The 144,179-nt window shown below is 40.6% G+C and overlaps 2 protein-coding genes across 11 annotated transcripts; one reads left to right on the forward strand and one right to left on the reverse strand.

Annotated features, from left to right (window-relative positions):
* Window positions 1-20,683: 20,683 nt before the first annotated feature.
* Window positions 20,684-86,518, reverse strand: LOC134531546 (centriolar and ciliogenesis-associated protein hyls-1-like). Of its 8 annotated transcripts, none has more exons than XM_063367231.1 (6): window positions 86,357-86,518; window positions 85,504-85,610; window positions 62,285-62,431; window positions 43,158-43,253; window positions 41,664-41,830; window positions 20,684-20,844 (listed from the first exon to the last, which is right to left on the reverse strand). In XM_063367231.1, exons 2-6 carry the CDS (start codon window positions 85,598-85,600, stop codon window positions 20,788-20,790), a joined length of 564 nt encoding a protein of 187 aa, XP_063223301.1. In that variant the 5' UTR covers window positions 85,601-85,610; window positions 86,357-86,518; the 3' UTR covers window positions 20,684-20,787. The 8 variants fall into 8 exon arrangements, with proteins under 8 accessions (XP_063223301.1, XP_063223304.1, XP_063223300.1 ...); XM_063367234.1 differs by having other exon boundaries at window positions 85,504-85,576; window positions 86,357-86,459; XM_063367230.1 differs by having other exon boundaries at window positions 86,353-86,459.
* LOC134531545 (uncharacterized) lies at window positions 64,533-70,620 on the forward strand. Of its 3 annotated transcripts, XR_010075028.1 has the most exons (5): window positions 64,533-64,877; window positions 65,409-65,551; window positions 66,918-67,522; window positions 68,696-69,127; window positions 70,274-70,620. XR_010075028.1 is itself a non-coding variant. In XM_063367228.1 (4 exons), exons 1-4 carry the CDS (start codon window positions 64,654-64,656, stop codon window positions 70,385-70,387), a joined length of 1,086 nt encoding a protein of 361 aa, XP_063223298.1. In that variant the 5' UTR covers window positions 64,533-64,653; the 3' UTR covers window positions 70,388-70,620. The 3 variants fall into 3 exon arrangements, 2 of the variants coding, with proteins under 2 accessions (XP_063223298.1, XP_063223296.1); XM_063367228.1 differs by lacking the exon at window positions 68,696-69,127; XM_063367226.1 differs by lacking the exon at window positions 70,274-70,620 and having other exon boundaries at window positions 68,696-69,241.
* Window positions 86,519-144,179: the final 57,661 nt, after the last annotated feature.

Here is a 144,179-nt window from a genome sequence, read left to right on the forward strand (position 1 = left end):
TTATTATCAAGTTTCCACTAATAAAATTTATTTTAATTACTAAGCCTGGCATGTTTTATAAAAAAATTTGAATACAAATAATCCTCTATGTATAAAGAGAATATATATTTATATTTTTAGAAAAAAGGTGCAGTAACACCTGTCAAATTGATGGAAGAGGCTAACACACACACAACTACTGCTTCCAAAGCTCAGCAATTACCTTCAGACACACAACATTCATCCACTGAAATTCAACCTTCATTTGCAACCACATCCCACAACATGTTTGAAGATCTCCAACTGCTATCTTCAGTTTGTGATCCTCAGTTTTGCATTCAAGAAATCCACAAACTTAATGTTCAGATAGATGCTTTGAAGAAAGAAAATTTAGCTATGTCTGCAATGACTTCAAGTCAAGAAAAAATCACTCTTGAATTAAATGAAACCATCAGCAAGCTACAAAATAACAGTGAAATTAACAAAACAGAAAGTAATGAAATTGCAATTGAGAGACCTTCAAATATCAGCATTTTGAATGGAAAATATAAAGGAGAAAAGAAAATTGTTAAAATTTTATACAGATTTTGAAAATTTAGAATCTTTAAATATATTCTGTGAATTTGTTTTACCTCATAGTTCAAAAAACCCAACCACAAAATTGCTAAACAGCTGCAATGGCTGAAGATAGCTTCGAATAGAAGATGAATTACTGCTAGTGCTAAGCAAACTTAGACAAGGTTTTTACAATGCAGATTTAGCATTTCCGAAGAGACAGTGGGCAAAATATTCAAAAGGTGGGTAAATTACATGTATACCAAATTGGCATCAATTAAAATTTGGCCACACAGAGAGGTAATACTACAGAATGCACCTAAGAAATTTTTGGAATGTTTTCCCAGAACTATACTTATACTTGACTGCACAGAAATAAAATTGGAAGTACCTTCAGATCTTGTACGTCAGTCTCAGTTATTTTCTAATTACAAATCATGCAACACTTTGAAAGGCCTGATTGGTGTAGAGCCTCCAGGAGGAGTCATTTTTGTGTCACATTTGTTTACAAAGAGTATTTCAGACAAAGAACTTGCAAAACGCAGTGGAATTTACGACATTTTGAAATGCAAACTGGAAAACGGTGAAATTTTGCCTGGCGATGGCATAATGGTTGACAAAGGGTTCAACATTAAACACGAAATGTCGGAACTAGGGTTGCAAGTAAATGTACCTCCACAAGCTAGTCAGCAACAGTTCTCAAAAGCTGATGTACAACTGACCCGGAAAATTGCTAACTGTCGAATTAATGTGGAAAGGTCAATCAGAAAATTGAAAACATTTAAAATCTTAAGTAGAACTATACCAATTACCATGACACCAGTCATTCATCAGATATGGACAATATGCTGTTTACTAACAAATTTCAGATGCCATACAAAGAGTGCACACTGAATATTAACATTTTTTTTACTTAGTTACTTACAACCTTGTTTCACCCACGTTATTGGGTTATTGCATTTTCATGTCATTTTTTTTGTTATATTGCAAATCCTAAGGATGTTTCATGATAAAAACATTACATATTCCTTTTTTTTTTGTTATTTATTGTGCCTGATAAATTTTACATATTTGTAAAAGCCAGTCACACAATCGTACAAGTAACTAAATGCATCATGATCACTCACTATAGAGCATCCCACTCTTAGATTGCAGTGTGGAAGTAAATGGGCGCATTCTCTCTCTCTCTAACACACGCCGATTGCCGTTAGCGCTGTCCTTGTTTCTTCGTGCGTTGTTGCCAAATATCAAACGAAATTTAAAATTTTAATTTTTGGACCAAGCTTTTTTTCATATTGTATAGAATCAAAATACGCATCAGGCAATGCTAATTTTGAATACTTAACAATATTTTAAGTGTCCGAAAAAATTAAAAAACATAACTTATTCGCTGCGAACTGTTTTGAAGTATTCCGATATGTTTCACATCAAAAAAAAAAACCTACATGTGTATTTCATTCAGATTTTTTTTATTAGTAAATTAATGCCTTAGGATGCCACCGAACAAATGTTAAGACAAAAACTGTACAGGTTTCACTTAAATAATTTTTTTAATATATTGAAATGCATTTTCTCACAAACTGACACATCAAAAAGTTGACCCGCGGAAAATTTTTTTTCTATTAAAGATAGATGGGGGACGAAAGCGAGAAAAATGTTAACAATGAATTGAATTAGTTTTTAAAAGCAGCGCCATCTCAATTGCTTCTACAGTTTCCGTGGAAATAGCTGTTAAAGATGTGTCTTATCAGTACAAGAGCGCGCGCTGCCGTCGTAAGAGGAAACAGGGCCATGTGTTTAGATAAGTGGGGTTCTGTCCTACAAGCAATTTCAAATACATGGCTTCCTTAGTCAACAAAAAATATTATAATCGATTCTTGAACATAATATTTAAAATGTACGAAATAAATACGAAGGAATTTAATAGCGATCATGGTACAAAATTTTGAATTATTTTTCTATCCTTTTCACCAAGCATCTTATCAAACATTGTTTTAGACAAAGTTTTGGAAAATAATTATGATATTATTACAAACAATTTAAACAGATTTGATAATGTGTCTACTAAGACAGTTACGTTTTTTTGTCCGGTGAAATTTTTTTTCGAACCCATGCAGTTATGGCTGGTCGTATCAAAAATGTATTTAGAAAACATTTTTCGGCATTAGGTAATCCGAGTTATCATACGTTAAAACGGATTCGATATTATTCATATTATGGGAGTTGTTGCGATTTTTCTGTTTTTCAAAAAATCTTCCCCATTTCGAACCAATTGTTCGGATTTTTCCCATAACTTACTCGACCGAGAATTTCCATTACCGTATTTTATTTATCATTTTGGACATGACTTGTCCAAAAATACGGCATTTATCGGGCCCATGAAAATGTGATATATATATATATATATATATATATATATATATATATATATATATATATATACATACACACACACACACATATATATATATATATATATATATATATATATATATATATATATATAAAATTATATAGGTATATATATGGGATTTTTAGAACAGAAAAGAAAACTATAAGAAACTTTCGTCTACAATAGGTAGTTTTTATTTGAAATTTACATAAAAGTGGCATTATTACACATTTATATGTGTAATAGTATAAAATATTATAAATTACGATATGATTTCTTAAAATGCTTCTTGTTCTATCCAAATTACAAAGACACGCATCTCCTGAAATTCGTAATGTGTTAGAGATTTGGCAACAGCGCGCGCCATAAGCCGTGTACTGCAATCTAAGAGTGGGACGAGCTATAGAAAATTCATCTCCTGTGTTTCTGCAGCACTTCTGGGTAATGCATACAGCAATTGGCAGCAAAAGTTGTTGTTGACTTAATTGTTTAATTGTATCTTTCTCTACTTTTATTTAAAATAATAATTCTCTAATTCATTTGAATGAGTAATATTCTGTGCATTATTTGTGGTTTTGAAAAGCTTTTTTCTTGTGTTCAACATGTTGAGTTTCACTTGATGATCAGATCCTGGTTATTGTATAACATTTAGCAGCATTAATGTCTCACTTTTGTTTTTCATAAGAATAAACACTAACAATGGTATCTCTAACAATAACCTACTGTTTAATACTGTAACAATTTGAAATTTATATAGGCCTACTATAGTAGTTGTACATTTGCTTGGATACAAAGGTGCATTATCTAAACTTACAAACTACATTATTATTGTCAAGTGTAGCTGTATAGTACCCATATAATTATGTAGAATACTAAAATACAGAATTCTCAGGTAGAGTTGCCAGCATCTGGCTGGGTAAATACTTAGTTGGTAGTTTTAATAAACAAAATTCTGCTGGACATATTGCTCGGGCAGTTCTTTATTACATTATTTCATCTACTATAAAATGACATTCCTATCATTTCTGAGCGCCACCTCATTGCATTATGTATATATTCTGCAACTTCATTTAATGGAATATGTGGGAAAGTATAAGATCTGCACAGTGCTTACAATGTTTTCGGAGTTTTGGTTGTTATTTTGAACTTTCATGGCAAATTATTTTGTACATAGACCTCTACTTGTCCTTATGAAGAATAGATATTGATGTTTATGTATTTTCAGTGTTATTTTACATTTTTAACTGCACTGTCATTACATTTTTTGCATTCATTCACCTTTTGAGTCTTGTGCATGGTTACATGGAAATTTGCAGTATTATATTATATAAATGGACATGAGGTCTTACAATTAAGTGAAAATAAGTTTTAGAATTATTTTTAAAGTGCCATACAATAGGTATAAAATAATGAAAAATACTTTCATTTAAATATGCCTAAACTTTGAGATAGATCTGTTTCATGATTATGTACGTATTTGTAACAGAACATATTAAAAAAAATTATAAACCTAAAAGTTAAAGTAGTTTACATTTTACAGTTGATGAATATAAGATAAAGTACACATTTTTCTTACATCATTTGCCTAAAGCCTCATTGATCATTAACCTGGGACAATGTTTTTTTTGTACAAGATCAATGAAAGCAAATGCAAGAAACACTCAACATGCTTGGCACTAAATCTGCTTGCAGTTTTTATGTGGTAGCACAAATTTTATGTCATAATGTCAGTAGCAAAGATGAATGCAGTCAGTCAATCATCATGTACATGCAGATGCTGGTCTGGAAGTGAATGAGATACCGGTATAAGTATTGCCAGTTACAGACTTACTTAAAGTAGACCCAGATCTGAATCCAATGAAAACCTGTAGCCTACTTACAAGATTACCTGTTAAATTCCTAGTTACAAAACACAACTATCCGCAGGGATTAAAATTGAATGTATTAATTTAATCCTCAAAATAATTGAACTAGATGAGATTTTCATTAACGAGTCATAACAATAGCAATCAACAGATATTATTCCATGCAAATATTTTATATCAATAAGCATGGAAAAACTTCCAAGTAGCATCAAAAAGAGGCATTTTAGCTAGAAAAAATATTGAATTCTAAAAACCTCACATCTGGCATATACAACAGTCATTAAACAGCTGTCACTTTCAATAATACGAGAAAGAAATAAATCAACATCAAAATAACTTTAATGATAAAGTAAAGCTTAAAAATTAATCAAAATATTATGATTGAAGTTTGGTATGCGATTCATATGACTAGCATGTTAAAAATTATTCAAGCTTTACCTTCATATTTCATACATGTAAGTTTTTGCATGTACATCAATCAGGGTAGCCACAGAAATGTAGAAATGAAATTCCCTGACTTTTCCAGGTTTTCCCTGACTGTGCAAAAAAAATTCCCTGACAATTTCTTTTAATTTACACAACCATGATTGCGATTTTATAAATATATTTTAAAACTGCTGTTAGCAGTTTTGTTACGATTCTTTGGCATAAAAATTTCAATAGTAATAAAAACAATAAAAAAATTAATAAGACCATGCAGTATCTAAAAGAATTAAACATTTGAAAAGTAAAAATTGTTACAACCAAGCAATGCAAATATTTAGGCCTGATATAGTGATATCACTCACTCATTGTCTTCTTAAAGACTGTATTTCCTCATCAAGAAGAGCAGTTTCTGTTCTTGCACTCTGCATAAGTGAGCTTTTTTTCCTCTCCAATTCTCATATTTGTAATGCCAATATTTTCTTCTCACTTTTTGCTCTATCTTCTGCATCTTCTCTTGTTTTTTTTCTTTCTGCAGCTTCTTGGTACCGAGTTCTGGAGCTACAGACAGAGTGTTTCAATGCCTTCGTAATTGTTACCTTCTCAACTCCACCAATGTTTACAAGAGCATCATACACCTGCCTCTGTGCTACCAGAGATTCTCCAGTTTGATTTTCGACAATACATTCCTTATTGATAGAAAATCCTCTTTCTAGTGGTGCATTTCCATGCGAGAGAATAAGAACTTTCTTCACAAATGCTTCGAGTTCCTCAGTTTTTTCTTTACAAGCTGATAACACTTTCATAGGTCATCTAAACGGTCATGTTCTCTGGAAAATTTCTTCATAGTTTCTTTAAACGAGTACCTTTCCAAAATTTTCAGGCACATTTTCTGAAGACATGTTCTACACTGTTGACGAAACAACAATTTCAACTTCTTTAACTTTGTCTTTGATTTTTTGCAGAGCTTCCAGTGTTTCAAAGCCTAGATTGACATCTTTGGCAGTAAGTAAATTTTTGTCATCTGAAACCATCATTCTAGGTACAGACTTTGTTCCATTTACAATTCCATCTTTAACAAACCTTGACAGTACATTTTTCAAAATTTTGCTCAACGATTCATATAGAAAGGGTGCCAAAGGATTGTTTGTCTGGAATTCTGTAAGAAATTGTTCTACTTCAGATGCCACAGATACAAAGAAAGCCAGCTTACAAGTCAGAAGATTGTCTTTCAATGCTGAAGATACAGTGTTAAAGCTCTTGCACTTTGGTGTCAATGTGGAATCTCTGGAAACAGCATCAACATATTTTTGAACTATCGGAAGAATCTGAATAGTTCTTTTTGCCACTCTACAGTTTTCTATCCAGCGAATACTACAAAACTTGAGAGGAAATATCTTTGAACCTGAGAAATGAGTGAAATCCCCTCGCCGAGCTGGTACATCCCTGAAAAGTGTATAGAGTGACCGCAAAAAATCGACTATGTCCCAATCAGTGGCTTTAATCCCTGTTTTGAAAGCCCCATGAATACTGTGAAGGCCACAGGTACCAATGTCGAGCAACTGACGAGCCTCTGGATCTGACGACAAAGAAGCACAAAGATCACGGTGAAACACTGGGACCATCCATAGAGATTTGCAGAATTTTGCACAAATCTATTTCTGACAGTGTCTCAGTGAATGCTTTCAGCAGATCTTCAGCTGTGGCATGATTCAAAAATGCTGAGTTGAAGTACCTAGTTGAAACCTGGCAGCTCTATTCTCTCCAAAATCTCACCACTATATCCATTTGTCCAAGTTCGGAAGTCTTATTTAGTGATTCATCAAACCCCAAAACTATTTCAGTACACTGGAATATGTCTTTCACTAATTCATTATGGAAATAAGGGGCTATGCCATGTAATATAATGTACCCAATTTTTGTTCTTTGCAGTTGCATTTTTTTTGGCAACTGATGAGTCTGAGAACATTATTTGCATCACAGTCACATCACTTGCTGCACAACGCAAAGACTTATGTGATAAAACTGTTTGCATGCACCACAAAACTTCAGCCTTAGTCACCTCCTCATTTAAAACAAACGTGTTTATCCCAGACAGTGGCATTTTGCAAAGAGCTGTAGATTCCACAACTGACTGTTCACAATTTTTCTCAGGTTGCATTTTACTGACAACCCCCGACTGGTCACCAACAACAGTACCATCAGAAACAATAGTAGTAGTATACAACATGGAGGATGACTGTGAATCAGAATTACCACTGGCACTAGTAGAGGGCTTTGGCTTACAAGAAAAGTACATGCCCAAGTTACAACTGCTACGTTTGGAATATTCTTCTGCTTGCCCGTGTTTTTCACCATTCATGTGACTTGTGAGTGCACGTTTTCCCATGTTGCTGAGGGAGAATGTTTTCTGACAGCGAACAACGAGCATGATTACTTCCGGTTTTAGGTCGTTCCAACCACAAACAAAATCTCTCATCTTGAAGCCAATCATCTTTGAAATTTGAAGTCTTTCCTGGAAATACCATGTTTCAGGGTCTCAAATTATTCGCAACTTACCATGAAACTGTTAACGAACTTTCCTTAAATTGTCATTTCTAAACTATGAAATTTTCGTCACACTTTAAATATTGAAATTCGAAATTTTACGCAATCTGATCACGTGTAAACAAACAAATCGAACGTCTGTCACGTCTTTATAAAAATAGGTTAGCTAACTCTCTGAACAGCTAGCCAGCCATGTTAGACGTTTCATAATCCCCATTTACGATTCCTTAAGTAGTAGCTCACTGCAGTAATAATCACTTCAAACACTACGTCTAACGAACACTACCCCTACAACTCCGTCGTAATAATTTCCGCAACACCAGCAATAGGTACTTTACAAGTGTACACAAAGGCAAATAAGCCAATATGGCGATCCCAGCCGAAACCGAAAGAAATAACGTCAAATTTACCCCACCACTGGCTTTTCATTTGCTTTTGATTTTCATTGCAATGTTTTAACACGTCAATTATTAAACATTTTATTTTAGAAACATGATATAAGTGAAAATAAGAACTGAAAATATGCTGCCAAACAAAGTAGCCATTTGATTTTGTAGATTTCTTAGAACGTGCTCAAAAACAAGTACATTTGTTGGCAAAACCGAGAGCATAAAAATCATACACACCAAATTATTATGGTACTGGTGTGCGACATTTAGCATGTAAAAAGATATCTACGATAGTTATTCATGTTGCACGCAAGCCATTGTTTTCGTACTGTCGAACGAGAACAGCACGTAAGAACTGGTTTACGGTACACATTCTAACATAACATGGCATATTCAAAGTTAATAATGCACGGTAGAAGAGAAAATTTTCCCTGACCTCTCAGGCAATTCCCTGACTTTTCCCGATTTTCCCTGACCATTTCTTAAATCCCTGACTTTTCCCAGTTTCCCCGGTTTTCCCGGTCTGTGGCCACCCTGACTTGGTGCTTTCACAAGCTTCGTCAGGGTAGCCATCGAAAATGACAATGGTATTTGAGTTGTAGTTTGACTTGACATATGATACATAACTGCTGCAAATTTCTGCATATGTCTGGCCGTGGTGCCATTTGACCCGGTGTAACAAAAACCATCCATCGATGACATATTTTGTATTATTAAAATCTGCTTGTTCAATCGGTGCAAAAGCCCAATACAAGCTCGATTTTGTTCCTTTTCTCATCCCATGCTCATCGAAAAGAGAGAGAGGGTGGGGGCTAAGTTCGTAACGCAAAAATTCTCGCAGATCTTCATCTGAATGTATCACGATGGTCATTTGTTGAAAAAGTGTGATTGGATTGATAACTACAGCTGAATGGAGCTGTTCATGATCGCAAGAGACTGCACTCTTTCACTTCGTTTAAATTTTACAGATTGAAAATCACCACCAACCATATGCTGTATACCATTCATGCCCATCTCCTTGGATAAGTGGCAGTTGATTCTCTCATCTGCGACAACACCTGTACTTAGTGACATTAGGTCAGTGGTCTCTGGGAAAGGAGGATGCTCGTGGAACCAATTCAGCAACTTGTGTGCATCAATATTGTCTGGCTTTTGCGTAGTATCTCTGCTGTCAACATGTTGTTCTGACGTGAGTTCCACTCCCGTCAAGTGCTCCATCTGTTGGCACACATTATGCAGTGCTGTCATCCCTCGTGTCCACCCGGTCACAACACCGTCAGTCACTCCACGGCCATGAGTGAGACCACTCCAGGTGCCACACCACAATTTCTCACTCCTACGAATGGTGGTGAAACACTCGTATTCTGCAGATGGCTTTGCAGTTTTCAAGGCATGCATGTCCTGGAGGTAAAGATGGCTGCATTTGGCATACAGATTATGGCCACTAGCATGGAAGAAAGGGAGCATTTCATATATGGTTTGGAGGTGCAGATCCCAGTTGCTGCTTCTTTCTGCTTCTATGAAGTGTTTTATCAAAGTCACCATTTCAAAATATATAACCCAGAGTTTGGCTGTGGGACCACATTCTGCCAATATTTGAAGCTTATTATTGAATGTTTTTTGCCAATCTGTCACATTCTCCCTCGCATCATTAGAAAGAATTACGGTTCTGTCCATGTTGAACAAAATCTCCTCCACTTGATCCACCATCGTTGACGACAGGGCCATTGATTTAATCACTATTTTGGCCAAAGTTCTGTGAGCCAACATATGAGCTCGTACTGCCCTTGTGTAGGCATGGCCAGACATTTTTTCAGTTGAGTTAACTGCATATATGGTATTAATAATAATTTACAGTTTTGGAGTGGAAAAAGTGGGATTTTCTCGGAGACAGCCATATACATCAATGTTCAACTAGAGCTTGAGCCCAAACGGTTAGTCGGAGAAAAAAACATAAAAAAGAAAAATTGTAGGAATTTTTTTTAGATACTTTCATTTTGAATAGAAATGTTATATACAAAAAGTTGATAGTTTTCAAGGCATAAGCAAAAAACTGCCAACAATTGAGATTTTTTTACCTTTTTTAAAAAAATTTTTAATGTTGCATCACGAAATATTGTTAGCAAATTTCAAATTCTGATTCAGCACCCCAAAAAACATAAGCATGGAAGAAATCGAAACTACCCCAAAACTTTCCTGCTAGGGGCCCTTTTGAGAACAAATTGACTGGATTAAATAATGATAAGCAATAAGTTGCTTGAATTCAAAATAGCTTCTTTTATGGTAATAACAAAATGTTTAAAATTCCAACATTCACTAATTATAAATTAACGAAGCGACCACTTCACTACATTGACTAAGGGTAGTCAATAATCATCACACGCTTGATATTTCATTTTAAGAGAGTAATAAACCTGCACTAGTTTTTTTGATTTCTCAAATGAAAGGCGATTCCTGTTGGCATTATGGACAAACGACCAGTTGGAAAAAACTCTCTCCAATTGCGCAGATGATGCAGGAATGTTTAGTAATTTGTTAGCCAAATCTGCTAGTTGCTTATGGTGCTTCTTTGCAAAAAACCAAAATGTTTTTGGAGATTTAATGCCTTTGTTGATAAGGTCACCAAATATTCCAGCCTTTTCCCGATACTGTTGAAAACTTGAGAGACCTTCTGCATCCAAAGTTTTCAATATGAAGCCTTCCACTTGGTTGTGTTCTTCATTAAGATTCTGACCTTGATATTGTGGGTGAAGTACATATGCTGAGATGCTGTATATATTTAGAGATTGTTTTCTCCGCTTCTCAAGATGATGATGTTTGTCATTATGACCATCAGGTAACTGTTGTGACATCCACATTCATTAATGAGCTGGCTTACAGGATCTAAGAGCGCAATTGTATCATTTACTTGTAAAAGAAAATATTCATCAAATAAAAGACATCCCACCAAAAACATTCTGTAAAAAAATTAGCCAAGTCTCGATGGAGCTGCTTGTTTATCTCTAAAAAGTAATGAAATCTAGACAAAGTCGTGCCAAGTCTAAGGTTCCTTACTGCGATTTCTTTATTATTATAGTTAATGTTGTGTGACTTGGCCGTTGAATATTCTTTATATGTTAGTGGGTACAAGTCAATTTTTTTACACGTAATGTTATATCTGTTTGTTAAGTGAGATAATAGCCCATACTGTTATAGGTAATTGGACGCTAGTGTATCATTTTAGGCTGTTGTTGATTGTGCAACACATGCATTAAGCATCGACAATGCTGACTTCTGCTCTCTTCTTTTTGGAGCGTCAAATCGACCACCTATCTAACATAAAATAGACGTACAGACGGACTTCTATCAATGATTATAAGTCTGTATGTACTGGAAATAATTTTTTATACTGTTTGTTTCAGGCTCGCCTACACGTAAGTATTATTGAAATACGCAGCTTTATCAAGCTGGTTATTGAATCATCGTTTTCCAAGTGGCAATTTTCCATCGTCAATGGGTAGCGGTTCTGGCGACAGATTGGTGCAATTGTCATGGAGCACCTGGTTTTGTACCCTTGTGTACCCTTCAATGGCCAAGTCACACAACATTAACTATAATAATAAAGAAATCACAGTAGACTTGGCACGACTTTGTCTAGATATCATTACTTTTTAGAGATAAACAAGCAGCTCCATCGAGACTTGGCTAATTTTTTTACAGAATGTTTTTGGTGGGATTTCACTTCTTTTTGTAGAAACGTGGCCATATTGATTTATTTTATTAGATTTTCTTATTTGACAATTTTTTTTTCTTTTTAAGAGAATTTTTTATCATTACAAATCTTTCTTTTCTTTTTTTCCGGTTAAGATTCTTGTACAGTAACAACAGTTTTTCGTATTGCCCATTCGCATTCATTATTTATTCTTTTAGACGGTTTAGACGGTTTAATTTCTGAAAGATCGGCGCAGTATTTACGCCTAGTGGCCGCTTAAGCAACTACCGGTAAAACTTAAACACTTTTTTTGGCCAGCATCGCCAAAGGAACCTCTTAGTATACCGTTCTCAAACACTTCAAAAGTGAAGGGAAAGATTTTTCCAGCAGCCATAAGCTCAGAAGCTGAGCCGTAGGTAGTGGGTTTCATCATATCGCTAGTGTAGGATTGCGTGCTCATGTATACGTCACCATTAGCATCACACGTGTAAACGTGCATTTCGTCCCAATGTTCAGCAACGTATGCAACTATAGCAGATATGATACTGCAAGCTGAGTCAGTTCTACCATACACCAAGAAATATATTGAATGGAAGAGACAAGACCCGTCTTTGGGCATACCAACTACTTGGTAGCCAATAAGTTCATCGTCATCTTTTAATATTATCGACATTTTTTACGATATTATCTTGCGAAATCAAACACAAATAAACTCAACGACCTTTAGTATATGGACAACAAATCAGAAATACCGATAATATTTAGACTAAAACAATAATAACCTATACCCTTTAAGACTTATTTTGTCTTAATAAAAAAAAAACTCAAAGATAATATTATACTCAGCCTACTCAATCTATACAAACTATAAACAAAATGTTAACTCTTAATTATTAGACAAGTGTCGATATAATTAATTATCAATGAACTTTGTACCAAAGGTATTACCTACCTAGTACTGAAATACAGCTATTTTAATAATATTTTTAAACAAAACGAAGTAATATATACCTAAATAAACTAAACCTAGAATACTAGAAAAGTACTTACTTATAAACACGAACGCGATTCGAAGTACTGCCTAACTGTAAATTAAACCTAGAAAACTAAGAGTACTAAATAACAGTTAATTAAAAGTACTTTTAAATCTAATAATTAAGTAATAATCAGTAATCAGTCACTAATTATAAATTTCGTAACCTATTCAAATCTTCGAATTGTTATAATAACAACCTGCTAATTAACCTTGGCAAACCTCACGAAATAATAAGCGAAATCAACGAAATGCAAATAATCCCTCTTAATCCATAGCAAACGTTTTCAAGCGCAGTAGAACAATGTCGTAAACGACTGTAACGCGGCCGGTTGCCACTTCGCCATATAAGGTTATCGGAAAAACAAATGTAAGCGCGTTTTAAAATACAGTCAGCGCCATCTAGCGACGTGTGCGGGTATCACCGCCACTCTTAGTCCAATGAATTATATTTTGAACAAATTTTGAGCGAAATTAATTAATATTTTAGTGTAATTTGTTTATTTAATTTGTGTAATGTTTGAGTAGAATAAAGTTAATCGTTCGACTATTTCTTCTTGTAAACTTGTAAGTATAAGTATAAAAGCCAGTCTAGTCTTATCCAGAGTTTACCTTTAATTTTATTTATATGCGTATTAAAAGCAGAAGGGGAGGCATTCGCCCAGCAGTGGGAAGCAATAGGCTAGATTAAATTAGATGTGTCCCACTACGCTGGATTTTTGCAATGACAGTCTATTTTTTTATGTACCAATAGTAGAAGGGGGCATTACCATATCTCTAATACAGCTGAGACAAGCTGAAGGTTCTTCATCAGATACTTCAGACCTTCGACTTTTGACTTCAAATGAAGAGGCAAACAAAGTTGAATATTTTTTGTAATGGCGGTATGTCGATCTTTAATAGTTTGGTTGGGCTTTGTGTTTTCAAATAAGGGTCACCAGGTACTCCAGATCTTCGATTATCCTAGTTTTATCGTTTTCCCTTTATGTGGCCATTAAACCCTAACTCTGTACCAAATTTCAGCTCTCTGAGTTTATGGGAAGTACTAGTTCTATTCTGATGATCATGAGTGAGTGAGTGAGTGAGTGAGTGAGTGAGTGAGTGAGTGTCATAAATGCGAAACTTTGCTTTCGCTTAACTTCGGAACTAAATGACCTACAGACTTGAAATTTTATTTTAAGTATGTGATTTTATAGCTTACTGGATGGCGAAAATTTCTGCGTTCTGGTCTTATCCAGAGGTTCTCAAATAGGGGCCTGAAAATGCGGCGAAATGGTTCCAGTAAAGGATGGTACGGCAGTGTTTGCTTCGCACTCGACTTGGTGGGGGCACTGCCGTGCCCCACGATTTCACTTGTGGTGAAATTTTGGCTAATTCATCGCTAGCTGCCACTTGACGCATTGCTGTAATGTTGCTTTTCAGAGAAGCACAGGCATCTTGTTGCGAGCACCAGCGAGTGTCCACTGCAAGACAAACTCTAGAACCACTAAAAGACAAAAGTTGGCGCTGCTGATCTGGATGTTTGAATGTTTTCAGAACTTCATTTACCTTTGAAGACACGTTTTTTGGTAGAAGGTCCTTAGCCAACAGATTTGCAGTGTGAGAGTTACAGGCAGAATACCATAATTGATGGTATTTGCTCATTTTAACCATGTTGCTGGCATTATCAGACACAGTACAATATATATGTGTGTGTTATACTTAGCTTTTTCAGATGCCTCTTCTACAATTTCACATAGTTTGTTTCCCGTCTCTGACTCACCTGAAAGATCAAAAGCCTCCAAAAACAAACTTTTTGGTTTTCCAGTACTTGCATTGACATTGTGTAGAATTGTAACAACATTTTTAGTATTATTGGATTCATTTTTCCACCCATCAATGAGTAAAACAGAGTCAGGCTCAACATGTGTATGTTTAGATTCTTCCTTGTACACGTCATCAAGTAGTCTGTTAGAAATTACTTTTCACCCAGGGGATTGGTAGGCAGGGCACAATTTCTGCAGCATGTCCTTAAAATGCATACTATCCACAACACTAAATGGAATGTTGCAACCATAAACAAATTTAGCAACAGCTAAGTCAATTTCTTTTTTTTATAAGCATTCATAGTGTCAATATAACTTGTTATTGTATCTCCAGATGTAGAGCTGGCTAGCAGAACCAGTAGACTCCTTATCCAAGTCAGTATGTGATGTTGAACTGCCACAACAGCTGGTTTGTAGGTCCTCCTGCTGCAAAGGATTGTCCACCATCTCTTCATCTTTGACTGACATCTCGAGTGTAGAGTGGGGCCGGGAACATACTGCGAGTGTTGGCTCTTGTGGATTTTTTCTACAACAGATTCTTCTATGAGCTTTGAGACGCTCCTTTGCAGTGTTTTTTACTATCACTTCACAGAAGCAGCACTTAGCACAATTTTTATTTTCAACTTTTATATGAACAAAACTAAGTTCTCCATATATGTTATGAAGTGGTCTGCCACCACGATTCATTATTAGAAGTTATAATAAATCTCATATTCTCACCACAGAAGGACTTGTCTTGCTAACATAACAACATCTGCTACATCACTGAATCTGTTTCTTGTTAGCCAAATTTGGTCTATAAGAGGAAGTGTGTCTCACTGTCACTGTAATATGATATGGTTGGGAACTCTGGTGATATGTGAGTGTGACATCCATACTCGCCTCTTGCCTTTCCATGTAGTGATAAGAAAAAAATGTTCCTAGAATACACATGATACATTACTTGCCTTCCACAATCACATCAATTGCATGCTGACATCAAGCTTTGGCCACCACTTGTGTGGAAAGACTTATATTCTACATTAACAGGCTCCAGGCCACATTTAATAATATTATTAAAAATATAAAATGGCAACAAAGGTTTTTTTACATATTTTACCTTTTTTACATTAATTACGTGTTTTTTACGTGTATTTTACATGTCGTGTAGAAAACCATTTTTTACACGTCAAGTCCCAACCCTGGATACACATAATAACTTTAGTTTCTGACATAAATAATTATGTACTCCCATTGATAAAAATTGGCTAGGGATGGGATTTTCGAATCTTGGATTCGTCGAATATACCGAATCCTATGGATTCGAGGATTCGTAGGATCCGAGGAGGGATTCGAGTTAGGATTCGAGGTGGGTTTTTAAGAGTTTTAGGTAGTAATTGAAATTATAGTGCTGGGCAAAGTTCGAAAATTTAGAACCGAACTGAACCCTTACGTTCGGTTCGGTTCGAAACCTCTTAAAATATATTCGAAAAACCGTACGTTCGTTTAAAAAAAATTACGTTTTTCTAATTTTCTAACCCCCATTTGAGACCATTCACAAAACAGCACAACAAAATTCCATTACTTGTAATATTCCGACTTTTATCGCATAATCGTCGCCTCAACAGTTTCAAGCGCAGACAAAGTAAAAAAAAAAATTATTAATCGTCGCATAACTCGCATAGCATTTTTTTCATATAGGCGCGCTTTGTTTTTTGTTTACTTTACTTAGAGATTTTTGTATGCATTTCTCGTACTACGTAATATAAACTATCGTACAAATGCCAAAGGTATTGTCTATTATAGCTTTAACTATAGTGCGTGTACGAGAAGTATTGTGAAATCACCAAAGATTGCGTACCCCATACGTTAAACTAAAGCGCATGTACGAGAACTCTCGTATTTCGGCAAAACTAACGTGATCAAGTTAACACAAGACAAATGCGGTAGGAAATGATTACGTAAATTACTGGGATCTATTTATTTTCTTTGGCCTTTTTGGTTATAACAGTCAGGTACTGAAAATAATAATTTAATCTTGTGTATTAAAAGTACTGGCCAGTAAATTTTACAGTACGGTACTAAGTTGACTAGCGTAGTCGCGGCAGCCATCATTATTTCTCGTGTTTTCTTTTTTCCGACGCAAATTTCTATAACCACACTTCTTACGTTACGTTTACAATATTATTGTTCTTGAGGTCATTTGCGATGAGCAGGTTTACGTCGTTTAAGTTTTCCAAATGGAGAAAATATAATGTCGACCCATATGACCCAGAACCACCCCAAAAAATGTTTAAAGTTTCTTCTGACGAGCAGCATTCTTCCAAGAAAACAGCAACTGCAGTCAGCGAGTTTTGTAATGTAGATAGGTAACTTAATTCACATTCGACTTTTTTTTTAATGTCCTATTATAAAGTTTTACTTATTAAAAATGTTAGGTTATGTCTACCACAAAAATATGTTATGTGGCCTTATGCTGAATGTTCGTCATCTTTATAATAATATATTTTTTTTAAATGAAGGTTAGTGTACACTGAAAAAGGAAGATAGTCTTTTTGAAATTTAGATGGAACTTATTCATGAATTAAGAGAGAGAGAGAGAGAGAGAGAGAGAGAGAGTGTGTGTGTGTCTATATATATAAAGAAATTAAATGCAAAATGATTTTCTATAAACTGTTTTATTTCCTTCATTATTTATTGCATAAACTTTACTTATAAAATGTTTTAATAAAGCTAACCTATATAATGTTTTAAATTTACACATGGCTGGAGAACCTTTCGTTCTCACCATTCAGTGAAAGACCAAAATGCTGGTGGCCGGTTCATTTTAATTGAAAACAATTAATTTCTGTATGAGGTTCAGTTCGGCTCGAAATTTTTTTCCTGTGGTTTGATTCAGTTCGAAACCAGAGAACTGAGGTTCGTCCAGCTCTAGAAAATTGTATACCTAAACTATATTATGAAGGTATCGGAAATAGCACAAACATAAGATAAACTATGCTGCATTTTGTTAATTAGCATAACTACTCAATCATTTCCAACATTCAATAATATAACATTGCAAAAAAAACGTAACTTTTATAAAATGGTGTCTGTTATACAAACGTATTTTATTGAAAACATAGGAAGGATTAATTTAACAGAGAATTAGACAGATGCAAACTTACGTGTGTAGTTTTTGAGGTTATTTGTCTCTATTTTATATCAGGTGTATACACTATGCACTTATTTTATAATTTTATAAATACACATGTGATTTTTTTTAATACATAGGCCTATGTAATTTTTTAAAATAAATGTGTGATTTTTTTTAATAACATGTGAAGTTTAGTGTGGGACTGGGATTCGAGATTCGATGACAAACACTGAGGATTCGAACAAGGATTCGGATTCGACCAAAATGTGGATTCGTCCCATCCCTAAAATTGGTATCTGAAATTTTACTAGATAGACAAAGATATGTAGATACAAGGTGAACACCAATACTATCGATTGTTGCTGTAGAAGAAAAAAGTAAATTTGATATAGTAAAAATTTTTCCTTTTAAATAGTTTGTCTGCTGTGTTACAAAGCTGACGTACAGCAGGCCATTCCAAAATGGTGCCTTGAACAGTGTTTTGAAACTTAAATAGTGAAGAAACATTTTACGCTTTTTGGGTAGTGTAATGATGTAAAATTAACCATACTTAAAAAAAACTCCACAAATATAAATATGAGATTACTTTGGGAAGTGTTTGCAAAATAATGGTACGTGATTTTATGTTCACTGCACACGTCAAATATGTAAGGCGTTCTATAAAAGATTGAGTCTCATCCTGTCAAGTACAAATAACTCGACTTTTGAGTAGTCTTGAGCTTTAGATACCGCTCACCTCAGCCCGAGTTTTCCAGTCTCAGCCCATCCTTATTAATTTTACACAAATCAGAAGTCATCAACAATTGTCCACCAAATCAACAAAAATTGCACATAAATTGGTATAAAAATAATTAAATTAAATTAAATTAAAAAGTAGTCAACAAACAGTACACATTCAAAGTCAACAATAATCCAAAATTGAGCAAATTCATATTGAAATAGAAGCAAGCGACATAAAAATGTTTGGCCGACCAACGGGTAGATGTGCCTGGCGCTACGGAGAGTGACAAGGATCAGCTAGGAGGGAGTGATCATTTGCAGTACAGCACTCTTTACGAGAAATGCAACGCAAAGTACTTGCAGTAGATTTCCTTCAATTTATTCACTTTGTTTTTAACATAAATTTTTTAAGTTTCTTGAAACGGAGTTGTAATAGAGGGGTGGTCATAAAAACGGAGTCGTAAAAACATGGTTTTTCTTTATTTGTTTTATGTTAAAATGTTATACTAAATTTTGAATGTGCTTGTAAATGTTTTTACGACACCATTAATACTTTTGAGTTTGAACAAATGAAAATGTTTAGTGCATAAATTGACCTACGTTAAAGTGCAGTGTTCTCTTTGAAAATAATTTTAAAAAATTGGCACAAAGAAATATTTTGTCATGTAATAAAACCAGGGCACTGGAAAGAGCAACATCCCACCTGACATTTGGGGAAGAAAAGTTCCTGATTTTCCCAAAAAAAATTAGGATCCTGATCAGCTCTAATCACAAAACATGTGTTAAAACCAGATGAATGTTGAATAGGTAAAAGATTGAATTGTGATACATCATTAACATTTTTTAAATGTCATAGTTGTTTTTAAAATATTGTCATGGTTCAAAATTGTACAGGGTTACTGAAATCTTTACTGATGGGACTCCAGACGTGGCGTGACCAAGTAACTGGGGCGCGCTGTCGCACGTCCTGCTCAGTTGTTTGTAAATTTAGTTTCAATAATGGATTGTGCTGGCAGGCGCGGTGGTGCACGGAGATTTAAGCGAGAGTTACCTCGGGCCGGTGGTAACGAGTAGCCTAGATCGAAATGTAGTCGTGTTTAAGCTCACTCTGGCGGAGACTATGCCCCTCGCCAGTGGTAGTTTGTGATGCAGTCAGTTCAGGCCCACTGGTCGTGATGCTGTCCGACTTGATAGTGACTCGGCAGTCATAATTTGAATATGTGCGTACACAACTATCGTTTCATAGCTGTAATAATAAATTCTGGTGTTAGATACTCTTAAGTTAATGCTTTAGAAAGGATTAGGGAAGAGTTTAGTGAAGTTCTATCTCTTGAATGGTCATTTAGTAGTTATTACGTGAGTCATAACTGAGAGACGGTTGTGAATTTTAATTGTAATTTTATTCATTACTTGTAACGACTACCTGTTGCTGGATACTGGTTTTGAAACTAACAAGTTTGATGATAAATGAAAGTTGGCATTGAATTTAGTGTTAATTTATTTTTTAAGTATCGCCATTTATTTATCTCTCTCTAGACATACCGTACAGGATGATGAACCTATTCCTTTCAATCCTAGATTGAAAACTATTTTATCATGATAAGTGGTATTGTAAGAATAAACCTCTTGTTAGCCTAAGCGAGTATGTCCTCTGAGTTACAGTTTTCGCCCCAATGAAGTTAAAGAAAAGTCATTATAGTTTTCGATTGATTTATTTTATTTATTGATTTTTTTATTTAAATTTTAACCACTGCGTGACAATATTAACACAGCCTAATTTCTGGAGATCCAAGAAAATGAGACCTAACTTTGCCACAGATGTGTGTGTCATACTAATTTTGAAACTTGACAGAAGCATATTCAGCATAATATTTCTCCCTACTTATGATATTTTTGGTTTATACTGTGAACAAAAAGGCACTACACACACACGTATATATATAAACTTAAAATTTTTAATTAATATTAGTTTACTAAAAATTTGTATACAAATTTTAGTCTTGTTTATTTTTATTATTTATAAAATGTGAAAAAATAACAGGAAACCTTGCACAGTGACTATCAACAGGTTTGTAACAGTTTCTGCACTGTTGGAACTTGGACACAACCATTACCCATGTGCTTTATTCTCTTCGAATTGTCATATGTTCTCGGAATGATGTTCCACACTTGTAGTTCTACACCTTTTTTTTCAGCAAAATCAAGGCTTAAGCATCATTCACACATCACTATGTCCAACAGCAAACGGCGGGCATCAACCAGATGAACGACAGCTACAGCCGTGGCCTGCGTCTCTGCAACGACTCGATTGATGTGGCTTGCGACACTCCCTGAGAGCAAAAGTTTTCTTCAGAAACCAAACACTTTCATGGAAGTTGTCATGATGTCTCCACATTCTGTATTAGGTAATCTGGGAGCAGCAGGCTTACTGATCAAAACTAAATAACAGTATTTAATTGTGTAACATGTACCACCAAGTAATGTACGCACATCTAGCCTAATGAAATCTGCACCTTGCTTTAATGCAATGCCTGGCACTTCTGACATCCCTGCACAGTGGCCGTCAACTTCAGCTCTGACCTTGAGAGGCACCTGCTATTGGCGGCAGGGCAGGCAGAAAACAGAGATGGGAGAATTACATGGACAATACTCGGAAAAAAGACTGGCACAATGGTGTACGCTGACATTCCTCCTAACTAGGTTTACGAAACTGTCTGTCACCAGGTTCCAGGAACTGACATTTTTCCTCTTCTTCCTGCTGTTTTACCCTCAATGTGAGTCATCGCTAGAGGCACTGGAAAATCGTAAAAACGATATAGGCGCGAATAAAAGCGGCAAAATGGTTTACCGACGAATAAACGCTACAATCCTGTTTTTAGAAGTATTTATTAAATTTTCAAGGAATACTAAAATTTCCAGTAAATTTTAGGTTTACCTAATATTTTTAAATAAACCATTTCTTATTATTAACGGCCTAATCTCATACAATAAAGAACATTCTTTATGCATCTTCTTACCGTGTTTGAAGATTACCTAATAAACGGTGACGATGGCAAGCCATTTAACAATCAACACGATCTATGAATCTTGTAAATAACACTAAACACAATTTAAATATGCATAGGCTCGCGCGGAAACTTGGTTAACGGCAAATGTAACGTACGACCCAAACAAATGTAAACGATTAAAGAGAGACGTTCATTTATGTGCATGAATATTTTCACGGGAAAGAAAGTGAAAACATTGAAGCGGCCATGTTTGCCAACGTGAGCGTGCGTGCGTGTGTGATATTAACACAAGCAGTCAAATTATTTACTGTTAAATGACAATTAAAATATAAAAATGCATTAATTTAAGTTTACAACACACGCAGCTTATATTTGGCAACTACAAAAAAAAAATTACGAAAATCTACTTCAGTTAAATTCGTTAGCACTTTAACAGTAAAAAAAGAGAGCAGCAATGTAGCTCTACGCTTTTGTCGCTCATTTGTTTAACGTACCTAGTGTTTTCCTAATTTCCTAACCCCAAAAACAAACTGTAATCTGTGAAACTAAAATATTGCGCTGCTATTCACAATAAAATTAAGGTTATTAAAGTCGGTTTTCTATATCGCGTTTGCGTGCAATGCAGTTAGAACTATAAAATATATACAGTAGAACCCCTGTCATACACTTTTGAACGGAGGGCACAAAAATGGTGTATGATGCGGGAAAGTGTATGAAAAGGGAATGGCAATAATGAAATTTTTTTCCAATCTAGCATACCAGCACAATACCAGATTAAACATAAATACATATGTGTAAATAATTGCATTACATTAATGAAAGATATGAATTCATCATTATATTAAACATATAATAAAACCACCAGAAATGTAAAATACAGTCCATAATCAAGTAAAGCTGACATGAGAAACAGTGGCCTTAAAAAATGTTATGAAGTCCTTTCTTGAAGGGGGGAAAAGTCACCAAGCCTAAATTAGAAATAAAAAAATTAGGTTATTGTAAAAAAAAATCAGAAATTTTTGCTTGTTTGTTACATTTTACAAACAACTTTATGCAACAGAACAATTTTCAATAAAATTTTAACTTGAGAAACGTAAAATACAAAACAATCCAATCGTAAAAAAAAATAACAAACGGGTATATTCAGTTCAAAGATAAATGACTGCACAAAATATGAGATCCGTGCCTTGGTAAAGCACGTTCACCATTTTCATGATCATTTCTTGTTTGCGCCACTAGTCTCACTTGGTGCTGGCCATAGATGCTACTAGCGAAGTGCACAGTCTTCCTGATACTATCCATATCTATGGTGTGATAAAGTTATTTTCTAACGTTTGCAAATGTAAACAATGATCGTTTTTTCAAAATAAAAGCATTAAAACGGAGTTTATAAGGAGGAATATAAAAAAAAAATTTGTGAATTTTAGGACTTTTCCGCTTCGTAAAAACGTATGAAACGGGAAATTAATGGTTTTATAAGTGTATGTTCCGGGAAAGTAAACCATTGTAAATATAGTACTTTCGGTGGGACCGATATTAATCGGCGTATGACACGGGAAAATGTATAAAACGGGAACGTATCATCGAGGTTCTACTGTATATATATATATTTTTACCATTATGGGACGGACAAAATCTGTTACTGTGCATTCACGTGCAGAGCAATACAAGTCGCACCATTTCTATGTGAGCGACACTATCATCATACTTATGTGCAAAGTTTGCAACATCCGCGTAAACTGGGAGAAGAATTAAAATTAAAGCTATATAAATACTATATGGCAAAATATAAATGCTACTAACAGACATTATAAACGCTAATTTCAAGTGCCTCTAGTCATCGCCATCAAATCAGACACAAACCACATGCAAAGCTATTCTTTGAATAATCTGTCAAGCCTGTCTCTGATTGGCTCACACAAGTCGGCAGCAGGAAAGCTCTAACACACACTTTGCCAGACGACTGCATCACAGTTTTGCAGGCGGCCAACATTTCCGCAGTTAACGCCAGCTACCACAGTTTAAAAATATAACTGGCTAATGTATTTTTTGTATTCATATTTTTATTATTAAAAACAAATACTCCTATCTATTCCCACCCCCATTTCTCCTAGTTGTAATACATAGTATGTCATTCTGGTTTGTGGCAGAACAAATAACTAAGCATTTACTAAAATCTGAATGCTCATCTAGAGCAACTGAAAGGCTTGGTTACAAATTGGAATATTTATGTGAGTATGAGCTATCTTGCTTCATTTCAATTTATTTATCAATAAAGTACTGATCTCAAGTTAGTGTGACGGGCCATGATGGGCTTGGTTGGCTGTCACTGGGGTAGGGCTTACGTGAGCAAGGAGAGTACCGTGTTTTCTCGTATTATCGTCGCACATTTTATTCTAAAATCAAGTTTTAAAAGTAGGGCTGCAACGAATATGCGGACAAAAAATTTTTTTGTTAGGTAAAGTTATTCATAAAAACAAAACCCGTTAATGGAAAGTACGTTTATTTAAAAAAAGGTGGAGTATACAAGAGCACGCCAAACAATCTATATTAATAATTCCTTAAACAAAAACTTTTCTTTAACTTTAAATAGAAAAACCAAAGCTCTAACACGAACGCAACCCACTTGTATCTGACGTGAACTAACGTGTCGTAGTACACACTTGCCACGAAAGAATGCGAGCTATCAAATGTAGTTAACTCGGCACCTGAAAGAGAGCGCGCGTTGCATACAATCGGCGAAATATCGATATTCGACTACGTGCGCGCGCTCTATACGGGAAGCAACATAACTAAACATGAATGATGCGCTGGCTACATTTTTATAAGCGATACGCCGCGCTAACGCAGACAATCAGATAAAGGAAATACAGTTTAAAAAGTCTTTAAAAGAAAATTTATACGTCAAACAACTTTGTATTTTTCCGTTAATTTATTAAGTAAGTGGTAATGATGGAAATTAAATTTTAGATTATACCTACACCGCGGCGACGCAGACGATCAGATAAAAGAAATAACGTTTAAAAAGTCTTTATAAGAAAATTTAGAGTACACGTCGTTTAGCCTAAAGTCATTTAGCCTAAAATGTTCTTTAGGCAAAATGACTTTAGGCAAAACGACTTTAGGCGAAATGACTTTAGGCAAAATGACTTTTAGGCAGAACGACTTTAGGCAAAATGACTTTAGGCAAACTAACTTTAGGCCAAACGACTTTAGGCAAAACGACTTTAGGCAAAATGACTTTTAGGCGAAATGACTTTAGGCAAAATGACTGTAGGGCAAGCTAAACAGATGCCTAGAATTTTAGGCAAAACGACTTTAGGCACAACGACTTTAGGCAAAACGACTTTAGGCAAAACGACTTTTAGGCGAAATGACTTTAGGCAAAATGACTGTAGGGCAAGCTAAACAGATGCCTAGAATTTTAGGCAAAACGACTTTAGGCAGAAAGAATTTAGGCAAAATGACTGTAAGGTTTGATCACTGCCCGAGAATGTGGAGTGGTGCTATGCGAGTTTAGGCAAAACGACTTTAGGCAAAACGACATTCGGATACATAAATTTAATATCTAAAATATTCAGAATAATACTTCGTTCACATTTGGCGCATAAATGGCGTGACTAGTAGTATATCTCGTAACAACATATTTAGCACAAGTAAAGGATCATTTAGTTCAGTTTAACCATAACAGGTGTCACTACAAGTCATATTTAAAACAATGAGTACGCTGGTTTAATTTCCGGTCACAAGGCTGCGTATAAGTATAAAGGAAAGTAATTTTATGAATATGCGTAAAATGTAAATTGATTATATTATAATATTTATAAGTAATAATTCTTTATAATACTAGTTCAGTGTAATATATTATATTCGCAGAACTAATTTTATTTTATGACATGTGAGCTTTGTTTGAAGGTATACATTTTATTTTAACTTTCATATATTATATATATATATATATATATATATATATATATATATATATATATATATATATATATATATATATATATATATATATATATCCATTATGTTGCTGTAGCACATGATGCATATTTATTTAATAGAATGTGCTAGTAAAAACTGTTATCGCAACAGATTCGGCAATCCATGGAAATTGCAGACAGCATCGTACAAAATAGCACGACACTATAACCAAACAAACACCATTTTTATTAATAATAAAATTTTATAGTATAATGTTTCCCTGGACATGAATACTTAAGTGAGTAGAAATTAACGGAAGTTAATTTTAAACCCTGTTATAAACATAAATTCATTAATTTTCATAATTGAGTACTTCTTGCACTAAAACGTTTATGTGAAAATCTGTATACACGCACTGAAACCTCGGACTACATTGTTCTCGTTTTAGAAAATTTCACCGTTATTAACCCGAATGGCAAGAAATTTGTGGCTAATGTGTTTTCCTAACTTAGTTAAATAAATTTTGCACTTGAAGAATAAAAAAAGAATATTATATATATATATATATATATACACACATATATAGCAGGCCGGCTGGACTCATTATTTTACTTTGCGATACCACATGGGATTTATCGTAATTTAAAATAACCGCGAAGTATCTTATAATCTAAAAGCTGATCGTTTTACTAATTGCATTTATTCTGTTAGGATAAATAAATCTAATGTGAAATGAAATATAATAGGCTTGTTACTACGAACATACTGCATGCCATAATTTAAATATGTTACGAGACTGAGATAAGTGAATTATATGTGTGCTCTGTTAAGGTATATAGTATGTTTGTGGTGTATTCAACTTATTTATGTATCTCGTGATATTTTTCTGAAACAGTTTGAGCTTACTTTATATTTCAATTCTATACGCACATACCAGCAGTGTCTCTCTAGCCAATGGTTGCTGTCGCTCACGAAAATTTAATTTTTTCTCTAGCCCAATCAGAAATCGGTAACTTTTGCACCGAACTTTCGTGATTCGCTTCTAGACTTTTTACACGGTCAAAATCGTAATCCCATCAATCATGAATAAGAAATGTATTTTTTTCGCGAGATATAGCAGCCTTTGTTAATTTCATTTTACTATAGTGCTTACGAATACATATTCTTAAAATAATAATTTTTAAAATGATATTGTACACTGGATTTTCTATGGTATGTGCTTTGTTTTTTGGTAAATTTTTATATTCGTAATTATACATGCCTAGTTGAAAATTTCATTATTTTCTATTCGTAGGTAGCCTACTAGAAACTTTTTCGTAAAAATCTGGTAGGCTGAATACGCATTGAAAAATAAATATTTTTAAGTTCATTAAACGATAGGATTCTTCATGGTTCTATCTTGACTTATATAAAATACTACCGATGATTAAAATTGCTTGTATATTGAATGTTTATTACATATTTTACAATTGATATACCTGAGGTCAGTAATATAGCTCATTTCTGTGAATATGAGTAATTAACTAATAATAACAGCCTATAACTAGGTACGCGAAATATCATATACTAGCTGCAATACCTGGCGTTGCCCGGGCTGAACACAGGGTGAAGGGGGCCTTTTTCAAAATCAGATGTAGTTAGTAATTGTCTTCTTAATTTGAATGTCAAGTGTGAAAATTAATTTATATCACTTTCAGATCCCGACAGACGTTGTTCTGCCAGTTTATAGTTATTTACCTGGTCTGTATGTAATTTAGACTTTATAAAGCAATATAGAAAAAAGCTGAAAAATAAGAGATTACTAATACTGAAAAGATTCCATTATCTAGCTAATGCTCGACCTGCATTGCAATGCCTCATTCAGTTTTGTTTTGTAATATGTTTGAAGTAGTTCCACATTTACAAATAATCTAGTCATTTCTTTATTTATATTTATCTCTATCTACATATATATACATCTATGTATCTCTCTATCTCTATTTATCTCTTTATATCTACATATATACTTCCCACTATCTCTATATATTCTATATATAAGTCTCTATATAGCTCTATACATCTATAGGTATATCTCTTTATCTAACCCATTTCATTTTCTATACCTCGCTCCATCTCAATTTATCTCTCCGTCTCTATGTCACTCTATAAATATATATCACACTATCTCTGTCTCTATTTTATATTTAAATAAATGTGTCATGCGTGCGCACTTATACAACAAAAACAGACGAAGTGCCGCTATATAAAATGAAATAAACACATTTTTTGACACGATTGGTGCTCCAACTATTGAAAAATAGTTATACCGTCTCAGTAACCTTCATGGGCATGCGCATAACAGATCACCAAATTTAATCGCAATCGGTCGAATGGTATAGGAACGTATACGGCACAAACAAACGAAAATTAAAGACATGACAAACGCATCAAACGATGGTGCGTTTAAAATCCAAGGCAACTCTATCTATTTACGAAGTTAAGAACAAAACTGTTATTAGCGCCTTTATTTTGCTAGCTGCTGCGAGCTCCACTAAGCGGACTGGTCTCACGAAGGAGAAAAATATTAATTTGCCAGACCTTACTATGTGTATGATCGTGTGTCAGACATAGAGAAATGACACTCACTCACTATTTGCATGTCTATGACCTATGATTGTTTCTGTTATATTTCTGTTATAAAATGAAATTATCACTTTTTCACTTCCTTAGGGATGGAATTTCATATTAATATGGGGTCTATGTGTTAATCCAGGCTAGAAGCTAGCTGTGGGCCAAATTTCATTCAATCAGTAGTTTTTACGTGAAAGAGTAACAAAAATCCATTCATCCATACTTACAAACTTTCGCGTTTATAATATTAGTAGGATTAATTTTAGGGCAATCTTTACTCTCAACGCATGTACAACCATGTTGAGTTTGCAAATGTAGTGGCGTATCTCAGTTCTTTCGCACGCTGTGTAGACATATGAACAAATGCCAAATACTGCAACAGACAATTAGATAAAATCACATTTTGAGTGATTGTGTAAAAACGGAAATGCAGTTGAGCAACAACATCTTAAAACTTGCAGAGCATTTATTGAACATAGTCAGGTAAAGTCTAGCTGACCTGTAATTAAACTTGCAAAATTTTCCAGTCTCTACCCATTACATAACTGGTGTATCTGTAAGCACAAATTTTCTATGTCTATATATTGTTAAAGTGAATAGCATGAATGTCATCACCATAGTACAGAGAGGAATGGACGAGGTATGAAATGGGATTACGGTTCTTGGTAATTGAGATTGCCGAAGAGCAACTGTGGTTATAGTGGAGGCAGACGAGCAAAATTCCACACACGTTATCAAGAACAAAATTTGGTGCTAGATTTAAGCTCATTTAATTTATTTACACTTTTTATGATTTTCCTGATTTTTTTTATCTACCCAGGCGCTTAGGACAGCCGCTGGCCTAAAAGGAGTGTCGAAAAAGCGGTGGAAAAAAAGGAGGGGGCAGAAGTACACGGGCATATGTTATGCTACCTCTACACTTGGCAGGCTAACTCGAATTCCAACACGAATGCGAACAAAGACGAATTTTTTCAGATGCCAATGAACCATGCATCCACACTTAGCCTGCAAACGCGATTCCCAAAGCCGAAGCGAACTAGATGAATCAGATACGAACGAACTGAAAGTGTCTGCTATAAAGAGTATTGATGTAGTTATGGTACACTGCAGGCAGCTAAAGTTTACTCTGTGTTGTTTACCAAGAAAATATAAACACCAAGATAACTTCGATGCATGTTCTTGTGTTACTGCTTGCAGGCCAAGTGTAGATGCACACATTACGGGCGTTGGCCCAACTTCCTTTTACTTGTTCAAAAAAAAATGACACCGAGGCGAGCGCCCACGAACTAACACGAACACAAGCCATAACATGCCAACCACCCCTCCACACTTGGCACTCGCGAACGTTCGCGAACGTTCGGGCTAAGTGTAGAGGGGGCATTATTCTTATGAGAAAACGGAAACAACTTGAACCCTTGAATCCTATAAAAATTAAACGATAGAAATTAATTTTGCGCAAATGGTCTGGGCGAAAAAATTTATTATTTTAAACCAAAAGAATATCGCGGAAAATAGCCGATGCTCTGAAATTTCAGTCAGATAAATGCAGTATTGGAATTTTCACCAATTTTTAATGAGGCCCTGCTACAATTGCCATGTCTCTTGGTCGCTTTGTCTCATCCTCTCACGAAAATATGCTGCCACAACAATTGTCCAATTGTAATCATTTCAAATACCAACACAAGAGTGCAGTAGTTTAGAGCGACATTTTAATATTTCTTTCTTCATTTGTTTGATGTGTTGTGGCCATTTGCAAAAGTTGGAGGCCACAAATCCCTTTAAAAAAATTATAATACTAGTAGATATTTAGAGGCCACAAAATCGCTTTAAAAATATTGATGATGTGAATATTGCCAAGCTTATTCTGTTTGAAAGGTAGCGCGGTAAACTGACATTTCAATGGCAAAGTAATTACGTGATATATTTCCAATTTCGGTACATAATGGTCAAATCACAAAATTCACTTTGTTTTTATTGTTTGTATACTACTATTTTTCCCGCGCGGTTTGTGATCCTCTGTAGACATTTTACGTTTTTTTTTTATTTTAAATAATTTATGTTTGTTTACATTTTTTGCATGTTTTCAAACTTATTTTTCTTGCGTGGGAAAACTCAATAAGGGACAAAATTATAAAAGATCGCCAATTGCTTGATCACGAAGGGACAAGGGACGAAGAGACAAGAAATATGACGTCACAGGGTTTCGTGGACCAATAGGTGAGTTGTGTCCAACGGACATGGCATGGACAAGTCAATTGTAGCAGGGCCTTTACGGTACCCAGATACATTAACCCGCACTGTGACATCGAGTCATTCTGAAAACCACGAGTCTGTTTAAATAAATATATTTTGTTTTTAAAACACGAACCACTAGGACAAATCACGAGGACGAAATTCAGGTGACGATTCCACTTTAAAAAGTAGGTAAACATAAAATTCACAACTATTAGCCCATGTAAATGCCAAATGTTTTAAAACAAATCTTGAAAATGGAATTGAAGCACAAGTTTATTGCTAGTAACGTCGACATTGGAAGATATATCTCAAAGTTTCCGGATAATGCACCATGGAACGAGGAAATGCAAAACACGAAAACTTCGGGGGCGTTATAAATCAACTTTAATAAAACCGAGGGGATTAGTAATCTACCGCTTACGGTTAACGAAAAGCTCGCCTTTTTTTATACATGGCACAATCTGCAATAACCTAATACAATATGTGATCAAAGCGAACAATTTCTCGAAAACTGTGGCGTGTTAGTTAACATCCAGATAAGTGTCCTATTTGGCTATTTTAATTTGGCACCAAGTCACGAAACTCTAAATTAGTGACCTTTACAAATCGGATAGCTGTCCTTTCCTGGCGTCTGCATTTTATTGTACTGATGTAAATATCCGTATAGGGAACTTATTCTGGTTAGGCATATTTCAGAATTTTTAAAGGCGTTAGTTTCCCCATTACTGAAATCCGGATAGGTAGCTATCTCGAATGACTAACCTGTGTTGTCCAATGGGAAAAATCCGGATACCTGTCCAAAGTAAGTGTTTGGCTCCAAAATATGTTTATTAGAAACATTTTCAGTAATACGTATTTGTTTATTCAGTGTTTCGGTTGCTGCATATATAATATCGCAGGAACCATTACACAAATTTTAACCTACTTAATTTCTTGGGAGCTATACGCCATACTCGCAGCAAATTTAGTTTTCAAATAAATATAATACAGAAAAGATAACTTTATGAGAAACAAGAAGATAATGAATGCACTCTCTTTTTTTTTTTTTTTTCAAAATTGAACTATTTTAAATTATGTGGCTAATATCAAATCTCCTGAAATGTTTGACACATTTTAACAACCAGTCCACTGTGCTATAACAAAATTGTTATTTACGTTAATTTATTAATTCACTAGCTTCTAAGATACTTAAACATATAATATAAAACTTTTACTTCATAACATGAGAACTCCACAGCCTACTTGTGACAAATTTGGTAGTCAAGTAATGCAACAAAATACAACACTATAAGATTTCATAATATGAGGCAATTATATTAAACTTTTCGGCCAACTATAATGTTTCGTTTATTTATCTACGTTAAACCACCTTTAATTGTGAAACCAATGTATTATTTTCGTCTTATTTTGTAATCATTCGTCTCAAAAATTAAGACTATGCCATAATCTATAAATAGAGACCCGGAAATTTCGTAGATTCATATGGACTCAGGGTATATAAGTCATAGGTGTGCGCAACCCGCGTTTGCTTTCCAATTGGTTGATTTCTTAGCGAGGACAATTTTGTCCTTGTCAATTGGCCCTGCCTGATTCGCTTACTTCACTCCTGGCTGGGCATAGTTGGATCACGGTCGTAGAGGGGCGTGTCCAAATAACTGCGGTCCAATCGTGAACAAAGTGTGAGAGTGTGAAGGTTTAAATGATAACTTGCGACTAAACGAATGCACGAAATTTCCGTATCTCTATCTATAAATACAAGCGAAATACCAATGACCCATCACGAGATCTCCAAAACTATACGTCCGATTGATTTGAAATTTGGCATGCATATTCCTTTCCGGATCAGGATCGTAACTTCCGTTTATGTATGCATATGTGCTCTGCTACCCGTGCGAAGCCGGGGTGGGTTTCTAGTTTTTAACATTACGTAATCGATTCGCGTCAAATCAGTCATGCAATTAGTTACATGGTATTCGACATTTACGTTTTGATTTAAGAAAGACACTTTTATTTTCAAAATAACAAACCTTCAAGCATATTTCTACCAAACTGATGGGTACTCAGCCATTGTATATTTAAGTATTATTATTTTCGTTTTAGTATAGCTCTGTGGTGCCCATGGTTTGCTAGCAGGGTTTACTGTTTAACTCCTAGTGCCAGTACAAGGGGACCATGGAATAATTAATAATAATTACTGTTTAGTTGTAAAACTATTTTATGGTAGTTAATGATTAAAAAACATAAAATGTTTTATAAGGTTTCGAAAAATGTTATCATAAAACGTAGTTTTACCGTAATCAACAACAACGCCGAATGCCTCATTTGCCACAACGTCAAATCACGAAGTGATATCAACGTCGAATCACGAAATGACCTCAACACCGAATCATAAAGTGACCTCAAAATCGAATAATGAAGTGACCCCAATGCCGAATCATGAATTTATTGCCCTCAACGGCCAATCCTTAACTGACCACAACGCTGAAGTCTATAATAACTACAACGCCGAATATTGAGTGGGCCACAACGTCAAATTTTAATCGAGCTACTTACCTCCCAAGCTTTTAAACTCTGTTCTGAAACCAAAGTAGGCCTATGCATTTCATTGTGAACAAGTAATTCTGAAGATGTTACAACTTCAATATTTTCTACAAGATAAAATAGCTTTCAGCCTAGCAAATAAACAGGTGTCTGAATTTTTAGATCAATTTTTTCTCTTATCTAATTTATTTAACAATAATTTGTAACATGTTATAATTTGAAAGCGGCATATGCTTTCTTTAAACAAATAAATTATAATATGAATTAAAATGTAAGCTGTATTTCAATATGCGTGTTTACACCAGAACACGGTTCGTTCCTAGAAATATTAAATTTTCACTTGTTAGTATTTAAACTAAGTAGAGCATGTAATAAAATAGTGATGCAGACAACGATGATGGTATTACTTTGGACATGTTGTAGATAATATTGAAAATACCAAAACAATATTCTTACGTTAATATTAGTGTCTTCAATTTTTGTAAGAAGGGTGCTTGGTGGAAATACATATGTGCAACATGAAGTACTTAAGGATTTGGTAAGTCTACTTGTAAATAACTTAAGAATAATTGCTTCGTAATTTAATGTTAATTTTAAGCGTTGCCATGCAGAATTAAAAATAAGTGCTTGGTAATATCTAAAAGTGTGCATCTCCTTTATGACAGTTCCGCATTTTTCAAAGGTCCATATATAGTAAAAAGATAATGTTATGTATTTTGGTGAGGTCCTTATAAGAGGTGATGGATTGAAAATATCATAACTTGTTTGACACTTTTGTGACTAGAGTTCTAATATATTTTCTTGCTAAATAAAACCAAAATATAAAGATATGTAACAGCGATAATATATAAACAGGAAAATAATAATCACAACATATTTTTTCACTGTTCAAGTTATGATATGTAGTGTTTTATACAATATAAGTAAATATATTAGAACTCAGAGTCACAAATGTGACGGAGATTAAATAAACTAAAACCACGTAGTTTACATTGTAACTTAGCCTTAAAATTTCAAAAGAAATTTAGAGTGAAATCTGAATGGCGTCGCAGTAACATACGGTCGCTGGCGTATAGCTCTGTTGAAAAAAGTTCAGTGGTTCTTTATCATATTTAAATAACTATATATGTACTTGTATTAACAGACGGTAATATTTTTGTCTTTCGCTTAGTTTTACCTACTCACTAAACACATTGACTTCTCAAAATGGGAACTAGTGCCACAGTACTCGAAACACCTCCACCTTTATATTATTATATTACTAGATGACCGACCCGACTTCGCACGGCTATACTAAAGGGAAAAGACCAAATCTCCCATTTACAGTAATAATAAATGTAATATAATGGCAATTTATTTATTACAATGTTTTTTAATGTATCGGAGAGAAAACGAATAGCACAGGTTTACAGGTATTATAGCAATTAACAGAATTAAAAATCTCTGTGACGTAATTATAGAAGTAATATAAACATCTAAGGTTTTTAAATCAAAATAAAGTCGACTATAATATTGCTAGGTTAAAGCAATTAATTCTTCTCATTACTATCAGAGCTTTTGTGACATGGTAGGATCGTCAATATCATAGCAAAACAAATACAACCTCCTCTCATTAATTTGAAAATATTCTCAATTATGAATCCAATATAAACCGAAATTAAAATCTCTTAAAAAAATCACCGTAGATTCTCTTCAGGCAGGCTGGCTTAAGCAAAGCTAACCACAATAATTAAAAGTGGTTAACCACATCTATTCTCTTAATATAAATTTATAGATTACCATTTCAAAACTACTTTCTTTTACTACACAATGTAGCTCACATTTCTGAAAACTGTTCTGGGACGATACGCATTCCTAGTAGGTACTCAATTTACTTAAATTTCACAATAAAATGCTTCAGGCGTCGCGCTACGCTGCCTACTTATTTCGCTCCATATTACAACCAAGGTGGCGTACTACGCTATCATTGTAAAGGTGTGAAAACAGGGATTGCATGGAACAAATTATTTAATAAAAAAATACTGTAAAAGTACAACATCATCGTTACTTTAAATTGCTTAGTACCTGGAACCCAGACATACTTAAATCACATAGAGTAACCGAATTACAGACGTAAAAAAATTTCCGACTAAATTAAAAATAAAATATTATGTTAAATTACGTCTTAAATCATTAAAAACTACATATCATGAAATCATACGTTTCATTGCCGAATGAAGTAAACCAAATACAATACAGAGCAATACCGGAAATTCGGCAAGAGTAGCGGAAACTAATTTGAACAGCGATCCTAGCGGGATGTGGATGAAGTTAGGTGTTTTGCCGTATTCGTTTACATTGAAAAGTCGAGAGTTGAATTCAGAAAATGTGTACTAAAATTACTGTGAATTTACGTATAACACAAAAGAAAGATTATTAATTACCATTATTCTAGCCTTATTTGGACTTTAAATTATCAAAAGTACCTGAAAAACGCAATTAAAAATCTCTAAAGTGCTATAACAAAGCATTATTTCGAATTATATTGCATCCAGCAATCAAGAGGTAGTGCTAGTAGCGGTGGTTCCACTCACTTTCCTAACGTATAAAACATAGTGCCTGGTATTGATCTGCATAGAATTTGGTTAAACGTAGGCGTATTTTCTAGCGATTATCATTATTTTACAAATATTTTTAATATAAATATACATACAGATATCCGGCGTGACTAAAGACGATATATTAGTTTATACTACTTTTCTTAGAGTAAAGTAGGCTAATAAGGGCTACTCCGTTTCTGAAACATATATCAGGTTTTGTCAGTGGCTTAGGTGAAGTCAAGTTGCTAACGCAATAAAAATTTATTGATTATAGCAAAAATACATAGCAGAAGTAAACTTTATTGTATACGTTTGTGTTATTTATAAACTCGTTTTTATTTTCATAAAAATTATTAAACCAAAATGTTATAGGCTTGCAGTATCTTTAGAAGGGGAAGTTCAACGTAAAGGCGTCACAGCGATACAAAGGCAACAACATTACCACAAACAACTCCTCTACTCCTTGTGGATATAAAATAATAATAATTCCATGAAATTTTAAGTTGCCGAACAACATGTTTTATTTAACAAGTTTCCGTTTCGTTCACTAACCATATCGCTTTCTTTCCTTTGATTTCAAAGTATTTATTACATATTACTCAGCTATAGAAATGATATATAAATAAGTCATACAGGAAATTCTATTTAAATTTTTGCTCTGGAAACATTAAACCACGAAATATACTTCTAGGACTCCAAAAATATTACCAGTTTTAGTGTAATAAAACTGTCGTAGTATCTACCCTAAGTTATAAATAATAGCGCAGGAGTGTATAATATTCCTTCAAAAACAGTAATACTTTATACGTAAGGGCCTTCCCTAGTTAAGCGTATATGCGTGTCTCCGTAAATAAATGTTTTGGTAATACGATTTTTTTTTCCACGAAAGGTGAAAATTATCATGTTTTACATTTTCCGTATAATATATTTACATAGAAAAAAATTGTGAAAATGGCGAAAAAGCGCATATTTAGAGCCTGGTTACTCAGTTTACTTAATTCGCAGTCAAAATGTACAACATAAAATTAGTAGATTTATTATTTGTCTTTTATCGCGTGATAATACTCCACTGTTACAGATCTTGTTTGCGAGTTATTAGTATAGGCGTGGTGCGTTCCACAGCATTGAATGCATTGCGTAGATGGGACAACTGCGCTCAAATATTGAAGAAGGAAGCAACCTCAAAAGACGATAAATAGTAATGGTGAGCGACACACTATCTGTTTGTCTCGGAAACGAACTACCCATCTTCCTTGAAAGATGCAGGCGATACTTGATGAGCGACACACTACCTGTTGTCTCAAAAACGAACTACCCTTCCTCCTTGAAAGATGCAGGCGATACTGAACACCCTCCACTCTTGTGGCAGAATGTCGAACCTCTCACAATGTTTCGGTAGTAGTTCCAGAATCCACGAATAGAGTTACAAGTGGCTGGAATGTATTTACACACACTTTATGGAGCAAGAATATACTAAAATACTTTTAGGCAAAATGACTTTAGGCAAGACGATTTTAGGCAAAACGACTGCTCGGCAAGTTAACTGTCTGTTAAAGAAAGCGAAGTGCTGAAACTTTAGGCAAAACAACTTTAGGCGAAATGACATTAGGCAAAACGACTTTAGGCAAAACGAATTTTAGGCAGTACGATTTTAGGCAAAACGACTTTAGGGGAACTTAAGCATGCGATTATAATTTTAGGCAAAACGACTTTAGACACAACGATTTTAGGCAAAACGACTTTAGGCAAAATGACTTTTAGGCAAACCGATTTTAGGCAAAACGATTTTAGGCAAAATGGTTTTAGGCAATACGACTTTAGGCCAACTAACTTTAGGCAAAACGACTTTAGGCAAAACGACTTTAGGCAAAATGACTTTAGGCAAAATGACTTTAGGCAAAACAAATTTTAGGCAAAACGAAGGTGGGGAAACACGATTAGGCAAAACGATTTTAGGCAAAACGACGCGCCCCCGAAAATTTACACGTCAAACAACTTCGTATTTTTCCGTTAATTTATGGTAATGACCGAATAAATATTAGATTTCTAGTTTAAAATACATCATTTTATACGGAAAAGATACCTACACAAAGCGCTCGGCATCTACTAGCGGGACCAAAAAAATATTGCGACGTTTACGCGAGAAGTTTTTTATCCCAATTTTGACAGCCTAAAATATGGTTGCAATGATTAAGCGCGTGCGACCCTTATGCGATAAAACACAGTATTTAGAAATTACATTTTCTTACCCTTTAATGTTAAAGTTTTTGTTTATTTAAAACTACAAACAAGGTCCCACCCTAGCCAATTACACCTATTTTCCCTTGTCCCTTTTAACATTCCCGATCTCAACAGTCTCTCTTGGAAGGTAACTTATGTACTACAATACAAATTATTATTTAAAAAAACATTTCAACAAAAATACATTAGAACCCCGATTTTACATTACCACATTTTACGTTTTCCCGTTATTTGCACCAGTTTATTTCAGGCCCGTTTTAACCTCATTTAATGCAATGCAATAAATTCCCATTGATTACAACATGCCTATAATCTGCTTTCCACAATTACACTGTTTGTTTATGCTATACCTAAATAAATTCATTATTCCCATATTTGTCATGGACATCTTACCTATGAAGATATCACTATGATGCGAAATACCAAATCAAAAATGCTGTTGGGAACACTAGCGCTGTAGCTCGTGAATTTTTCTAAGTGCTTTTTCATTAAAAACGATACTGACAGGCTGCCAACACTAGCTTATTGAAGGCAGACTTTGAGAAAATGTTAGCACGCGACGCTGGCACTACAGTTTATAGGAATTCCTACTGTTCATCACTAACTTATACATTCAGGATTACGTACTCGATACATTTCCGGTATTAAATCTTTTCAACGTCTGTTAAGAATAACGTGGTCAGCAACAAATAATATTGTGAATAAGGGAAATTTTTTTTTTCTATGTTTTTATCTGTACGTATTTTAACAAGATGACAGTGAGTAAAAAAATGGAAAACATTTTTGATTCATTAAATACTCAGTTTTTTAAAGTGCGTGGATGAGCACAAAGGTATTCATGTTTCACTCGCTGAGAGGTTAGGCGTGCCGATTTCAACTCTGAACACAATTATGAAAAATTGCGAAATGATTGAAGAAAATGCATCTCAGTGTGGTGGTTTTTCTAAGAAGAGAAAATACATTCGTGCATCAAAATTAGGATCTTGAAGTACTTTTGAAGGAATGGTTTGTGGGTGTAAGGGCCTTGAATGTACCTATTCATTTTTTGAGAAACCTTGCTGTATTTTTTTTTCTTTGAAAAATATAACTTTTGCTTTAGTACACTTTCCTTATGTTTTGTGATATTTTTGGTAATATTCTTAACCTGTAAATGTCATGTTATGAATTGATATTTTAAGTATTAAAGTATGTACAGAGAAACCTTGTTACTACGAGAGCTGACAATGACGGGAAAAATCCTCGTTACTACGAATACTCGTAATAACCAAACACAGAAAATTGAAGTCAAAGTTAAGATTACTGAACATTATAAAAAATGTCAATTTCACACTGTAATTTGAAAACGGCACACTTTAGTGAAAAACGCATTGAATAAAAGATGTAGCAAATCAAATTACAAATTGAAAAGGTCTCTATGATCTTTTTGTATCTACAATATTTTTGTTTTAATGGGGAATGAATTTGTCTGACGCATGACGCATGAGGTAGCAATAAAACACAGCTAAGATAGCAGGTGGGGCCATGGTCGCATCGTAAAGGGGGGGGAAGTAAGTGAAGCGGAGAAAAGAAAATAAAAGAAGTGCAAGAAGATGGGTGCGGGGAGGGAGGGGCGAAGGCTTCCTTCCTGTGTAGGCTGGTTTATTTTCAGATTTCCCCCATAGTCGAAAGCCAGCGCAGCAGCTAGTTACTAGAGGAGAACCTTGGCTGACGTAACAACACACAGACACACTCTACGGTGCTTTATGCGCAGCGGTGAACACAATCAGTTTATACTTTCTGGTTAGGTTATATTTGTGGCCAATCTCACTATAAGCGTGGCAACTCTCTGCCCCCCCCCCCCCCTCCTTTGTGAACCTTCGGGTGCTGCTGATAATATTCCTTCACCCCCTGCCGGATGTGCCTTTTCAAGCACCTTTGTTCAATGTCAACCTTGAACCTAGGGTAGAGAGAGAGAGAGAGAGGACAATGCGGGGGAATAACGGAATTAAGAAAAGAAAAGGAGGGGAAGAGTATGAAAGGAGGAAAGTAGCCTTCGCCTCATGCGAGAGAGCGCAAGCATGTTGTTAGTCACCACACTCCAACCCACAGCCTCTCCTCTTCCCCTTTCAACTCTACTGCGGGAAGTCGTGGCACGTTGCTTGTCACCAGTCACTCCACTTCCTTCCTCGTCACTCTTGTAGCGGTCTTTGTGGTAACTGCTTCAACTTTTTTTCAAGATGCCATTTAAATCACTCGTACTTACGGAAGGGCCAACAAGGAAACACTCGTAATTACTAGTGGTGCACCGATGCGGATACCGCTGAATTGTAATCGGCGATTATGGGTACTTACCGATTAATCGTAATCGGCGATTATCTTAACGATTACTTTGCCGATTATTTACGTCCCGGCGTAATTAAGTAGGTTTTTACAGTGTAATATTTTGTTACACAATTTTTAGGATGCAATACGGTAATATTTGTATATATTACAAAATTCATCTAACTCCGTCATATCATAATTACAGATATTTCGTTAAGTTTAATAAATCTCATTGCCTCGAACAATAAAAGACATTTTTCCTACACGTTTATTTACGTTTAGTTTTTTGTTTAGTGGCCTTGTACATTACCTAAAGCCAGAGACGTAAAATATATGGCACACAATCAAAATACCACAAACAGTTGCAGTGGATTCTATGACAATCGATCTTTTCGAGTCGTAGTAGCGGTTCAAAATCGTAGTCCCGATACCTTCTAGTTTTTATCACTGCGTTTTACAAACTCGTTATGGGCGTCTTTGGTAACATTATCCGTTTGTTATTTGTATGACGTGAAAAGTGAAAAAGTATTTATAATTTTATATATTCAGTCAACATAAATAAAATCACATGTGCTAGTATTGGTTTTTAGTCATTTTTATATAATTATAGTGAGATGGCAAGTAGGGAGAAAAAAAGTGAAGTGTGGAAACATTTTTTCTATAAACTCAAGTGAACAAAATAAAGCAGCATGTTTACATTGTTAAACGGTAATTTCTTGATGCAACCTTATGTGATAGTCAATAATAATGCTAGTTTTCCGCAACAAAAACTTACCCATTGTAAATTACAATTGTTAGACTGTAGTTCAAGTTGTTTACAATAACAAATATAAATAGAAGTTAATTTAATTTACACTTTGCAATGACTTAATAGTGTATTTTATATATTTTTATACTGTTATTATAACTGTATTCTCGATTTTACCTAATCTTGTTATTAAATTCACATGGGAATAAAAAATTTTGTGTGCATTATTACACTTAAAAAAATTTCATTATAATCGGTAACTGAATCGGTATCTGCCGATTATTGCTCTCATAATCGGTAATCGAATCAGTAATCGGTAAAGTCATATCGGTGCACCACTAATAATTACCAGACAAATTAAGTATGATTTATGTAGTCAAACTGACGGTGCATTACAAAACTCTCGTATCTTTGAAGGTCTCGTAGTATCCTGTACTCGTAATAATGAGGTTCCACTGTACATGGGCAGTATGCTTACCTATACACACTACAGAATGTAAATATGCGACTTAAGTATATAATTATTCTTTATAGCTGTGATTCAGACACTCATAACAATTAATTATATGTATATCAGAGTACTACATGTTTACGTCATATAATATCACGTTCTATAGAGAGAGAAAAAAAAGGATTTTTAATACATTTCCCTTATTTTACAATATTTTCAGACACCCCCTTCAATAGTGTAAAAAAGGGGTTCTACTGTACATAACATGCAGAATTAACTTAAATTTTTTTCCTGCATTGCATACAGTTTGCACTGTTATAATTTTCAACAAGACTACACAACCAAATATGTCAGCTTAAAAAAAAATTGTTTGATAAAACTTTGTAACAATATGTTAAAGATTGTGATATAGATATTTGATTGTGCTTCCAACTAACACACATGTGTTTTGTATCTGATAAGTCTAATATTAAAAATATCAGATAGAGATGATAAAAGGCACACTGACATGGTGCTGGCGGCCCAGCATGCGGTGCCTCACGGTCCAGCGCAGCTCTGCGCGGCCGTCCTCCCCGGGGAACTTCTGCTGGCTCCACAGGGCCCGGTAGCGGTGGTACAAGGCCACCGGGTCGCAGCGCCGCGCCGCGCCCTGGCCCGCCTGCCACGGCCGGATCACTGCGCAGCCAGGCAGACACTCTCACACTTCTGTCTGCTACATTATTTTATGTGCAAAAAATATTATTTTAAATGATTACTAATTTGAAATGTGTCTCACCAGGTTTCTGGCAATTAAAAATAAAATAAAAACCTACCTCAGTATGCCATTTCTGCCTTAACACTTGTTAAAATGCAAACAAAAATTGTAATTGTTCCATATCAAATGTATTCAAGGCCATCCCTTGGTTCTGATGTCATTATCTTGCATACCCTGTTTCATCGCATAATCGCCACACCGATATTTTAGGGCGTTAAAATTTGGATAAAAAACCTCTTGTGTATTTTTTCCGTATAAAACAATGTATTTTAAAGTAGAAATCTAATATTTATTCGGACATTAACACTTATTTAATTAACAGAAATACAAAGTTGTCTAATGTGTAAATTTTCTTTGAAAGACTTTTTAAACATTATAACCTTTATCTATTCATCTGCGTCGCCGCGGTGTACCGCTTACAAAAATGTAGCCAAAGTTAGTTGGCATCATTCATGTTTGGTTATGTTGCTTCCCATATAGAGCGCGCACACTTACTCGAATATTGATATCTCGCTGATTGCATGCAATGCGCACTCTGTGTCGAGTGCCGAGTTAACTATATTTGATATCCTGCACTCTTTCGTGGTAAGTGTGTACTACGACGATAGTTATGCATTAGTTCAGGCTCACATTCTAATTACAGATTTTGTTTTTCTATTTAAAGTTGAAGAAAGGTTTTTGTTGCATGACTTATTGATTTAAATTGTTTGGCGTGCTTTTGTTCTACTTTTTAAATAAATGTACTTTCCATAAATGGGTTTTGTTTTTATGAATAACTTTACCTAACAAAAAATATTGTTTTCGCATAATAATCACACCTCTACTTTTCAAACTTGATTTTAGTATAAAATGTGCAATGATTATGCGAAAACCCAGTACATTTTTCCTGTGGTACATGATGCTTGCTGTTTTGATTTTGTACATCAAAAGATACTGTAAATAACAAAATCTCAACTATCACAATACAAAAAAATTACGTCAGCCAAATATTTCATTCGTGTTCCACTTACGATCATAATTCATTGTTATATCACAAGTTTTTGTTAAATCCAGGATCTTTCAATGTACTAAATTTAAACAGCAAGCATTGTGTACCACAGGATCCATACATACACAATCAGGCCATCAACATCATGGGATAAACTTGGATATCTGATAAGGAACTTTTGCCACAAAAATAATCAAAATCAACAAATAATACTAAAAAGATTACAAATTAAGAGGGAATAGTAGGTACGCATGACTCACAAGTAGATTTAATCCTTTTTGGTTGTTCCATAACACTCTTGGAGGGAGCATGAGTTGAAGAGAATGCCAGCGACTCTAACTCAGACATGTTCTCATCTGAAACACACACCCACACATCACTCCACCACTACCAATGCCACGTCTGATTCCCGCAAATAACTGCTTAAAGAAAGCATTTCAGTAAACATCAAGTAACCTTACAAAGAATTTCACGTCGCACATATAAACAGCAACTTTAATTTTCAAACATGTTTTTTTATAATTAATATTTTTCAACAGTATTTAACACATATCCTCTGTGCCTACCAGTCACCACGTGCATTCTGACTTGTGTAACGTGCAGAATACATCACGCCAGTGCACATAACACATGACGTGCAAGGCACGCTAAAGTGATATGGACCACCAACCATGATGCACAGTCTTCAAGCAGCACCAGCAATGGAGCATGCAATGAGAATGAAGACCAGCACGTGGAATATCTTGTGTACCCACACTGCCACTAGTTGCAAAGGAGTTCTCACCATCAGAGATAAGTAACTCTGGGTCATGCCTACAGAAAAATGCTATAGTGGCAACAAAGCATAGGCAGGGGGTGTCACGGGTTCAAACCACCCAGGGTGTTATTACTGAAGGGGGTGACAAAATGACAAAATAATAAAAAGTATTGCACACAAAACTTTTTTAAATGATATTATTTAAAACTAGTTCAAAATATAACTTTTTCTGAAAATTAACTAACCTCAAATGACAACATAACAGTATAATACAATATGAAACTACGTATTTCATACAGTAAAGAAAAGTAAATATGGTTGAACTCAACACTGTATAGTGTACCTGAGCAACTCTCAACCAATTCTCCACAGCTGTGCCAGTCAGTCACCCTAAGTAGTTCTGCTGAGTGTGTTGTGGTTGTTACTGAAGTGCCTTGTTGTGACGAGTTTAGTAAGCAACACATTTGTACGTTAAGCCAAATTTGCAAAATAAAGAAATTAAGTAATTACAGTTTTATTGGGTAATCATTAAGCATGTGCGAATGTTAAATTTTCATTGTAAATCGAAGTGCGAAGCAAATAGTAACTATTTGTGCAAAGTCAAATTGAATGCGAATAGCTGCATTTTAAAAGCAAAAACGTTCTCTCAATTTTTTTTATCTCAACATGCCAACCCCACTAATAAAGTGCCCCACATTATAAATGACATTACCATGGTCCTTAATTACTCAACTGGTGTACTCTATGCCGACGATCTGAAAATCTCTAAAATAATATCTACAGTCAATGATTGCGCTCTTCTACAAAGGGACATTAATGAAATCAATAATTGGTGTCTTCTAAACTTGGTCAATCTTAATGATAATAAAACTAAGGTAATATCCTTTACTAGGAAATATAACCCTATAGTTTATAATTACATTCTGAATAATAACCCAATCTCAAAAACTTTCATTATAAAAGACCTTGGTGTCTTTCTAGATTCAAAATTATTTTTTCATAAACAAATTGACTACTTAAACTCCATTTCAAAAAGAACATTTGCTATTATAAAATATATCACTCATTATGCTACCAATTCCGATTCAATTATTTCTCTTTACTTGGCATTAATTCGATCTAAATTAGAATACTGTTCAACTATCTGGAATGACATTGGGTCGACTGATATTGAGAAACTAGAAAATTTACAAAACAAATTGTCTCAACTAATAATTCATAGAGGTTTTCCGCATCCCAATCTTATTCCTCTAGCAGACCGTAGAGCCTATTTGGACTATCTTTTTGTTCATAACATTTATAACTATAAAATTATATGTAGCTATATTCTTGAGAACACCGGATTGAGAATCCCCCAATTCAATTCTCGCCTCTTTTCTAGTTTATGTACTATTTATAACAAGAATGATCTTATTTATAGACTCGTTACAAACTATAATAGACACAACACCAAGTCAAATTAATTGTGAACAGAGCTATATTTTAAAGTATTTAATGTAATTTATATCCTCATACTAATTATAGTTAGTATTTTTTCTCTTTAACGTTTATATTATTGTACTCTATTAAATTTTATGTCTTGCTGCTTACTACCTTACTACTTTGTACTAATTATTATTTTAAGTATTATATTTGTATTTGTCCTTGTGTCGCTGTTTGTATGGATGTCTTGTCCTTTGTTTCTTGTTTCTTTATGTATTTGTGTATATTGTGTATACGTCGTGCCCACCACTAAAGTCCCCGGACTGTAGAGGGCATGTAACAAATTCAAATAAATAAATAAATAAATAAAAATAAATTAATTAAAAAAAATTGCAGCTATAATCTGTTTTATTCAAAAACATGAAACAAACTATTTAAAAAATCATTATATGTAAAATTAAATTATAGTTTTATAAACACACACACCATCACACAACAAATTGAAGTAATGTTCTTTTGAGCCTTCAAAAAATGTCACTTGTTTCAAGTATAATGAATTTTTTACTACACCAAGAAAAATTATTGAACTCCAATGTCCATTTGGAGCAAGAACAAAACACAATAACTATTTAAAAATATACACACACAAAACACCATTTAAATCTATTAGTATATAAAACATTTAAACACTAGGCTCTAGTTATAGCATGTTAGCAATTTAGCTTTTATTTTCAGGATAAGATCCATAGTTTTACAGCCACCAGGGAAATTATTTCTCCCATGAATATCATTGTAGGTACAGACTTAGTCTCTAGTTTGGGAGACCAATTCTATAGAATTGAATACCTCTAACTTATGTATGGTTTGTTCAACATTATAGATACCTAATTGGATTCGGAATATTAGCAATTGAGTGACTGGTAATAAATTCCTTCCTGAATATATGACGCCAACTAACCTTTGCACCATCAATATCACTAACCTGACCAGCTAAATCTACCATGAAATCAAAAATATTAACTCTGTCAAATCTAAATTTAAAATGCTAGTTTATTTGGCCACGTTTTATTATAAGTATATGAATGTGACTCCAAGTCTCATGATCAACAACTATTATTTTAAAATAGAAACCATTCTTTACAAGGCCCTTCAAGATTACAGACACAAATAGATAAATATTTCAAATTTCATAGGTGGAGATTAGTCAGCTTCATTAAGTAATATGAGAGTGTAGATTAGTAACTCTGTATACTATAATCAATGCAAGCAATTCCAGTCTGACTAAGCTCAGTGTAAGTAAAACAATTATGAGAATCTTTCTCTCTAGGGTACTCTAGGCTTACGTTAATACAGACTTAAAATGAAGTTGACACTAAATATAGCAAACAAAACATTCAACAGAGAAATTACATTAATCCAAGCAAAATAAAACATTAAATAATATGAATAGGGCGATCTGAATGTGGGGAGATGGAATTTGTAATATTAAAAAATTACATCAACACTTCAAAGTAAACCTTCACAAACTCAATATGTACACTAGTATGAATACATACCGTTTGATGACACACATACATGAATAATAAATCAATTAAAGGATATATCGAAGCTGGTTTACGTCGCTGTCCAGGGATTGCGTACACAAAGATGTGATGACCGGTAGCTTCTCGTAGAATGGTGGAAGAACGCGGTCTCGTCAGCAACCGTTCCCGTCGTGTGTTCCGCTCGAATTACAGGTCAGTCCTAGACGATTCATGTGGCTTCTCTTCAGAGGTCCTCGTAGCAACTTTTATTGTAGAACACCGTTAACTAGGTGTAAAATTCAAAGTCTATCAACTACTTTTCGAAGATCACAGTAGAATTAGGATCAATTATTTTGTGGCTCAATCCATAAAATGTAGTTGGTTCGGTGCATTAGCCACATCTTGAGTTGCAAAATTGTTTCATACCTATTCCATTGTAGCAAACGATAATTGTCTTTCACTAGGTCTCGATGTCAATTTATAGGTAATTACACCGACAATACTTTCCTTTTTTAAATTCCTTTAACCAAAGCACAAACATTACTTTTGTCTTTTCATCATAGAAGTTAAACCACTATTGCATACAGCAATTAATACAAATGTAATTTCGCAAATAATTATTATTTATGGTCAGGATGAAAAATAATAAAATATTCAATTATGTGAGATGTAATATCACATAGGTAAACAAACATAATATACATAGATTTGTAAAGAAAGCTTTGAATTTTTAAAATATGATAGAAAAAAAAATTCTAAAACACTATTTTTTATTAAATTTTTATTAAGAAAATTTTAAAACTAAATACTAGGTATTTATAAAAACTGTACAAGGCTTTTGCTTTGCACACAATGTAAATGAAGAATCCTGAACATTTCTACGTTGCTTAAATGTTTACATACCGTACAGAATTTAAATTACTTGAGTATAAAACTTATTTAAGAGTGGGATAAATAGCTACTAGAAATTCCAGCTGCTTGAAGCGTAACATGTGTGCCTGATATTGTGCATTAGACCGATATTGCTCCGAGTCCCTCGCGATAGGCGACACTTCTCAGTCCCACGATAAGGACCGAAAGGGGTGGGGTGGCACTGCGAGGCAGTCGGATTTAGATTTCCTTGCTGTCGCTGTGTTAGCTCGGGATATATGAATGGCGAAAACAAACGCACGTTTTGTAAAAGGTAATGCTCGTGGTAAATTACATTTGTCTGTGGGAAGAAAACGGAGTAGAGGTAAAAATCTAGCAAATTGGAGAGAGAAAAATAAGTAAGTACACAAATTATTTATAGTATTCATGCATCATTTTCAGTGTATAGTTTCAGGCTGTGTTATTAATAAAAACATGTGTTTTTTTACCTTGATTAAAGGTTAAAGGAAAGCACAAAGACTGAAGAAAGTACGCCAATTGCAGAAACTACATCTCAGAATGCTAAAAGCAAGAAGAAATTACTTTATGAATAGTTTATATTGTGTATTTTATTTTGTAATAAAGGAAAAAACCTTTTTACTTCAGTAACTACTATTCATAAAATATACATGTGTTATATATGTGATACATTATATATAAAATATATTTTAGTGTTAAATGGGATACAAACAAGAGATACTTGTATATGCTACGTAATGAAACAACATGATAGCTTTGAAAACTTGTAATATTTTTATGTATATTATCAATTTGTATGTAACCGGGAGGTAAACCATTGTAACTTATGTATTTTGTTTACAAATCAGCTTTACAGTTTTGTGTAATTAGTCGTATTTTGTGCTGTGCTTATAGTGTTGGAACTGCAAAATCTGTAAAACTTATCCCCCAATAAATGCCTTGCAAAGTAATATCCCACGGTATATTTAGTTCATTTAATTTTTATACAACTATTATTATTTGGTTGAAAAAAAGATGTATGCCAAGTAACCTAAAAGCAACTAAAAATTATTAATTGTGTATCCACAATCCAGTTAAATATTTGTAAATAAACGGTACTATAACATATATATGTGCAAAGAATACTCTAAGAATAATGTAAATGAGGTGGACACGAATGCAATGACAAGAGAAATGCAGAGTAACCCAAGACATGTGTTATCGAAAACCAGACCTTCCTCTACACCCCTTCCACACATTCATCAACAAGGCGCAGGTAACAGCGGGAACCCGACCACTCTAATGGCGAGGATTATCTACAGCGCTCGGGTCTTGCTGAAGGGATGTAATAAAAGTGTCCTATCGCCAAACAGTGAAGTGGCAAAATTTCGGCTCAAACATGAATGTGCAGTGACTTACGCGTGTGCAAGTAATTTGCAATTGTATGAAGATAATTATTTCCAAAAATCATATACTATAAAAGAATGTTACATGTAAATCGTTCAGTTTTTACGTTTATGTTATTCTGATTACTTTATTTTCTGCAAGTTGTCAAATTTGCGCTAATATAAACCTTTTTACTAATTAATTTTGCTTATTAATAACAACATTAACCACATTCTGACAACTGGGATCAGTCATTAAACCTTTCCTCAATGATGTGTAAAAATCTCATTCATATGCATTAACTGGTTTGACCTCTACTTGCCGTCGCATTGACCACTAAAACAGCTCTAAATGAAGCCCTTTATCGCCCTCTTAACCGATGTGTGTAGCTCAAGAAATGAACAGATGATGTGTGAGTTCAGCATTACGCCGCTAGACGTCAGGCACGATGAGTTTAGAGTTTGCCCGCTAGATGTCCCAAGTATCGCAGAGTAGTTCTGGACAAAATAACATTGTTTTTGAAAGGATCGACTACAAAACTGGTGTCGGCGACATCACGTCGTCGTATTTTGAAGATAGAAAGAAGCTAACCGACGAAAACTCTTCCATTTCCTTTGAACTATATTTCAATTGGAATATTTTTTTCCTAATATTTCACAGATATGATTTGACGGTACTCTGTAAAACTACTATTGTTAACAATTTATTCTTTATCGTGGCAAAATTTATTGTATTTATATTAATAGTCCTATTGCATGAATCAAACGTGACCTAATATATAATATACTTTCAAAATGTATTATACATGAGAGCGGAAATGATGTGGTTAGGAATCTGAAAGATGTACTAGCAAAACTGTGCCATACAAATTTAGTAGTTGTACGCTTACAAACGTGCAGTATTTGCTAACACATTTGAATTATTTGGTTTCAAAACTGCATAAATGTTTTTTTCTTTCTTTTACTTTTGACAGCAACACGTTCCATGGTCCGCTCTGTGAATATCAGGTCACGCAATATTTTGAATGTTATTGTAATTTTGGCAATTTTAAATCTGTGATTTATGTGTAGTAAAGTAATTTTTAATTTTTATAATTTAATTTTTTTATAGTTGGTTGGTTTTGTAATAGTATATACGTTCCTTTATTTCATTTAATAAACTCATCTTTTACGACTGGAATCTTTACATAATATCTCCAAACTGCAATAACTATTTCTCTGCAAATGAAAGGTAATAAATCCAATACCTATATAAAATTAACTTCTGATAGCAGTTATGTCTAGTTTCGCAAAAACTATTTTAACACTGTGTTAAAATTATATGTATCAAAATAATAAAATAGATAACAGCTAGAAGCACCGAAACAGCTTTTACTGATTTTTCTTATATATAAAAATACCTATACAAGACAATTGATAAATCCCTAGGAATTTTTTGCAAAGCATCTAAGGCATTTGACACGATTAATCAAGATATGTTGAGTAAAAATAATTAAATTTAACTGGAAAAAGTATAAAAATACGCAAATCATTATAGTATTGTCTTAATGACATGAAGCGTATAGTACCCATTCAGCTCAGCCTGAATGATTAGGTCCACATTGTCAATTCTGATATTCAAAAACTATCGGGGTTGCCCAAGGAAGCATTGTCCTGTCCTATTAATGAATACGTGAATGCCGCGGGATAATCAGTAAAAATAAGTATCTAATTAGCTTTGCGGATGACTCCTACATAATTCTTTTTTTTTAAAAAAAAAAAAAAAACTTTAATGTTTCAGAGAAACGTTTTAGATACTATTTAGAAGTTTTACAATAAATTTTATTACATTTGGTAGTGAATTTAGTAAGGTAGTTAAGAAATGTTCTGTTCTTTAGTTACTGTTTTTTTTTTTCAATCCCTTACAGTATTGGTTGGTCGTATATGGTTTTATTTCAGACGAAAGTGGTAGATAATATTTATTAAGTTTGCATAAAATAAGAATGCATTTTATATTTTATATGGCAAGAATATTATCATTTTTGTTTGTATTTCAATCCCAATCGTTTGAACTACTAGCAACATTGGTTAGACTGATCAAAAATTGTTTAATAAACCGTTTTTAAGATAACATCTAACGTTTACAAACTATTTAAACTGATTTGATGGCGTGCCTACTAAGGAAGTTTAGAAATATTTTTGTCCTCTAAGCCATTTTTATTTAACCTTGCAGTTATTTTGACAAAAGGTTTTTGGTATAAATTTAACTCTTCATACGGATGCGGGGGTTATAGCAATTGTCCTATTAAGGCGATTAGAGCATGGTAAAAAATGGTCACCGCTCAGAAAACAATGAATTTTGTATCAGTTGCTTACTAAAGTGTCTAGATGCCTCTGTAGGTCGCAGTTATTGTGTAGGGAGGTCAGGAGCTTGGTCCCAGCGCGTCAGTGGCGGGAGAGGGTGGTGCTAGCGCTCGCTCTGCGGCCTGCCATCTATGAGGAACACCATGTCCATACATGTCCATACATGTCCATGTATAATCGAGGAAACAAAAAACCAGAGGCACAAAAACCTATCAAAATTTTGTCTAAAGCTACATTTTTGCTTAGTTTTAGAGTTGACTATGCTTAATAACATACCAAAAGTTTACCGTTTGTGCGTCATACCGAAAACATGCGTAAAGTCCTTTATGACAGTGTCTTACAGCCATCCATTAAAATAGTTTCATTAAACGTACTTTCTGCCGTAGACTCTCGATAAAAGAATCTAAATAATATAGGAACGTTATTCTACACAACCATGTAAAAAAATTTCAAAGCTGAAAACTAAATTTGAAATAAAAATCGATAAATTTATTGATTATAATTCTTTTACTTAGTTCTGGAAATAAAATTATGATTTACATACAAATGAAGGACCTAACATAAAAATCATCTACATAAAAATGTTTGCTTATACGTTAAGCTTTAAGGCGGTATAATATAAAGAGTCTACCGCAATTAGTAGAATCGCTAGAGTAGCCTTTAAGCGACGGATTATGAACCATTTTGTGGTCGCAGCAAGCCAACGCAACGTGCGTTGCAGCAGCAGAAGCTCGACGGTCACATCTCGGTCTCACTCCACACACAGCCGATACGGTTTCTCACGAGGGCGGAGGAGAGGAAGGCTCACCAGTCCTTCGCTTTCCTTCAGGGGGAGGTCAGTCCCGGCTCCCACTGCTGAGATCACCTTTCGAGTGTGATTCCACTTGCCGCTGTTAGCCCAGGAAATAACAGTTTAAACCTCTGAAAAATTTGTCCAGAGCTGAATTTTTGCACAGTGGTAGAGTCGACCATGTTTAATAACATACCAAATGTTAAACGCTGTACACCTTGAGCGTATCACCGAAAACGTGCGGTTAAGTCCTAGATGACAGCGACTTACAGCATTCCATTAAAATGTTTCCCATGTGCTCAGCTTTCAACATAGAAACTCCATATATCTACCAAAATAAGCTATAAACGTTACTATACACACTATTGTTGAAAATGTTCCAAATGTTAATTTCAAATTTAAGATATAAATCGATTAATTTATTAAATAAGTTATTTTTATATCATCAACCAAGGACATTAACAGGATTCATATAAAAATAGAAGGTGTAACGTAACAATCACTCAAACAAAAGTTGGTGCATATTTCTTAAGCTTTAAAGCAGTGGTTCCCAACCAGTGGTCCGCGGACCATCAGTGGTCCGCGAGAGCTAAAATATGGTCCGTGAAAGATTTCATACTTTGAATGAACGCGCGTCGGTGAACAAAAGCGAGCGCGGCGCGCAGGCGACCGGGGGAATGGCAAGCAACTGACTAAACATTATGGCGCAATCCGGTCAGTCAATCACACGTTTTCTTTTGTTTTGCTCAGCAGTGTTGTGTTAGTGATTCTGTTTAGCTGTTTAGTGGGTCAACTACTGTAACTCCTCAATATTATTATCGATATTTTGATAAAATATGAACAGGGTAAGTAGGCTACGAATTTTTCTCTGTTAAACTTTTTTTAATAAAAACATGGAATTACAAAACAGAATGTGGACGTTAGTTTACGTATGATTCTTGTGTTTGTGTATTACAAATGTTCACAACAGTTAGGTACAGTTAGTTGAAAATGAAAACCTAATTATATATAAAATAAAGCGATATGAAATTAAAAATTAAGATAGTAAAAGAACACTGGCCTCACAAATTAAAAAGTGGAGCCAGCTACAAAAATTCTTAAAAATATGCCATCATTAAATGGTTGAATTGTTATTATGCTGTTTTAGGTTTTTCATAACGAAATAAAAACACCGTTAACTCTTTTAATGCCACAGTCGGATAAATCGCTTTTGAGGAGGATCGAAAAATTGGCCTGAATATTTTTTTTTCTTTCAAAGATGCATTTACGACACTTGCAGCGCACTATACCGTTGTCGGTTTGACTCGCCCTACTATTGAGTTGCTTTTTCTCAAAATAGAGAGCAGAGCTGTCACGCTTCTGTCTTCCTTCCCTGATAGAGAGCAGGGTTCTCATGCTGTTTTCGAACAGCATGTGAAACAGATAGGTACTGCGTTTGTGCGCATTTCTTCGTTTTGAATTTAACTTTCCGTTGTGAGAAATTCAACTTTAATTTAAAAAAAAAATATCTTTTGATTTTTTTGTAAATATTAAGTATTAATTATTTTCTAAATATGTATGTATTCCTGCTTATAAAAATTTATTTTGCAAATATTTACAAAAATTATATATTTCTGGCAAACAAATTATTAAGTTGCTTTATCAAAAAATAATAAGCATTTTCGTGGATATTATAAATTGCCAGTTATTCTTTATTGTTGTTTATTGTGCGTTCAAAATCATTTTTGTAATAGTTGTAGTGATTATATTTTCCCACGAAATTCTTAGTTCCAAGAATATTACTTTTATAACCATGCCCTACTCGCACGCCAATGCAATCCATTAAAAATAATATAACTTTTTTCACGAGAACTTTAAAATAAAATAAATAAAAAATGAATTATATGTTTTTATTTAATCTTAAAAAATGACAAAGAATTATTTATTTTTAAGATGTAAACAATTTATACTTCCATACTTAAGGGTAAAACATATTAAAGGTAAAAAAGTAATTAAAGGTAAAAGGTTATTGAAGGTAAAAAAGTTATTAATATTTAACTCCAGATATGTAATTCATTTAAAAATGACTTGGCACTTTCAGTCTAACCGTCATAGAATGAGACAATTTGAGGCTGGCACCAAGAGGGTTAGGGGAAATTTAAGGTACCTACCAAGAACCTTGTTTTTAATGATTAGACAACATTATTTTTTAAATTGTTAAGTAAAGATTTAAGTTTGTAAAAAAAATGATAGCGAGGTTAGAATTTTTTGGAAGCCAGTTTATATTTATTTATTTAATGATTTACTTTATGAATTATGAAAAAAATTAGCTATATTATTTTTTATCCTTTTACTTGGCATAAAACATAATATAAGCATAACAGTGTACATTCTATTGCATTTTGGTTTTGTTTTCAGAAAATGCCGCCTAAGAGACAATATTATAATAGTTACATTAAATTTGGATTTACTTCGATAGAAAGTAATGGAGAAATAAAACCACAATGTGTTATATGCGCAACTGTTCTCGCGAACGAAGCCTTGAAGCCAGCGAAATTAAAACGTCACCTATAAACGATTCATCCAATGTCATGTCAAATGATATCGAGGAGCAACTTGTTTCAAGAATTAAAATGTCGCCATTCTTCGCTTTGCAGTGCGATTAATCCACTGACATTTCTAATTGTGCTCAGTTACTTGTTTTTGTCCGCTTTTTAGACGACGACAACATAATCAAAGAAGAACTGTTGTTTTCTCAGGAACTGGAAATTACATCAAGAGGTATCGACGTCATGAATATAATTGGATATTTCCAGAAATATGGCATTATGTGGGAAAAGCTAGTCGGTTTCTGTACGGATGGTGCTCCTGCGATGTTAGGATCACATTCCGGTCTAGCAACTTAATCAAACAGAGGAATCCGCCAACATTAACATCGCATTGTATCCTTCATCGCCAGGTGTTAGCTTCCAAGACTCTTCTTAAATGCCTTAATGATACAATGAAATTGGCCATAAAAGTAGTAAATGTCATTAAAAGCCGTGTGTTAAATTCACGCCTTTTAAAAAAAAAATGTGTACTGAAATGGACTCCAACCATGAGAACCTCCTCTTTCACACAGAGGTTCGTTGGTTGTCGAAAGGCAATATGCTGGAAAGATTATATGAGCTGAGAGGAGAGATTGAGTTTTTTCTAGGTGAGAAAATAATGGAAGACTTACTAGTACAGTTTTCTGATTTGACATCCCAGATGCATTTGGCATATCTTGTGAATATTTTTACACACTTAAATAAGTTGAACTTGCAAATGCAAGGTTCAGGAAACAGACAATTAGAAGGCTTTGCAAATATTTTTAATTTTGAAGATAAACTTCGTGCTTTTATTTGCAAACTTAAGTTATGGATTAGTCAAGTTGGCTAGGGCAATTATAGTCCGTTTGCAACATTGAAGGCACTCCTTGACGACAAAAAGTATGTCATTTTTAGGGAAAGCATACAAAAAAACATCAAATTTCTTTTGCAAATTTTGGTTGATGAATTCAACCGTTTCTTCCCAGAATGTAACAATACAGAAGCTAGTGTGGACCAAAAACTGATACGCAACCATTTGGCACTAACGCTAGAGAAGTTTCAGAAGAAATCCAAGAAGATCTTATTGAATTACAAAATGACAGGAACTGTAAGGACGATTTTGAATATGATTCTTTGGAGACGTTTTGGCGTAAGAAAGAAATTTCATATACTAAAATTCGAGAAATCGCTTTGCGCTATATTAAGCTTTTCTCAACAACTTATTTATGCGAACAAGGATTTTCTGCATTACTGATAATTAAAAACAAATCCAGGAATCGACTGAAAGTAAGTGATGATATGCGTGTAGCTTTGAGCAAAAATATTACCCAAAGAATTCAGGATCTTGTACAGAAGATGCAAGCTCAAAAATCTCATTGATGCAAACTGAATTGTGTACTAAAAATATATGTTTTCAATCATAACACTGTTAATTATTGTTTATTTTGTTTTTTTTAGATTGCTTATGTTAAACGTTTCGATTAACATTGAACGATTAGGCTTAAAGTTTGTTTCTATATTGATACAGATTATTTTTTAACCTTGTGGTCCCTGCTAATAATAATGAAATTAAAGTGGTCCCTGATCAAAAAAAGGTTGGGAACCACTGCTTTAAAGTGACATATTTTTCAAGAGCCTAGGGTAATCTAGTTAATCGCTGGAGCATTCCAAGCGCAGCAGTGTTGTATACGTACTGCCACAGTGCTATAGCCGTAGGGCTGGTTTCACTTTCGCTCCCATGAAATAGAGAATTTTTAATCTCTGGAAATTTTGCCCCAAACTGTAATTTAGTACAGGGGTTATATTAAAGTTTTCTAGTAACATTTGAACAGTTTACCTCCTCAAACCATTTGAGTTATACTGAAAATGCGCAGTTAAGTTCTAAATGGTAGTTTCTTGCAGCGCCCCACAATAATGCATTCCACATAATATTTATAGTAGGCCTTCAGTAAACCAAACCAAAATAATCCACAAAAATAATTATACATAAAAATGTTTAAAAAATCTTATAATTTGTTTTACTAAAAATGCAATATAATGAATAATAAAGGGAAAAAAAGATTTTATTCAAATTTACAGGTAATGAACGGGAAATGAAAATACAGATTAGATAACTATGAAAGGCCTGAAGTGAAAATCACTTTAATAAATGTTGCTGTTGTACATTTATTAAGCTTTAAAATGGTACATTTTAATAAGAGTCCAACACAATCGATCTGATCGCTGAAACGTTCCCAGCGTCGTAGAGTGTAATTAAACTACTGGGGGCCATTCTACAGTCGTTGGGTTGGGGCATTTATATCCCAGGAAACAAAGATCTAAGTAGGTCATAAATTACTAGTAGATTGCTTCAATTGTGTATCGTAAGTACTTGCAAAATCGTTTTTTTAATTTTTATCACAATACACCAGAATAAAAATATTTCCTTATGATTATAATTATAAACATTAATTGGTAATACGAGAACTAGTAGTGTTTTGTTTTCTTATTGACCACGTAGTCTGGGTAAATTATAAACGACTACTTTATTCAAGTGATAGTATGAGTCAGTACCTAACTTTCAGAAATTACCTATTTGTTGATTAGTATTGGAATTAATTTAAGTAGTTAATTATTTAAATCATGGTTTTTAATGTTAGATAAAACTATTTTCTTGATAATTTACATACTGAAAACATGTTCTCGTATGATATGCCCTATCCTAAATGTGACGTAATATTCTATATTACTTTAAACCTAATTAGAGATTCCGTTTTCCCATTCCAAACATATAGGCCTGCCAGCCAAATTAAAATTAATACTTAAATCGGGCATTACGAGGACAGCCTACCTGAGTTTCATAGATTTTCGCATACATACTAATAATTAAACTTGGATTTTAGGGTGTTCCTGTTGACAAGTGCTAACAAGTAAGTACATTACCATTTTATATAGCCAAGTCAAAACCCTTCGCAAGAGAAAAGTGTTAAAAGTATTATCTTACTTGCGTTAATGTAAATCAAATATACTAAATCGAATAAACTTCACATACTTGCAGCATTTCCTAAACAAAATTAATTCACTAACTTGTTAACTTGGCCATTAAGTTCGCGTATAACGCACGTTGCGTTGGCTTGCTGCGACCACAAAACGGTTCATAATCCGTCGCTTATAGGCTACTCTAGCGATTCTACTAATTGCGCTAGACTCTTTATATTATACCGCCTTAAAGCTTAACGTATAAGCAAACATTTTTATGTAGATGATTTTTATGTTAGGTCCTTCATTTGTATGTAAATCATAATTTTATTTCCAGAACTAAGTAAAAGAATTATAATCAATAAATTTATCGATTTTTATTTCAAATTTAGTTTTCAGCTTTGAAATTTTTTTTACATGGTTGTGTAGAATAACGTTCCTATATTATTTAGATACTTTTATCGAGAGTCTACGGCAGAAAGTGCGTTTAATGAAACTATTTTAATGGATGGCTGTAAGACACTGTCATAAAGGACTTTACGCATGTTTTCGGTATGACGCACAAACGGTAAACTTTTGGTATGTTATTAAGCATAGTCAACTCTAAAACTAAGCAAAAATGTAGCTTTAGACAAAATTTTGATAGGTTTGTGCCTCTGGTTTTTTGTTTCCTCGATTATACATGGACAAATATGAACATTGTAAAACATGATTAAAACTGTAAGCTTTCCCATGCCTGAATTCTAAAAAATATATATATAAAAAATGGAAATACAGAGCGTAAAAAGTTATTGTATTAGCAGTAATCATAATAATGGTAATCTTAACTAAATATAGTGAATTGTGCTGTTACATTACTTTTGTGTTAAGGCAATTGGCGATTAAATAAAAGGGAAAATTATAATCTATCCTTTGTAGAATGAAAGACTTTATCTTGCGTTCACCTCTATGAGTGCAATAAGTAGGAAGTATAAATAATAGAAAGAAAGTGAATATAACAAATTTATTGTACAAAACGAAAGAAACTTGTTTTATTGTATACATCATTTACATTCACATGCTACAATAAGAGATTTAATACTTGATAAAAGGTACATAACTTTTGTATGTATACACGCATACATATATAGCTATATATACAGCCACATATTACTAAATATTAAAGCACATATATTGTACAACATAAACATAAATTGAATACAGTAGAACCCCGATTATCCGCGACTCGATCATCCGATTCGCGGATTAACCGCTATTTATGTCCATCAAGTCCAATTTTTAGTTACATATAACCAAAGATTCAAAATGTATGTAAATGTTAAAATACTTTGCAAAATGTATGTTGGTCAAAGTACTTTGACTCAGTTATGTTTATATACACAGAAAGTTTTAAAAAAAATACTAGTACATACATACGTATGTAAATAATATTTTTGTGTACCATGTTACGTGAATAGATTATACACTGGTGCGCGATTCCACGTCCGCATGACCGGACTGTACACTCCCGCGCGCAGCACGGCGCCGTGCCTCAGAGATTACCCGGCGCATGGAGACAGTCCATTCCATTAGTGTACGTTATTGAAGCGTGAAGGTGGTGATAATTTTATGTATTGTAACAGTGATCTGCATTCCGACGGATTATACCGTTGTGTTGTGCGGAAGTGTTGAGCGCAACATTTCATAATGTCATCAAATGAACAGAAAAGAAAGCGAGTGGTACTGTCCATCGACAGCAAAACAAAAATTATAGAAAGATTTCAGAGTGGAGAAACGATTGCAAACTTGCGACTGAGTTTAATGTCGGTAACACAACAGTGCGCGACATCATAAAAAATCGCGAAAAAATCCTTCAGTTTGCTTCATAGGCTGACACTTCAAGTGGATTAAATAAACGCAAGACGATGAAAGAATCCACATTTAGCAGCTTGGACACTTGTTTGTTTGAATGGTTTCAACAGAAAAGGTCGGAGGGTGTACCATTAAGTGGCGTAATTTTATCACAGCAGACGTAAATTTTTTTAAAAAAAACTAGGCTTGACAGAAGAACCATTTTCCTGTTATATTACTTCTCCGTTATTTTATGAGCACCGACTGTACGGAAGTGTGTGTGTTGCAACTAGTGCTTGGCACGCAAGATAAATTCAGCCTATCACTTGCTGACGCGGCGCAGTGATACGACGGTGTTTGTTTATTTCAAAACTCAGCTAAGAGTGAACGGAGAATAGATATAACGACCCCTCACGGTTCCCGAGATTAGGGTCGTTATAAAGAGGTGGTCGTTATAAGATTTCCGACCCATCTGCAACACTAAGTTATAATAGGCCGTTTTTGCACTAATTCCACGTTCAGCAAGCTAAAAATAAAAAATCTAACATTTAAAATTCATATAAATAAAGGGGGATAAAAACACCGTGAATTATACGAGACAGAGACACCGTTTCAAAACCATCAAATCAGGTCTCAATGCACTGGTATGAAAAATCTTATCTCAAAAAGAGACATCACAAAGACTGCCTAACTGGAAATGAAGTATGCTGTACAAGTACGCAAGTAAACAAATCTGTATACTTCTCACATATTTCCATTTGAAAATACGTCACCATTTTAAACAACGTTTTGTATGTTATATTTGATATTACAAATTTAAGAACATTTAAAAACATAAACAATTATTATTATAAATTTAACGAAAACATTAATTTATACATGTTTACAAAGAAGTTTCTACAAACATGCACATACACAGCCTACCGATCGTTACTATAAAACGTAGGTAAAATAATAAATTTAATTGCTTTAAATTCGCGGGACAGCAATTAAGTGTTATAAATAACTATTTTCAACTTAACGTTTTTCTCAATAAAAATTATGTGCAAAAATATAATGTAAACATGCTTTTTGACTGGATAGTACCATGTGAAGAGGCCAAACATTGAACCCGTACAGATACGTCAAGGGCAAGTGAAGTACAGTAAGTCCTCTATTTACGTCGTACCGATTTACGTCGTTTCGGATTAACGTCGCTAATGTTTGAGTACTAATGTTTCAATTTAAGTTGTCGCCGATTCACAATAACGTCGTTTACAATGACCGTAAATCTTTATTTTAACCAAAACACCGTATATAATTCGTTTATAATTCTTTGTTTCCTTCGGTAGTTAATTTATTCTATGTAGCGTAAGCTACACGTTCACCGCCTTATCTTATCATACATCATGAGGGACGCTTCCTGCTCTCCGCTGCTCTCCGCGCGGTGATGCAATACTACCAGCCCGCCCGCTCGGCCACCCACGTATCTCGCACGTAGAAGTGTTATCTACTTCCCGCAACGACCCCTTTTCGATCAACTCCTTGGCACTTCAGTAGAGGTGTAAAAGTAACTAAAAAAAGTGTACCCGTATGTATTCGTTACTATAAAAATTAGTACTCGTTACTTTCGTATCGTTACTCGTTACTTCTGATACCGCATAACATGCTATGTTATGTAACAGCAACGAATCGAGTCGTATTTTGTACGCGTACAGTATGACGTCGCGTAAATAATAATAAATCGAATATAAATAATTAAAAGTATTTGATAATTAACAGCTTTTGTTAACCAAGAAACAATAAAATCTCATTAGAGCAGCTTTATTATAATATCTCTTTTAAGATAAGAACAAAAAACGTGAAAATACGCGATAATAAAAAACAAAAACATACATATTTATAATTTGTAAAAAATACTTTCTTATGTTGTTTCTGTTCCAATCTCAAACTTTGTCTACGCACACAATACCTTTAATAAACAGTAAAAAACTTGGACGACGAATTTCCAAATTATACGTTTCTTAATAAACAAACATCGTTCTTTGAAACGAATAAGCGCGCGCATGCGTAAAACATACGAAAAATGTGAGTAACGAAATGCAATTGTGTGTAACGTTTCGTTACTCGTTACTAGATGCCGCACCCGTTACTCAGTAACGAATACATACGGTTTGCTACAGCTCTACACTTCAGTCGCTATGATATCATTGAGTTGGCCGGAGTTTTAAACGTGCCGTTGTTAACTTTATCGTGATTAAATGCGTTTGTAGTAAGCCTACAGTATCAGCTCACTGCAATTTATGATTTTTTCTTCATAAGATGTCTTCCAAACGACTATATATCTGTTTTTATATTTCAATCAATAAAGGTAATAAAGCAGCTGGTTAAATAACCATTCTATAAAGCTGAGAAGTACTAGTTGGACTTGTTTCCCACGCTGTCGGTTGTAATTTGCTGATAAAATTGCCCGTTGTCACGTCTGTATGCCAGCGCTTCCGGCCGACCTTGGGCCGTGGTCGGCCGGTGGCATGAAACATGGCTCATTTTGCGTCGTTTCTATTTACGTCGCGGTTTTCAGGAACGTAACCCCGACGTAAACCGAGGACTTACTGTACGCAAGATTGCAAGCACAGAACTGCATACTTGTATTCGCATCAGCCTAAATAAACATGTTAGTAGTAATATAGTTTTGCCCCCACCGGGTTCAATCCGAGGACTTCGAGCTCCATGATGTGTGTTTTTTAAATATTAATTTATTAAAATTTGATTATTTTTTTATAAATTTTAAAACTTTTCTTATTAAAATCTGATAATAATTACGAATTTTCAAGATGGCAGTGATGTCATAATCCAAGATGGCTTAGTGATTTTATTTCAATTTTTATAAAAAAAATTATCTTTTATGGATAATAATTATGATTTTTCAAGATGGCGGCCGTAACGATGCTATGCAGCAGAAGCGGCTGACATGGCTGAAATACCTCTGTCCGCGAGGGAGATGGTAGCAGCGTCCAGGTGCTGGCCGTCTGTGCCGCGCTCCGAGCCGGACACAGAGCTGTGCTCTCCCTCGCAGGTGCAGCGACACAGACACTGCCTCTGGCGGTCGTAGCTGATCAGCCTCTTCAAGTCTGCACCAGTCCCACATCACACTTCCACATGCGTCAACACCCCGATCACCCAGACATACCGTTCATCCAGGTGGGTGGGGGACAGCAGGTTTTGCCTTAGCTTAGGTCTACATATACAGTAGTATTAAAACTAAAATTAAGTTGTTGGGCAAGATGTATTTATGAAGGGGAAAAAAGGCTGACATTTATAGTTTTCCCCATCTAAAACTTGTAACTTATACGGCGCTGCCGAGCATTACGGATTTTCCTTATTTATTACGGATTTTAACCTCTAGCTACGGAATTACGGAGACGTCATTGTTTATAACGGAAATGGGGAAATTTAATTTTATTTGGTATCGTAAGAATGATCTATGATACAATGCGTTGTTTGCTGTACGATAAATCACATAGCTCCACGGTGCGATAAATATGGTATAAAGAGCAGTATACTGTGAGGATAACTTGGTATCTTAACAATGCCCGCATACCAGTATGTCAAAAATTTTGGCACCATCCCGAAAAGCAGCACGTTAAATTCTGTTTTTTGCTGTAAATGTCGTCGAATATGGGAGGAAGACATGGCAGCACTGTCCACTGTTGCAGGAAAACGAAGTGTCGTACACTTGTATGCGTGTACATGTACGATGTACGCCATTGTGTAGATTAACAAAATATGAAGCGTGTGTCGGATTCGTGTGCATCAGCTGGCAAGAAGGTTTTGCAAAAGTTTTGTCGTAGTTATACAAAAGAATGGCCATGACATATTGCGTTGAAAATATCTGAGAACCATGTGTTTTGTAACGTGTGCAGCTGCAATTTTGTTATTTCGCATGGGGGACGAGAAAATTGCCGATGCCACGTGGAGTGTAAAAAGCATAAAGATTATGGTAAAGTACAAAGTGTTCATAAATCAATTTCATCTTTTTTTGTAAAGAGCGGTGTGAATGAAACTATGAACGCTGAATTGTCATTCACTTTGTTTCTTGTGGAACACAATATTCCGTTGGCAGTTTCTGACCATGCTAGTCATCTGTTTCGGGCTATGTTCCCAGACTCGGAAATAGCATTTTCAGAATGCAGTTAAATTGTACCCTGTCGTAGTTTCATTTTTTAATGAAAAGTTAGGTAAAGTTTGCACTCTTCTGTTGTCGCTGCTTGAATGCACCGATAATACAGGTGAAGGAATTTTTTCTATCCACACATCAGCTTTGTTTTCATCAATAAAGTACACATCCAAAGCCTCAATGTTAATATTGTCTTCGATGTTTTGCAAATCATCATTTTCTAGCAGTGTTTCCACACTAAAAATCTCATTTCCATTCACTTGTCCAGAACCCACATCTAATATTTCTTTTTCATCACAGTTCTTTACTTGCAGATAATTTTCATTGTCACTCTCGTCACAACAAATACTAGCTTCTGAGCCTGATGGAATGTCATCATCAAGTTAGAAAAAATACTGCAGTCCATCATTTTGCAAATGTTTTTTGGCCATTGTTAGACCTAAAAAATGTAATTAAGTACGGTTACTAAACATGATCACATACAGTTGTCAGCTGAATCAAAATATTACCAAATAAGATTCATTTATACTTTGAATAAAAACCAGTGATTTACATATTTACTATAGTCCATCCACGGTAACCTCCTACTTTTTTAAACGAACCTTTGAAAAAACACACCAGGATGCAGCATGTTTGGTTCGTTTGCAAAAATACTTTCCATCATATGCATATTAAACATGCATTAACACTAAATTACCGTATAATGATGTTAAATAAAATTTTACAAAAAAAGTAACTATCTATGTACAATATTATTAATATTAATGATCTCGCATGTGTGTAAATGAAACAGTGAGAGAAGTGGTGTGTTGGCAATGATTAGAACGAAATAGTTCCATAGCCAAAATATATATTTTTTGACTTTCCGCGTGTATTTAAGAATTTGTGTGGGTATTTGTTAAGTTTGAACATTTTTTTAAATCTCTGGTGAAATAAAAACGTTATGTTAACGGTAAAAAAATATTACGTGCCGAAACCGTGGTCGCGCATTAATAATGTTAATAGTCACTTGTTTGTTTTCTCTTTCAGCCGTTTGCAGTCTGCACAGATTACGCCATATTGCAGTGTGTTTTAATATATTACTGACCGTGAAATAACGTACAGTTTGTGTTTCAGGATTTTGTGTTAATATTGTGTATTTTAACTTTGTTATATTATTTATTATCTACTATTGTAATGATGGAATTTGTTATCGTTTTGATATTTTGTGTGGTTCTTGTGATTGCTGTAATGGTAATTGGTTCCGGGATGGGGAAAGCTACTTCTTCGCAGCGTCAGATGGACATCATTAACGTCGCTCAGAACTTATATGTTTTAATTAGGAAAGGCGACTTGAAGAAATGTGACGTTACGCAGACGACCGCGTTTCTTCTCAACATCGCAAAGTCAACTGTTCTCAAGTAAGTAGGCTTTTTTCGTTTTCATGCACGTAAAAAAAATATTGACTGTGTCCTAAGTATTGTCGGCCTGTGTTTTAACTCACGAGGTTTTTTGTGTTTTATTTCCAATTTATATTTTTTGGTGTGAGACAACACCGCCATGTGGCGTCTCTGTTGAAAAGTTAACCTAAAATCATATTAGGCCTACTCAGGTCCTAACAATAACAATATAGGCACTTTCAAGTATTTTTATGGGTGTGATACACGTTTGTTTATAACGATGTTTATAAACTTTATGATAGGTTTAACTATAACATAAGGGAGTGATTTTATAATTTGCATTTAATTAGTTTTTCATCTGTTTGGGAGATCACAAAATGAATAAAAAAACACTTCATTAATTTCGTGGACAAAGTCTGTCATGTTTCCATTTAGTGACCACAAAGCAAATATTTGTGACAAAATGCCATATTTGGAACACTGCCTAACTGCGTATTGTGAACGGGTCCCCGGAAAAGTGTTATGACAAATGTTTTTTTTTTTTTTGGTTAGGTACTACAAGAAAGACATTGAAGAAGTTTCAACACCAGGAAAAAAGAGGAAAAAAAGGCCACAGGAAGGAAAGTCACTTGACACAGTCGACGATTTCACAGTAAATGCAATCAGGAATGCAATTTACAGGATGTACGCTGAAGGTAAAAATTTGATACTGAAGAGTAGTTTCAATATCACTGGGGTAGGCCCTACTTAATTGTATTCATTTCATATATCCATATGCAGATTGACCGGTTCAGTTTTTTTCCCGATATCATCTGTCCTTTAAAAATACTTAACATTTTTGGGTGGTTTGTTAGGTTTCTTTATTGATATGGTATTGATATATAGAATATTGTGCAACATATGAAATAGGTACACGTCCTTTTAAGGTTAGGTTAAAGATAGAAAGAAAATTGTTACATTCTAAAACTACAAGTAATGTTTATATCGTTATACACAGTATACATATTAAATAACCTCAACTTTTATGATGTATCAGAAGGTTAAATAATGACTATTTCCAGTATCAATAATATCCAGTTGTGCGCTTTAGCAGTAATTGGTTACAAATTAGTGAGTTGTGGTCTAAGCAAGCATGGTTATTAAAAAAAAAATTGGGATACTTAATTGGCTAAATTGTACTGTGTGGCAGGGTCCAGTACAATATATATTCTATTGCAAAATAGTGTCATGCCCCGCCTAACCCTTTAGAAAATATAGGGGTATTGTTATTTTATAAACAATAGGCCTACTTCATTGTAATGAAGTATCATATGAAAACACAACTTAGCCAGACAAACTGTGTGTTAGTGTATGAAGTAACAGAAGGTTATAAAACAGTAAAAGTTTAGTATCGCGTATCCGATTCGATACATTGATCCTGATCGCATGATCCTGCAAATATTGATCCTGTGATTGATGATGCTTGCTTTTCTAATTTATTACGTTTAAAAATCCTGTACAAAACCAAAACTAAAAACCTGTGATGTAGTAATGAGTTATGATTTAAAGTTGAATAATAATGAAAATATATATGTTTTATTAAACTTATGATAATTATTCTTGCTATACCACAATATTTGATTATGTTCAGGATCTTTGATCTGAATAAATGAAAAAAAGCATGCACCACACGATCAATAGGATGTACAGGTTCATGCATAAAGATCTAGGGATCACATGGGATACACGATACAAAACATTTACCTATAACACAGTGTAGAGCTTGTAACTTATTGATTGCTAAATTGAATGCTGAAATAATAATGTTTTACACAACTTCAATACAAACGCGCAATATAATCGTCATATCATTGCAGACAAAAATACTGCAGTGTAGAATTCCTCTAAGCAAACTACAAAATTTAAATTAATTTAAAAGTATTTTTGAAATGTAAGTTTATTAAAACTATTTAATAAATGTAAATTGTGCACTTAAATTATCTTCTACGGGGTTGTGGTTTCGCTTAGTTTTGTGTACCTCTGTTATTTCATGTATTGTTAATGTATGCAATAAATTTACAGGTTTGAATGTTACAGTCGACACCATTTTGAAAGAAATCAGGGAAAGACAAATAGATTATTATGGTGGAAGATCAAGTCTTCATAAATTGTTAAAGAAGATGGGATTTTCATGGACAACTGTTGATGGACGAAAAGCTTTGATAGAGAATGAAAACATAGTATTGAAGCGAATAGATTTCTTGAGAAAGTATAAAGAAGAAAAAGAAAGAGGTGCCAATTTCATATTTGTTGATGAAACATGGATTTTCCAGAGAGGCAAGGCATTAATTTATTTGAAAATTTGTTCTGTGGTCCAATACAAAGTATTTCATTTCCATTTCATATATTTTTCAGGAACTGTATCAAAGTCATGGCAGGACAAGAGTCTACAATCTGCGAAGAGACGTACTGTTGGAGATGGTAAAAGGTTTATTGTTGTTAATGCTGGAGGGCGCACTGGCTTTGTGCCAGGAGCAGGATTACTTTTTGTTTCAGGTCAGAAGACTGCAGACTACCATGGCGAGATGAATGGGGAAACTTTCTTGATGTGGTTTGAAGACATGTTGGTGCATCTGGAGGAACCCAGTGTCATTATAATGGACAATGCTTCATATCACAGCACCCAGGTATGTGCAATGGTAAAGCAGTGTCTTTTTATTGCTCAAATTGTAATGTGAAAAATTTACATGTGTATAAGTACGAATATTCGAGACTAATACATTTTGCCAGCAATAATTGTTATCTTAATAGTATGCCTACACTACATTTTTATAAACTATAATGTTTGAGCTGAAATTGATTACACACACACACAGAGATATATATATATATATAATGTAATTGAATTACATCATAGTGCAAACTAATTTAGTAGAGGGTTTGAAATACCAAATAAAATTTTTTTATTGCAAATAGCATTTGAAAATGACATAATTACTTGTTTGGTAAAAGGACCCACTTTATGAATGCTCTGTTGCCCTACTTAATAAATTAAAATAATATTTTCAAAAAAATTTCTAGTCACTAAACTAACATGCTTTGTTAAATTTAGAAATTCATTACGACAATATGCCAAAACACATGTTTGCTTTGCATAAGTACAGTAGAACCCTGTTATAATTTGTTTTTAAGGGGCTACAAGAAAAAAAAACATAAGCAGGAAATTCAATTTAGTACTTTTTAGTGTGGATTTATTGCCAATGGACTCAACAAGCTGCATAAAGATATATTTGATTTTCCAATTTGCTTGTAGCAAGCCAAAAACAATTTTTCTTTAACATCATGGTGCTTCCAGCTTCTATCTGCTTTGTCTTTACTTACACATTGTCTCATTGCTGTAAAATTGTCTCATTTCTGTATAATTGTCATAATTCACGACAGTGTTTACAGTGGAAATGCTTAAGTCCAGTTCTTTTGCCACTTGAACATGTGATTTAAGTGAATACATTTGAAAACACACAGAATGGCTAGAAATTTATGAATTTATTTGTTTTCCAAGGGTGTCAACAGGCAGTTAACTGCTAACATACACATATACATAGACAGTATAGACAAAGGCTTTTAATTTTTTTCGTCTTCTGAAATTTTATGAAGTGAACATTACAAGCACGAAACGCATAATTTGTGAAACATTATATCCAGGAATTAAATACATTGTCCTTATAGGGAAAATATTGGACTTGAAAAATAATACATTATAGGCAGGAAAACTTTATAAGCAGTAACATTGTAACAGGGTTCTACTGTCATGAATTCTTATCAGCTACTTGAGTATTTAGTTAAATGTTGGCATAACGTAGGTTGAGAAAACACCTACAACGAACTGGACCAAGGATGCACTGATCGCGTGGCTGGAGAAGAATGAGATAAAACATGAAAATAATTTGTTGAAAGTGGAGCTGCTGAGAATAGCTAAACAAAACAAGCCCCGAATACGGTATATTATTTCGTTTTTTTTACAGCATTTCTTTAAAAGTGAGATAGTTGCAAAAAATTACGTATACGCCTTGTTCTAACACACTTTTCAGATATGAGGTAGACGAGTTGGCTTGTAACTATGGCCACAAAATTCTACGACTCCCACCCTATCACTGCCACTATAATGCAATCGAACTAGTTTGGGCTCAATGTAAACACCATTACAATAGTAACGTGGGGCGGGCCAAGAGATTTGACAATGATGCAGTTGCAGCCATCTGGAAAGAGGCTCTTGATGCTTCCACACCAGAGAGGTATTTTCATGTTGCATGACCAATGGGGTATTCCTTTTGAAGTAGAAATTGTTTTATTTTCCTGTAGAACATTCCTCAAGCTTCAGCAAAACCCTTACCATACATTTTTACATAATACGTAAGTATTGTTGCCTAGCAGCCTGGTCCTACCATTCCTTTTGATAACTTTGTGTGCTAGTGTGTGTATAGTGTGATTATCATTTTGTGTATATTCATATACCAGTAATACAGTTTTAAAACAATTGGTAAAAATAAGTGGTTTGAATTTGTGTAGTTGTCGTTTTGAAAATGTGTTGCATGTATGTGTTTGTGTTCGTGTTTGTGTTTGTAATTTTATTCCCATGTGATTCATACATATCTGTGTAGTTTCTAGATCTAACAGTGGTGACTTATTTGCAAGGTTTTTTTTTTTGTAATTGCAGTCCATTTGCAATTGTTTCATTTCCATAAATAGTTTTGTATTTATTAGTAATTGTGATATTACTTTCTGTTATGCTTAATCTTGTGTCAATGACTTTAAAGTTATGGTGGGTTCAGTGCTGTAGGCAGATTTCAATATTCAGATAAAATTTCAACGTAGAGAATTTTGAATATTTTCATCTAGCGAACTTGAATAGGTATTTACACATGTAGTTCTTGCACATTAGTATTTTCAAAAGTTATGTTATTATAGTGAAATACATATACAGTAAATCATCAAAACTATTCAAAAAATTAAATTTTCGCTATATCTCACTGTTTTTGGTCTGGGACAAATTTTAACCAAAAACAAACACAAAAGTTATGAAATAAATATTTTATCATATGCATTCTAAGCCTTTATTGATAACATAGAAAATATTTACAGCTTTATTATATCTTGAATAAACCACTCAAATTTTTTTTTTAGATAACATAAAACAAAACATGTTACTTCAAGTATTAAATAATAGCTTTGATAGTTGAGGAAAACACATTAAATGAGTTTTGTTGTGTTTAAAAATAGTTTCTTGTGGAGTGAGTTCAAAATTGTATGTAATAAAGAGCATGCCATGCATTGTTTACTATGCCGTTTTGACAGAAACAAACATATTTTGTTATAGAGTGGTTTTTGCTATAAACAGGTCATTTATATAGAGGTTTTACTGTATACATTAATTTTTTTAGATGGGCGAGGTGTGTGGATCACGTGGAGAAGCTAATTCAAGCAGACTGGGAGAGAGAAGTCCACATAGACAGCGGCACCATTCCTCCACTCATCATCCACCTCGGCGAGGATAGTTCAAGTGAAGACAGTGACAGCGAAGAATTTGAGGTTACGACACAGCAAGTAGATGGAGACAGTGAAGTACTGGCAGTTCCTCTTGATGATTTACCCGGGTGTTCTTATTGAGGTCTGTATGTAATAAACACCTGGGCAACTGTAAGTATTGGGGTTTGAAACATTTTTTTTTTCTTTTATGCATTCCCATTAAGTATGTTGATTACTGGAACTTTATGTATTAACTTTATATTACACATATAAAATTAATAATAAATTTCATTTCTGGATTCGTATAGGTGTATGTGAAACATTTTATTTTGTTGTGTCTCTTCATTTTTCAGTGAACTTACTTGGAAAACAAAAAGCCAGTCCCCATCCAGGGCCACAAATAAATAATGCATATAAGTGGTATAGAAATTACTGTCAATTCTTTACCACAATTTTACTGTTCATAAAATTATGATTTTGTCTAATAAGTATACTCAGGAAAATGTATATAACCATATTTTTATTTGTGGCCTTAACCGGCAAAACGGTAGGGGTTTATTAAATAAAAGAAGAAAATTCATTTTTAAATGTTTTCATCTGAATTTGTTAATTTTATTAAACCTTCAATCCTTAGTCTTTTCCAGATTGCTTAGATGGACAGCCATATGTATAATTTACAATACTTTTTTTTTCAGATGCAGAAAACTGTGTTGAACTGTACTAAAGGATGATATTTATTACTTACATAAATGTTGTAAATTTATATGTTCTCCTAAAAATTTACTTTAAATTATATGTTATTTCTTTAGCTAACAAACTTATTTTTTAATATTTTTACCATTGGGTATCATAAATGTTATGCACATATACATGTATACTTAGATCATATTCAAATTACTTTTATATATATATATATATATATATATATATATATATATATACACATACACACACACACACACACATTGTTTTACAGCTGGTGATTGTAAACAAACCATTTGACATTTGTCACATGGCAATGTTTTTGTTTACATACGGCGGAAGGATACATAGTGACATTAAAGTAGATCCGGTGAAAAGCAGGGCTTCAGAAAAGTAGGAGGTTACCGTGGATGGACTATATGTGTAAATTGTAAATCGATAAAATACACTGATAATCATTTATCTCAACTATTAAACAATTAAAAAAAGGATCGTTATTCAAATACAATAAAATGAATGACTACTATTTATTCTTGAAATTCAAAATATGAAGTAATATTTTTTTTGCAGTTTTTCTGTGTGGCTTCAATTATAGGTACGAAAATATCAGGTGCTTCAAAACTTTACAGCTCACGTAAGCTAGCCATGTTGGTGCTTAGAGAATTGATCTCTGCATTGTTATGAAGTAATGCAAAGAACTACCTAGTTTGTCATTCCTGCACATTTACATTCTTTCAAAATATTCTTTTATTCAAAATTCATGACATCTCAAATGTGAATTCTGGTCTAAAGACAATGAAAAACATTGAAAAACTGGTAATTTGAAACATTATTAATAATAAACATAATATAAAAAGTTAAAATATGCTTGCACATATTTATTATACGATTGCAGTTACTAATTTTATTCAATTATCCACAAATGCATGATGCCATTTGCCACCAGAAAAATATTGTTTGCTACTATCTATAAACCTTTACAAAACACATACAGTAAAACCTGTTCCTTACGAACACCTGTATAGCGAAATCCTGTTTACAACGAAATCACGTCTTGGTCAGTGAAATTTGTCAAGAACATTACAGACGGTTGCAGTGTACAGTACAAAAACTTTAAAAGTTTGATTAATTTGTGCTGTCATCTTGAAGATTTTGGGCTTGAAGCATGTTGGACATTTCATGCTACAAGTCATGGAAAAACAGCATGTGATGGAATAGGACAGTTACAAAAAGAAATCTGCAAAGTCTACAAAATGACCAAATAACAACTGTTGAGCATATGTTTAACTTTTGCAGGAGTCAGTTCTCAAGCATTTCTTTCTTTTTCCTTGGTGAAGAAGAAATCAACATATGCAGAATATTTCTTGAAAAACGATTTGCAACTGGGAAAACAATTACTGGAACAAGGAGCTTTCATTATTTCAAACCAGTATCAGCAAATGAAATAATAGCAAAGAAAACAAGTCTGGACTCAGATAATTCCCTCTGATGCAAAATATTCACAGCAGATAATCCAGTGCCCACTGAGGAGTTGCCAAAACTTCAGTGTTATGTTGCTTGTGTTTATGAACGAAAATGGTGCATTGGTGTAGTTCAAGAGATAAATGAAGAGGAAGGAGATTATAACATTCAATTCATGCACCCTCATGGACCTAGTAAAACATTTTTCTGGCCAGAAAAAATGGACAAATGTTATGTGTGCCCTGAATACATCTTGTGTATGATTGAACCTCCGGAAACCACAACAATGCAAGGACAACTCTACACACTCAATTTTTCCATGCAGAAGAAAATTGATGTTAAGTGGGAATCACTAAAGTCCTCAAAATTGTAAAATAAGAGTGGGTTATAATGAATAATTATGTTTGAACTATTTTTAATCTAAAAGAGTTTCAGCAATCACAAAGTTACTAATTAATTATTTTATACACGTGTGTATCTACAACCAAACATTACAATGCTTGTACATAATGATTAAGGGTCATTCCATATCAGATTTTCTTAAAACTTTTTTTAACTGGACCACCCATCAAGTTACTGAACAACCTAAATTTTTTTCACTGTAGGATACATAGATTCCGAGATAAAAATTTCCAAAGTTTTGGAAAATTGTATGTAAGCAACAGTTTCAAGACATCACTTTTCAAAACTGTGTTATAGAAAAAAGTTTGTAGCTCTATGTCTAACTTACAAATGATATCATTACGAAATTTTTTCCACATATAAATCAAAGTATGTAGATTTCAGAATAAAATGTTTCATAAATCCTGTGTAACTCTTGACACACATTAAAATTTAATGTTCAATTAAGAAACAAATATTTAAGTACAATTGCTTGGTTTTATTGAGTTGGTATTATTGTAGCTGGCATAGATGGTTCCAAGTCAATTTTTTTTTAAATTGGACCTAAAAGAATGATCTACAAGATTGTGAAAGAAAAATGATGGTAATTTGATGGCTTATATAGCTATTTCAACTCTAAATTACATCTTATAATTTAACACATACACAAACACATTGCATCACAATACAAGAGAAGTAACTTCACACTTCAATACATTACAGAAACTTTAAAATTCTTATAGTAAATGACTACTAAATTTACAAACTGTTGTGAAATTAATAAAGTTTATGGCAAGAAAAGTAATATGATAATAACTTTAAAATGGAAAATTGGCTCTTTTCAATGAGAGGAGAAAAATTGCAAATATAGACGAACTGTTGTGACTTCTTGTATTGGTGTTGTATGATATCAACTTCCTTTTCAGAGAAGTAGTACACTCTTCCAGAACCCTTGGTGATGGGAGTACTAACAGAACCAATGGAGTTGCAAAGAGGAACGTGACAGATGTCATTCTGTGGAGGCCGGTGAAACGATGGTGCAGGGCCATAAGGGTGCATGAATTTCACTTTTGCGTCACCTTCCTCTTCATGTTTTGAAAGAACTAAACCGAAAAACCAGTAGGAGTCATAAATACATGCAATGTATGAGTTCGTTGATATATTTGTCATTTTGACTGTGTCAGGTAGCTGCTCTTCAGTAAAATGGAAAACAGTGCTGAATTCTTCATCAAAACTGATTCGCTTCGTTGCAATCGATCTTTCAGAAACAGGTATGAAATGGTGAAAGTTGTGTGTACCTGGAATTGTTTTTGCTGTGGAGAACCTTGCATTCAGTTGCTGACGTGTTTCTAACAGTTTCTCTTTTTTAACCATCCAGAATTTTATGTTTTGGATTCGTTCCTTGCAGAAGTTGAACACTTTTTCAGCGGAGTCTATTACATCACTAGGAAATGCTTGAAGACTAACTTTGGTAACCAGCCGCTTAACTGTACCACCAATGCCGTCACAAGGTGATTTGCCATGACTAGTAGCAAAAAATGCCCATGAAGCAGTTAATGCAAAGTCGTGGCTGTGGTGGCAGAGATTGAGAAAGTTTTTGCAGTTTTTGTACTGTGCAGCACATCCATCACTAAAGTAAAGTACATTTTTTACTATTGGAAACATTTTTTTTATATACTGAGTGATTATTTTTTGCGTTTCATACACAAATGCTACATCATGCTCCAAATCATCAGACAAGATGCAGATACTTGAGATGAGTATGTCTTCTGATTGTTGGACACTTGTGTAAAGTACAACTGGGTGTAGTGAACAACTAGCATTTGTCCAGTGATACCCTTGTGCTGCATCTTGAATGATACACGTGTAGTTTTCACTAAAGTCTAGGAGAATTACAGCTGTATCCAGTTCAAGTTCCGCTTTAAATTTCTTTAAAAAATTTGCCTAGGCTTTAGTTATAAATGCATGGGGCACAAGTATCTGTAGTTTCTCAAAGTTGTTACATATTCATCAAATGTCACTGTGAATTTCACCTGTTGTGTCCTGTCTGTCGACACCCATGAATTATATGAGACTTCATCTTCAGGGTCCCACTCCTCAAATTTTTCAAGTAGAAAACTATTCAAGTTTTCATTTGATGGGCATTGAGAGCAGTGTCGTAGCATGCAGTCTCTGATATCTTTAGAACACACTAAATAACCAATCAAATCCTGGTATGTTTCTTCTATATGACAAGCATGAAGCAGAAGAATTACATTTTGATGGATTGTGCAAACACAAACAGAATGTGTGCCAGAAGACCCTGCTAACACACCATTTTGGGCGCAACATGCAGAATTTCGAAATACCAACTTTAATGTTGGGATATTCAAATTTGAAAGCAGAATACAGTTCGCTTAAATTTATAAGTATTAATCGCTTTTGTGCATGTACATTTTTCGACATACTAACAGTGTCCTTTTTGCCTGGCATGATTCGCGAATATTCGTCACTTTGGTAAAAGTTTGTCACCGTTTAAAGTGTGTGTTTATCTAGTGTTTTTCCTTTTCTTGGCTCGGGTAAAGCCATAAGTCCTTTATCTTTCAGAAGGTTTCTTGCTTGACGAACAGCATACTCACTCACAGTGAACTGTTCCATGACTTTTTTCTTGCTCCATGAAGCAGGAGCAAGCGTTAAAAGTTGTATCTTTTCTCGCCGCGTGATAGGAGTTCCTAGTTTTGCTGTAAGTAAACCTACAAGCACATCCATATCATATACTTTTTGTTCTATATATTTTGGCAGTTTTTTGATGTCCTTAACAGATGGAGACAATTCTGTTCCCATAACTCTGCTAACTTTACTTTTTAATATGCTGACTCAACTTTTCTTTTTGCGTATGCAGGTTTTCTGTGCAATGAAATGGAATGAAGTTTCAATGAAGACTCTCCTAATTCTGCCAATGATGTATTAATGTCTCCTCTTTTGAAATTGATGTTTGTAAATTTCTAATACTGTGATTACTGTCACTATCTGAATCCACCTCTTGGTCATATTCATTTTTAAAATATGGATGTTTCTGTACTCTGTCTCTACATGCATCACATATTTTTTGCCCAGAAACTGATTTCACAAGCAATGGAATTTCATTGATTTTTTTTCTTATGGCACTTAAAAGGATCAAAACTACTTGTCTGGTAAGTTTCAAATTTTTTCAGGTAGTATATTTTATGATGCTCACAGACAGTAAGTATAAGTTCACAACTTACCCCACTCCTCACAGCCAAAAGTTCTTTTTCTGAAGCACTTGTTGTCTCAATGTTTATAAGATTAACCACATGTGTGTAACTCTTCTTGTGACACTCTGTTCTATTTACTTTTCCTATACTACACTGTTCAATATGCTGTTCAGTTTGGGACATTTTAAAAGCTAGTTTTACTCAGGTATATTGCAAGCACTTTTTTAATAAACTTAAAACATTTTTTAACACAGCAAAGTGCAGCACCTTCACTCAACGATGGTTAGCAAACAACTGAGCAATGGCTTGCCACTCCAGCTGAACCCTTTCTCTCGAAGAAAGAGGGTCATAAAGAATCAGCTCATTTTCTTTAGATAGTGGGTATGACTCATGCCAGTATCTGCCATGCTGAGTCATCTGCTGCATTCAGATTGCTGAACCCTATGTCAGCTGTTTTCATCTACATACACACTATAGTCTATTCCACGTAAGGTTTCTAGATTTAGACATTTCTCTTCTGAGAAAAGTGTCTGTAAACAGGCTTGTAAAGGCCTGGTTTTTCAAGAAAGCTGGTAGGGATTAAATATCAACACAATGGAACTGTCCTAGGCTTCTTTCTCAGAAGAGAAATGTCACAATCTGGAAACCTTACATGGAATGGACTATATCTCCCAATATCTCCCTTCTCAGGACACATAGCCTTCCTTTCAGATAAAAATGTTTAACTTATATCATTAAAACAATTTTATAATTAACTATGAATAATTCAAAATAGGTATTTTCATTTTTGTAATGAACGAGTTAAATTATAAATTAAGGTGAAAATAGCTATATAAGCCATCAAATTACCATCATTTTTCTTTCACAATCGTGTAGATCATTTTTTTAGGTCCAATTTAAAAAAAAATTGACTTGGTATCTTCTATGCCAGCTACAATAATACCAACTCAATAAAACCAAGCAATTGTACTTAAAAATTTGTTTCTTAATTGAACATTAAATTTTAATGTGTGTCAAGAGTTACGCAGGATTTATGAAACATTTTTTACTGAAATCTAAATACTTTGATTCATATGTGGAAAAAATTTCGTAATGATATGTAAGTTAGACATAGAGCTACAAACTTTTTTCCATAACACAGTTTTGAAAAGTGGTGTCTTGAAACTGTTGCTTACATACAATTTTCCAAAACTTTGGAAATTTTTATCTTGGAAACTATGTATCCTACAACGAAAAAAATTAGGTTGATCAGCAACATGATGAGTGGTCCAGTTAAAAAAAGTTTCAAGAAAATCTGAGTTGATGGGTGTCATAGCCTGGGTGAAGTGATATGGATTGACCCTTAAATGGAATTATCGTCATGTAAATTTCAAGTTCTATATAATAATGTAACTTCTAGGCCTTTGAAACTTCCTGATTGATTCACAGGTCTTGTTGTTAGTACTGTCATCACACATGTAGTGGTGTGAAGTTGTATGTATTAAGATTTTAATTGTAAATTTCTCTTGGGAATTACACAAGTGAGCCTATTAAAATAATTTATTCATTGTTAAGTTTTGTTAAATATAAGTGTAAAAATTAAACGTAGCAGTTGTGCAAATGTTTTAGGACTGAATTTGAAATTATAGTTACAAAGTACCAAAAAATTGTAAAAGTTGTGGGTTGTACCTAGGGATGGGGCGACCGAATCCAATATCCGCCGAATACTAGGGATTCGAAGCTTCGGCAGGTCTGATATAGGATTCGTCAAAGGATTCGGTTTTTTACTATTTACGGAAAAAATAATACAGTTAAACTCGCTTACGAGGTCTCGCATGGTAGGTTTTAACGTATAAACTATAAAGCGTTTAAATTGCCCGAGGTCTCATCATTTACGCCGTTAAATGTGTGATATAAAGTCCGTTAAATTTTTTTCTGAAACTTCCTGTCTCAAATAATGGCGCACGTAAATATGAAGAAAAAACACATGAACAACAACATACGAAGAAATATGGATGATGTACCATAACTGCAGTACAAACCCAATAGTTATAATAAGATAATTACCATAAAAAGAACAAGATTCTTTGTAGAATACCATAATTACTACAGAAGCATGATAGCTACCATATTTACACTAAAGTTACCGTAACAACCGAGATAGTAATGTATTATTTATTTATGACATATTAAATTAAAGAACATTGTTGAAAAAAAAAAGGATGTTAAACTTTGATATGTACGGTTGGCACATGTTGATAAGAAATAATGCTATCTGAAAGAATGCAGTACTACTACGAAAAGTGAAAATGGTACTCGTGGATTTTTAGGTTATGGCAGTCTCTTTCGTTTTTCAGTAATATCGGCCGAAAATTAACAAGCGTACTGTATCGGAAGTCGGCAGAAATGCTGATTCAACTAAATATTGGCAAAATCGGCTTCTTCAGTACAGCTCTACATTTGATGACATGAGTAAACATATTTCAGACTTCAGGATATTGAAAAAGACTTTAATTTCCATGTAGGTTTATTGTGTGTATCTTTTTTTTGCAAGTGTAAATTGAATTAAGTAAAATGCTTTTATTTTTATTACTTTCAATTGATTAAACTTTAATGACCAGTTACAGATATTTATGAAACTAATTTTGAGGTTAAGCAATTTTACTAAAGCATTCCAGCCAAGCAGGTTGCCAGCGAGAGAAGCTTCTCTTCTGCTGGAAACACCATCTCATCTCCAATTGTACACCTAATTTAACTCCTGAACGTGCAGAACGAATTATTGTTCTGCATGATAGATTAAAGAACAGAATTTAATACTCTGTGACAATCTCAGAATTATTGTGAGGAAAAGTGGAAATGTTGAAACAATGTGAATGTACTTTTCAAACAACATGATTTTTGGTGCTAAGTTTGTTGAAGCTCAGTAAGGACTCCAGAAAAATTGACAAGGATGAAATTTTTCCAAAGATATGTTACATTTACACAAACATATACGTGGTAATGTTAGTTGGATTATATCAGTTACTAATGAACCAATGGAAACAGGTAAGATTCAATGGAAAAAAATGATTTTTTTTTCTAGCAGTGCAAAATGTAAACACACACTGTAAATAGTTACCCAAAATTAATAAGCCCACTTCATTTTAATACTTTATTCAAACATTATACTAAGTTTAAGAAAAAATAATTTCCCAAAAGTGTAACTGTACCACAAAAGCTCGAGCTCGGCTCGAAGTAAAATTCTTAGGCTCGCAGACCTCTAGCTTATTTATAGAAAAAAATCCTAACCTCTAATCTGTACTAAAACTGAAATTTCTCAAGAAAAAATTTTTGTCTTTATATACACTTATACCAGAAATGTACCAAACTACATGTAATAAAGTCAAGAGAATTTTAGTGCAAGCAGAATACATCTCACTTACATTATATATGTGGATATCATCTGTTAAAAGATTCGGGTTTGGGTTCGAGATTCGGCAAATCCAGTCTAGGATTTGAGTTAGGATTCGGATTCGAGGAAATCAGGATTCGCCCCATCCCTAGTTGTACCTCATCAAATAAATTGAAACTCAAAAGCCCACTAATTTTTTTTCCCACCATCTTGTAGAAAATTGTCTCCTCTTTGCAATGGTATATTGTTTAGTGAGGTTATCTTGTGACAGAAAAAAGTTGTAGAGGATTTTTATACTGCCTGTAAAATTATCAAAAAAAAATTATTTTTCTTAACTTTGAAGTAAATTTTGACTATGATGGTGATATTAAACACTAATTGCAATACATCAACTGGATCTGCATTAAATTATTAGTAGACTACAAAATTTTCAGCTAAATCAGTGCATAATTGTGATTACGAGAAAAAAAAATTAGAAAAACCGTCAGTCTGGGGGGTTTCAGGAAATACACATTTTACTACAAGCAGGCCCAGATTTAAGTGCCGGTAGCTCAGAAATGGTTAGACTAAATGTTATAAAAATTTATGTGTGTTCATAAAATGACTCATAGATAAAGTACACCAAGTTTCATCAAATTCTGAGACGGGTGGGTTTCAAATAATTTTTTTGCTGGATGATTTGGCGTGGAATGACCCGTGGGTAAAACACAGCAGTCGATTTTCGTTTATTTTTTTCTTGATTTTTTAAATCAAACAAGATGTTAGATATTACAATTTTAATTCAAGTAAACACAATAATTAATAGAGATATAAAATTCAAATGTGTGTTATTATGCACTGGAAATGATAAAGCGGTATAGGGGTATACTATTAAAATAATGTCTTGTTTAGCGCTGCAATTCAGGCCTTTCATTGCCAGTTTATTTTTAGTTTTGACAATAATCACAATATTGTCTCTGGATTATTTTTATCGGAAGTGGAATTTTTAAATAGTTTCAGTTTTACACATATGCCATTTTTCACAAACTTTAAATTTGTTGTCTGTTATTTTGTTGTAGGTCAAATGGCCAACTGTTGTTAATAGAAGCTCAAATTATATTATTCCTCCCAACGGGGAAAACAGTTACGCCCTCCCAAAGTTTTTCCAGAAAGTCGGGATCCCACACACCACTAGTATTGATACATGATGATTGCTGACTTAATTTAGTACATCAAAAGATGCTGGACATAATAAAAATATCTTAATACAAACAAATTATGTCATGTCTTGTGAAATTATTTTAACATATTTTCAGTTACTCAGTTTCTTAAAACATGTTATCTGTTCGGTACAATTTTTTAAATAGATAAAAATCTAATTCTGAATGAACTAGTCTCTTGAAACTTTAAACATAGCACAGAACTGGATGCCAATGCAATATTAACTCGCTTTCTTGTCTGTCCGTTAGTATGTTTGTTTGTCTGTATGGTACAAATTTGTTGGTCAAAGTTTTGTATCGTGTATCCAAATCATTCCCTTGATCCTAATGGCATGATCCTGAATACATTGATCCTGTGGTACATGATGCTTGCTGTTTTAATTTAGAACAGTGAAAGATCCTGGATACAACAAAAATTGTGATGTAACAATGAATAATGACCGTATCATTAGATCAAATAATAAACTGAAAATGAATTTTATTTACTTCTTAAAATTGTTTGTATTGTAATATTTTTGTTATGTAAGGATCTTTTGACATAATAAATTAACAAAACAGCAAGCATCATGTACCACAGGATCAATCATACAGGATCATGCCATCAGGATAAAGGAATAAACTTGGATACATGATAGGGAACAATTACCCAGGTACATATAACAATTTTCTATATAATATATTATCAGGGGAAGTGTAAATGAATTCAACCCTGAAATTTTCTAACTGTCTCTGTCATAATTTCATCAAGATGTTAAAAAAAAATGATTGCAAAATTCCACAAGACTAAATAACAGAAAATAACAATTAAATAAAAAATTAAAATATCACTTTCTAAAATGGACTAAAAAGTATAAAATAATTTCTCTTTGTCCTATATAGTATTATAAACCCATACAGATTCCTAACCCAATTACACTTTCTCCTAAAAATTTGTGATTTTGAATTTTTAATAGCTATGAAAATACTTGTAAAATTTAAAACAAAACAAAAAGTGGGGCACATGCAACAGAATATGAATAGTTCACCTAGATCATTAACATTTTAATGCACTGCAAATGATGTGAACTGATGTGTAAGTTTTCTCAACGACATCTACTTCTGAACTCCTTACTGCTGCATGCACTCCATTTTTTTTTGTTTTTAATTTTCAAGTATTTTATAGCAATTAAATATCACAATCACAAATTTTCAGGACAATATGTAATGGGATTAGGAATCTGTATGAGGTTATAAATCTGTGGGGGACTAGAACAAATTATTTCATACTTTTTAGTCTGTTTTAAATTTATTGTATATTAATTTTTTTATTTAATTTTTTTGCACTAGCTTTTACCAGCGGCTTCGCTCGTGTTGATATCCTTAAAATGTATCAAAGATCATTGCAAAGAAAATAAAATAATATGGTAATTGTTTTTTTTTTATTGCGTGACTGGGATCATCAGTATTTAAAAATTCTAACATACAATTTAGCTTAAAAAATTGAAAACATGCTTTATTGAAATATGTTTCACTATTACAAAAAAAATTGATTTTAAATAATAACATTTTAAAAAGTTCGAAGTATTAATGTATAATAAATTAATTTTTCTTTAATAGAGCTTAAATCAGAGTATTATTCTAGGATACTTCTGTATAGGTACTATGTTATAAGTTTTTCTGTCAGTTTTTCTGTCCGGTGCAAACATGTGTAGATTTCGGGCATTGGACACACGCGAACAGGCTACATATAGTTGGCCATGGGGAAAAAGCACGGCTTTACCAAATGCACCCCTGCTACCTGCCATGTTTGCCCTTGCGCTTTGTTGATGATAACAGCAAAACTAAGCCTGACGGGAAACTGAACTCTTTTGAATTGGAACTGTAGATCAGTGGGGATAATTGGAATTTGAGGTATGATAACACTTTCCCCTTTACCGACAACTATAAAAATGGTGTCACCAAGTATATTCTGTCCCAATGTATGATCCGAAGCCTTGTTCCATTACATAGTCGAGGATAAATCTAGATTTTGCATAAGCACTACTTTTACATTTAGTTTCATTTGAAGTTTGTGCGAGGGTACACCCGAAAGTTCAAGTGATGATTGTATCTATTGACAAATACTCCATTTCCCCTTGCACCTCTTTTAAAATAGAAGTGTTGATTTTATTAACGATATAATCTTTTGGCGCCAATATTGCTCTTGCGCACAACCACTGATCACTATTCAATTTTTGTTACAAGTCCGGGAAAACCTGGGTAATAAGATCATCATTTTCTACTAAATTACAAAATTCTCTTAAAAGTAACATATAACCTTCAGCATCAATGTCCAAACAACCATCACCGAAGAAAATAAACAGACACCTAACCTCAAAAATTAAAAAAGTTTAAGAATCTTGGCGGTTACAGAAAAATAAGGTAAATATGTAAAGTCGCGGTAGATGCCAAAAAAAATGCTAAAAATCCGAAAACACTTTTATTCTGTGCTCTTTCACTTCCTCTTTTCAAATCAACCGGCGGAGGTAAGAAATTCCAAATACTTTAGGAGATATCGAATTTTTTAATTTCATCATATGTAGAGTCGCGGTAGATGCCAAAAAAAATGCTAAAAATCCGAAAACACTTTTATTCTGTGCTCTTTCACTTCCTCTTTTCAAATCAACCGGCGGAGATAAGAAATTCCAAATACTTTAGGAGATATCAAATTTTTTAATTTCATCATATGTAGAGTCGCGGTAGATGCCAAAAAAAATGCTAAAAATCTGAAAATACTTTTATTCTGTGCTCTTTCACTTCCTCTTTTCAAATCAACCGGCGGAGGTAAGAAATTCCAAATACTTTAGGAGATATCGAATTTTTTAATTTCATCATATGTAGAGTCGCGGTAGATGCCAAAAAAATGCTAAACATCTGAAAATACTTTTATTCTGTGCTCTTTCACTTCCTCTTTTCAAATCAACCGGCGGAGGTAAGAAATTCCAACTACTTTCGGAGATATCGAATTTTTTAATTTTCATCACAATACCTGCGTATTCATGAGGAAAAAAATGCTAACAATCCGAAAATACTTTTATTCTATGCTATTTCACTTCCCTCTTTTCAAATCAACCGGCGGAGATAAGAAATTCCAAATACTTTATAAGATATCGAATTTTTTAATTTAGCAATACAACGCCCGTTTAACCCTTCGAACGTCGCCATTTTTTATTTTGACGTGTGTTAGTGAATGCGTAATAAATAAAATGGTCGATTAGGTCAGGTCAGTTACATTATAAATACTTTCAAAAAGCGGACATTAAAAATAATGTGAATTTAATTTAATGGTTCTTTAGTTTTAAATTATTTATAATGTAACTGACCTGACCTAACAAAACCCGGACAAATGATGAACATTAACAACTCACGTAATTTTTTTTACTTAATACTTGCGCAACAATATCCAAATAAAAAAATAATACTTTAAAATTAGAAACGTTAAAAACTCACCTAAGTTGGAGGCGGGTACATTTCCTTTGCCACTATAAGGAAATTATGTAGTCGTTCACGGCAGAAGTTGACCGATTAATTAAACATCGTATTGAACAATAAATGAATAAATAATCACGTATTGGTTCATTTGAATACTGACCAATCACGGAATAAATAATCACGTATTGGTTCATTTGAATACTGACCAATCACGGAACAATCACGTGACAAAATTGTCCAATAAGAAACATGATACTCGTAAACAAGAAACCTTATTATCTATGACAAGAAACAATGATCATCGCCGCATAACACGCAGGTATTGTGATGAAAATTAAAAAATTCGATATCTCCTAAAGTATTTGGAATTTCTTACCTCCGCCGGTTGATTTGAAAAGAGGAAGTGAAAGAGCACAGAATAAAAGTATTTTCAGATTTTTAGCATTTTTTTTGGCATCTACCGCGACTCTACATATGATGAAATTAAAAAATTTGATATCTCCTAAAGTATTTGGAATTTCTTACCTCCGCCGGTTGATTTGAAAAGAGGAAGTGAAAGAGCACAGAATAAAAGTATTTTCGGATTTTTAGCATTTTTTTTGGCATCTACCGCGACTCTACATATGATGAAATTAAAAAATTCGATATCTCCTAAAGTATTTGGAATTTCTTACCTCCGCCGGTTGATTTGAAAAGAGGAAGTGAAAGGGCACAGAATAAAAGTATTTTCAGATTTTTAGCATTTTTTTTTGGCATCTACCGCGACTGTACATATTTACCAAAAATAAAATTGAATAGTGAATTGACTGCTGGTATTACAGTATTAGATTGGTGAATTATTTAATTTACTTATTGAAAAGCCAGATGGCGTTAAATTTCATTTAACTTACTCAAACTATTAGTCGGACGATCATACATAACAATATCAATTTTTTTGCCCTTCAAAAAAATATATATATATTATTTAAATTTATAAAACGTGTCCTATGTCCTTTACTATACAGTACCCTTGAAAATATGAGCACAAAATTTCACGATGATGGGTTGAGTAGTTTCCGCGTGAAATCTTAACAAACAAACTCACATTCATAATATTAGAAAGGATTCAACCTACCATTATTATTCATTGTTATACCACAAGTATTTATTATTGCCAGGATCAAAGGATAAACTTGATATGTAATTCAGAACATTAAAATGGTTAATTACATGTGAACTAGAAATATTGGAATGCAATTCCACAGAATGATTAATAAAGAGAAAACAAGAACTCAATAAATCCATTTTCGGGTATTTACTGTTTTTTGAGTGGTGTCTCATTACCTATACAGACATGAGCAGGAAAGAAGGTAAGAATGTAAATGTACCTCTCATGAACTCTGCCAGCTGCTTCGGGCTGACATCGCTGAAGCCCAGTTGCTGCAGGTGGCACAGCACCTCCTGGGGATCCAAGTGCACCGACATTCCTCCTGCCCTGAGGCCACACACCACACACACATTCACGAGCATGGCTGAGTAGCCATATCGCCTCCACGTGGCAAGCATTACTGTGAGATGAAGGATAACCTAAAATCCACATTTTCATCTACAACATGAATTCTGTTGCTGCTACACATCACCTCGTGCATATATCAAGCTCAATGCATACAGCTTCCCTCAAGTGTACACTGGCGTGTCAATGTGCAACATACATTAAAATACAATTGGATATGTTACAACGTGAAATTGCTCCCGAGAAAAATGACTGCTTTTAGAAAAAAATGTTCCTCAAAGTTTGATACATATTTTCAAAATGGTACGGTATATGGTATTTTGTAATTATACAACTTTGCATCTCAAACACAACCAATTCCTTTCTGTATTTTTATATTTTAGTTTAAAATACAACTGGATTGGTACGCAATAAGGAACAATTGCAAACTGTGGCATTTCATACAAAGACAAGATGAAACACTGGTAATAATAGTAGCTTGCACAGCAATGTAAGTAAACTCAAAGCAAACAATTTTCGTGTCAAATTGAGAAATATTTTACTTAGCCTCAAGTCACGACTGTGCAACTGCAAACTATCTTAACTGGATGTAATAATTCTGAACGTTAATAATTTCCAAAATTATTAAAATATTTTTAGAGGACGACCATAAATAAATAGTATTTGAGATTCGACGTTTGTGTATCAAATACCTATATAATTTAAAATCACTGATTACTAGTACCTACACAATATTTACAAACGAACCGTCGCCGAAAACGCTATTTAATTCAAAACTTGGTTGTTTCCAGGGTCACCAAGTTTTCAGAGCTAAAATTGTGAAGATGAAGACGCGGATTTGTGTCGAAAAGAATAGTGACTATTCCACCCAACGACCTAGGTCGTTGATTCCACCTAAACAATGGCAAAAAACGGATTTGTGTCTAATCTGAATTGTCACTATTCCATACAAGATTTAAATCTTACAAGTTGACACGGACTTGTGCCGACCCGGAATAGTGACTATTCCGGTTCGACACATTTCCGTGTAGTAAAGTATCTGGGTATACGTGGAAGTCGAGTTAGTTGTATGCGGAAAAGTGTCAAATTTTTTTTGATGGAATTCATGTTGTTACTGTAGTTTGGTCAAACATGGTCCGATCCGGATTTTAATCGAATCTGAATTTTTCAAGTAGTACCTACATAATGACGTTAGAGTGCAGTGTTCGCTTGGTTTAGCAGCGCCATCTGACATGTTACTCATAACTAATTGTTGAAGCTCATTGCGAATTACCACTGAGCAGCGTGCGCCAGTATACGCTTTTCCATTTATAATTTTATAAATTATTGTGTATCTCGGTTTCTATTTGCAGACATAATATATTTTATGCGTGCACTTTTTAAGTGCATAAGTTGTCAATTTGACGCCTACCGCCAATGCTCCTCTATGTCGCATAGACAGCTATGCCTCATCAATGCCTCACGAAATTGTGTGCACCGAACGCGCTCGGGCGCGCACTGCAGTGTAGAAAGTGCAACGGGGCGAACACCATGCAATTAGGGTGACTTCGGCGGAGGAGATCAGCTGGGTGTGGCATATCTCTCCGCCGAACTACAAAAGTGTATTTATGTATTTTCCCCACAGGACCATATTAGACTTTATTTTCATTTTTTATTATTTTATATTTTCCAAAATTATGTTTCACCTTGCGCCTTGTCCCGAACCTGGCCGGGACAGTTTCCCGCGAAAATCACACGTTACCGCGGGAGGGTTGGCAGGGGAGGGGGGTCGAACACGGTGAGAGCGGGAGTATCCTTCTGGAGCTCACAGAGGCCGGCAGCCTCCGCGCAACACGGGACCAGCATTTCTTATTTTCACTGATATGTAGTTTTCAATAGTTGTATAATTCCGTAAACCTTTTCTTTCAGTTCCGTGGTCAGCCTCGACTTACCGAGTGGTATGTAACCTAATTATTCAGTGCTCCAAGACGAGCGTTCGATGTGATACGTAAGTACTATGTGCGAACTGCGAGATAGTACGTCGGCGCTTCACACAATATCCTAGCCAATCGTCTAATTAGTTTCAGCCTGCACAGGGCACCCAGTAGGTAACAAGTAACAAACAATCTGACTAAAGCGTCAATTTCTGGGACAGTCCTAAGATTCATGTAGCGTCGCTGGAGTTACGGGACTACGCGTTCTAAGCCCAGTGTACTACGTAATTATAATTGTGAAGTGTAATTTTGCTCAGGATTCTAGTATGTTATGTTAGGGTTTGTTTTTGTAATCATCGCATCGTGTCCAAAGTGAATGACCTTACCGGGTAGTAAAATCGTGAGCCGCCACTGAGTGAGTGGTCGCGCATGTGACGATTCGATTCAGGACAACCGTTACGGCCAGAACGGGCAGCACTATGTATAAGGCTGTGCTGGAATAAATTAATAATAAATTAGCCCGTACTTTCTTGTACTCACTTATTGTTTCTGGTAAAAGTTCACCCATCCCATTAATAAAACTATCAATTTGACACAAAGAATTAAAGCCTGGAGTTTTGCTCAAAATATTTTAAAAATTTCTTTAAGTTTACAAGTGACGTCGTACCGACCGAAGGCCATTAGCCCGGCCTCAGCCCGCAGTACTGGCGCCTGCTGGCAGAACACACCCCTCGCCAAGTCTCCACCCAGATGAGACGCGCGGCATAACCTTGGCGCATGGAGGGCGATTCCCCCCTCCGCACACCAACCCCTGAGGCAGTTCTGATCAGCTCGCGGCCTGGAGCGGAAGTGCGCATACCGTGGGGAGCCTTCAAGTTTTGTCTCTCTGATTCCTCACGACTGGTAACTCTAGTCATCACCAAATACCTTTTTCAACGCAACTCCCCACGCGACTCAAGGTCGGTTTTTTTCTATGTTGCAGGGATTAACCTGGCCGTCGCTACTTTCCAAGTCAAGCTACCTAGTCTAGGGGACATGCTGGGGCCGATTGACCCACTCACTGTTAGACGACAGAGCTAGCCTGGTGCCCTCCCGGAAAACACCCCAATTTTCATGTACAGCTCCTTAGACTCGCCGCGGGAATCGCACCTGAAACCCTGACTGATGGCAAATGGCGCCCCTGCGTGTGGAAATCAGTGCAAAATAAATCAGCAAGAGAAACACCCATCAAGCAAAACCGGACAGAAAACCAACCAGGAGAAATCTCAAAACAGAATTCTTCAAGCCATTCCCAACTCGGACGACAAAGCGGGCACGAAACGGCCATTTTGCAGGCAAGAACGGATCAGGTTCAGACAGGGCGGAAAGTCGAGGCGAAAGGACATAGGAGCTTTTCCCCACCCCTCCCCCAAAACCACTTCACGACCTTCGTGACGTGGGAGTGCGATGCCACTGCCCGACATCCCCGCCTCTCAACGACCGTTTTTCACCTCCACTTTGTGCGGCTGTCCGGGCACTCTCGGCCGTCGCTTCACACGCCCATCCGCATCCCCTCCTCCGCCGCGACCATCCTTGACCTCTGCTTTGTGCGGCTGTCCGGGAGCTCTCGGCCGCCGCTGATCACAGCTATCCGCACTCCCCCTCCTCCACCACGTCCGTTCGGTCCTCCGCCTTGTGCGGGAGTCTGGGCACTCTCGGCCCCTACCTTCTCACGGGTGTCTGCACCACCCCCTTCTTCCGAGCAACTGGATTGGCATGCGCAACAAACAAACCCTCCCAATCGCGATCTCCGCTTTGTGCGGCTGTCCGGGCACCTAGCCCGCGGACCCGCTAAGGCGCACGCGACATGTCAACGATAACAGCTGTCCAAAGCACCAAGAGTCGCAACACAACTATGTTTCACCAAACATCCAATGGAACATGCACACACTGCAAGCAACCGAGAACCACCGACTTGCTGACAGGCTCACTGCCTTGGCAAAGCACGTGCCAATGCGCAGCGCAAACCAATACCACATCACCAACCAACCAAGCGAACCACGAACAGTGGAACATAGACTGGGAGAAGATTTGGAAGGAAAAAGTAGAGACAGGGTATACAATACCACCACAACCCATACTGACAGTGCCAGTCACCGGAAACAAGCCAAACACGTGTTACGGCATGCCCCCACACCAAACCACAGCACAACCGATTGGGCACGACATTGCAACGTGACCCACCAACACGTGCATAATGTTGGTGAGAAACCGCCCCATACTCATCGAGGTTACCCGAATTTTGTGGTGCGCCTCACGAGGACCCTCGCCCATACCTCCACCAGTGCGAAATACGACTCACGCGAAGCGGAATCCCAATCGACGAGTGGCCCGAGTGGACCAGCGAACAGCTGCGGGGAAGCACCCTGACCTGGTGGCGCCTATGGGGCCACTTCGATATGGAGTGGCAGGAGTTCACGGAGGCCTTCAGCCAACGGTTCGATGAAGGCGCGACAATGGTGCAATGCTCCGTGCAATTCTACGGGAACACACAGCGAGACGGCGAACCCGTTGAGAACTTCGTGGAACACAAGCTACAGCTCTTCAAGCGCATAACACCACTCACAGAGCCCACCAGAGCACTCCCCACCATCACCCTACTGTTGAGGGACAAGCTCCAGCCGTTCATGCGCGTCACCCACGTAAACACCGTCATGGAATACGTGCAACTCGCGGTGGCGACAGAGCAAAATGTTCAGAGGATTTGGGGAAGGAGCGCACGTGGCCCCGAGCGAGAACGGAGCAGCCCACTCAACTGCCGACACCTGCTAGCAATCCAGGCACCACCACCCCAATCACAACAGAGGGGCCCCAACCTCAGGGAGACGAGAACACTACGCACCGACGGCCTGACGCGGCCAGAAGCCAGCGTGAGTTATCAACCACCGCAGTGCAGGTTAGGATGCTCCCAGGGCACGTACCACTGGCACAGCGACTGTCCTAGGGGGGAAAATGCCCGGCGCATGACACAAGGGGGACACAGATGGAGCCCCCCGCCCGCAATACCGACACGCGAACCAGATGATGCCATGACCACAGCAAACACACCCGCGACAAGGACAGTATGACGTGAAACCAACCACCACAACACTCACGACAGGACGCGATGACCCCAGCGCCGCACCACGCTCATCCGCCGAATGCATCCACCGTGCCGACATAAGCCATATGAGCGCCGGTGACAACCACGACGAGTCACGACAAGCGCCGCCCACCACAACACCTCGCTACCGAAGACCACCAGGTATGCCAACCAAAACAGAACCCACCACGACACTCACGACAGGACCCGGAAACCCCAGCACCACACCACGCTAAACCGCCGAGCGCACTCACCGTGCCGACATACACCACGCTCAACAGCCCAGCCATGGCGGACCAATCCAGTTACAACAACCCCCCAGGATGGGACAACTCGCACAGCCCAGTGACCACCTGCTCCGCGTGCCCGTCGAGGTGAATGGATGCCCGACCCTCGCCCTCATCGACACGGGGGCGAGCCAGGTGTTCATCCACCCCTCGCTGGTACCTCCCGGCACCTTCCGCCCACACCAGAGCGAGCTCCGGCTGGCAACCACCACCCACGCCGGCCGGATGATGGAACACGTAGGTGTGAAGGTAAGCCTTCGGGAGCTAACTACACCAGTAACCGCTGTGGTTGTGGGGGACTTGGGGGAAGAGTTTGTGTTAGGGCAATCCTGGCTGGCAGAACACGATGCCGTGTTGGAGATGGGGCCAGCTAAAATCAATGTGGGGCGAACTGAGAGGTTCGCTGTGTGTGCGGTGGGTCGAACACCTAGACCATCAGGCCCGACCGTAACCCTAGACGACCTCCACCACGATGTACCACCGGAGTTCCGTAGCGCCATCAACAAAGTTCTGCACGAACGACGAGGCGTGTTTGCGACCACCGAGCCCTTATGGTGCACCACTGTAGCCGAGCAGTCCATCCCGACCACCACCGACCAACCCATCTATGAATCAACCTGGGGTTATGGATACAAGGAGCAGAGTATCATATGGGAGCAGGTCACTGAAATGCTACACAGTGGGGTGATCGAACACTCCAACAGCCCCTGCAACGTGTGTATTGTCTGGCCCCCAAAATGGATGGTACCCTGCGTTTTTGTACTGATTTTCGCCCCCTCACACTGTAACCATCAGCGCACCACCCCCGCAGATCAGCGTCGAGATGGCGGTATCCGGCCTCAGGAGGGCTTACGTGTTCAGCATGCTAGATCTGAAGTCGGGGTACTGGCAAGTACCAATCAAACACCAAGATCGGGAGAAAACTGCTTTCACCATCCCCGATGGCAGGCGATTCCAGTACAGGGCCATGCCTTTCGGGCTCAAGTGTGCACCAAAACATTCCAAGCTATGATGGCGCGGGTCCTGGGGCACCACGTCAACGCGGAGGGGAGCCGGCCTCAGACTGGCAATCTCCAGGAGATCGCGACCGCGGAGGCCCCACGTACGAGGAAGCAGCTCCAAAGGTTTATCAGTCTGATCAATTGGCTGAGGGTATACATACCCGAATTCTCTCGGGTAATCGCACCCCTCACCGATCTGCTGTCATCGCAAAGGCGCTACCACTGAGGCAGCGTTGCGCAACGCACGTTCGAGGAGGTGAAGAGCACGTTCACTCGCAGCCACACCCTTTCGCGAATTGACCCTGAACGCCCACTCATCCTGCAGACAGATGCCAGAGCCTTAGGGGTTGGCGCCATCCTGTTTCAAGTTGACCACATAAGAGACAAGCACGTAGTGGAGTACACCAGCGCGAAGTTCAGGCCTGCTGAGCGTAAATGCCACAGCAATGAGCAGGAGTGTTTGGCGGTGATCTGGGCAGTAAAAAAGTACCAGCCGCATCTCGAGGGCTGGACCTTTATTCTCCGTACTGACAACCGTTGCCTCACCTGGCTCCAAACAATGGAGTGCAGAAGAGGGAAACTCATACAGTTGGCATTACTCCTCCAATCCTACGACTTCATGGTGGAGCACGTGCCAGGGCGAGGAAACCAGCTGCCAGACGCCTCGTCGCTGCAACTGAGTGACCAACACGAGGTCATCGACGTGGAGGAGTGAGAGGACATGCTGCCACCCAGTCCCAACACCGAACACCTCTCACCACTAAACACCTGTTTACTGATCACGTCCGACGCCAACCAAACCGACCCACCACCTGACACCGCAACTGACGTCGACCAACGGGTCATGACCGCTCAACATCAATCAACCGAAATGACCCGACGACGACAACAAGCCGGAGATGAACTACACCCGACGTGGAGAGAGCAGGAAGGCTGGATCATGCACCGAGCACTTGGAGAGGCTGGGTCGTGGAAGATCTACGTGCCTCCCGATGTGCGCGAGGCCGTCTTGAGGTTCTACAATGACCACGACCTGGCAGGACACCCCGGTACGGACCAGACACGACACGCGGTCTCCCAACACTACCATTGGCCCGGCGTGGCGTGGGATGTGAGGGAGTACGTCCGGGAGTGCGAGGTCTGCCAGGTCCGCAAGGTGCACCGATGCGACGGGGAGCACCAACAGCACCCACAACCGACCCATGCCTTCCAGACCATCGCACTCGACCTGATGGGGCCCTACCCCAGGACGCCAAGAGGTAAGAGGTTCATACTCGTCGTGACGGATATGTTTACAAGGTGGACAGAGGCATATCCGTGCAGCAATGACAGGGCGTCCACCATCATCCACCTCATGATGCAGGAGTTCCTGCCTCGGTGGGGCTACCCACAGTCGGTCTTGACCGATAATGGTAGCCAGTTTATCGGCAAGCAATGCCAGGACTGGTGCGTGCGGGTGCATATCCAGCACAACAACACCCCAGCTTACCATCCCAGAGCCAACTTCACCGAGCGCAGGAACCAGGACTTGAAGATCCAACTCTGACTCCGACTGACTAACGACCACTCGAAGTGGGACCAACACCTCGCCGACGCCCTGTTCTGCATCCGCCGTCGTGTGAACGCAGCCACCGGCCACACGCATACACGAGATGGTGCAAGGAAGTATCCTGCACCTCCCAGGCGAATGGGCCACCCACGGGATGCCGCACGACGGAGGAAGGCGACCAGTGCAGGACAGACATGTATGAATACGCACGACGACGACAAACGACCTACTCGCAGATCACCCCCAAGACCAAATGGGAGCCACTCCTAGTCCGAGCAGGAGACCAAGTCTACGCCCGGTCCATCCGCTGTGGGCAGCCCTCCGTAACTACTGTGCCGGACTGGCACCGTGCTGGAGCGGGCCTTACAAAATCCAGAGACGCGTGAGCAGGACCGCATATCTGGTCAGACTCGGGGGGCGGCACATCCGGAAGATCCACTGCGACGATCTAAGACTGGTCACGACACCGGGTGAGCTGGTGCCGGAATAACCCGACCACGACGAGACACACGACGACATGCACGACGACGAACAACCGGTAGCAGATGGCCCGAACCGGCTACTGGAGAGCATGACCACAACATCCGAACCAGGATACCAGAAGAGGCCCTCGACGACCTGGAAACACCAAGTGACGCACAAGATCCCACGCATGAGATGACGTCACGGAAACCGGGACAGATGACCCCCACGGACAGGTGACCATCGCCGATGTCACACTGAGCGACCCGGAGGGCCTATCAGGAGACACCACCACCGTCGTCGACGAACCCGACGACGTGGTACTCGGCGCCGCCGAACAACAACTACAACTCTGTGCGCTGGGCCAGTGATCGCCCACGCATCAGAGGAGGAGGTGGCAACCCTACTTGAAGGCACAATACCCATCGTGGAGGAACCCGACGACGAGGCAGGAGAAACCCCGGGTATACCCGAATGAAGGAGGCAACCTTACTCTAGTGGGCCATCCAACAACCACGACGCGAGCAACCGCCGTACAAACCCGACGGAAGACCACAACAACAACACCACGAACACCACTCGGATGCTTAATGACCCACCAGGAGCGTCCGACGAACCGCCCACACGCCAAGTGACGAGACCCGCCAGGGACAGGTGGCCCCCGGGGTACCTGGCCGAGTACGACCTCGGGAGAGCCCAGAGGGGCCACCGTGGCCCCCGCAACCCCGAAGGCACGACAGAGGAAACTCGACCACCGATGCACACGCACTACCACCTGCGACTACCCAGAGCCCCAAACGCCTGGACATGCTGTGAAAACTAGGCACCACACAACACCACCACACAACCACAGCACTGCACACCACCACCTCATCCTGCCTCCACGCGGCCCCACCAGCCGCAGCCACCCTGGCGCCAGGATGGGGAGTCAACAACATGCTAGGGGTGCAAACCGCCACAGATCCTGATCTCGTGCAAGGCCGGTCTTCTTCAGGGGGGGTGGGGGAGCGATTGACGTTGTACCGACCGAAGGCCATTAGCCCAGCCTCAGCCCGCAGTACTGGCGCCTGCTGGCGGAACACACCCCTCGCCAAGTCACCACCCAGATGAGATGAGCGGCGTAACCTTGGCGCATGGAGGGAGTGTCCCCCCCTCCGCACGCCAACCCCTGAGGCAGTTCTGATCAGCTCGCGGCCCGAAGTGGACGTGCGCATACCGTGGGGAGCCTTCAAGTTTTGTCTCTCTGATTCCTCACGACTGGTATCTCTAGTCATCCCCAAATACCTTTTTCAACGCAACTCCCCACGCGACTACGGGTCGGTTTTTTTCTATGGTGCAGGGATTAACCTGGTCATCGCTACTTTCCAAGTCAAGCCACCGAGTCTAGGGGACACGCTGGGGCCGATCGACCCACTCACGGTTAGACGACAGACCTAGCCTGGCGCCTTCCCAGAAAATACCCCAATTTTCACGTATAGCTCCTTAGACTCGCCGCGGGAATCGCACCCGAAACCCCGGTTGATGGCACAAGGGAAAACATCCGGCAATGTGGAGTTCATTTGATGGATTTTATTCATTAACTTTATTGATTCAGTCAATGCCAAATCTTGAGTTTCAAGCTTTTTAATACTCGCAGGTATATAGGAAAAGTGTGTGCTAATCACTGCTATATGTTTTTTAAATACCAGAATCGTTAAATGCTTTCTTAGACTGACAAATTGACATAGCCTCTGCACTATTGAAGTCATTTAGTACACTTTTGATGTCCTCATAATATTCGTTGTAAAATATTATAGCTTCGATCCATGTACCTCATCAAGTTACAGTTGGTTCAGGAAGTAAAGGGATATTTGGCAGTTTTTCTTTATGAGACTTAATGCGAGCAGATGCCTTAAGTAACCTTTTTTTTTGTTGACGAAATCAGTTTGTTTATGTTTCCAAATGTGGATCGTACTTCTTCAGTGAGTCGATGTACTCCATGAGCAAAGCACATCACATGAATCAAATTGGGATAAAATACTTGAAGGGCCTTGGCTGCCTTGAAAATATAGAGAGCAGCATCTAAGAGAAATTTAAAAACTCTTTCATCTGCAGAAGCTTCAGAAAATATGTTTTTAATACCCTCATTCACAAATCTGGTGATTGTTGAATGATTTGTCTTTTCAAGTTATTTGCAGGCCACCAGATAATAAGCAGAAGGCTCTTGTCTTAATGAACCGACAAATTCGCAACATAGTGGCCACAACTATCGGTAGTTTCATCCACTGAAATCCAAATAATGCTATCCTGGAGTTTGTCGACGTTAGGGCCGTTCCCGTGGTTCGGAGTGGCTGCTTAGCTGTTCCGGCAGAGAAGGTTCGTGCCACGTGGCAAGGGAACTAGCCTAACTCGGGTGAAATAAAAGAGTTTATGACATTAGTTGTGTTTACTGCACACTTAACATACTGTACATGGGCTGTCACGGCTTCCATCCGTGATGGTCCATCAGGGCGAGGCCCGGCTCCACGCACTTTGAGTGCGACACCACACTACCAGTGACCTGACTGGCTGTGATGACACGACAGTGACGCGACTGACAGTGGCATGAATGACGGTGATGTGACTGGCAGTGATGTGAATGACAATGACACGAAAGACTGTGACATAACTGCCAATGCGAACGACAGTGACGTGACTGATGGTGACGTGACTGACGGTGACGTGACTGACAGTGACATAACTGACAATGCGAATGACGGTGACATGACCGACGAAGATGCGAATGACGTGGACGTGACAACGGTGACACGACTGACAGTGTCCGTTCGACTCTCACTCACAACTTCGCGACCGCACTCTCTCATCCCATTCAGGCGACTAACTCGGCCCATGCTCTGCGATGTCTCAGCGGCCTCCCCCCTTGCCGCGCGCACATGAATCCCCCCTCTTCCCTTTGTGTGCGAGTGCATGGAGCCCACATGGTCACAGGCGGGGAGATGCGACTCAGTCGCCCGGGAAACACATCTACAGGTACACAACACAAATAGATATTTACACACTTACATGATTACATAAAGAAAACCCTTATGAAAAGACACATCACTGGTATGGTGGTGCCTCTGCAAGGCGTTCCCCTCTCGGCCAAGGCCATTTGTTACACTTTTGCGCAGGGGCGCCAGCGCACACGCAAGCCTGAAGCAGCAACGGGCAATAATGGCCTCAGCGAGCCGGAGGAGCACTTGGTACGACGTCAAGTTCATTGCGTATTTCTTCCACAACATGACGGTAAATTTTTGGTATGTAAAGTTTACGCAAAGTTAATTCGTCTGGTATATTTTAATTCAAGCAATATTTTTGCAGAAAATTTTTGAATGTAGAATTTGTAAGTTTATGAAGAGGAATATTAATCGCAAGCAATGTTTCACATAAATCCATATTAAATAGGTTTTTTGTTTGCCTTCTGAAGTAGAATTAATGCTACTTGCGGCTGTTATAAGTTTTTGTTTTAGGCCTTTCTTTTGTTCTCCTGCGACATGAAGACTTGTCTTGACATGCTGGTCAATTTGATAATTTTTTGCACACGGAATATTTTTCTCGAAAACTCGACAATATAAAATACTTCCATCGTATGTAAATATTTTAGGATAGTTGGCTATCCACGAATTAATACTTTTTTTCTGGTGGCATAGTACACGTTAAACCTCACATAAACAAATAAAACACTACACAAATGCATTGAGAGTGCGTATACAATAACATGCGTAATTTAATTGCCTAATGATAAAGGTGTACGGTTATATTCCAAAATTTGAACAGTTGATCTAACGAAAACAAACCCCAGAGGTTTGTATTTTGATAACCATTGACTGGCGCGACCAACTTCGAGTAATATTATCCTATCAAAACAATAGACGGGCGGCTGCTAAGTGCGCTCGAAGGACCATGCGGCTAATCGATATGGCCAGCTACAACGTAAGATTTCATTTGTTCATTTTCAATCATTAACTATCCTACCCAGAAATATCACAAGTATAGCAAAAATATTCATCATCACAATATTTTAGGTAAAATATGCAAGAACCAACGAAAATAGTCTAAATATGCGAATGCATATGCGAATATGCAATTCCATATAATCCGGTCTCTACACATGACATACAGTTTAATGAGTAATAGTGTATGTCCAAAACTACATCTTGAATTAATTTGCCTGTTATTTAAAATGTTGTTTGTAGGTTGAAATTTTATTCAAATTTTATGTACATACGTGACACGTCTTAAAAATCACAGTGAAACATATGGGTAACAGAACAGACGAAAAGGTCTGTATCATCTTTCTTTAACATTTTCCAGCTATTTGGGCTTAGGCCTGAGACACATTTAAGAGTATTCCCTACCTAGACTTCCCAAATACACTTAGTTTTAATTTCGGTTAGGAAAAAAACTTTTTTTCAGTGTAGCTCACTACTCAGACGTGATAGCGCGGTGATTCGTGTGTTTGTGTATAGAGAACTGACATCACTGGGCAATGCAGATTGTACGTTCACCAAAAAACATTAATTTTTATATTATGCCTTCGGTATCTCATTTAATATTTCACAGGCCAATGTTAAACATGTTCGTCTAATATTAATTGAAATTGACGTCGTACCGACCATGGCCGTTAAGCCCGTGCTCCGCACCGCCAGTACCATATCCCGTTTTCGGAGCGCGCCCCTCGCCCAGCCGGATTGAGTCAAGCGAGCGCCCCGGGCGTGACCTCAATTAACTGAATTAAAACAACAGGACACGAAACCTCGGGGGCTCGACTATGGAAAACAATGCCCAAACGAGGCATTAGGACGAAATTAAGTAATCACATGCAGTGAGCAAGTGCGTCGTAGAGACTCTGTGTGTGCGCGGCTCACACGGAACAGAAAACAACCCTCGTTACTAGCCACAGCGGCTACGGGCCTTGATTAATTGGCCTGTGATAGTGGTCCAACCAAACTAAGGGAATTCAAACCCAAACAGTGCACATTGAGACAATTTGTAGTTAAATTTATAGTCGCCAACTTGGTGCCGCTTTTTAAATTAATTATTCAAGTAAAACAATTGTTAAGCCTTAGGCAAATATTTACCAGGTGCAAAGTTTTAATCAAGCACCTGGAGCATGTTGTTTACTCATCATATAACCAATTAAATTATTATAAGTTTTTGGTGCCGACTCACAAAGAAGAGAAAGTTTCTCTTCCTTGCGAGGCGGCCATGTTCGGGAGTCTCCAACCACTCCGCGCCGGGAACAGACGTGTGTCCGTGGGCAGCATTCAAGTTTGTTTCATTGATTATTTTTATTCTGCACCACACCTTCAAATTTTAATCCTTTTATTAATTCATGGCTGCCCACGTCGACTCGGTGCGTATTTCACGGAACCGGGCTATCCCGACCGTCTTCATCGTGAACCCGCGCTGCGTATCGTATCACTCACGTAAGTGTTTCGCCGAACTTAGGAGCCCGCTCATCGATCCCCCCCCTGCACGCGTTAACTTTCGGCGCTGGCCGTCTCCAGCGAGCATCGACCCACGTCCCGCGAGACTACCGCGGTAACCATTTCAGTGTCACATAGTGTTGTGTTTTTTTCTTGTTAATTGTGTAATCGCTAGACGTCGCCAAGTGTAAGTGAGAATTTTTGTAGCGGGACTGAACCGCGGAGCGGACTTGTAGAGCGTATCGTGTACCCACGTGGACCCCCGGTAAACTCTCAAATTAAATGTATTCTCACCAACTTGTATACAATCATTTTCCATAATCTTCCGTCCTCCACACGGCCGAGCGGCCTTCACAACCAAGGGAGAACCATTCAGGTTAGATTCAAGCCTTGTACCTGCCGGGGCACGCGGGTGCAGAGTACCCTCGACCCAACATCAACGGCCCAGCAGCCCGCTAGCCTGGCGCCCCTCCGGACAGCAAGAGCATCGCGACGCCCGTAGCGCCCGTCAGGTACCCCCCGGACCTTTCACAGAGGTCGGGTGACGGCAAAATGAATAGTAAGATACCCTTTATCTCTGTTTTGAATTAAAATTATTAGTACATAGTCAATGTCTAGTTTTTATTGTTTTTATTTTAAACCATTACACAAAAGCGACTCACTAACACAGAAGTTTCACGTGAAACTAACGCCGTGAGTCTCGATACAGCCCCACCGATTCTTTCTAGAAAATTGGTGGGATGGTTCCTTACTGTAGATCATGACTCATTCCTTTCCTATTGTCGCTCTACTGTAGCATTGTGTTTTGTCGTCTGCATTGACCTCGATATTAATATGTTTACGGACAAGCAAGCATTTCAGAATAATAAGAAAAATAATAGCGGAAATAGGCTATCCTCCCGGTAAACAAACATAAAAATGATTTCAAGGCTTTCATAAATTAATATTCTGAAATGATTTCGTAGTCATTGATGCAGTTAAGATATAGCCCTAATATCACAACTACTTAATCAATAAAATTTAATCAGCAAACATGAATCGCTCTCACTATTCCGGATTCACAGTTGTGATTGTTTTTATCTATTCTTAATGGCAATTGCTTTCTGTACAACTATATGTTAAAATACTCTTCTAATGGTTTTCACAGCACATGCTAAAAACATAATGCTGGAATCATAATATCCTGTAACAGTCCCGAAATGACAAAAACAACACCACAGCCATTAATAAGTAAGGCCATAGTGAAGTCAGCCACGAAAAGTGAACGTCAACAGCCAATCAGAAACATAATGTAGGTATTATTAACGATGTAGTAATGTAATTTTTTTTGTGAAAGAATTCATGCTTAAGTTTAATTTTACGTTCTTTTGATAGAAATGATGTAAAATATACTCTATTGAATTGCCACCTCAGTACTATAGGTGACTATACACCTGATGGTGATAATCTGTCGTAGAATTTTAAACATATTAATTAAATCATGAAATATTTTACTTACTTAACCAGATTGGTTGTCAGATAATTGTGATTTTCGGTCACTAGATTGCATTTCATTTCAAATAGTGACCTGGAGTTAAAACATTAATTATAATCACAAGACTGTGTATGCTACTTATTTATACAAATTATTTCTAAGATAATAGACATAATTTACTGATGTCGTTAGAGTATTAGGAATGTATGGTCAAGGTTTAACTTATGGTAGTTTTCCATTATGGCACTTTTCCGTCGCCTCCCGGCAGAATTTTTCTATTATGGTAGACTTCCAGTATGGCAGTGTTCCAGTATGGTAGTCTTCCAGTATGGCTGTCTTCCAGTATGGCTGTCTTCCAGTATGGCAGTCTTCCAGTATGGCAGTCTTCTACTATGGTAGTGACGCCACTCCCGCTGCCTGTCTAAGTTTTTTAAGTAGTTATTAGTTTGAAAAGTGATCTCAGGGGTTTTAACGGGGGGTTCGGCCTCGTGGCTGCAGGCAGGAGCATGTCGTGAATCGAAACCTACCCGGGCTGTTCAGGCCACCCAGGACGCCTTATAAATAAATAATAAACTTGTTAACACGACACTGCACTTTATTCAGAACAGATACACTTATTGGTCCAGGTACTGGCCACGTCTGTTGTCCGACCGCTGCGACACGCGTATCTTTCTGCGTAAGCGGTACGCGCAACCAGAATAGGTTGCAAAGTGGTGTACACGGACTTATACAGTGGCCGATTATAAATGTGAAAGGTGCGGTGGATAGTCACGGATCTCCTGTGCTACAATAGCTTCTACAGGCAGTTACGTTAACATGGAAAACAGCACATACAAACGGACGTTCCAAAGTTATTTGCAATCTAACCTGTGGCGAAATATTAGGTCCCGAAAAGTACGTAACCCGGTAAGCTGGAAACATACACGTTATAGTCACTTATTAATCAGAAATTGCTCGGTTAGATTGCACGTTACAAGTTACACATTTACAGATGATGAAAGTTAAGAGGCGTAAGTTAACGAGTAAGAACTCGACACACGTTGCTAAGAGTCTTCGACGATAACAATTCATTGGCTTTGAAGCCGAAACTGCGTAACTCAATTTCGCTGTCCTTAACTCTGGACATGAAATTACGTAATGAATGCAAAGCTCCCTGTTGGGATAAAATTAATTAGTTAACGAGTCGCACGAAATATCGTGCGACTGAGTGGGGTCGGCGCAGAGCTGGTAAAAAGGATTTTAAGAACTTACACTATTGCTGAGACTTGGATGTAGCGCGAAAGTTGATGGCTCTGCGTTCGCGGAGCATCCGACCCCTGCGAGCTCTCGATGGTAACTGGCGCGAGACCGCCCTGCGGCCTCGCGCCTCGACACGTGCAGCGCGGGAAAACAGCTCCGACCAGTTTTGGACTTAAATGACATATTTCACAATATATGGTTTTGGACAATTGTACATAATTTCCCTTGAATTAAATATCTTTTAAATTGTTATTAAATTGGTTGTTTTTGATTTTAACAGAATAATTACATATTTAATTAGGCGCATTGCCACACCCGGCCGGGCGCTGTCGTCGCTTTGGTTTTCGTCGCAGTGCACTTTTACACACTCGGCGGACATCACGCTCGGGCGTGTTCGATACACTTAAGAGTAAGTGTTGTTGTGACATAACGGCCTGTGCGAATCAGAGGGTGCACCGGCGGTCGGCGTCAGTAGTCTTCCAGTATGGCAGTCTTCCAGTATAGCAGTCTTCCATCGCCCCCGTCAAATTAGGAGGAAATGTGCCATAATGGAAAACTAACATATTTTTATTTTTACAGATCGTGGTTATGATTATACAGTGCTGCTGTACCCCCCTTTGACCAAAAATTTGCAGAAGGCAGGATACAAAGAAATGACAGCGAAATAGTGAGTTAGTTATGTATTATTTAGTTCTTTATATGAACATAGAAAAAATATAAGCAGAACATGCCAAACAATATATATATATATATTAAATTTAACAATTAACAACAGGGTATATCAGGCTTCGCCCCTCTTGACTAGAAGTACATAACGCAATAAAATAACAAGTATACCTATACCACCCCGGTGCACCACGGGTGTCGCACATGAACTAGATTCTGTTCCTTTACTGACTTGGTTAACATCAAAAACCACCACAATAAATATAAAATACAAGAAAAACTAAAAAGACAATATCACTTAAAACTGCACCTAATATATATATATATATATATATATATATATATATATATAAAATATTACCACCTTTCACACATTAAATTATGTGCTCGGTTCAGTTAATCTACTCATTCAATGTTTTTGGCAAATTAATTACTTGTTGCCTCAAAATCTTCCAGTCCAATTCGAAAGTTCATGATCAGGCAGTAAACAAAAAATATGTATTTACAATAAATTATTATAATAGTTCACAGCCAATTTTCTTCCACACAAAATACCCTATCGAGCACCTGACTACACACCTTTCGAAATTAACTTGATAAATATAGCTACATAAAAATTTATAACGTTATAAAAATTGCAAAAAAAATTACAATAAAATCTCATTAGAAAAAAAAATACCCAGTGCGCAAAACTCGCATGAAGGGTACAAAATATTAACAATTTCACTCCCAAATAGGTAACGACTCATTTCCAGACTTGACGACGTATTTACTTGCTGCTGTGTCTAATCAAAAAATAAACTTCCTTCAAAAAAATTACAGTTATATCCAAACGTTATCTCGAAGGTGAAAAATACCGGCATAGCGTAGCCCACAAGGTCTACCCAGCGAAGGTCCACAGAAGGTCCGTCTGACGTAATCTAGACGAAAACTAAATTTCAATACTTACAGTTTGTCTGTTGCCATCTGCTTCCGGAGATATGAAATCAAGAAGCCTCAAAACCAAGCATTTACACTTCCTCGCAGACAAGCCTTAACCGGGCTGAAGGAGGATCAGCAGCACGCACGGCACCATTTGATATCCACGACATTAGCGACTAGGCTCACTCGACAAAAATTTAAAATTCTCAATTTACTCAAAATAAAATTTTTCTCCGCATTGGTAATAACTGTGTAGAACACTGCTGCACTCGAACATGGTGTAACCGACGGAGCAAAACCTGCCGTAACTTAAGTTCTTATATTCCACCAAGGTTTACCAAACTTCCACACAAAGTTACAGCCATGGATTTAATTACACAGCCACTCCATCGGCAGGAAAAAGGTAACCCACTCAGGCCATGGCTCATAGCAAACAGACCCTCCCCAGAGAAAACTCGTCAACAACCCAGCGCGCCACAGGTACCAACCTCAACCCACCAAAAGGAAAACAAATGACAAACGCAAACACCGTGTACCGAAAATTGCCGATCAGAGCCTCACAAGAGCACGAGCGGCTCTAGATCCTGAAAATCTGAAACGTGCCCGCGCTCCTAGATCCACACCGGCCAAAACACCAAATCTGAGGGTACGGCTCGCGCCGCCACACGGCTAATGGTAAATAACACTGCGCCAGTACACAAAAACAAACACCACCAGATGTGACGTGACACACACGTCACACTGCTTTCTATTACCCATTTTTGAAAACATTTGTTTCTTTAGTGCACAATCTGTTGAGTTGATTTATGACTGGAACTACAGAAAGTCACCATCAGAAGTACTATCTGTAACCTTTTAAGATAACCTAAGAAACATCTAGGGGGTTAACAGTGCTACTTAGCGACGGATTCTGTACACTATTTCGAGTGAAAAGTAGCTGTACTCATTCCATGGAGTGTATAAGAAAATATGGCAGATTTCTGGCTAGCTCTTTTAATTATGGCAGTTTTTCGTTATGGTGTTTTTCCATCTTTTTCGAAGAGGCCAGGCAGAATACCGCCATTATGGTAGTTTTCCAGTACGGTAGTCTTCCATTGCCCCACTCCGCCTACATTCTGTACAGTCGGGGAGGGGAGGCAACCGATAGGCAGCCATTAACATGGGGATGGGTGGAAACACACTATGACTTTAGTGAAATAATGTACCTAGATTAATTTTTTATTAAAAAACTGATGGGAGGTAATATATAATAAGACTATTATGTTAGAATGTAAAAGTAATTATGTTAGCATGTAATACAACAGTTATGTTTTAGTGTAAAGGAAATACTACACCAGTCACATTGGTGTATTCTGTTAAAAAAAAAATACAGCGGAAACAATGTGATTCAGAAAGTGTGTTGCAGTACAACTAAAGAATTAACTCCCGTAACATGCATCGAGAGCAAATGCATGCGACCAGCAACTGCTGGCAGTATTTAAGCAACACTATCGGGTAGGTGTTTATCTGGACTGAGTCCGGGTCGGCCGCGCTTTCACCAGACATCCGTAAACATGTACATGATCGTCACAGAAGATGTGCGTTAACTTTGTCTTGAGAACCAGCTAGGCATCAATTATAATATATTGTGTTATCAAGTGAACACATTTTTTCCTAAAGCCTGGAATACACCACACTTTTATTGTCTTATGCAGTTTACCATTAATTAAATAACTTTTTCATGGTAAAAATAGAAAAAAAAGTTTCGAGACATTTGTTTTATTAAATAGGTACCGTAGTCAACTGGTAGCCCACACTCATGGGGAACAACCCAAATAGTTACAAACCAATACTGTAGAAAAACCATGTTACAGAAAACAATTTTACATAGTAAAACCAAGTTACATGTAACTTATTAAACACTTTTTTTGTATTAAACAATTAATGTATAAATTATATACTTTAACACGAAAACACTTTATGTAGTAAAATCAAGTTATATGTATGTGGTAAATATTGTTTATTTATATTTTCATTATAAGGTCTGTAAGTTGGTTACGCAGTGCAGTTCTGGCAATGTCTAACATTCCTTCATCCGATGGTTGGCAACAATATTGGCTCACCACTGGCCCTAGGTCTCCCCCATTACAGCCCCGCGCCCTGCGTGAGGAAGAGCGGCGCTGACGCCGGTGTCTCAGCTCTACCCGCGGCGGCGACGATGTAGGGCTCACATGGTGGGAAATCTGGCTGCAAGCAGGCAATGGTGGTTGCGTAGCTAGTAGATCGAATGTGTGTGTGTAGACCTCTTCAACCATTGCGGGTAGAGCTGTATCGTTTGGTAGCATATTAACGTAGCACTCTCCGAAGCCGGGGCATCAACCACTTCAAGTCAGGTCTTCAGGTCTTGGGTTGTTTCGAGTGGACCGTAGAGTCACATTCTTCCGTGATATGACTCAACGCACCCTGATTCCACTCGCTGTATTCAACACTGTCCATGCCTGAAGTTACACTTGGATACATGTTTCGGGGATTAAAGCTAGCCATCCTCACACCGTCACTGTTTCTGCACAACTGTTGATGCAAGTATATATAATATATATAATATAATATATATAAAACAATATTTACCAGATGGGTAATTAAATGTATTATGCAATCGCAACACTCTGAACAGTTATTCGTGGGGAGCCTAGCACAAAAAAGCATCGTATCGGCACACAATCCATTACTTGAGTATTTAGATATGAGAAAACTGTTAATTTATTTTCTCATAATATGTAGACTCGCGCCAAGGGCCACAAATAATGAATACAAGGTGTGCCATGTGGTCATATCCATCTAGTTTTTATTTTCGGATCACAGCGATAATGTGATGATCCGTTCAACCATTCGACATAATAGGATTCATCAGCAGGTATTCTGGATGTTTCGAGGTCCTGAAGTGTACATAGGAAGCGGGCACGATGATGACTCAAAAGGCTAACACAGTCCTTATCCTCACAGTTAACATGCTTACATGTCGCACAGTAGTATATGGTCATTTAGGATCCCACTTCAATCGGATATGCGTGTTGCCCCGACAAGACTCGAGGTATATGACAGCTTTGATAATGTTTGGATTTTCCATAGCAAAGTAGCATACTCTCTATTCTACACAGTGCAAACTCACACAGGTAATCATGTATCTGTTTTCAGTAGAGTGAAACAAAGAATGTGCTTGCCTTTCACGAGGTGTTGGGTCCGGTGGTAGGTTCTACAGCGGGCTAAACATAGGATCATCATACACATTGTGCCGCTAACTAGTATTTTGGGCACAATTCTAAATTTGAATTTTTGAAAAATAATGTCGCCAGTTATTTTGTGCTGCAAGAACATAAACTTTTTCTGCTTCCTGTACACTCCCATTTAATATTTGTCAGGCCAGTCTCCCCAATACATTCCCAGCCCTAGATCTGATTTTGCAGTCTTTTGCGAGTCAGTCCGTGTATAATTTTATCCCCGCTTGGACGCATGCCCATCGCCTGTAATTCTCCCTTAAGCCGGTGTATAATTTTATCCCCGCTTGGACGCACGCCCGTCGCCTGTAATTCTCCCTTAAGCCGTGACAAGAACTGCTATGCTCTGCAAGCTATCAGAGCAGGCTGTTTCTAAGACCTCGCCTGCCGTGAGCACTCCATGGCATGATCTCGAGTCAATTTCACGAACATCCAGTCACGCCTCCGGGCTCAGTAGAGCCTCGTTACTACTGTCATGGCATTTTCTACACCCTCCCTGCCCCAGGCTTTCCTGGGAACACTGCCCAGAGCATTGACCGGCCACTAACCCCGGCCAGGATCGGCCTGTCTCAAGGTCTCGACACTAGTCTTCGAGAGTAATGCCTCTGCCCTCTAGTGGCAGAGTTGTGAGTTATTTCCCCTGGGTGTTTGAATGCCTGCTAAATGCCTGCCCCCTGGCACCTCACACAACAAACAGTGCCCCGTAGTTCATTTCCAAGCCACCAGAGCGCAGCACTAGTGCCCTCCATAAGCCCAATGCTTTAGCAGTCGCCTCGTGCGAATCGATCTCTCCTTGTTTCGGACACCCCTAAGTAGGTCGCGCTAACATCGGCCAGTACCACAAACTTAGAGATATCGAAGTCAGTAATTCACGACAAACCCCTCGGAAATCTTCGGAACCTTTTGGTCTGGAAGCCGAAGCCCCCCTTCTTTTGATTGACTTCTTCTTTTAATTACCAGTCACTGCCGCCTCAAATTTACTTCCTGCCGCGACATCAGACTAACCACACCGCGAGCCTCACATCAAGACTTTACTCTGGTCATTGTTTAAAGATTAATCGGCTAGGCAAGGGGTGTGTTTCCCACAACTTTAGTAATTAGTAATTAGTCAGTCTGCGTACCTCGTAGAAGAAGTCATGCTTCGTTTATTATACTTCATAATTTTTTCTATCTTTGAATCATGGAAACTTCCGCGACAACCCCGTGTTCATGAGCTACGCACCCTGGCACACGCTAGAAGCCATCTCCCTGTTTGGTAAGGTTTTGACAAACCTTATTCCCTGACCACAATCATCTTTGTTAGTAGGCATTTTCTGCCTATTTTAGTAACTGTCTGTGATCATGTTCTGATCATGTTTGATTCGGACCTGTTCACAGAAAGGGTCCAAGGGCCGGATGCGGACCTAAGAACACCACCCTCGAGTCCTTCCTCCAGCAATCAGGATGACTAAGGCGTCCTGAGGGCTCGTTAGCAGCTCAACTTCGGCCAGCGAACGTCAAACCTCCAGTCCTCCAGTTTTTTTTATGTCTTCTGTATAAACATTAAATCACAATGTTGAAAAGATTGGGACACCAGACATTTTTTTCAGGACTTAAATGGGATTGCAACAAACTTAACCTGTGTATTGTTTCCGATTATATTTTAATTATGTCCAATGATTAATGGTAATTTCTAACCATTGATAATGTGATTTTAAATCCATGTTAATGTAATTTAATAACTTATATATATCTTTGTCAATCAATTTATCGTGTGTCTTATTCTATGTGAAAGTAATTAAAAGTTAAATAAACATAGAGGTACTTATACCTAGACAAAATCATTATTTTGCCTTTTGAAAATAAAAGATCCACCAGCTAAACCAGTCATCAAGAGAGAGTGAGGTGTGACAAAATGATAGCAGAGTTTAGGTTTACTTTTTACTCTGTTATTACTGATGTGTAACATCTAGTGTGTCAGGCACATGGTCTGCATCCCACGACCATGAAGGAGACATGTTGGTATACCAGTCATCTTGTGAGTTGTTTTCGTTTTATGGTTGAAACAGTTCTGGATACCTGTGCTCAACTTCACGTCTTGCTGCGGCTGCTTCGCTCAGAGTCTATTATGAAGAACTGTTAAGTAGCATTTGCGGACAGCGATGTAGGGCTCTCCCAGAGGGTTTGAAATGGTAGAGTCTACACTGTAGTAATCTGCATGATGTGTACCACCTATGATTACCATATATGGTATGGTGAATAAAGCCGTCGCATCGGTATACTCATCGGATGACAGTCTCTGGATTCGTGCTGCGTGTTAACTGGCATGTTACAGAGGAGTAGTCAGGCACTGAAGTTATAGTTTCCGTAGCGACTGCTGCCTTAAGATATTCTAGTGTTGTGGGTAATGTTGTAACTGGCCATAAATGATTTACGACACAGTCTGACAGCTTGCAGGGCATCTTGAGGATGTCGGGGTTCTCCTTGTCGCAGTCACTCACCCAATGATGATTGAAGTTGCATACATGTAGCTGGATCTGACCATTCTCGGTGACAAAGTGCACCCGACGGAAGCCTGACGTTTTCTCCAGGTAGTGTGCTGTTCGGTCGAACAATATCGGATTGACTAGTGTTGTTCCCCACGGATGTAGACCGCCTGTTGACTGGTAGGCTCTGGACCACCGAAGTCTATTTATACCTCTTTCTCGACGAACCTGTTATTGTTTTTTACGCCCTGGACTCTTTATACCACCTTGAAGGTTAGCCGCGATGGTGATTCCACACATACCCCTCCTCCTCTACCGAGTCTGTGTCGGGTTCATCGAATGGGTTGTTGGTGAACAGCCCACACACAGCGTCGTGGCAGTCGATGATCCACGAAACATCTCCCTCATCGATGTAGGTGATGTGATGGAACATGTCACACTCCTCATGCCACCATAGCACGGACCTGTCTAGGTGGCGTAGCTCGTAGGTAGCAGAGCCCTGATCAAGCCAGTTTGAGGTGATGGTTTCCGCTGTGTGTAGGCTACATGGCTCCTCTAGCGAGAATGGTAGCTCGCTATCAGGGCGTAGTAGACTGACAGGACACTCCTCAATAGCGCAGTGAAATTCTAAGTGGACAGAATAGCCACCTATGAGGTCGCCACCAAGCATGTGGCCTCACTCTGTACATGCCTTTAACACCTCGCATTCGTCGTCTATTATGAACCAAACCCGCTGGTACCCGGCCGTTACATAACTGTACGGGGTAGTCGGGTTGAACTCCATGTTGCACTAGCCTGTGACCTCGCGTGCTGGTTGCAGGTCTACTAGCTTTCCTAGTCATATATGGGTGTATTTATACTGGAGAATTTATACCAGCATGTTGACCTCCTCTGGTGTTTCCCCTTTCTCACTGTTCCCAGCTATGTTTTCTACTATCCAGGCTCGGAGCAGTGATGCGTTATGACGTGATGATACCGGTCTTGTATCTATACAGTTGTTGCTATACGATTTATCAAATATCTTTAATGATTTCCAGCCATATTCACTTTCAACATCCAATATTCACAAATGTTTGCGACAATGTTTAGCTAGCCAATGTTGCGGCTCGCTTTCGGTAACCATTATAGTCCTGCTCAAGTACTCCGCCAATATGGTGGACAGGCTTGTGAAACATCAAATACAAAGTGAGCGGATTGTCTTTAAAACCCTCCGGGTCAAGAAGAGGTGTATTTAGTCTACCATTGTAGCTCGCTTGGAAGTCTGAGTACATATTATATGCAAGTAGGTAGAAGCTGTTCGTAAAGTTCATTGCTAGGTCCGAATATGGGTACGCTTCAGAATAAAGATAAAACATGATATTTTGTAAATCGCAATATGATTTGTTTGCAGCCAGGACATTGTGCCTGCCGGTTTCCAATGTCACTATTATATAATGGGGACGTTCTCTAGAGAAGCTAAATTTTACAGCCCAACTGACACTTTGCGATGGTGGTAAACAAGGGTAAATTTCTACTCCCCACTATAAAGGTTGAACTTGTCAACTTTATATAACAAGATGGAGGAACTAAATTAATGTATCATATTTTATAATTTCACTTCTGAGCACATTTCTTTATTTCTCTATGAACCATAAGTCAGTAATTTTGTATTTATATCTTTTAATGTAAAACTTCTTTGCTCAAGGAATTAGATATTTTGTTTAACCAATAAGGATGGTATTTTCAAAGTTCATGTTTAATATTATATGACTAAGAGTTTGTAAAACAATCTGGTATTGGTCGAAATAGTATAACAAAAAATATTGCTGGAAAATAAAAATTTGTTTGTAATTTTAAGTGAGAAAACGAAAAGGAGGATTGATATAGGAACCTTCGGATAAGCAGGACATGACATTTTATTACTGAAGAAATTGGAATTATGACTGTTGGAATACTTTGAAGAATGGCAAGAAATAATAGTAGACATTGATAATATTGATAATTTGGAAATATTTATTGAATTGAAGAAGAATTATTATTTTGACGCCGTTCCCCACCTGATTTGAATTTTACGTGAATTAGAAATGTTTTGATTAACTTTGAACTCAAGGGCGGGGTTCCTGGCCTCGAGCTGCAGGCAGGGACGCGCCGGCAAAGGGCTCCCCGGGCTGTTATGGCCTCCCAAAACACCGTATTATTAAAATCACACACGTACTTTTAACTGGTTTATTCCGTCACACACTTTACACTTGACACGCTCACGCGACTGGCCGCCTCATCGTCGACCTAAGCTCCACGCACGCCACCCTCTATTGGCGGGCTATTACGGCCACACGGTAACCCGGTGGCTAGTACGTTAATAGGGGTTGTTCCCGGCGAGTTGCGAGTTGGATGCTCGGGTGAGCGGTAAGTCTGTTCCTACCTACGTGAAGTTTGCGGAACGCAACGTGAAATACGTGGACGACTGGTCATACAACATTACTTAACACAAAACACTACACTTCAGTCACTGTGGTTAGTCCCGGGTTCGGACCAGGTCCGGGTGTCCCACACAGGTGGTTATACAATGGCGTCTACTCCGCGCGGTGGCTAGGGCCACATTATGCTGGGTACGGACGCGGTGGAATCCGGCAGGATATCGCACCCGCGACTGTGGCACGTCCCAGTTAATGACTCGTCCTAAAACTTAAGTTCGCGTTTGGCGCAGTGCCGCCCCGCGTGGGCGATGAACTAATTCCCGAGGTGGGATTTCACTTGCGTGAGGCGCAGGTGCCATGGAGGGTCACCTAATCAATTACGTAGCACACGAAAAGCCCGGTATCGGGCTACACATTATATTGAAGGACCGTACGAAATCTCGAACGGCCGATTCGGGCCGACCGGGGAACTGAGTTAAACGGTTTGACTATAATTACCTATTGCAGTGAATGGTGAAGTTGGCGCGAAAGTCGAGAGCTCCCCGTGCGTGGGCTGCCGGCCCTGGCAAGTGCTGGATGGCGAATGACTAACCTCCCTGGCCACCGGGGCCAGGGAGGGGGGAAATTCCGCGGGAAACTGCGGAGCGCGGGAAGATGATTTCGGCCAGTTTTCTGAATGATCCCAGTTTACAAAATGATTATTAAATTAACATAAATTATTAGTTATTTTACAAGTATTAGTTTTTGTTTGTTTTATCAAATGCATGAACAAATTATTTAGTTGCGCAGTGCCACACCTGGCCGGGCGCTTTGCACATGTAGGGGGCCGTGACTGACGTCACGCCGTTCGGGGCACTGTACTACGTTGCACGCACGGGCACGTTAGAGGCGCGGCACTGATCAGGTGTTGAGTACACATAACGGCCTGTGCTCTCAGAGTGAGCACTGACGGTGGCGTCAAATGCCCCCCCCTCGACGAGGCCGTTCTGTGCCTCAACACCTCTACACACGGTGGATCGCAGCACTCTGACGTTGCACTGGTTCGCACACGGGTCTGATTAAGCTGTGAGTAGTGTACTGGGGTGAGGTGTGGTCCCTCCAGGTGAATATGGGGCCCCCCTTGTGGTGGACTGTACCGTGTCCCGGGCGGTGTTGGGTCCCTAGGGTGGTCCCCCCCCCCCCCTTGTGGGTGCTGGGAGCTCCTGGCTGTGTGCCCCTGGTGAGTGACGTGATTGTCCCCAAAAAGTAGTCTCGGAGGTGGGTTGGGGCATGGCGAGTGCGGCTCAGTTTCGGGCAGGTGGGCACGAGTGGGGACCCCGGCCTCCTGGTTGCTATTTGCCTCCCTGTCGGCCTGGTTGCTGGTGATGTAGTCATCCAGGTGCGAAGGGGCCCGCCGGTCCCTCTGGGGCCGGACCATCCCTGTTTCGGCTTGCTCGTCTAGGTTCCCCGTGCTCCTGACTGCCCTAGCTTGCAGGCCAGCTGCCCCTGTCTCTTCTCCCTACTGCCTACAACTCTCCCGTATAGCATGTGGGCCGTACCAGACGCCGCCTCCGGCGTGGATACCTCCTATCCGCTATCTCCTCGTCCCCTGATTCGGCCGCCGGTTCCTCAATAACTACTCGGAACGTTGACGTGCTCAGATTCAGGTCTAGTGGCCACCACGGCTCGTCCTCCTCGTCCGCCTCCGGCACGTAGGTCTCATCGTCCGGGTGACTAACGATGGGTGTGGTCTCGCCCGTGTTGGGAGGGCTAGTAGCGGGATGGTTACGGGAGGGCGTCGTTGCCCCTGCCTCGTCAGGTTGGTCGTCAGTGGGGGCGGTGCCTGGACATGTCGGGAGATTGACGTCAGTGGGTGCGGTGTCTGGACACGTCGGGAGGGTGATGTCAGTGGTTTCAGGAGAATCGGAGTCCCTCGCGTGTCTTTCCCTTGTCCCGCCGATCGGTGTGTCGGGGGTTGGCCCCGGTCCTGGTGTTGCGTCGTCGCCTCGAACGAGTTCCCCGCGCCCCGGATCGTGTTCCCGCTGAGTCCAGGGTCATGGGGGTTTGGTGCGTCTGGGAGGGTAGTTACTAGCCTTAAATTGTCCTGATGTATCTTGGCTGGGCACCCGCTCGGGGTGCGCACGGCGTAGGTGGACGGCCCCGTCTTCCACAGTATCTGCTGCGGCGGGGACCACTTCGGGGCCAGCCCGGCGCAGAAGTACTTTGCCCCCGCCGAGAGGTGGTTTTGGCGGACGTAGACCCACTGTCCGGGTGTGAGGGGGACAGGGGCATGTGTGGTGGTGGGCCTTTTGTGGGCGAGGAACTGGGCCTGTCTCTCCCTCGCCTGCTCTCGCATGGCCTCGATTTGGGGCCGCAACTCCTCCCCCCACCAGTCCTCGGTGGCTGTGTTGGCTACTCGGCACTCCCCCGGGAGTGCCAGGTTTTGCCCCTGCACGAGCTCCGCGGGAGAGTGGCTGGTAACGGCGTTGACGCGCCGCCTCAGGCAATACAAAATCTTTGGTAAGTGAACGTCCCATTTTGTGTGGTCATCCCCCAGGCGTAGCTGGAGCTGGGCCTTGATGTCCTGATTCCTCCTCTCTGTAGGGTTGGCGCGGGGATGGTACATGGGTGTAGTGTGGTGGGCGATGCCCCAACGACGAAAGTCCGCCCGCCATTGTTTGCCCATGAACTGACTTATTGTCCGTCAGGAGGACCTTCGGGAAGCCGTAACGGGAGTAGATCTCTCCCTACAACAGGTTGGTGATCGTCCGAGCCCGGACGTTAGACACCGGAAACACCTCCACCCATCTCGTGAAGAGGTCGGTGACGACCACAAGGAAGTGTTTCCCCCTAGTTGTCCTCGGGTACGGGCCCATGACGTCTAACGCCAGAGTGTAGAAGGGTGTCTGCGGTCTGCGGGGCTGTTGCTGTTCGACCCCGTCGGCCCTCCGGGCCTTGCGTTGTTGGCACGGCTGACAGCCTCTGACGTACTCTCGAACATCCCGCGCTACCCCGGGCCAGTGAAAGGTGTGTCGCAGCGCCTCCTGTGTTTGTTCCGCCCCTGGGTGCCCCGCCAAGTCGTGGTCGTGATAGAAGTGCATTACCGCCGGACAGGCGGCGGCGGGCACGTGTGTGCGCCAGCTCTCCATATCGCCGGGGGCGCGTGTCTGTAGCTCGCCGTCCAGACACCGCTGGAAGGAGCGGTGCCCGGCCGCGCACGCGGCCACATCGGCGAGCGCCGTCGCGTCCGTCTGTTGTGCGTGACGCACGACCTGGACGAGGCTGGCCAGATTGTCGGGCCGGGGTGTTTCTGGGGTTGCGGGGTTTTGGGTGGCGTACAGGGTGGCTGTTTCCTCCCCCTCTGTCTGGTCATGGGAAGTTCCTGGTGGCGGCAACAACTCATCCCACGTCCTCTCGTCCTCGAACTCTGTGCCCGGGTCGGGGTGGCGTGACAACTCGTCGGCCAGTTGATTCTCCCGACCCGGCATTTGCTCTACGTGGAAGTCAAAGATCTGTAAGGTGAGCGCCCACCGGGTGAATTTGGATTTCCGCCCCTGTACCGAATCCAGCCACTTCAGGCACTGGCTGTCAGTCCGGAGTGTAAAGGGCTGACCCTGGAGGTGGTGCCGGTAGCGTACCACGGCCCACACGACCGCCAGACACTCCTGCTCGTTCACGTGGTAGCGGCGCGCCACCGGCCCAAACTTGGCACTGGCGTATTCTACGACGCGCCGCTCCCGGTCGGGACCCAGCTGATACAGGACCGCCCGCATGCCCTCCTGGCTGGCATCGGTCTGCAGGTATATGTGCTCTGCGGGTTGTAGACGAGCAAGGGTGTGACATTCCCGGAACAGGCGTTTGACGGCATTCAGGGCGTGGTCGGCCTCCGGGGTCCACCGGAACCGGTACTTTGGTGACAGAAGGTCGGTCAGGGGGGCAGTGATGACGGCGAAATCGGGTATGAAGCTCCTGAGCCAGTTGAGCAGCCCCACCAGCTGTTGCAACTGCTTCCAGGTACGTGGGGGAGGCTTGGACACAATCAGATCGAGCTGGGCCTGCAGAGGCCGGCACCCGTCCGCGCTTACCATGTGTCCCAGGTAGGCTAGCTCCACCGCGCCGACATGGCACTTGTGGGGCGCGCAGGTCAGGCTGTGGCGGGCCAGCCGTTCGAGGACCATGGCGAGGTGGTGCGCATGGTCCTCCCACGTTCGCGACCAGATGATGACGTCATCCAGGTAGGCCGCGGCAAACTTGCCCACAAACCCGTCCAGGACGCGCACCATCATGGTCTGAAAGGTTGCGGGGGCGTCCATCAGCCCGAACGGCATGGCACAGAACTGGAACCTGCGGCCGTCGGGCGCGGTGAAGGCCGTCTTCGGCCGATCCTCGGGGCAGACGGGTACCTGCCAGTACCCTGACTTGAGGTCTTGTGAGGTGAATATGCCTGCTTCCCCCAACCCGGCTAGGGCATCCGTGATGTTGATGATCGGTGGAGGGGCGGGGATGGTGACTGCGTTAATGGGCTTGAAGTTTACGCAGAACCAGAGTGAGCCATCCTTATTCTTGGCCATCACTACCAAGCAATTGTACGGCGACTCACTCGGTTCTATTACCCCGTCCCGCAACATCTCCGCGATCTGGATTTGAATCGCCTCTCGCTCCCTTGGTCCGAAACCGAAGGGCTTGATAAAGCGGGGCTCGTGGGGTCGTGTCGGGATGGTGTGTTGGGTGACTGTGGTTCGCCGCAGCATGTCCGCGGTGGCGAACACCTGCGCTTGTTGGGCCAGTACCTCGTTGAACATGTTCCTGTACTCAGGGGGCACCTCGTTCTGCAGGTCCGCTAGGGTGATGGCGGGGGTTGGCAGGGCTGTCCCCCTCTGGTTGACGTTTTATAGCGTCCTCCTTCCCTGACGCCCGACGTGAATTCTACCCTCACCTACATCGATGGCGGCGTCCTCCTGTACGAGCCACGGTAGTCCCAGGATCAGGTCGTCCCTCAGCTCCGGCACCACCAGGGCTGTTGTCCGACTGCACATATCCCTGACGGCGATCCTTACCTGGGCGCGCCCCATCGTGAGCGCACTAGCTCCCCAGGTGGCCAGCTGGATGCCTCCCTCCTGCTGCTCCAGGTCCGCCTCAGGCACCAAGTGGACCGCGACGTAGGTGTGGCTCGCCGCGGTGTCCACCAGGGCGTGTACGGGCTGGCCATTCAGCAGGACGGGCACCCGCATCAGCTTGTCTGTGTTGTTTCCCGCTCGCCCCAGCCGCGGCGGCGGTGCCCGGTCAGGCCCCGCAGGTGGTGCTGGGTGCGTCGGGGGCACCAGTGACGCGGCGCCGCTCGCCGACGACCCGGTGCGGGGCGCTGACGGGTTCTGGGGGACGCCACCGCCTGGTCTGACGGGCGAAGATGTTGCTGTGCGGGCTGGCCTCATGGTTGATGCGCTGGCCGTGATTCAGGAACAGTAGCCTGCCGGTATCCTGTTCCCTAGCGGGCGTTTCCCGGCTGCGTCGCGGCGGTACGGCGATCCTGCCATAGCGCGGCCCGGGTGGGGCACACCTCGTGCCAGTGGTAGGCCTCATCCCTGCAGTAGCGGCACCGTGGGGGCCGGTCTCGCTGTCCATCGGCCCGCGGGTTAGCGCGCGCGGCCCGCGGTGTGGTGGTGTTGGCCGAGAGAGTGGCGGGTTGCGTTGTGTCCCCTCTCTCCCTCGCCTCCCCCCGGTGGGTGGTGCTGGAAGGGGAAGGGGGGTTCACGTACCGTACTACCGCCCATGCATCTTCCGGGGCCGTCATAGGTGACGGGGACGCCCCTCGGCGGCGGGCTGCGGTGTCCGCGGGCGCAGTGACAGGTGTAGGTCCCGCTCGATTTCTTTCGCCAGCTGGACGAAGTCCTCGAGCTCCCTGTCCACGGCCCCCCGCAGGTCACGTCAAGCGCCGCATAGACCGGTCCGCCGGCGTCTAGACGTCGGTGTAGCCTCACCTTGGACCAGATGAAGGTTTCCACGTCCTCGTCTGCTCTTTGCGGTTCGCAGATCAGGGCGCGCTGGCACTGGGCGCGTGCGCGGGCGGCATTGAACCGGGCTTCCAGGCGTGGCGCAAAGTCCTCCCATTCCACGCCGTATTCGTCCGTCATGGACCACCAGTCCATCGCGGGCCCCCTAAGCTGCTCCGTGACGCGTTCCGTCCACTCTTCCTTAGATACGCCGTACCTGGCCAGGCGGTCCTGGCACGCCCGTGTGAATTTCTCCGGGTCTTCGTATAGGTGCCCGGAGAATTCTGGTAGCATGACCCAGATTTTGTCCCATCGGGTTTCGCTCACGACGGTCACGGGTGCGGGTGAGTTCACTTTGCCCTCGCAAGTCGTGCACATGAATAGACCATCGCGAAACTTCAGGAATTCTCTAGCTTACGTGCACGTGCGGTGTCTAGTGGTGCCGCACTGGTGGCAGTAGACAATCTCGTCGAGTTGGCGGTGGCACCCCACGGCGTGACAGCGTCGCGCCGACGCGACCCTGACCTCCCTTTTGATCTGGGCCATCGCTTCCCGCGCGCCGCCTTTCCGTGTGGTCTGCGCTTCTGTCCTTATGGTTCCTTCCGCCCCGGCTGTCAAGAAGTCCGTATTCAACCACTCCCCCATGTCAATCGTGACGTCAGTCTGCATCGCGCCGCGGCAGGACGGCACGGGCGGCGGGTCGTGACGTCGCTGTCCCTACTCCGTGGTGGCGCGGCCGTGTGACGTCACCCCTCACAGCTGGCCTAGGTGTGGAGCGTGGTGGGGAGGGGTGGTGAGCGGAGTGACGTGCGGGTTGAGGGGCGGTACAGAGCGGAGGAGGGGAGGGGTGTTGCGCGGGGTGGATAGCGGAGGAGGGGAGGTTGTCCGGCCGGCGCGGTATCGCTCCGTCGCGCGGTGTTGCCACGCTGCGCGCTGTTGCCCTATCCCTACTCGAGCCCTTCGTCCGCTAATTTTTCCGTCTCGTTTTCTTGGCTTGTTTGTCGAAAGAGTTTGGTGATGTTATAGCCACACTAGTTGGGCGCCAATTTGACGCCGTCCCCGCTGCCTGATTTGAATTTTACTTGAATTAGAAATGTTTTGATTAATTTTGATCTCAAGGGCGGGGTTCCTGGCCTCGTGGCTGCAGGCAGAGACGCGTCGGCAAAGGGCTCCCCGGGCTGTTATGGCCTCCCAGGGCGCCGTATTATTAAAAACACTCACGTACTTTTAACTGGTTTATTCCGTCGCACACTTTACACTTGACACGCTCACGCGACTGGCTGCTTCTTCGTCGACCTAAGCTCCACGCACGCCACCCTCTATTGGCGGGCTATTACGGCCACACGGTAACCCGGTGGCTAGTACATTAATAGGGGTTGTTCCCGGCGAGTTGCGAGTTGGATGCTCGGGTGAGCGGTAAGTCTGTTCCTACCTACCTGAAGTTTGCGGAACGCAACGTGAAATACGTGGACGACTGGTCATACAACATTACTTAACACAAAACACTACACTACAGTCACTGTGGTTAGTCCCGGGTTCGGACCAGGTCCGGGTGTCCCACACAGGTGGTTATACAATGGCGTCTACTCCGCGCGGTGGCTAGGGCCACATTATGCTGGGTACGGACGCGGTGGAATCCGGCAGGATATCGCACCCGCGACTGTGGCACGTCCCAGTTAATGACTCGTCCTAAAACTTAAGTTAAGTTCGCGTTTGGCGCAGTGCCGCCCCGCGTGGGCGATGAACTAATTCCCGAGGTGGGATTTCACTAGCGTGAGGCGCAGGTGCCACGGAGGGTCACCTAATTAATTACGTATCACACGAAAAGCCCGGTATCGGGCTACACATTATATTGAAGGACCGTACGAAATCTCGAACGGCCGTTTCGGGCCGACCGGGGAACTGAGTTAAACGGTTTGACTATAATTACCTATTGCAGTGAATGGTGAAGTTGGCGCGAAAGTTGAGAGCTCCCCGTGCGTGGGCTGCCGGCCCTGGCGAGTGCTGGATGGCGACTGACGAACCTCCCTGGCCACCGGGGCCAGGGAGGGGGAAAATTCCGCGGGAAACTGCGGAGCGCGGGAAGATGATTTCGGCCAGTTTTGTGAATGATCCCAGTTTACAAAATGATTATTAAATTAACATAAATTATTAGTTATTTTACAAGTATTAGTTTTTGTTTGTTCTATCAAATGCATGAACAAATTATTTAGTTGCGCAGTGCCACACCCGGCCGGGCGCTTTGCACACGTAGGGGGCCGTGACTGACGTCACGCCGTTCGGGGCACTGCACTATGTTGCACGCACGGGCGCGTTCGAGGCGCGGCACTGATCAGGTGTTGAGGACACATAACGGCCTGTGCTCTCAGAGGGAGCACTGACGGCGGCGTCAATTTGTACGAAGATTATAAGAAACATCGAGGCGTTCCCAGGATGAAGACTATGAATCACGACTACGAAAATTGGAAGTAACATCGAGGCGTTCCCAGGACGAAGAATGAAATATTCTGAATAATTGACTGTACGAGACCATCCGGAAACAGCGAGAGGCGTTCCCAGGACGAAGACGAACAACGAGAGGCGTTTCCAGGACGAAGGCTTGGAATCGACGATAGGCGTTCCCAGGACAAAGACGAAGAATTGCTACGAGGCGTTCCCAGGACGAAGACATGAAACAGCGGAGGGGCGTTTCAAGGATGAAGACGTAGAATATTCGTTGCTGAGTTCCCGTACAACGAAGACAGACTTCGTAATGCATAGTTCGTTACTACTGACTTATACTAACAGGTCGGTCAGATATTTGTAAAGGAATGTTACAAAACTTACTAGCTTTGCAAAAACTAACACACCGGAATAGTTAACATCGCGTGAAATCAGTTTTAAATACTCTTTACACCAATACCATACTGTTTAAGTCTAGTGACAACTTGAGTTAAAGTTAAAAAGTTTGCATGTCAACTAATCTAATGAACTTACGAAATTTTTCCACGAAATACCCAGCTCTACCTACTGAATAGTCAGGACAATAAATAAATTTGAATAAATTTTGTATAGTAAACATTCGCTGAGTGAAGACTTGCAATAAAACAGGTTCAAAGAGTTTGATACTATTTTACTGGTATTAAACCAATTATGAATATCTGTTGATAATTATGGAATGTCACTGAAAACTGATAACGGTTATGTCCCGATCACGTTGCGAATATTGTGTCATTCATAATCAAGTCGACATATCTAAATACTTTTAATGTTTACTCAGTTTTACAACTTCTTAAAAGTTGTTGGCGCCCACAAATTAATATAAAATGATTAGTTCTTTTGTTTTTATTTTATAAACACATTAGAACGAGTTTAATTACTTTCGAGTCATTCAAAGTCAAATCGAATTGTAATAGGTGGGGGCCTATTAGGGATTGAAGGGAGGCCAGAACCTGGCATGGGACTGGGGTTTACGTGATTGGAACAGTCTAGGTAAGCAAGATAAAAGGTATCAGGTACACAGGCATTTTATTCAATCAATAAAATCAAAACATTATGTTACTGATAAAGTTACGTCAATACAAATTTAAGCAAGGTTAAATACAATAATAAAAAAAACAATGACGTTAAACAAAACGGGCTTCAATGGTAAGCCGGCTACACCGTGTAACGATCCCATTAAACAATGCAGCTGACATGAGTTAAGAACAGCGTCAAGTATTACGATTCAAACATTTACATTTTACAAACTACTGCAAAGTGCAGTTATAAGCGTTACCATGACAAAGCTACTGCAAAGTGCAGTTATACTTAAAGATTTACATAATTTAAGAAACAAGAAAAGATCAAATACGTGCGACGATGTTTCAGGGGAAAATAGTTACCTATCAAAAAACTAAGTTTTCAGTTAAGTTACGTTAACGCATTAATCCAAACTAATCAATTTCCAGGTGGCGGCCGAAAGGGAATTTAGACAAACCAATTACGAATATACGACTCTACATTAAGGCAAGGGCCACCGCCTCACACACAAATCAAATCAACTTACATGTTTCCCCTGAGGTCGCACACACACGTAGGTCTAACAGACCTAACCGACTACATGCTCGTAGATGACTGCTACTGACAACCGAGCCTGACAAAAATCAAGGAAGAAAGAGGGGTTCCTGACCACTTACAACATGTTTTATAACATCGCGCCGCAGCGCGCGCATGCGCCAAGCAAGGTGGGTGGGACGGGGGGGGGGGGTGAACGAGTAGACATAGAATCACTAGGAGGGGGGGAAAAGGAGGGAGAAGGAGGAGGGGAGCGGAGTGCCGGAGGCCGATGCGGCGCGCGAAGTTCAAATCGCTACAGATTTATAATAAGAAATAAACGTTTTGATAGAGAAGGCCCGTTTACCACGATCTGAAACCAATGTATATATCATGACCCTTTTCAACCATTTTCAACAGTCGCGTGCACTGGGGGGGGGGGGGGGGGGGCTTACCGATACATGCGGAACAAGCCAGTTGATAGATTGCAAACTTAATGTCACTTGTGGCTGATCGCTGATGTTCATTATAGCATTACTATAACCATTTATGGTGGTTTTAATAAGCGGTTTTTTTACAATCTAATAATATTTTTTGTAATATTCTACAGAGCCTAGCAACTGGTTCAATGGGAAGCATATTTGTAACTGTCTTTGCACTGTAAGTGGCAAACTGTAATCACCGTCAGAAAACCATCCTGCCATTTTATTTAAGACTTTTTTATCACGTGTGCATGTCAAGTAGGTTTTTACTGTTGTCATGATTCCAAATTTCTCGTATCTCGTCGCTTGTCACCCCATTAAGTTCGAACAATATTCGTTTTATCATATGTAATGCACTGTTGTTTACGATTTTTGCATTGTCGGGTTTTTGCCCATTTGGTTTCGTGAATGCACAGCGAATTCGCAGGAACGATTTAGCTATGTGTGTATACACATCAGAGATTTGTACTTCTATAACTATCTCGGAACTTGGCTAGTACTTTCCCACAATATATGGTTCGTACGTGTGTATTTCACATTTTGAGATTGCATTATCAAACTTCGGTGACTGTTGGATGTCGAGTATATTATATTTCTTAGGAAATACTTTGAAACCTAATTTTTTATGAAACCTCACATTAACAGGTGATAATCGTTTGATGTTTGCTTTCGTACTGATTCTATGTTGGCTCACTCCCAACCCTTTATATGTACATACCAAAGTATCTTACCCCCATAATTTTTTCAAATGTGAATGTAATGTAATCAACTTGTTTCTAAAGTTGATTAATTTACCGTTCTGGTCTACCACTCTATAACCAACTTTTGTATTTGTTGCACAGTAACTGGACTGTAAATGAGATTTTGAGGCGTATCACCAGCTTATATCCTGGAGGAACATTCGGGAAAAATTCGTGGATCGTGCTGTTTGGTTTTCCATTATGGAAATTGTGGCCAATGATATTCACTATGATTCCAAACACATTTACCGGCATCACGTTTACGGACGGGGTCGACCCGTGAACTTCATTCGCCTCGTAGATTTCGGGTTCGAAACCAAGCACCGGGGACAGGGAGTGGTCACCACTGAAGTCGATTTGAGCATTGCTTTGCAATATACACTGTAGAGTGTTTGGATTATTTTACAACGAAAATGCGATGTCTGCAGGTAGCTGTTGTTTAATATACATTTCAATGTCTAAGACTTTGTAGGAACCTCTAGGTAAAAAATCTCTCTCGCCGTCTCATTCTTCAGCATGTAACTGAATATATGGTTGCTTGCGTATAAGTTCGGGATAGAATTGTATATTGTAAAAACCACGAGAGTGAACTGTCATAACCCATCGCTTACACCGATCGGAGGGAAGTGTGTTGAACAAAGTATTGTGTGTTTCCACTTAGTATTAGCTTGATGGACATATTCAAGATAGTTTCTACACGGTGCGGAATTCAGTGTAGGTTTCGAAGCACTATGGTATTTTCTTTTCACTTTGGTGGTAGTAACTGTGCGGTCGTCGCTATGGTTAGTGTTTCTTATTGCGTCGTCCGGGTTTTCGTGTTCGAGACCGGGCGTGTATCCTAGTGGGAAAAACTGGCTCTTAGTGAAAATGTGTTCCGTGAGGATGCCAGGCTAGCTCTGTGTCTAACAAAATTTGGGTTCTGTGGGTGCGATGCCCATGCGTGGCCCACTAGGACCGTCGGTGAAGTTTGCGGTTGGTGGGGTCCCTGGCTGTTTACACGTCACAGGCCTTGTGCAGCATAACACACTGATTCCTAGCTGGGGTAGGAAGACTCAACACAATAACAGACACGAATTCGAACTTTATACTGTCGGTGACACGTCGTGCATGGCATGTGCCATTTAATTGGTCGAACAGTTACAATTACAGTTTACACTTACACGACGTACATTGAATTACCCTACGAAATTACATTGAATTAACACTGAGTGCTCTGACGCACTGTCACTAATTTAAGCCCTCACGCCAGCCGAGGTTAAGGGGGAGGCTAACTGGAGACGGCCAATCCCAAAAATTGCTAGTATGGCGGCACCCAGGTCCACCTGTGTGGACCGCGGTCCGCAGTTAAATTAGATGCAAGTTCTATGCGTAGCTGTCGTCGGTGCCTGTGCACTCGACATTTAACAAAAATTCACTTTTAGTGGGAGTAGGCCCATACCGTATGGTGAACTGCCCCGCGTAATGCCTCGTGCGGGGAGATTATAGTTAAGCGGATGGGTTAGGCTCTACACCATAAAAGGACCTGGGACGCACGGGGAGTTTACGCAACGAAGAAACGATTTGGTTTAAATGACTATAGTTACCAGAAGTACTGTTCAGTAGAGACAAAGGGCGATGACTCACCGTGGAACGTACATCTGCCCTGGTCCACGAGTCGCTCGGTACTGGCGTTTGCCCTTGGCGCGAGGGAAGGTCTCAGCGTTCTCTCGCGCCAAAGTTGCTAATTTTCATTATTCGGAAATTATTTTAATAACAAGAAGCTGGGAGCAGCTCTAAATTTACACATTAATTTTGTAATAACTAATCTGATTAACAGATACTATTAATAATTATTATTAGAAAAATTATGTAAATTAAGTTTAAATATTAAAAGTCACATCAGAGACTGTTCGTCACTTGCTGACTGCTCTAGTGGTTATTCACACACATAAAAAACAGGGAGGTAATATCTACGTAAACATAACACTATGACATGTCCCAGCACCGGGACTGGTGCTGGAGAGGCCAGGGGTGGGAGTGAATGCCCCCTGGGGCTGGGTGACCTCAGTCGTAGCTGCCGAACAGCTCCTGGAGTCGGCAGCGAGTTCGACAGAGAGGGGCCAATGGTCTGTGAGATTAGGCCTGGAGGGGACATTTCTTACCAGCCCCTTTACTGGGCAGGGAAAAGGGGGATTAGCAGAATCCTTAGAGTGAGCACTCAAGGGCTGCTCCAGGGGGGAGGGGGGAAGTGGGACTCCTAGAGCAGGTGCCCGAGGACTGCTTCAGGAGAGGTGATCTAGAGCGAGCACCCAAAGGCCACTTCAGAGGGAAGGGATTCTAGAGCAAGCACCCGAGGGCCACTCCAAAGTGAGGATAATTAATTATAATTTTAATCCTAGCCTAAGTTAATTCTAAGTGTGTAGGGGAGGGTCCAGGTTAGGGGAGGACCTAAGTGTGTCTCAGGCCGCAGCCTATACACTCTACCATGCGGGTTTTTAACCATGCAGGACAAGGGCGCATGCATCGTGTGCTTATTGGGGTTTACTGGCCAGCCATGGCTGCAATTGGCGCCATGACTGACGCCCCTTTGGTCGCCTAGCTTAAAAGCTAGCTAATGTGACCCAGGTAAAACCTGCATAGACACAGGGAAAACCCTGGGCCGGTTCATGCGGGGATCAAATAACATGCATTAAGCAAGCAGGTAACTACTGGACAAGAGGGAAGAAGGGTCCAGGTAAGAAGAGTTGGAGGAGCTGAAAAATCAACCATGCTGGAGTTGGGTGCTTGGGCCTTGCGGCCCGCATTTAAAGTTTGGGAACTCCTGGGTTATTATTAACCAGGGGCGCAAGCGCCCCCAGGGGCGGGCGACTTCACTCGTCAGCCCAGCCACAGCTGCCCAGGCAGCCACAGTTAAAACAGAAGTGGGCAGACGAGCCAGTAAACAGGCTCGAACTGCGGGCGCACGGAGCGAAAGGCAGCCTGACGTTGCGCCATCTTCATCTTCCTTCTTCAGGTCAACAGCAGTACTTTTCAAGCCAGGGTGGGGGGAGGGAACCAACCTCGCCACCCAAAATCCCCGAGACGGTTTAAGGTCGCGCCGCTCGAGGCTACTGCTGCCACAGCTACAGCAGCCCCAGCTGAAGGTCCCTGATGTCTTCCTTCAGAGTTCCGATGCATTTCAATTCCGTTGCGCGCGCAGCAGCTCACAGCTCCGCAAGTTCCAGCCCGCAGTTCGTCTACACTTCGCTACTATGGCACATCGAGCTCCCCTGCGGTGCCTTCGCCGACACAAGAGTCTAGCGGCAGCAATGCTACCTTCCTGCAACTGGCCGCAAATGCCGATCCTTTCCGAAGTTAGCTGATCGGGAGCACCTACCCCCTGGATGTTTTTATTTTTATTTTTAAGCGTGCATTTTTTCTCTCCAGTATAAAAATGCCACATAGACTGTTTAGTGGATGGTTGGTTATATTAGGTAAGTGTAGCTACATTAAAAATACTGTAAAATCATTGTATGGTTGCTTAGCAAATAACTTTTCAATATGTAGATATCCAGCGCTAGGAAACAGTTTACATGATTTCACAGTATCTTTAATGTAGCTATCCTAGAGGTGGGTCGAAAAGTATCAACCGGATACTTTGTCACTGATACGCGCCTGTATCAGGAACTGCAAACGAGTACACTTGAAAAGTATCAAGTACTTTAGTATGAGTTCAGAATTCGTCTGGAACAACACCAGGGCCAATGTGCGCGTGCGCAGAACCCGATCGCAGAATCTGTGTCATCTGATGACGGTCACTTGGGCGGAGCTTGTGAAAGGGGAGGGAGCAGGAACGACGAATAAGGGATAAAGAAGGGAAATAATGTAGGGGAGGAAGCGCAGGGGAAGGCGTTGAAGGAGAGGCGCAAAGCGAAATTGTTACGAGTCGTTTGGTTATTGTCCCACATCAAAGTACACTCAGTGCGCAGTGCGTGCACAGTCTCATTCAATAATAAAACTAATGAAATTTTAATATTAAAAAGTACATTAATACAAGATATAATATTTATATTTGTGCACCTAACAGCTATGAAAATGCAAATAAATTCTCAGTTGACACTAATAACAGATGTAATCAACAGATGGACTTTTTTTCCCGAAAACAATTAGTAACTAGTGTTTTCATACATTAAAAGATTATGATTTGATCAAAAATTAAAAATAAAAATAAAAACAGATACGTACATTAGTGAGCATACTATATCAATGTTTACATTTCAAATCTTTCTTCAGATTAGTCGATGATGATTTATAACTCAGTTTTTGTTTACACAAATTACAATTAGCAAACTCATTATTTTCCGTAAAAAAATTCCACACAAATGAAGTCTTTTTCCTGCACTTATCCATTCCTTATTTCACTATAAAGATACTAACTGCAAAGCATGACAGCCCGAAGCAATGTACATGGTGGTAATTAATACACGGCCAGGACGAACTGCAGTGAATGTTGAACTGATTGATACTGGCTGTATCAGGAGGGCATTAGAGTAACAGAGGTAGAGAATTACCAGGCGTGATAAATAATGTATCAGAGACACCGATACTTTTTTACGCTGGTGATGACGGCACGGAGGATGTATACCCTGTAAAGAGAATGCTGATACCTTCTCGCTTCCTGGGACCACTACTGCTCTGATACAAAATTATCAGAGCCTTGTAACTAGGTTCATTACTGTATCAGTATCAGGTTGGAACAGTTACCGAAAATTGCTGTAACAACCCACTTCTAAGCTATCTAGAGCTGTAGCAAACCGTATGTATTCGTTACTGAGTAACGGGTGCGGCATCTAGTAACGAGTAACGAAACGTTACACACGAATGCATTTCGTTACTCGCATCTTTCGTATGTTTTACGCATGCGCGCGCTTATTCGTTACAAAGAACGATGTTTGTTTATTAATAAAAGTATAATTTGGAAATTCGTCGTCCAAGTTTTTTACTGTTTATTCAAGGTGTGTGTAGACAAAGTTTTAGATTCGAACAGAAACAACGTAAGAAAGTATTTTTTAACGGGTGTGGCATCTAGTACGAGTAACGAAACGTTACACACGAATGCATTTCGTTACTCGCATCTTTCGTATGTTTCACGCATGCGCGCGCGTATTCGTTACAAAGAACGATGTTTGTTTATTAATAAAAGTATAATTTGGAAATTCGTCGTCCAAGTTTTTTACTGTTTATTAAAGGTATTGTGTGTGTAGACAAAGTTTTAGATTCGAATAACAACGTAAGAAAGTATTTTTTACAAATTATAAATATGTATGTTTTTGTTTTTTATAATCGCGTATTTTCACGTTTTATGTTCTTATCTTAAAAGATATATTATAATAAAGCCGCTCTAATGAGAGTTAATTGTTTCTTGGTTAACAAAAGCTGTTAATTATCAAATATTTTTAATTGTTTATATTCGATTTATTTTTATTTACGCGACGTCATACTGTACGCGTACGAAATACGACTCGATTCGATGCTGTTACATAACATAGCATGTGCCATGTCATGCGGTATCAGAAGTAACGAGTAACGATACGAAAGTAACGAGTACTAATTGTTATAGTAACGAATACATACGGGTACACATTTTTTCGTTACTTTTACACCTCTAAAGCTATCCTAATCAAATCAACCGTCCACAAATTTTTGAAGTATTTATAATGTAGCTAACCTAACATCATGTCCTTACTTAAGTAAATTTATATTTGCATTCATTATTCAAATATATTTATTACTTTTGATATGTTACGTGCTCGTATTTATTTTTACAAGTACAAAAAAAAATTCGTACCTGCCGGGTAATTCACACACTAGGATATTATTTACCTATAACATACATAACACTGACACACATTTTATATTATACAGTCATTAATAAATCCATATGCACTGCTATAAACGTCCAAAAATGCTTGCTGCCATTTATGGTATGTTTGCGGCACCACTCATAGCCTATATCCCACGGCTGCTGTAGAGAAGCCTGTTGGGATACGGCTTTCTTTGCGAGGCGGCCATGTTGGTTGCAGAGAGAGGAGGCCGAGGGCAAATGCAGGACACGACAACTATAATTAATTAATGCTGAAGGCTGCAAGGGAGGCACTCACAAACTGATTAAAGTAAATTCACACGTGAGTGACTCGGGCAATCCTGCATCGCATTTTCCTTGGGTGGGGGTTTTAATTCATAGTGGCATTACTATTAAAATAGGTCTGATTTTTAATGAATTGGGGACTAGGTGTTTGATTAATTAAGCATGGCCCTTGGTTCTACCTGGTCTTCAGGGGCTCACCTGACACGGATGGGCCATGGCTAGGGGTGAATTTTGTTAGTGGGGTCGGATACTGGCAGTTGCAGGTCGGGCTTTGGGCTATCCCTCGGCCAGACGACGTTAAACCCCCTCCCCCTCAAAGAAGTTCGACCTTGTGCCGCTAGTGGCCCCACCATGTGTGGGCACCCCTAGCTTCGGCAGCAACTTCACCCAGGTGGTGTCCGCGGTGGCCGCAGCTGGTACGCTCTGCGCTCCAGTCCCAGGTCGTCCCACGTCGAACACCTGGGTGATGGTCCGTTGACATGGTCCCTCGGCGCCTTACCCCGGTCGTAGGCGGCCAGGTATTCTGGTGGCCGGCATGTCCTTCGGGGTCGGCCACCGAGGTCGTCTCCCGGACTGGGAGGTCCGCCGAGAGACTCGGGGGCACTGGGTCACTTGCTCTCCGATGCTGGGCACAGCCTGGATAACTAGGGCCTTTCTCCCGTTCTGGTAGGTGGGCGGGTTAGGATTAGAGGCCTCACCATCCTCATCGTCCAGTTCCGTCACCACCGGGGTGGTGTCGGCGTTGTCATTCTCCTTGGTTGCTCCGTGGGTGTGGGAAAGCTTTGTGATCGAGAGCACCCACAGCCGGTCTCCCTGCTGTTCTGGTTGCATCGCGGGTTCATTGGTGTCTGGGTCGGAGGGCCACTCAATGATGGGGTCCTGGGACTCATCCCGCGGTTCCACCTCCTGGTCGCTTGTACAGTCGGGTGTCGGGTTACATGATGTCCTATCTTGAGGGGTATTTAGGACATACTCCTCGAGATGTCGTGGTGGTTGTCGGCGTCGAGGTGGCTGGGCCCTAAGGACTTCCCCATAATCGTTCTCCGGGATGGTGTCTGGGTGGGCTCGCAGTTTCCCGTCTCTGCCATGGCGTCTGACATGTTCACGAGCACGGGCATGTGCGGTCGATCCTGTTCGGTCCATCGCCGTGTCGGGGTGGTCTCAGGAAGATGCTTTCCTCGTGCGCACCACCTGGATCAGGTGTCGGCGTAATTTCCTCGTCGGTTATCCTCTCCCCTAGCAGGGGGCGCGAGGCGCAGGTTTTCCCGGTGTACCTTCTTGTCCCACCTCCCACCGGTGCACACCAGGTAAGTGGTCCTCCCGAGCCGTTGGCGTACTGGGTGGGGGGCCGCTCCATCTTGAGGCTAGTCAAACACAGTAGTTGCGGGGTGCATTCGAGATTGGGTGTACCAGGGTGAACAGCAGGTCGCCGACCCGCACGGCAGTGGGCGATGGTCGGTGGTAGGTGTGATCCCTTGGACGAAGTTCCTCCGATGCCGTTGTGCACCATCGTGCTCGGTGTTTCGTCGTTGGTCGCGGTCTTCTGCGTCTTCAATTGGATGAGGGATGCCGTGTGTGGTACACTAGCCTGGTAGGGGCAGATTGTGCCCTTGCACCATTTCTGCCGGCATGAGGCACGTAGCGGCATTTGTGCGCTGCCGTAGACAGAACAGTGCATCAGGTATGTGCAGATTCCATTGTGTGTGGTCTGTCCCCAGGCGGATATGTAGTTGTGCCTTCAGTTCCTGTGTCGCTGCTCGGTCGGGTTGGCCCTTGGATGGTAGGCAGGCGTAGTGAGGTGTTCGACTTCGTGGTCGTTGCACCATGCCTTCCACTGGCATCCCAGGAACTGACTGGCGTCCGTTAATATGGATTGGGGATAGCCCCAGTGCAATAGGAATTCCCTCGTAAGGATACTGATGAGCGTGGAGGTCCTGATGTTGTTGCAGGGGTATGCTTCGGTCCACCGGGTGAACAAGTCGGTAACAACGAGTAAGAAGCATTTCCCATGTGGTGTGCAGGGTTAGGAGCCCATCATGCCCAGGGCTATTGTCTGAAAGGCGGTGGTGGGCTCTGTAGGCCGCTGTTGCTCCTCCCCGTCTCGTCTGCGTGACTTCCGTCTCTGGCATACTCCGCATTCCTGTATGTACTCCCGGATGTCGTGGGTTACACCAGGCTAATGGTAGTGGCAGCCCCCACTTTGCGGCGTGTCTGGTCTGTCCCGGGGTGTCAGGTGAGACCATGATCGTGAAAAAATCTCAGTGTCGATTCCCGCGCCTCTGTTGGGACGTAGGTCTGCCAGTCGTCGTGCTAACCCTGGGTCCTTGTCATCACTACCCCGTCTTGGATGCACCACGTCTGACGATCGGCTAAGGGGATTTGTCGGCAGCGTCAGTCGGCATCCGGAGACGTCTCCTGCGCTCAACACACGTGTCGATACAAGTCTGCGGCAGTGTTGGGTGGTCCCTCGTCGTCCGCGTCGGCCGTGATGCGGGCGCATGCTGAATTGGCTTGTCCTTTCTTATTTGGCATGTCAGGGGGTAGAATCTCGTCCCAGTCATCCTCATCCAGTATTTCGGTGTTTTTGTCAGGCTCTCGCGATAGCAAGTCGGGCGCTGATTGTCGGCGCCGGGAATGTGTTAGACCTCCAAATCGAATGATTGCAGGAACAATGCCCACCGGATCAGCTTTACTTTTCTTCCCTGTATCATGTGCAGCCACGTGAGGCACCGGTTGACCGTCCTCAAAGTGAAGTTCCTCCCTTTGAGGTGGGGCTGGTACTTTTTCATGGCCGAGACCACGGCTAGGCATTTCTGCTCGTTACTGTGGTATCGGCATTCGACCGACCCGAGCTTCGCACTAGCGTAATCTATGACTTCACGGTCGCTGTTTCGGCTTACGTAGAAAAGCACGGTGCCCACCCCGAGGGCACTTACGTCAGTCTGTAGGTAGAGGCGGCGCTCTGGATCTACCTGCGCTAGTGTGTGACACAGGGTAAAGGCGGCCTTGACTTCTTCGAATGTGTGTTGGGCGTAGCTGTTGGGGCGATAGGAGGTCTGTCTGTGTGGCTATCGTTTGTGAGAAATCTTGAACGTAACACCGAAGCCAATTTATTAGGCAGATAAAGCGCTGGAGCTGCTTCCGAGACCGTGGGGCTTCGTCTTCCGCGATCTTTCTTAGGTGGCCCGGTTGGGGTCGGTAGACTGCGGCGCTCACTACGTGGCCCAAGATTTCTACTTGCTGTGTACCCAGGTGGCACTTGTGGTGCGCTACTGTCAAGTGGTGGGTGGCTAGGTGAGTACCGCCTGCCCCACAGTCACGCCTGGCTGGGTGCTGGTCGCCAGCCGCAGCTCCGCCTTGTGTGGTTGGAGCATCCCGGGGGCACGAGGTGGGGGGCCACGAACACGTGGCTCGCCCCAGTATCCACCAGGGCTGTGGCAGGTTGCCCGTTGACCTCCATTGGGAGGCACAGGAGGCTGTCCTGGGGGCAGGTCAGTTGGTTCAACCGGGATGGTGTGTCTCCTTCTTTGGTTTATGTGTGTCTCGTTGTAACCGGGGGTGGTGGCTCTAGCACGACGCCCCCGGGTTCGCGTTTCCCGGCGGGTTACTCGGTGATGGTTGCTGGTGGAACGACAGGGGGCATTCCCTGTCCAGTGGTGAGTGCTGCTGGGGCACCCTCGTTGACACTGCGGCAACCTCCCATCGTCCCGTTGCAGTGTTCCGTCGGGCCGCTCATGTCTAGGTGGTTCGTAGGTTGGTGGTGCGCCCTCGATGTCTTGCCGTCGTTTCGGTGGTTGGGTACGAATTGCCTCCGGTGTGTTTGATGGGGTCGATCCCCGGCCCGGTATCAGGCTGGTACGCCCCCGACTCGTGTTCGGCGTGTTACGGTGCCAGAGGTACTGAAGATTCTGTACGGTCGCGATGGCCTATTGTACGTAATCTTCGACTGAATCGGCTCGACAGAAATGCATGAACGGCTTGAGTTCGGTGCTGTTGGTAACGTGGTCGTGGGCCGTGTGTGTGGTGATACACACTTAAAAAGTTGTATCTTTTGCGCAATGAAATGTTCGACAATTTCACCCTTGCGTTGTCGCTCGCCATAGAATTTCGACGTGCAGTAAACCAATGCCTGGTCGGTGATGAAACGACCGGTGAGGGCAGCGGAGAACTCGCCCCACGACATGCTAAACTGGCCCCACAGGCCCCACAATTGGCGGGCTGTTCCCCGTAGCTGTTCGCTGGCTCGTCCTGACCACTCGTCTGTCGGCATCCCTGACCAGGCTAGTCGCCCCTCGCAGCTCTCTACGAAGCTCCGAGGATCCTCGTGTCCAAGGCCACCGAATTCGGGTGGCACAAGTTTTCCCTGATAGCCTTGGGGGCGGTTGCTCATCCCGAGATTTGGGTCAGTGAGTAGTGTAGGTATCCACGTGTAGATTTTTCCCTGTGCGGTGTTTGTGCACGCGGGGCATGCGGTCGGTCGGGTGTCCACCAAGGTGGTGTTGGTTACTGTTTCCATCTTTATGGGTTGTGGGTCGTTCTTCCCCGGTAGCCATTGCCAGGTTGGTTGTGCACGGTTCGCACCTGGTATCTCTTCTTCCCACTGCTTTACCCATGAGTGGTCGGGTGGGTAGTTACTGCGGGCGGTGCATTGGCAGGTCATGTACCATGGTTTCGATCCCATCAGTAGATCCGCCTCCCTGGGCAATAGGCAGTGCGCACACACGACGTCGGTGGTCTGGGCCTGCATGGTGCTCCGGTTATGGTGCGTGTTCTGCTGTGTCGATTTGTTTATTTACTCGCGGCGCTGTGCGTGCGACGTAACTCAGCGCGCGGGTCGCACTCGTCGGCTGCGTAGTTGCTCCGATAGCCGCACAAAGCGGAGGCCGAGAATGGCCACTGTGAGGAAGGGGTGCGGATGGTTGCTAATTTCCATTATTCGGAAATTATTTTAATAACAAGAAGCTGGGAGCAGCTCTAAATTTACACATTAATTTTGTAATAACTAAACTGATTTACAGATACTCATTAATAATTAAAGGTTAGAAAAATTACGTAAATTAAGTTTAAATATTAAAAGTCACACCAGATACTGTTCGTCACTTGCTGACTGCTCTAGTGGTTAGTCACACATAAAAAACAGGGAGGTAATATCTACGTTAACATAACACTATAATTAATTAATGCTGAAGGCTGCAAGGGAGGCACTCACAAACTTATTAAAGTAAATTCACACGTGAGTGACTCGGGCACTCCTGCATCGCACTTTCCTTGGGTGGGGGTTTTAATTCATTGTGGCATTACTATTAAACTAGGTCTGATTTTTAATGAATTGGGGTCTAGGTATTTGATTAATTAAGCATGGCCCTTGGTTCTACCTGGTCTTCAGGGGCTCGCCTGTCTCGGGTGGGCCATGGCTAGGGGTGCATTTTGTAAGTGGGGTCGGATACTGGCGGTTGCAGGTCGGGCTTTGGGGTGGCCTTCGGCCAGACGACGTCATTATATACCAAGATGAGAAACTTTATGTTTAAATGACCACCGTTAAATGAATTATAATTTTTCTGGCTATCATAATTATAGGTTTTTTGCTGCCACTCAGGTATTCCTGCGAATTCTAAAGGAGGTGACAGGTCTCCAAATCTATCGTAATACTGAGTTGTACGATCGGTCTTGCCATATGCTACCCAGTGTGTTCCAGGTCCTTTTCTAATTTAATAATACCGATATCCTTAATGTAATGTGGGATTTTTAATTACTTAATTGCCGACTTTAGGTTTGTGGTGGTAAGGGGTCGCTTGGGCAGGTTACTCAGTTTCTTCATTTCCATTTCCCACCCCTCTTCTTCTTCTTCTGCTTGGCCCCTCCCCAGACTTAAGGTAGATACGCATGTATATACCCGAGCAGTTTTCTGCAAGTGCTTGCATTTTAATATTGTGCTGTGCATTGTAACTTAACAATCTAGCCTGGTGTTTAGTCATGTTCATGGTCTTGGCTATACCTGCCGCTCCGCCTATCAAACTGCCTAGCATTGCCAGAATTGGGAAGATGAAGGATAATAGTCTGCCTTTTTTTGAGCAGTTTTTCTTTTTTGAGAAATCACTGCCATTCTAACATTTTAATCTCATTATCTTATTGATACCCGACGCTGCGATTTTTTCTTCAAATATCGTTGCGGGATTCTTTGCTATTTGTGCCGCTTTGTTCGCTAATACACCGTCAGCTATGCGTCTGTCACTTAAACTATCACTTTTATTTATTTATTTATTTATTTATTTAAATTTGTTACATGCCCACCGACAGTCTTGAGACTTTAGAGGTGGGCACGACACAAAACAAGTACAACACAAAACAAGTAAAAACAAACACTATCACAATAACTAGAGACAGCACAGGATAAACACAAAACATGAAAACAGAAATGATATAAATACCATAACGTCGTCCCAAGTGCTCCTCCGGCTCGCTGAGGCCATTATTGCCCGTCGCTGCTTCAGGCTTGCGTGTGCGCCGGCGCCCGTGCGCAAAAGTGTAACAGGTTTTGTTTATGTAATTATGTAAGGGTGTGAATATCTATTTGTCTTGTTGTGTTGATATTGTGTTGAGTTCAAAACGGATAAAATGTGTTTCCCGGGCGACTGAGTCGCGTCTCCTCGCCTGTGACCATGTGGCTCCACGCACTCGCACACGAAGGAAAGAGGGGAGATTCATGTGCACGCGGCAAGGGGGGAGGCCGCTGAGACGTCGCGGAGCGTGGGTCGAGTCAGTCGCCAAGTGGCATGAGAGAGCGCGGACGCGAAAGTCACGTCACCGTCGTTCGCGTCGGCAGTTACGTCAGTCTTTCGTGTCATCGTCAATCGAGTCACTGCCAGTCACGTCACCGTCATCCACGCCACTGTCAGTCGCGTCACTGTCGTGTCACCGCCAGTCAGGTCACTGGTAGTGTCGTGTCGCGCTCAAGGTGCGTGGAGCCGGGCCTCGCCCTGATGGACTGTCACAGAGGGGAGCCGTGACAGCCCATGTACAGTGTGTGACGTGGGCATTAAACACACCTTAACGTAGAAAACTCTTTTATTCCACCTAAGTTAGGGTAGTTCCCTTGCCACGTGGCACGTACCCTCTCTACCGGAGCAGCTGGGCAGCGACTCCGAACCACGGGAACGGCCCTAACGTCGTCAAAATGGCGCCCAACTAGTGTGGCTGACCATGAGCTTTTACATAGAAACGGACATGAAAAGTGCGGATTTTCAAAACTTTCGGGAGCCGCGAGAATGCTGCAGGGAGTCGAGCGTAGACAAGAGCGGCGCGGGAGCGGAAGCCAACGCGCCAAAATGGTGTGAGATTGCGCCGTCAAGCGATAAGAGCGCGTCACACAGGTATCGGGTTTCATTCGGCCGCGCGAGTGAGTTCGCTCTTCCCCCTTTTCCCCTTCAAGGGATCGCGCCGGATGAGCGCAGGCGAATTGCGCCCTTCGGGTCGAGCGGGAGCCGAGTCCAGCCGAGCGACGACGAGTACAGCCGAGTCGGACCATTCAAGATCACCGCGCCGCCGGGTCAACTTCCGCGGGACGAAGAGCGTGCGGAAACGGGACCTCCGACAGTGGAGGGGGGGAGGCGGGCCATGCCTGTCTGTTCCCCGCCACCTGACGTCCCGGTCCGCCGCACGGGCCGGTCAGCCGCGCAGGTCGCGGAATGCTACACACCTGTGCGCGTGAATATGGACGGGGTCTGCCAGGTGTGTCATAAGCCACACGGAGAGGGCAGCTTGCGAGGGGAGGGCACTACACTATGGTGCTCATGTACCCCTAAGGAAAATACTGTAAAAAAGGAAATATATAACCATGGCACAGAGCGGGCCGTGATAAGGGAGCGCATGACGTGCGCGATGGTAAGCTGTCCCGGGCGACCAGGCGAGACGGCGCGGTGCTATGTGTGCGGCACTGTCAGACACCGGATTTGCACGACTGCACGCGAATTCGCTGATTTCAGGGACGGACTATTTCTATGCGCAGCCTGTAACGACGGTGTGCGGCGCCATGGGGAGGCACAACCGGAACCGGTACCGCGAAATGCAAGCGTGGCGGTGTCACTACCTGTATTCACGGGGCGAGCACATGAAGATCCGCATGCATTTCTGCAAGCATGCTGGGACAGACTATCAAGACACGCGGTGCCCGAGGACGAGTTCACGGACAGAGTTAGTGGACAGCTCCGGGACAGTGCCCAAGCCTGGTGGGCGATGGCAGGCGAATACTGGATGTCTTGGACCGAATTCGTTACCCGGTTCGAATCCCGTTTTGATGACGCGCGTTCCCGTGCCAGCTGTCGGTACCAGCTGTACTGTCAAACACAGCGGGCCAGGGAAAGCGTGGAAGGCTTTATTTATCAAAAGCTACGCCTCCACCGACGTCTGACGACAAGCGGCTCAGTCGCCGAGATACTGCCAGTGATTGTGGAGCTACTGTCACCGGAATTACGACCTTACATGCGTAACGCCGCGGGAAGAAGCGTGGACGATTTCCTAGCCATGGCGAGAGAAACAGAGAGAGACATCCAGGCCATACAGAGTGCAACGGAGACAATGATGCCGTGGAGGCCCAACCCCACCCCGGCGGTGCTGTCACCAGAAGATGCTGGAGCGATGGTGCGGTACACTGGCCCGCCAGCACCGCCGTCCAGATCCGCCCAGTCGCCGGGGTCGCGGGGACGCAACCTTGAGCCACAGGGCCAGTCGCGGCTGACCTGGCGGCAGGCTGACCGAGGGAAGCGACGCGGAGGCCTGACAGCCCGCGAAGAGCGGCCTCCCCGCTGCAGGTACTGTCCAACAGAAATGCACCACTGGCACCGTGAATGCCCCGTCAAGGCCGCCGGAGAAGGGGGAAACGGAGGTGACACAACACCATCGGGAAACGCCTAGGTGAGGGCGATGAGACAGCTGGGCCCCGCTCTCCGAAACTCCAACCAGCCACGCCGCCCCACCTACCTGACGTCGGCGGGGGCGGTCCGCGCCGGCCCGACTGGCCGTGCCCCGAGTCTTCGGCGAGCTATGCCGCTCGCCCCACATCGTCGGCGTCCCCGCCAGCAGCTGCGGGCGCCAGTGAGCTACCGCCCCGCCCACCTGACGTCGGCGGGGGCGGTCCGCGTCGGCCCGACGGGCCGTGCCCCGAGTCTTCGGCGAGCTGTGCCGCTCGCCCCACATCGTCGGCGTCCCCGCCAGCAGCTGCGGGCGCAAGTGAGCTACCGCCCCGCCCACCTGACGTCGGCGGGGGCTGTCCGCGCCGGCCCGACGGGCTGTGCCCCGAGTCATCGGCGAGCTATGCCGCTCGCCCCATGTCGTCGGCGTCCCCGCCAGCAGCTGCGGGCGCCAGTGAGCTACCGCCCCGCCCACCTGACGTCGGCGGGGGCGGTCCGCGCCGGCCCGACGGGCCGTGCCCCGAGTCTTCGGCGAGCTATGCCGCTCGCCCCACATCGTCGGCGTCCCCGCCAGCAGCTGCGGGCGCCAGTGAGCTACCGCCCCGCCCACCTGACGTCGGCGGGGGCGGTCCGCGCCGGCCCGACGGGCCGTGCCCCGAGTCTTCGGCGAGCTATGCCGCTCGCCCCACATCGTCGGCATCCCCGCCAGCAGCTGCGGGCGCCAGTGAGCTACCGCCCCGCCCACCTGACGTCGGCGGGGGCGGTCCGCGCCGGCCCGACGGGCCGTGCCCCGAGTCTTCGGCGAGCTATGCCGCTCGCCCCACATCGTCGGCGTCCCCGCCAGTAGCTGCGGGCGCCAGTGAGCTACCGCCCCGCCCACCTGACATCGGCGGGGGCGGTCCGCGCCGGCCCGACGGGCCGTGCCCCGAGTCTTCGGTGAGCTCTGCCGCTCGCCCTACATCGCTGGGGGCTTCGACAGTAGATGCGGGGCTAGAGGATACGCTGTCCCGGCTCGGGCGCATGGGTCCCGAGGAAGGCAGTCTACTGCGCATACCTGTCCGGGTGGACGGCCGGGAACTGGAGGCGCTGGTGGACACCGCCGCCAGCCACAGCTATATTGCCGCTCACCTCGTCGCCGGTGCTGACGTGACAGCTGAGGCTGGGACAGTCCTGCTGGCCACCAGGGGAGCTTGCGCGCCCACGTCTGGGCGCGCCCAGGTAAAACTTCACATAAGGGACCATGTTAGCCAAACGGACGCCATAGTGTTGCATGAGCTACGAGAGGAGATTATCCTGGGAGCCCCCTGGCTTGCACAGGTCGATGCCACAATCGAAGTCCGTGCCGGGCGCTTGCACCTTGGTACCCGCGGCCGTTGGACTGTCTACGGTATCCACCGGCTTATTCCATCCCCACCTCTCACAGTTGTAGGTTTGGATGAGCTGACCCACGGAGTTCCAGCCGAGCACCACGCCGACATCGATGAGGTGATAAGGGCTCATTCGCAAGTGTTTGCAGCTGCGGACCAGTTACAGAGGACTACAATTACAGAGCATAGCATACCCCTGGTGCCCCATACCCCTCCGTTCCAGAAAGTGTTCGGGTTCGTACCCCGTGAACAGGATGCCATACAGGCACAAATCGAGGAGATGCTGGCGAGTGGCGTCATAGAACCTAGTAATTCACCTTATAATAGTCGTATCGTAATGGCCACCAAGAAAGATGGAACGCTGAGATTTTGCGTAAATTTCAAAGTAATAAATCACCTCACCATTCCGGCACCACCACCATTAATCAACATCACGGATGCCCTCGCTGGCTTGGGGAAAGCCACCATCTTTTCAAAGCTTGACCTCAAGTCGGGGTACTGGCAAGTGCCAGTATGCCCCGCCGACCGCCCCAAAACAGCCTTTACCGCCCCAGACGGCAGGCGCTTCCAGTTCTGTGCGATGCCGTTCGGCCTGATGGATGCTCCTGCGACCTTCCAGACCATGATGGTCCGTGTCCTGGATGGCTACATCGGTAAGTTTGCCCAAGCCTACCTGGACGATGTGATCATCTGGTCATGTTCGTGGGAGGAACACGCACACCATCTGGCCTTGGTGTTTGAGCGGCTCGCCAGGCACGGGCTGACGTGCGCCCCGAGGAAGTGCCACATTGGGGCGGAGGAGATCGAGTTTCTGGGCCATATTGTGGACGCAGAGGGATGCCGCCCGCTGCCCAAACAGCTGTCCATTATTGAGGGCAAGCAGACACCCAAGACATGGAAGCAGCTCCAGAAACTCATGGGGCTGTTGAATTGGTTGAGGTCATTTTTTCCCCACTTCGCCTCGATTACCGCGCCGATGACCGACCTGCTTTCACCTAAGCACAAATTCCGGTGGACCCAGGCCGCCGACCAGGCCCTGGGCGAGGTAAAACAACAGCTCCGCAACTGCCACACCCTGTCGCGGCTGGTGCCGGACGAACCACTGTTCGTGCAGACCGATTCCAGCCAGGAAGGCATGGGGGTGGTGCTGTACCAGCTGGACAGCCAAGGTCAGAGACGTATCGTCGAGTACGCGAGTGCCAAGTTTGGCCCAGCGGAAAGACGATACCATGTCAATGAGCAAGAGTGCCTCGCTGTGGTGTGGGCACTAAAAAGATACCGACACTACCTCGAGGGGCGCCCCTTCATTCTCCGCACGGACAGCCAGTGCCTCAAATGGCTGGATTCCGTGCAGGAGGGCAAGTCAAAGTTTACCCGGTGGGCCCTTCTCCTCCAGAGCTTCCACTTCACGGTGGAACATGTTCCCGGCCGGGAAAATGAGCTCGCTGACGAGCTTTCCCGACACCCGGACCCCAGAACCATAGTCTACGATGACCAGGGGTGGGACAACCTCCTACCCCCGGTTCCGATTACCAACTATTCGGACCCGGCCCCCGACGATGCCCTACTGTACATGCTGCCTGGGCCCAGCACACCAGAGCCGGCCACCCAATTCGCCACCATGGCAGAGCTGGTGACTTGCATGCGTGACGCCCAGCAGGACGACCCACAGACACGAGCCCGACTGGCCGAGTGTGGCGACCAAGCATTTCCCTATCAGCGTAGTCTCGATGGCATGCTTCAGACCCGTGGTGCTCGCAGAGGAAGCCGCTGGAGTATTCATGCACCCCCTGCTGCACGGCCAGCCATCCTACTGTTCTTCCACAGTCATGAGCTGGCGGGGCACCCTGGGGCTGAACAGACCCTGCGAGAAATCCGCAGGACGTTCCACTGGCCGGAGGTCACGGCCGACGTTAAGCAGTTCGTGCGTGAGTGCCAACGCTGCCAACAGTGTAAGGCGCGTCGACCTGATGGCGTGGAGCAACAGGTTCCCCGACGCCCTGACCACCCATTCCACGAGGTGGCTCTTGACATTATGGGCCCCTACCCACGCACCTCCCGGGGAAAGCGGTTCATCATTGTAGTCACTGATGTGTTTACGCGATGGACCGAGGCGTTTGCTGTCGCCAATGTCAAGGCGGGAACAATCATCGCCCTACTGGACCGAGAGGTGTTCCCACGGTATGGGTATCCGAGAGTGCTGCTCACGGATAATGGAGTCCAATTTACGGGTCACAGCTGGCGGAAGGCATGTGGGCGGTGGGGGGTCCATCATCACACCACCCCTACCTATCATCCCAGATCAAATCCCACTGAACGCCGCAACCAAGACATTAAGACCCAGCTCCGTATCCGCCTTGATGAGGACCACACTAAGTGGGACATTCACCTCCCCACCCTCTTGTACTGCCTCCGCCGGCGCACGAACGAGGTAACGGGATATTCTCCAGCTGAGCTGCTCCATGGTCACAACTTAGCATTGCCAGCCGAACTGGGCGTCATTCACACAGAAGAACCTTTCCCGGTAGAGGACCTACGGGCTGGGGCACGCAGGCATCAGGCCCAGTTTTTGGATCATCGAACACTCCAGTCCCTAAATCCACCCCCGCAGATCATTCCAGGACAGTTTGTGCATGTAAGGCTCCAGCATCTGTCAGCCAAGGGCCGTGGGTTTTGCGCGAGCCTCGCGCCCAAGTGGTCCGAGCCCAGGGAGGTGGTGGCTCGCTTGGGGATGACCACTTACCTGGTGCGGCAGCCGAATGGCCGAATGGCCAAAATACACCGTGATGCCTTGCGGCTAGCCACGGTCCCGATGCCGCAGCAGCCGTCAACCGTAGGAGCCGCGGATAGTTTTACAGACCAGGACAGCCCCAGGGACCAACCAGAGACACCATGAGGAGGCCATTGTGCCAATTCTGACCCGATGCCCCTAGACACCGACCCTGGAAGAAACCACTGCAGTAGGGAAGGAAGGAGATCGGACTCACCTTTGGTGCCGACGAACTTCGGTGACGAAATGGTCACTGGCAATACCAACCCAGCAGGTTGCGAGGTTTTTTTAAATCCCAAAGCTCCAGTATTTTCCCGAGAAGCTACGCCCACCCAACAAGCATATGGGTATGAGCCCAACGGTTTCACCATGGACCACCTGGATGAGCTTGCTGACAGGCTGGACTCCAGGGATGCCCAAAACTCCGTCTTTAACACATCCCTTACCCCAATCCCTGATGAAGAGGACCCTGAGTTACCAACCATTGACACCATCCCTAAAATAGTATTCCCCGAGGAAGTAATGGAAGGGTTAAACGGGGATGGGTACCACCACCACATAGGTTATCCACCTGAAGGGCCCTGTGGTCCCGAGGAAGGGGTCATCATTGAACTCCTTGATGAGGTGAAGGAAGGGGACAGATCCCCACCTATGCACCCAGACACTGCACCGAATCCCCAGGTTCCGGAAATAGCCCGCCATTCCACTCGTCAGCGCAGGCCTCCCTCCTACCTGCTAGACTATTGGCCATGGGTACTCACACAGCAGGTTACTCCTACTTCCGCCCATGGGATGCCAATATGAACGCCCGAGTGCCGAGTGTTAATGGTGAAGTGCGTGTGATCGTAGCATCAGCGGGCAAAATGACCTCGGGGAGGGGGGAGCATTTGACGTCGTCCCAAGTGCTCCTCCGGCTCGCTGAGGCCATTATTGCCCGTCGCTGCTTCAGGCAAGCGTGTGCGCCGGCGCCCGTGCGCAAAAGTGTAACAGGTTTTGTTTATTTAATTATGTAAGGGTGTGAATATCTATTTGTCTTGTTGTGTTGATATTGTGTTGAGTTCAAAACGGATAAAATGTGTTTCCCGGGCGACTGAGTCGCGTCTCCTCGCCTGTGACCATGTGGCTCCACGCACTCGCACACGAAGGAAAGAGGGGAGATTCATGTGCACGCGGCAAGGGGGGAGGCCGCTGAGACGTCGCGGAGCGTGGGTCGAGTCAGTCGCCAAGTGGCATGAGAGAGCGCGGACGCGAAAGTCACGTCACCGTCGTTCGCGTCGGCAGTTACGTCAGTCTTTCGTGTCATCGTCAATCGCGTCACTGCCAGTCACGTCACCGTCATTCACGCCACTGTCAGTCGCGTCACTGTCGTGTCACCGCCAGTCAGGTCACTGGTAGTGTCGTGTCGCGCTCAAGGTGCGTGGAGCCGGGCCTCGCCCTGATGGACTGTCACAGAGGGGAGCTGTGACAGCCCATGTACAGTGTGTAACGTGGGCATTAAACACACCTTAACGTAGAAAACTCTTTTATTCCACCTAAGTTAGGGTAGTTCCCTTGCCACGTGGCACGTACCCTCTCTACCGGAGCAGCTGGGCAGCGACTCCGAACCACGGGAACGGCCCTAACGTCGTCAACCAAAAGGACAAGATAACATGACACATTACTTAGCGAAATGTTAATTACATAATTATTAAATTATACACAAAATATATATAAAAAAAATGGATAATACAAAATATAACATGTGAGTAGAGGACAAGTTAAGAGGATAATTTTTTAAGTTTAGATAATTGATTATTATTGTGATTCCTAACTAATCTGTATATTATGTCATTAAAGTTATGTAGAGTACAATATGTTTGGTATAAACGAGAATTAAATTGTGGTATTTTTAACCCAGTGGTTTCCAGGAGATAAGTACAGTTAATTTTAGCGTTAAAACAATTTTCAACAAACAGAGAATCTAAATATACTCTACGTGCACCAAGAGGAGTTAAAGTAGGTG

This window comes from Bacillus rossius, chromosome 5, assembly GCF_032445375.1.
Source record: "Bacillus rossius redtenbacheri isolate Brsri chromosome 5, Brsri_v3, whole genome shotgun sequence".
In the NCBI taxonomy this organism is placed as follows: Eukaryota; Metazoa; Arthropoda; class Insecta; order Phasmatodea; family Bacillidae; genus Bacillus; species Bacillus rossius.

What these genes read in the sequence shown, in the direction of transcription:
- LOC134531546 (XM_063367232.1), bottom strand. Translation starts at nt 85,681, where the DNA reads ATGCTTGCCACGTGGAGGCGATATGGCTACTCAGCCATGCTCGTGAAT. An exon ending in GCTGGCAGAGTTCATGAGAG is followed by an intron (nt 62,432 to 85,503) that starts GTACATTTACAT and finishes GGACTGGTGCAG; the next exon opens with ACTTGAAGAGGCTGATCAGC. An exon ending in TGCTGGGCCGCCAGCACCAT is followed by an intron (nt 20,845 to 41,663) that starts GTCAGTGTGCCT and finishes TTTTGCTCTCAG; the next exon opens with GGAGTGTCGCAAGCCACATC.
- LOC134531545 (XM_063367226.1), top strand. Translation starts at nt 64,654, where the DNA reads ATGATGGAATTTGTTATCGTTTTGATATTTTGTGTGGTTCTTGTGATT. An exon ending in GCAAAGTCAACTGTTCTCAA is followed by an intron (nt 64,878 to 65,408) that starts GTAAGTAGGCTT and finishes TTTTTTGGTTAG; the next exon opens with GTACTACAAGAAAGACATTG. An exon ending in TTACAGGATGTACGCTGAAG is followed by an intron (nt 65,552 to 66,917) that starts GTAAAAATTTGA and finishes ATAAATTTACAG; the next exon opens with GTTTGAATGTTACAGTCGAC.